Source organism: Natrix helvetica, assembly GCF_964273705.1.
Source record: "Natrix helvetica genome assembly, chromosome: Z".
Lineage (NCBI taxonomy): Eukaryota > Metazoa > Chordata > Lepidosauria > Squamata > Natricidae > Natrix > Natrix helvetica.
In genome coordinates, this window is record NC_138554.1 from 108,132,884 (window position 1) to 108,277,062 (window position 144,179).

General features: G+C 38.8%; 2 protein-coding genes across 10 annotated transcripts in view; one reads left to right on the top strand and one right to left on the bottom strand.

Annotated features, from left to right (window-relative positions):
• The first annotated feature begins 10,355 nt into the window (after positions 1-10,355).
• On the top strand, positions 10,356-72,073 carry ICA1 (islet cell autoantigen 1). Of its 7 annotated transcripts, none has more exons than XM_081932249.1 (16): positions 10,356-10,765; positions 11,528-11,584; positions 18,122-18,161; positions 18,741-18,909; positions 25,262-25,334; positions 25,962-26,085; positions 29,699-29,897; positions 45,787-45,912; positions 46,101-46,199; positions 51,878-51,969; positions 56,018-56,067; positions 57,795-57,875; positions 58,051-58,092; positions 62,841-63,113; positions 70,595-70,690; positions 71,169-72,073. In XM_081932249.1, the coding sequence occupies exons 3-16, from the start codon at positions 18,145-18,147 to the stop codon at positions 71,288-71,290; spliced, it is 1,563 nt and encodes a 520-aa protein (XP_081788375.1). In that variant the 5' UTR covers positions 10,356-10,765; positions 11,528-11,584; positions 18,122-18,144; the 3' UTR covers positions 71,291-72,073. The 7 variants fall into 7 exon arrangements, with proteins under 7 accessions (XP_081788375.1, XP_081788374.1, XP_081788369.1 ...); XM_081932248.1 differs by having other exon boundaries at positions 10,357-10,765; positions 18,738-18,909; XM_081932243.1 differs by lacking the exon at positions 10,356-10,765 and adding an exon at positions 10,873-11,017 and having other exon boundaries at positions 18,738-18,909.
• Positions 72,074-95,010: 22,937 nt separating this feature from the next.
• The window catches only part of GLCCI1 (glucocorticoid induced 1), a 50,337-nt gene continuing 1,168 nt past the window's right edge, over positions 95,011-144,179 (bottom strand). The window contains exons 1-9 of one of the 3 annotated variants that reach the window (XM_081932251.1): positions 143,822-144,179; positions 142,909-143,532; positions 133,168-133,319; positions 115,081-115,167; positions 113,544-113,657; positions 109,168-109,320; positions 103,739-103,949; positions 98,025-98,145; positions 95,011-97,215 (exon numbers count right to left, since the gene is read on the bottom strand). The exon at positions 143,822-144,179 is cut by the window's right edge and continues 1,161 nt beyond it. In XM_081932251.1, coding sequence (XP_081788377.1) covers positions 96,867-97,215; positions 98,025-98,145; positions 103,739-103,949; positions 109,168-109,320; positions 113,544-113,657; positions 115,081-115,167; positions 133,168-133,319; positions 142,909-143,476 — 1,755 coding nt within the window. In that variant the 5' untranslated portion in view covers positions 143,477-143,532; positions 143,822-144,179 and the 3' untranslated portion in view covers positions 95,011-96,866. Of the gene's footprint in view, positions 97,216-98,024; positions 98,146-103,738; positions 103,950-109,167; positions 109,321-113,543; positions 113,658-115,080; positions 115,168-133,167; positions 133,320-142,908 lie in introns of all 3 variants that reach the window. The other 2 variants (XM_081932250.1, XM_081932252.1) reach the window with 2 other exon arrangements.

Genomic DNA, 144,179 nt, shown 5'->3' on the forward strand with positions numbered 1-144,179 from the left:
AGTCACAAGAAGAGACAGTAATAAATATTCTACATGATGCACGAGACAACCCTTATTAGAGTTCAGATTCTTTTGTGCCAGGTGATCTCTGCACTTTAAAAGACAGAAATTGCCCTTGGAAATACGTAGCAGATTGATACACATTTCGAAGAAATGACAATTTTACCAAAGTCAGGTAAAATTGCAGCCACTTTTCCCAATTCAGTAAAGGTGTACAGGATAGCAAGCAATACTTGTACTTAGAAATGGATTTACAAAGACTATTTTCTATACCAATTGATAGTTTCTTAGAAGACAAACCATCATTTTTCTTCTTTAAGCAAGTACTATTCCTTGACAGATAGAAAGTGCAGCTGTCAGCAGATAAGAGACTTCCAAATTGATACTTAGCAACCCACCAAATAACTTTCTGTCTAGAGACAGAAGTAAAAGGGTATTTTTACCAAATAGGACAATTAGTCATAATTCATGGCCACATGGATTTTGTGGTTGTCAACCTACTTAAAATTTTTGATTGATCATATTCTTTTAACTAGTTAAAATAAACATGCATATTATTTTTAAAAATGGAAAACAACTTACAATATATACAAAAATTGTTTTAGAAATCTGTGTTATTTTTAATATCTATCATTTCCTAGTAATAATTCCAGACTAAAAATGGAGAAGTGTGCTTTGGACTTAGACTCCTAATGTTTCACATTTTATTTTCCTATTTAGAACATAAACATTTTTTATGAAACTCATACAAAAACAGATGAAGTTAATAGTTCTACAATTAACCAAAAATTGTAAATATAAACTCTGCTATTGGGGTATAGTTGTTTAAATTAATTGGGTCACTTGTAATTTGAAATCCAATTGACTCTCGGATTTGATCTAGTCATTTCTCTAAAATAGCTGTAAACATTGAATTAGCAAATAGTGAAACATTGTTCCTTGGGGAAATACAGAATGCTTGTTCCTAGGAGGAAAACTAAAACAAGAAGGTAGAGCATCATCTTGTTCGACTTTCAGCTGGGAATGTGTCACCCTTCTCAAATTCACTTTGTGCACGTCTACAAATGTCAATGAAAGCTCCACCATATTGATATGGGGGTTACATCAGTGGTGGGTTTCTACCGGATCGCACCGGATCGCGCGATCCGGTTGGAGAATGAACCCGGAAGTAATTTCCTGCCCCGCCCCCTTGGCGTTTTTTGCATCGGGGCTGACTCCCCGCCGCCACCGCTGCGCTACCTCATGTTCCTTGTCTTCTGGCCGCGGCCCCACTCCGTGGAAAACATAGGCACAATTACAGCCTGGAGCAGGAGCAAAGCCCCTTTCCCAACTGGCCCTTCCTCCCTCGGAAGGCTTCGGAGGGAAGCTTCTGCAGAAGCCCGAGCGAGTGACAACAAGTTCCCACCGTTACGAAGTCTCGGAGGCTGTAATTTTCTGAGCTGTGCGCGCGCGCCTGTTTTCCACAGCGTGGAGCAGCAGCGAGGCTCTGCGCGGCCGGCAATGACTCCAGATGCCATCCGGGAAGACAAGGAACGCGAGGGGGGACAGTTGATGGCCTCCGGAATCATCGCTCACCGTGCAGAGCCTCGCTGCTGCTCCACGCCTTGGAAAAAAGGCGCGCGCGCACAGCTCAGAAAATTACAGCCTTCGAGGCTTCGTAACGGTGGGAACTTGTTGTCACTCGCTCGGGCTTCTGCAGAAGCTTCCCTCCGAAGCCCTCCAAGCAAGGAAAGGCCAGTTGGAAAAGGGGCTTTGCTCCTGCTCTGGGCTGTAATTGCGCCTATGTTTTCCACGGCATGGAGCAGCGGCGAGGCTCTGCGCGGCCAGTGATGATTCCGGGGGCCATCCGGGAAGACGAGGAACGCGAGGGGGGACCCTGCCTCCCACTGATGGCCTCCGGAATCATCGCTGGCCGCGCAGAGCCTCACTGCTGCTCCACGCCATGGAAAACATAGGCGCAATTACAGCCCGGAGCAGGAGCAAAGCCCCTTTCCCAACTGGCCCTTCCTCCCTCGGAAGGCTTCGGAGGGAAGCTTCTGCAAAAGCCCGGCCGAGTGACAACAAGTTCCCGCTGTTACGAAGCCTCGGAGGCTGTAATTTTCTGAGCTGTGCGCGCGCGCCTGTTTTCCACAGCGTGGAGCAGCAGCGAGGCTCTGCGCTGTGAGCGATGATTCCGGAGGCCGTCAACGGTCCCCCCTCGCGTTCCTCGTCTTCCCGGATGGCATCTGGAGTCATTGCCGGCCACGCAGAACCTCGCTGCTGCTCCACGCTGTGGAAAACAGGCGCGCGCACACAGCTCAGAAAATTACAGCCTCCGAGACTTTGTAACGGTGGGAACTTGTTGTCACTCGCTCGGGCTTCTGCAGAAGCTTCCCTCCGAAGCCCTCCAAGCAAGGAAAGGCCAGTTGGAAAAGGGGCTTTGCTCCTGCTCTGGGCTGTAAGCTTCCCTCCGAAGTCTTGGGATGTTCTGAGGAGCCCCCCAAGGAAAAACGCCGCTGCCAGGTAGTTAAAAGTACCTCTCTGATTCTGTCAGACTCTGTCAGTCTCTCTCTGATTCCCTCCCTCACTCCCTCTCTCTGTTCCTCTCTCTGTCTGTCTGTCTCACTCACACACACACACTGTGGTCACCTTGTTGAGTGTTCCAATCACATTTGAAACACACTCAACAAGGTGACCACAGTGTGTGTGTGTGAGTGAGACAGACAGACAGACAGACAGACAGAGGAACAGAGAGAGGGAGTGAGGGAGGATAGAGAGAGACTGACAGACACACACACACATACACACAGACAGAGAGAGACAGAGAGGGGGAGGGAGGGAGAGAAAGATAGACAGACAGAGACACACACAGTGTGAGTGATTAAGTGAATGAGTGAGAGACAGATACACCCACATACACAGAGTGACAGAGAGAGAGGAAGGGAGGGGAGAGAGACAGAGGGAGAGACACAGACAGACAGACAGACAGACACACACAGAGAGAGAGAGAGAGAGTGTGAGAGACAGACAGACAGACACACACACACACAGAGTGACAGAGATGGGGGAAGGAGGAGAGAGAGACAGAGATACAGAGAGAGAGACAGACAGATAGACACCCAGAGAAAATGACAGAGGGAGACAGAGGGAGGGAGGGAGGGAGAGAGAGACAAAGAGCCAGAGAGAGAGAGAGAGAAAGAAAAAGAAAAAAAGAAAGTGGGAGAGAGAGATGAAAGAAAGAAAGAAAAAGAACTTATGACCACAATTGAGCCCAAAATTTTGGTTGCTATGCAACTCACTTCGTTAAGTGAGTTTCACCACATTTTCCAAGTTAGCCATGCCCACCTGGTCACATGACTGCCAAGCCACTCCCACCAGGTCACATGGCCAGCAAGCCACTCCCACCAGGTCACATGGCCGGCAAGCCACTCCCACAAAGGAGGCCACACCCACAGAGTAGGTTCCAAAAAAATTTGAAACCCACCACTGGGTTACATATAAATTTTAGTAAGAAAATTTGCAATCTGAGAATATATTCTTGTTATTTGGTTTTCAAAAAATGAAAGTTAAGCATGTCAAAGATAATAAAATAAGTGTGGGTTATTTAGTGACTGCTACCACATTGATAAACAAAATCTTTAGAAAAATGGCTTTTAAAATACTAAAACCCACACCCAAACCAAACCCAAACAAAAGCAAGCATCTATTTGCAACACAATTGTTAATACTTATGAACTTTAGAAGTTTAATGCTTAACAGATTGACTTAAAGAATAATTGGCTCACATTGGTGCATTCTCCAACCTGGTCGAAATGGGTGGCAGCTCGGGGAATGGCGCGTCCCTTGGTCCTGACCCCTGACTCAAGGCGAAGGGCGAGAGGTCGGCATGCATTGCTTACCTTTGGTGAGCTGAGTGGGCAAGGCGACTGGCGAGGCGATTAGCAGGGCCATGTGGCGAAGGCAACATATATAGAGTAGAAGTGGGTAGGCAGAGCGAATGGCAGGAAGGGGCGAGTGAGCTGCTAGAAGGGGTGAGCAAGCAGCTAGAAGAAGTGTGAGCGGTGACCAGGCAGGCTTGGCCAACCAGGGGTAGTTTTTACCAGTTCAATGAACTGATTGAAATTGTCCCTACCGGTTTGCCTGAACTGGTCCGAACCGGTTGAATTTCACCCGTATCTCTCCCATCATCACATCCAAGCAATCTTGTAAATATTCTGTTCCAGTGTCTGGAGGCTACTGTGATTTGGCATAATTTTTTAAACGAAAAGGTTTTGATTCAATCTTGACAATCTAAAAGATCGTGGGTCTCCTTATCCCAGAACTGGAATACTTCCATCTTTTGTGTGTGTTGCACTTTCTTATTCTGTTCAACAGTGAGTTCTCTTTGATTCACAGTTTCTCTTTAAAGAGCAGGTGACAATCATAGCCAGGAGGACTTTTGTACAATTCTATACAAATGTATCTTTACCTGCACCTGGAAGAACTGCTCATGGTCAATCAGTCATGTCAGTTAGACTATCACAATGTGCTCTATGTAGGGCTTTCCATAAAGACCATCTGTAAGCTGCAAGTGGACTAGAATGCAGAGGCATGGTAATTATAGACATGCCTCAATATACTCATTCCTAGTCTGCTAATTGCACTGGCTCCTAATAGGCTTCTCAATGGAATTCAAGGTGCTGATTATCACTTATAAAGCCTAAAGGAATTAATATGTACAAAAAGAAAAAATATTAGCTCACCTGATCTGGGCTGTAAGATGGAGAAAAAATAGTTATCAATATAGAGATGATCATATTCAGCCAGGTGTGCATTAAAGATAAAAACTAGTGTTCTTAAAAGAAATATATAATTACATAAAGATTAAGTAAGAATGAACTAAAACTTATTTATATTGTATTAAGTTCATTGTCAAGTGTTTCTGATAAAATATGAGTCAGATAACAACTAAGGCTCAAAGAGACTAGGTGCTTATTGTAATTATGTTCAAAAAATGATACATCCTTTTGTAAAATGAGTATATGGATTATAATTAAATCAACACTTTAATTTCATGTTCCTCTGTACTACACATCTCTACAGAAGAGACCATATGGAAGCAGTAACTTTTAATTTGGTTTGAATTTATTGATAGAATCCATGTTATTGATGCTTTGTCAGCACCTTCTAAAGAAAGTTCCACTGTGTTTCGGGTAATTAATATATAGCAAAAGATGCTCATTTGACCCTCTCATGGATTCTAGATTAAATGAGATTTAAGAGACAAAAGCACTGGTCCTTCTAAAAGTGTGCATCTTTATATCTCCTTATAAGGGAGATTATGTTTGTTGGAAAAATATTAGTTAGTAAAAACATAATTTCTGAATGCTCCAAAATTGTACACACTTCCTATTTCAATATTCTCCAAGAATCAAGGTATCTCCTAGAACTGGACACAATTAAACAAACAAAAATCACTACCATATGTTATTCCAACTAAGCATCAACATTTCTTTCTTAACTCTGTTCTGTCTTAAGTCCCCATCCCTCTCTTCTTTTTCCTGTTAATGGCCAGCATGTGGAGCTCTTGCATTTTTAAAAATATTATTCTTTGTCCTCCTGTGCCACTGTGGTTTATTTTCCTGTCTTTTGGACCATCTGCTACTTCTGAAGGAAAAATACCTATTGTTCTGTTACTGTATCTTGTTTGCTAGTGGCACTAAAGTCCTCTGGCACCTGTTTCAAGGTTGCAGCTTTATTGATAATTTTGCTGTGCTGGTGGGGGGAAGAGTAAAAGACTCAAATAGTAGGAGGAGAATCACAGCACACGTGCCTAGAATTTTGCAGTATAATTTCTTCCACAGACTAACATAATTAGGTTTTTTAAACTAAATATATACTTCTTCATTTCACCAATCTGTTTTATGCAATATACAGATTACTAATGTATATTATAGGTGGCCATGAACTTATGTCCAAAATTGGGATAAAAATTTCAATTGCTAGGCAAAGTATTAACTAAGCAAAGTCATTGAGTCATGCCCAATTATATGATTTTTTTTGCCAGTTGTTAAGCCAATCACTTCTGTTGTTAAGTGAATCACATAGCTATAAAGCAAATCAGGCTTCCTGTTGACTTTGCTTGGGAGAAGCTGGCTGAGAAGATCGCAAAGGGCAATCCCATGACTCTCTAGGACACTTCATTGCCAGTTGCCAAGTGCCTAAATTTTGATCACAAGGCCATAGGGATACTGTATATGAAAAAGGACTGCCACAAGAAACTTTTTTCAATGTCATTGTAACTTCAAATGGTTGTGAGAACTACAGTACCTGTACATATAATATATGGATATATATAGTAAGTTACTAGCATTAATTTATTAGAATAATTCCTAATTCGCTATGCTTCTTCTAATGCAAATTTCCTATTAAAAGATACCAATTATTTCCAATAAAATAGAAGAAAAATTCAGAATGAAAAAAAATACTAAGTTTGAACTTTATTGTTAGACATGTAAAGGCAATGATACTATAGCATTTTGGAAGGCACAAAAAAATGCAGAGAAGATGTTGAAGAATTTCAGATACGTTTATTATATCTATTTTCAAGCATGCTTAGTAATTTTCTTATAGAATCAGTTTATTTTATCTAGATGCCTTGGAAGTGAATTACATTGATGGTAAATTTCTTGAGAAGATAAAACACTTTTTACACTCTATTGAGAAATGTCAAAAAGTGCAATTGATGTCAGTTACAGAAATGAGAGGTAAGTATACATTTTAAGGCTTAGGAGAAAACTTGAAACTAATCTTGGGAAGCATTAGCTGCATGCAGAAACAAGAAAAATCCAATGTACTGCAGACTTCAACTGCCGGCTGCCAGCAGTTCAAATCTCACCAGCCTCAAGATTGACTCAGACTTCCATCCTTGCAAGGTCGGTAAAATGAAGACCCAGATTGTTGGGGGCAATATGCTGACTCTGTAAACCACTTAGAGAAAGATGTAAAGCACTGTGAAGTGGTATATAAGTTGAAGAGCTATTGCTATTGTGCTAACAGCTATAACCAATCAATGATAAGCAGAGCAAAATTAATTTTCTCTGTTAATATATGTCAAACAACCATAAGATGATTAATGTTTTTGTTGCTTTTTTATTGCCACTAGACAGATAAAACTAAGATTGATATTTTTGACAATTGCCACTCCCCAATACCTAAAGGTATGAAATATGAGAAAGGGAAAGGCGGATATAACCCACAATTCTACCCACTTTGTAGCTAACCCCAGTTTAGCCATTGCATTGCTAGCTATTCTTTTTATTGTAATACTTAAATAAATTGGTGCATGAGAAGTAACCTAAATGGGCTATCTTGTTTGACTAGAGCATTTCAAATGATACACTGTCAGAACATAGTGATAATAGCTTATACTATAGGAGTATTTGATAGTGTCTGGTATGTCATGTATTATTGTAAGTTAAGTTATTTAGAAATGTTATTTTACTAAAATTTACAATAAACTCACCTACTTTCCACTTTTAATCCAAGTGTAACTCTACTGTTTCATTACCCTGATATTATTCTTAAAATATTACTTTTGGAACTGGCCTCAGAACTAGGATAAGCCAGTTTGATTACAGGCAGCTATATGTAAATACACACACACAGAGCGGGGGGGAGGGGGCAGAGTGAGGAAGTAAATGCCACAGTTACATTTTCAATGGCATGCTGTGTCATTGATTCAGATTGCCTCACCTCTCAAAAAGGCTATGTCTAGGAAAAATAAGTAAGTGATTGTAAAGTTAATTAAATTTTAATTATTTTTAAATGGCTTTTTAAAATTGTTCAGTCGTTTGGAAGTTGAAGCATTCTATTACTCTCCCTTTTCTTATCCTAGAACAGTGAGAGCTAATCTTTTTGGTGCTGAGTGCCAAATGCACACACACACACACAACCTCAAAATGCAATTTGAGTGTCCCCCCCCATGCATACGTCTCATCCCCCACACATTCATCCCACCCCCTGCCCATTTTTGGCTTCCAGGTTAGTGCAGAACTTCCAGGCCCCCCAAAAGTGCAGGGGAGTGCACACACATGTGAACCCTCAAAAGCAATGACAGCGCGCCCCCCCTACCGCACATTCACCTCCACCCACCCATACAAGCGCAGCAGAGACCTGAAGATCAGCTGGTCACCAGGAGGTGTGCACACATGTGCAGTGGAGCTGGAGTGCCCACAGAGAGTGCTCATCCTATGAGTTTGGAGTTGTCTAGAAAGAGAAAACCTGTTTAGAAGGACTAGGAAGAACTAGATTTCTTGAGTTTTAAAACTTGTGATCTGAATGCAGAATTGATATGGCCTAAAGAAAAAAGTCTGCAGCAGAGATGCTGAAGTATCTCTAGTCAAAAATATCTTCCATCTGAACTGTGTATTTAAATAATTTTATTTTGAATATTACCCTGGCATAGAACACAGCTATATTTTCCTCTTAAATGAAATATATAATTGCTCTGGATGATTGCAATTGGATGGCTAAAACAAAATAGGAATCTTTGCTTTCTTTATGATCTATAAATATAAAAAGCAAATAAGTCTAAAAGTAGTATTCATGTTTCCTTGCTACCAAAATACTATTATCACAGAAGGAACAATTCAGAACAAATGCCATGTAATCTTAGGCGACAGTTCAATTATCAGAACAAAATATACTCACTTTTCCTGCTAATGCTTGATGATAGTGACTTATTTTTACATATACCATTGATTCAGTAGTTCAATGAAAACAGTTTTCAGGCCACTTTTAGCTTCCCTTGAAGCAAACAGGAGTAGAGGAAAAAATGATCCTGAATTATGTACAAAAACCATATTGTTATATCAGAATCAGCCCATTAGATCAATAACTGTATTTTAAATATTCTATTTTCACTGGCAATTTAAAAATACCATTAAGACAATATGTTATTTGCTAAGCACAATATTAAAAATATATATTAGTTTTTACCTAAGGTTTACATTATAATTCAGAAAGAATAAAGTAATTGTATTTAGGAATTTTTGAGGAATAAAGGAATCCAATGTGATTCCTTGCTATCATGCTAATTCAAAGTGATAATGACACATCCTATATGTAGAAGATACAATGATATTAAATGTGGAAATTGCTTATATGAATATAAAGTATACAGAATTACTCAACTAATTATCTTGATTGAGTTCTGAATCTGATTATGTGTCATCATGTCAGTGTCAACTCTTAAGGATCTTTTAATTTTCTCCAGAACAAGAGTTCTAATTTCATGATGCTAATTTAAATGGTTATATTGGGTTTTTTTTAAAAAAAAATCATGTACAGGACAGGGAAGTATATATTACAGTAAATGACAGGGGCTAACAGGTTATTCCAGTTTGATAGAAGGAATAACCTTAGTGTACACAATTAAGATTTTTATAATACAAATGCATGTAATTGTATTTCATGTCAGGGTCAAACAAAAACATAGTAACTACATTTTTATTATTAGTTACACATATATTACTTATCAAAACTATGAAAAATGAAATAGGAATACAGAACTAATGTAATACAAGATAGGAAAGTGCAAAAACGGAAGTACTGAAAATTTGGAAAATGCTGGTATGATTAGTTATTACCATATGGTATATGAAGTAAGGAAAGTTCATCTATTGTAAATAAACATAAAAGTTGTGTCATCCAAAGAGATGCTAAAACGTGTGTTTCCAGCAATAGCAAAGGATATAAAATTAAGGTAAAAGGCAATATTTTATAGCTACAAGGTCTCGACAAATGAGTCAGAAGTGGAAAATGCAATCTAGCAGATCTATTCACATACTTCTAGTTACACACAATTGTGTTTTAAGCCATTCAAAAGAAAGGTCCAAAGACGTGTATGTTCGCGTTATTCTAATAGGTGTTGGTTAGATAAAAGGATAAACTTTTGTGTAACTTGCTTTTACTCACACTACTGGAATCCGCTTCCTTCCTCACTCCCCACAACTCAAACCAGAAACAACGGAATTACAAAACCCGTTTTGACGCCGCGATTCAACTTCTTACAGAAAAAGAAGAAAACCCCTTTTCTATGGCCAAAAGTCTTAGGCTTTAACGGGCGAATGGGGCCGGGGGGGGGGGGAATAGCACGGGAAAAGATGCTGAATGTAAATTCATTGGCAATCATAGAAAGCACTTCACCTGCTTATTGCTACGGCCGTGATGTCGACTGCAAAGAAAGGAAGGAAAACACCTTCCTCTTATTGAGAAGGCTTTTTTAAAACAAAATTTTAAATCTAAGTTTATACAGGGCGGGGGCTGTGGGGTGTTCCAAGCGTCAATGTCACCCCGCCACCCGCTGCTCTGAGGGCACAGAAGGAACAAAAGCAGGAAGCCCGGTCGCGCCAGGCAGCCCCGAGCGCCGGGAGGAAGGGAAGCCCCGCTCGCTCGCCTGAGTCAGGGCGGAGCGCGTCCCTCGAACCCGCTCGCCTCCCGAAGGCAAAAAGTAGAAGGGCCTTTGGTGGTGGCGGCGGTGGCCGAAGCTCCGCCCCACTCTGCTCAAGGCCGTTCTCCTGTCAGGCGGAGGCTTTGTGACGCTCGCCGCGCTGGAGCACCTGGAGCCACCGCGGGGGCCAGCGAGCGACTATACAGGTCGCAAGCGGCGTCCCGGCTGTGATCTCTCAGAGGAAGGCAAGGGGCATTCGAGCGCCATGAGGGCTCCCCGGTGAAGAGGAGCCACCGGCATCGGAGCGGGACGCGCGCCACGGCTTATCTTCTTCCCCGCAGAACCGCGAACGAGGTAACTGCTGCGCGCAGAAGAAGCTCTGGCCCAGGGCCTGCTCAGGTTCAGCCTCGGTCCCCGCGGCTGGAAAAACAGGTTCTTCCTGAGGCGGCGGTTACGGTTGTCGCCACCGCCGCAGGGCGGGGCTGCGCATGCTGGTCAGGAGCCACCGAAATAATAAACCCCCGCCGCCTCAGCAGCCATCGGAAGGTGGGGAATCTCTGGCTCCTTTTCCTCCGAAGGAAGAAGGAGGGCAGGTGAACTGTTCTGGTGAGGGAGAGAGAGAGAGACGGGGTGGATGAAGAGCTTGTAATTTGGGGAGAGCGAAATGAGACCCGAGCCCCACTTTCTCCCCATCTGGGAAATAATATGCTTCCAAAATGGCATCTCTTCCCTTTGCCAGCTCATTTCCCCGGACTCATCATTTCAAGAGATATTATGCCAGCAGGTGCATGTCCTCCCCCCCCCCAATCACTGGGAAGGGGAGGGAGAGGATGAGGAAGGCCATTTGCTGCATGATTTCCTGTAGTTAACTTGAACTGCTATTGTCCACACGTATTTTACTATATATGCTGGCTGCTTTAAGAAATAATAAAAATCGAATCCTCTTCCAGGGAGTGTACTGTTTTGAATTGAAAAAATCAAGATGAGCAGCTGTTGGCTCTGTCTGGAAATACCTGGTGATTTTCTGTGATTTGGGTTTTTTTTTTGAGGGGGGGAGGACGTTAACAAAAGTATTCCACTTCTTAATTATATCACTTTGTCCTATTTTTCTCCCAGGGTCCTGTAAAGCAGTGATTGGCCCAAAGCTGAGCAAGGGCTTGAAGGCAATTTCAGGTAAAAGCCAATTGGGGCATTCTAGAAATTGATGTGTTTAGAGAAAACTTAATTCAAAGCAGTAACTTTGGCTATCCTCAGAGTACTGTAGAATCTAATGAAATGGGATGTCCAGTTCATCCAAACGATCTTGTGTAAGAAGTATTAGCAATTTAATGACTGAGAAAGCTGCAATATAGACAACTCTCCTGATACAGAACTGCCCAGACTTGGACAACTGTATCAGTTTTTGAACACTATAGTCACTACATCTGTCAAATAAGAAAGTGTTAAGTATAAATCTATTGCCAAGCTTTATATAGGTATATGCTGTTGACTTACAGTTGATAGCTCAGTATGCAAGCTGGAATGAAAACACCATAATTCTTAGTTAAAGTGGGACTATCAGATGAAATACAGGACAGAACTCTGGACTAGAAATGCAGGACTCTGGGAGCAGGCTATCCCAAAGATCTTGTCACTTTAATTTAATTTTCTTAAGTACAAGTAGTCCTTGATTTATAACAGTTCATTTTGTGATGATTCAAAGTAATAATGACACTGAAAAAAGTCCATTTTCACACTTTTGTCTATTGCAGCATTCCCACGATCATCAAAATTCAGACACTTGGGAACTGACTTCTATTTATGATGGTGATCACCTTTTGCAACCTTCTGACAAGCAAATCAGTGGAGAAGCATGTCACTAGCTTAACAACTGCAGTGATTCACTTAGCAACTCTGCTAAGAAGGGTCATAAAATGGGGCAAAATGACTTAACAAATGTCTCAGCAACAGAAAGTTTGGGCTCAATTATGGTTGTAAGTTGAGGAGTATCTATATTGATGGAAGACTTAAATTACAGTGCCTATAAACAGAAAAGGGAAAAGATCTCTTGATCCTGCCGCATCTCCCTCCCCTCCATTTCAGAGATTTCGGAAGTTGAACCCACATAGTTTGCACTAGCAGAGCTCCTCTTTTAAGGCTGTGATGACATGTAAGAACGGTATTTAAATTATGGAGAACATGGCCATTTTGTACCTCAATGCTCTGCCAAGCACCTGCCTTTCTAAATATCAAATAGGTTGAGGAAGTGGGAACTTTGAAAGAACTGCTTGAAAAGCTTTAGTTCTGGCGTGTCAGAAAATAAAATGGCCCCATCTATAAAGACTCCAAATTTATAATACATAGAAATTAGGTGCTGTCTAAATTTGTGATATAATACACTATCACTGAGTCATTCTTATTATGTTATAGATTCACAAAATCTAAAAAAATATAACTATAAACATTTACCAATAATCACTGAAACTTTCATTGTACTCAAATACATCTTCCCTGTTCAGCCTGTTGATCCTTCAGTTCCTGACTTGGAACTATTAGTGGTTTATTTTAAATCTCATAACCCATTCCTACATGCTTTGATCATTTTGTACTCCCCATTAACAATAATTAGGAGTCCCTTCAACTTTACTTAATTTCTAAATTACATTTTCTAATAGAGTAAGGAAGAAATTGACTTTAGATGCAGCATGCTATATTCATTGAGACTAGGAGAACCTAATCTTTGATTTATATCTTCTCAGTTCACAGCCTTCATCTGTAATTCCCTCCTACCTTGCCTGCCAAAAACACAAATGTTGTTGATGTGTTTAGAAAGGGGTATGGCATAGAGTTTGCATCAACTTTTTGATACTATCACTATTATTACTAGAAAACGCTATTACCATTATCAAAGCAATCTTGGCTTTTAAATTTAAGAATGAAAATTTATAAAAAGATTTCACACGACTCTTTTCTTCCTCAGCAAATACTTTGTCTTTTTTGTTATATAGTAGTTGTTAAAAAGAAATGCATCATTTGTTTAGTTCATGACAATGGACTTTTGAAGTTATTAACCACTAGAGATCATTCTATACATTTCTGAACTTTTGCACCTGGTTCATAATGCATGCATTTTTGAGGTTGCATTTCAGAGGAGCTTGGAATAGCACAAATATTTAGGTGCCTTTACTATCTATTACAAAAAGTTTGATTATACAGCAATGCCATTCAGTTTTGTGAATTTTAATTTAGTCTGGATAATTTATTATGACTTTTTGGACATTATTTTATTATTTAAGCAATTTATTTAATTACAGAAAGTTTACTTTGTGTGGAATATGTATGGGCAATCCTACAATATCTGCATGGCTACAAATTTTAAACTAAACTGAAAAAATGCATCTTTGATCTGCCTGGATTGGACTATTGATTATATCCATCATGACCTTGAAATTTCTGTTTTATTATACAGTTTGCCCCATATTATAAGAGATGTACAGGGTTTCCTGGTCTTTGTTCAATTTGAATTTTTCTTAGTTTTGCTATTCTACTGCATTGCCCACTCATGTTATCAAAGGGGTTCTATTTATGTAGGATTCTGAGATCAAAATAGCTTATTTTAGCACATTCTTCTTTATTCAAACCCCACCAGTGGTGGGTTGCGGGTGGTATGCCCCGGTATGCGCGTACCGGTGCCTGCTGGAAGCAGCAGCCACCGTACTGAAACAGTGCTTTGGAGGGCTTGCCCGCCCGCCCTCGTTCCTTACCCGTATTTGAAAGAAATGGGCCATCTGCGCATGCACAACGTACAGCACCTGCGCAACTCTCTTCCGAGCAGCTGGAGTGTCGCAGGCGGTGGGTGCACATATGTGTGCAGCGCGCGTGCACATGGTGCACGCCCAGCTCCTGTTGCAGCGTACCAGTTGCAACAGGAGCCAAAACCCACTAGTGGACCCCACCCACCCATTCTTGTGGTTGAAGGTGACAGTTTTGATTCTGATTATGGATGCTATTCTTTTATAATCAATAATTTAACAATAGTTTGTGTTCTGATTATTCATTTTCTTGGAGTTCCTTCTAAAAGGAACAAATAATGTTTTTAGCAGGACATTTTGATCATTAAAGAAACATTCAAGTTGGTACTAGCTCTTCAAAGATATAAAGCACCCTATCAAAGTCAAACTAATCTTAACAATTTGTAACATTTAAAATTTGTGAAGTTATACAATGCTAGGTCAAGTATATAATTATTTTCTTATATTAATTATATCTCCTAAATTCCTAATTTTCAGTTAAATTTATCTGTGTTACAAAGTTAAAATATTTCATCTAGAAATCTTTTCCCTCCAAAATCTTGTCCATTCTGTGAAAACTGAATGGATAATTGCTTGTTTAACTGATCACATCTATGCTTAGCAATCTAAGAGCCATATGGGTGAGTTCAAATTAACATATGGATACTTCATTCTTCTCTCTCTCCATTTTTTGAGGGTGGGGGTGAGGGAAAGGGAAAAATGGATGTAATTTCTCCTTCCTTTAGGGAAAGGATTTTAGAGATCTGTCACATTAAGAAGTCAGTATCTCCATGACTTTTGGTGACTTTGAACTAGAGCAGATGTCAAGACCTACATTTTTTCCTGCCACACTTATCTCTATGCCTGCCCTTTTACCAACAAGCTAACTGGACTGTTAACTTCTCCTTCCCGCTCTTAAAGGCTTTAGGCCATTATTTCATTGGGGCACTATTTACCTATCATTGGCTTGAGTACCATCATAGTGATACTTCACCTTTCTCTATAATTTTCTGTCATAGCCATAAATGAAAGGTGTATGACTGGCTGAAAGAGAGTGACTAACCCAAGGTTGCCTACTGAGCACGTGCTCAGGAAGGCAAGACTAGAGTCATGGTATCTCTATTTCTAACCAGGAACCTTAACAACTATGCCAAACTAGTTCTTTATATCTCCAAGATAAAAACATTTACTGTTGTTGTTAGTTGCAAAGTCATGTCGACCCATCGCGACCCCATGGACAATGTTCCTCCAAGCCTTCCTGTCCTCTACCATCCTCTGAAGTCTATTTAAGAAAACATTCACTACATTATTTAAAAAACTAATATTAAACTATGGGCAAACATCTGACAAATAGAAATGCAACATCTCCAAATAAGAAGCCTTATTATTAATAATGTAATGTTAAAAAAGAAAGAACATGGAAAAAAAAGAAATACTTTAGTATGCAGGGTGTCCTCGACTTACAACCACAAATTTTATTTTGTGAGACATTGGTTAAGTACATTTGCCTCTTTTTATGACCTTTTTTCTTGCAGTTGTTAAGTGAATCACTGCAATTCTTAAGTTAGTAATACAGTTGTTAAGTGAATCTGGTTTCCCCATTGACTTTGTCAGATGGTCACAAAAGGTGATCACATGACCCCAGGATCCTGCAACTGTAATAAATATGAACCAGTTGCCAAGCATCCAAATTTGGATCATGTGACTGTGGGGATGCTGCAATGATTGTAAGTGTGAAAAGTGGTCATAAGTCACTTTTTTTCAGTGCCATTGTCACTTTGAACAATCACTAAATGAACTGTTGTAAATTAAGGACTACTGGTATAACAGTATTCAAATTGCTTTTATTGTTGTGTAAAACCAGAGCAGTGTGGAGATCTCTTTTCTGAATGGAGTCAGTCTCCTAGTAGGAACAGTTATGCAGATGGAGGTGCTTCTACAGAATAACAGAGTTGGAAAGAACTTTACAGGTCTTCTAGTCAACCCCTTGCTCAAGCAGAAACCCTCTATTATTTCAGACAAATGACATGTTCTGACCTAGGCTTCCCTCCCTGTCCTGACAAAAAACCCTTTTATTAATTTACTGTGAATTTTGCTCATTCACATCCAGCAAAGTCTTTTGAGGGAGGATTTACAGTCACAGACCTTACTTGGCTTGGAGACCTGACTGGCTGATATCTGCAAAACTTGGCAAGGAGTCTCGGAGAGTCACAAACCAATTAAGAGAACTAATTGTCTCCTGCAAACTCCACTCCCCTTTCACTCTTTTATTTCCTCTGGGAGGGTCCATTCATCGTCCACCTGTGGTCTTACTCCCAAGTTGCTCCCTGTTCCTTAGCTGTTCCCTTCGTCTTGCAATTCTGTGCATGCACACCTTGGAAACAGGCTCCAGCTGTTCATCTGCCTCACTGATGTCTGACTCTGAAGGCAGCTGATAACTGGCATACAGCTATGGCCCCCTTTCTGCCTCTGTCACAGAGCCCTCATCAGAGTCTTCCCCAGACTCCAGGACTGGCCCATGTTCCTCCCCAACCTCCTCACTGTCTGAATCTGCTGCTAGTTCTGCTGGCTGCTGGCAGGCCACAATATGGTTGACCATTCTTTTCTTGTCTGATCTCTTCTGATTAATTGTCCTATCAGGGCATTTCTCCTTATTGCTAGGCTGAGGGTCTCATTGAATTTGTTTGCATCTACTGCTTGTCCTGCCTTCAAGTGCTTTGATAAATAGGTTTACACCCTCTTCTTTGTGGCAGTCCCTTAGATATTGGAATATTGCTGTCATGTAATCCCTTTTATTAAATTAGACATAGTCAATTCCTGCAACCATTCTTCATATGTTTTAGCCATCTTTTTCCTCTTGTCTGTAATCTTTTTAGAGTCTCAAGATCTTTTTCAAATTGTGGCGACCAAAATTGGATGCAATAATTCAAGTGTAGTATTACCAAGACATTATGCAGTGGTATTAACACTTCACATGATCTTGATTCTATCCCTCTATTAATGCAGCCTAGGACTGTTGTCTTTTTGGGCAGCTGCAGCAGACTGCTGCCTCATATTTGATTGTCCACTGTGACTCTAACATCCATCTCACAGTTAAGCTGTTGAGCCTGATAACCAATATCTATGCATTTGGTTTTTGTTTCCTAAATGTTCAGTTCTAGAGCTAAGCAGTTTTTGCAGTCTCTCTCTCTTTCCCTCTCCTTCCCTCCCTTTCTTTTTCTCTCATGTGGTCCATTCAGAGACTATTTTGCTGGAATGTATTGCTAAACAATAATTAGCTGCATAAAGTTGTTGCGATAATAAAGAAGTAATTTGCGATTACTACTTAGGAAATATTCTTCATCTTCCCAAACTAGTCCCACAGCTCTGGTATTTTTCCATCAGAGTATTAAGTAAATCTAACGTCGTTTAGCTTTTATGTCAGTTAAGGTCAGTCAGATGCTGTCACCTAGTTGGGTACTGTAAGTAGTAGTAGTGGGCACCTGTAGTTTGGAGGGAGAGTGGATGTTTCTGAGGAGAAATTTCCTGGCAGTTAGAACAGCATGCCTCCAGGAGTTGTGGGTACTCCAACACTGGAACTTTTGAAGAAAAGATTGGACAGCAATTTCTTTGAAATGGTATAGTGTCTCTTGCCTGAGCAGGGGATTAGACTAGAAGACCTCCACGGTCCCTTCCACCTTGGTTATTCTATTCTGTTATGTTTGGCTTTTAATTGTTGACTGTAGTCTTTGGCTATACAAGGTTTTTTTAAAAAAATTACTGAAATTTACTGGAATAATTTAAATGCATAAATGTTACAGTTTTCTCTGCTGTGTTATATTTAACTGAATAAAAATTAAAGTGTTTTTTTCACATTGTTTTTAATTTTGTTTAAGTTTTAGCTCTTGTTTATAAGGCTGGAAGTACACAATGAGAATAATTTATTTTTCTTAATTCATAGCATTTGAAAAATATTTTAAAAACATGGACAGCCATAAATAGTAAGTATGTTTGTGTGCTTATGTGTATGTATACATGTACAAATACTCCTCAATTTATAACTAGTCATTTAACAATCATTTGCAGAATGGCCTCAGAACAAGTGCTTTATGATCTGAAAAGCATTTTTGGCCACTGTAAAACATTGTCCCACTATCCCATTGTCCTTGCAATCATTCTTCCTGGTGTGATGAGAGAAGACCTCCTGCTCCATTGAACAACCCACACAGTTACATAGCTACCATAACTGATCATTGTGCAAAGTGGCCATACAGCATCTGACTTAACCAGCCTGTGACTAAGATTCTGGATGCAATTGTCGTAAGTGGAGGACAAGTGATTTTATGCAACCAGCAGACTTGTGGCTTTACTTTATTGAAACTAATTAATATTTCAAGTAGAATCAGTGATTGGCAGGCCAGACATTGTAAGAGTAATAGTGTGAAGTGTTTCACAAACCAGTGAAAAAATAGTATGAACCTAAGTCCAAGAAATGCTAATATGAATGTAGATGTCAAATATAAATGTTACATTGTATAATTTTCATGTCTTTCTTAACTATATTATTTGCTTTCCAGCAGTTATTCAAGGGATTTTTATGATCGATATGCTCAAGGCCAAGATAAATCTGTGGTAAATAAAATGCAGCAGAAATACTGGAAAACAAAACAAACTCTTATCAAAGTCACTGGAAAAAAAGAGGATGAGCATGTAGTGGCCTCGGATGCAGATCTGGATGCTAAACTGGAAGTATGTAAGACCTAAATGTTCCAAGTATTTTTCAGTTTAAAATTTTGCTGTCATATTCACTGTACAGAATGACCTCCAAATAAGTTGTAAACATACGGTATTTCAGTAACATAAGGCATCTCATTCAGCAAGAATTTTCTGCCAAAAAAACCATTTTCTGATCACTGTTGTGTAATAATTGATATGTGATACTTGTGTGAATAAAGTTAAAATTTATCTGCAATAACTGAACTATACACAAGTAAGCCTAAATATTGATGTAAAAGGATATCATGAGTCCTTGTTCTAAAGTAATTCCTATTAACAATTTACAATTCAAAATCAAAGCATCTGAGTTGAAGAAATAAGATTGCATTGTCATGCTACAAAGTAGTTTTTTGTCACTTTGATCTCAGCACAAAAATCCCAACAATGAGAAGAAAGATATAGTCAGGACTAAGGTAACTAAGGATCCTTTAATGTAATTCTATAGAACTTTGCGAATATACACCAAGAAACTTCAGGAATGTTGTGAGATGTTTTCCAGGTAGAACTCTAATTCAGTGGTAAATCTCTTAATTTACCTTTTAAAAGTGTGGTACTAAATTAAGTTCCCATAATCTCCATTTAAAAGGATCCATAGCAGCAGAGCAATATGTGAAATGAGTTCATCACTCAAATTAGTCAACAGAGTAGGATAGATAATTCAGAAGACTGACTTAGTAATTTAATGGGTTGGGTAGTGGGAGGGGTACAACAGAAAATGTTGGTTGCTATGCTGAAGAGTTTTTGAGAGATAACTAGTTAGTCATTGACTTAGCAGTACTATATACCAGCGCTGGCGAACCTTTTTTGGCTCGCGTGCCATAAGGGGGGGGAGCGCAGGGGGGTCGTGTGCAGGCATGCCGCACCCATAATGCAATGGGCAACCCCCAGTGCGCATGCGTGCACTAAAGGCGCGACCCCCCATTTTTGCATGGTTTTTTTGCCCTCCCCAGGCTCCAGAGGCTTTATAGGAGCCTGGGGAGGGTGAAAATAGCCTCCCCTGCCCCCCGAAGCCCTCTGGAGGCTTCAGGGACCTTCAGGAGGCTTCCCTGAAGCCTCTGAAGCAGTCAAAACAACCCTCTGACTTCCGGTTTGCTCGGAGGGTCGTTTTAAGCTCTCCGAAGGCTTCAGGGACCTTCAAGAGGTTTCCCTGAAGCCTTCAGAACGCTCAAAATGACCCTCCGAACAAACTGGAAGTCCATTCCCGAACTTCTGGTTTGCCTGTAGGGCCGGGTTTTTTGCACTCCGGAGGCTTCAGGGAAGCTCATGAAGCCTCCGGAGGACTTCCGAGGGGAGCGGGGGAGGCTCTTTTCACCCTCCCCAGGCTCCTATAAAGCCTCTGGAGCCTGGGGAGGGTGAAAAAAGCATGTAAAAATGGGGGGTCGCACGTGCGCGCATGTGCACTGGGGCGTCGTGCATTGCATTATGGGTGCGGCACGCCCGCACATGACCCCCCTGCGCTCCCCCCCCCCTTGTGGCACGCGAGCCAAAAAAGGTTCGCCATCGCTGAACTAGGCCCTCATTTTACTGACCTTGGAAGGATGGAAGGCCAAGTCAACCTCAAGCCCCATCAGGATTGGACTCCCAGCTATGGGCAGAGTTTGCCTGCAACACTGTATTCTAACCACTGTTCCACCAGGGCTCCACTATCTGCCAAATATATTTTCCATTCAGTGTAACCAACAGGTACATTCAGACACATCATAACATTTGAAAACCAATTTTTTTAAAATATTTGCATAAATAATCAGTGTTACCAATTTCATTATGTATTTGTGAAACTTATGTAACATGTAATTATGTAACTTCCATCTCGTGAATTATTTCAATTCTTTCAAGGGAAATCGGCTGCAAAGAAAAAATCGTAAATTTTTTGGTCAGAACACGATTTGGTCATAGTCAGGAGTGTTCTTGACCAGAGGTTCCACTATATTGAATTTTGGTATTCAAACTTGTGAGAATACCATGGATAACAAAGGAAACAAACAAAGGGATAATATATAATCATCAAATCATCCTGCTTCAGATAGATTATACAAAGATTTTTAAGAAGTTTATAATGCCAGGAAAGATAGAAGGAAACAGAAGAAAACAACAAAGCAAGTTTCATGGGCTTAATTATGGCAGTACCTGGTGCGCTATAGGAAAACCTGAAGAGGCAGACTAAGGATAGGTGACCCTGCAGAAGGCCTATTTCTATGGTCACTAAGAGCCAACACTGACCTGATGGCACATAATAATAAATCATTAGTTTATAAAAATGTAGAATGTGAATGTATTTTTTGTAGAGCTATAAGAATAATTATCAAGATTGTACTTTGGATTCAAAGAAAACGAAAGGATGCTTTGGACCATGCATAGGTGCTCATATAACATTTATGAACTCCCTAAAGCAGCAGTGAATTTTACAGGATCAGATATTTTTAGTGGTTTTTTTGTTTTTGTTTTTGCAGTTGCAGTGCAGTCTCAAAAAAGATGTATGGGATTTAAGGAGTTGCCAAGAGGTGCTTATATGTGGACCAAGTATATTCTAAAACATCTTCCTTTTACATACAAAGCACTGCACAGTGATAATAATAATAACAACAACCATTATAACTATTATTTTCTACATTTACTTTCCTTAAGCAGAATGCTAAGAATGTGCACAGGAAAAAAAAACCCAAAACTAAACAATGAAATCTGCCTACCTGTCACTCTGGCACACATTTCTCTATTATTAAATCCTTCTGAAAATGGCTTTTAAAAAGAGTGGACTCAGCTGGCCAGCGCGCGCATGCGCGCTGGGCAGCTGACAGGGCAGCGCCTTGCGTGCCACCTGTGGCAAGCGTGCCATAGGTTCGCCATCACTGCTATATATCAAAAAAGATTTCATCTAACACATGTTCTTAACAATCCTATGCAGAATTTTTCCTTAGATTGTTCCCATGATAGCATGTATCCCTAAGTATATTTATACATATGGCTAAACCATAGTGTGGTTTGTTTATTTTTAAAATATTGCATGAAGCTAATCATAATTGGGTTTTTTTTTAAATGACAGATCTGGTTTATCTGTTGTTTTAACTCTCATATGCCATCTAGAGTCACTTTTAGGAAACAAGTAACCATATAAATTAAATAGTTAGAAACAGATGCATTCATTCGTTCATTGACTTGAGTTCAGTACTACCAGGGAGGTGCGGTCAGGGGAGGCAGGGGAGGCAGAGCCTCACCTCATATCATGAAATAATATATAATAATAAATTATAATATATATTTCCTCCCATCCCTTTTACACGGTTCCTGCTAAGCTCCGGTAAGGAGAAGAGCTTTTGGGGAGTGAAGAGGAAGAGGAGGGAGGAGGAGGAGGTGCGCGCGCTGGGCGATGCCAGCTGGGCAACCGGCGGAGGCACGAGGGTTCTCGGAAGCGCCAATAACCTTCCTGCCTCCGCTGTACTTTGCACGCGCCTCGTGACTGCAATAGACGTCCAGAAGTGGCAGGGGCTGTTGGGCTGGAAGCCTAAACCCCATTAGCCACAAAAGCCGCTTCTGGACGTATATTGCAGTCGTGAGGAGCGTGCGAAGTCCAGCAGAGGCAGGAAGGTTCCCGTCATTCCCCAATCACTTTCGTGGCTTCGTCATCAAGACTTAAGTCCGGGAGCGCCGACAACATTTCTGCCTCCACTGGACTTCGTCTTGATGATATCGCCGCAGCTACCGGGACGGACGGAGGTAGCCAGAGTGGCGCCGAGGCAGTCCGGCGGGTGAGCGAACGAGGATCAGGCTGCCTGATCCTCCATCGCTTGCTCTCTCCCTCTCTCTCTCTCTCTCTCTCTCTCTCTCTCTCTCTCTCTCTCTCTCTCTCTCTTTCGTACGCCCGGACAGCCTCGGCGCCGCTCTGGAGGTCCGGCCGCGCCCAGCAGCTGCGGCGACGTCATCAAGACGAAGTGGCTTGGAGGTGAAGTGCTTTTCAGTGCTTTTCTGTGCGTCTGGAGTTTAGGTAGATAGCTGGATGTCCTAAATGCCAGACGCTCAGAAAAGCACTGAAAAGCAGCTGCTGTTGGGGACTGCGGAGCGTGAGCCGGCAGAGCGCGCTCAGAAAGGCGGGGAATAGGATCACGTGTGCTGGAGGCTGAGGCAGCCTCAGCCTCCAGCACACGTGGCCCCATTCCCCGCCTTCCTGATGACGTCACCAACCTCACCAGCCATAAACCCCATCGCACGCCACTGCCGAACATAAATCACAAAAATGCAGGTAGTTCTTATGGCCACAATTCAATTCAGAATTCAACAGGGTAGAGGAGGCCTTGGGAGGCCCAGGAAGCAGAAACCTGCATGTCTAGCCTTGAGGAAGATTGCCTTTTTAATTGAGCCTTGCATTGGCTGGGTGCACCTGTTAGTAGCCAAACCGAAAGAGAAAGATAAGTGAATCTAGGCCTGGTGGAGCAGGAAAAAGGCCAAGCTACTCAGGAGTGATAAGGGAAAGAGGAAAGAGGCCCACACATCTCTGGGCCTAGACCATAGAATTTTCAAATGTGCTGAGACAAGAAGAAGGCTCAGGCCTCTTTGGAGTTGCGGGGGAGGGGGTTTAGAGAAGGCCTACATATCTCTGAGCCTTGCTGGCTGTGGATTTCTGGACTGTGGCAGATGTCCTCATGCCAGGGACTTAGACAGTCATTGTTTCCTTTCCCACGATGGGGGACAGAATTGTTTGAGGGCAGGCCCAAATTTTGATCACATGACTCTGGGAGGTGCTACAACAGTCAGAATTTCAAGTAGGGGCCATAAGTTCCTTCATTCAACACTATCATAATTTTTTATGGTAACAATGAATAGTATAAGTCAAGGACATTATTTGAATAATATGCTGGCCTATGACCATCATAAAAATTATTTTGATTTGATTTTGGTAGTTTGAATAAAAGCACAAAATATTTATGCTTTGCGCAGTGCAGATCTTATGCACAATTGATGTTGATCTTTATTCTCAATTTTCAAGCTTGATGTAAAAAAATATCTAGTTTGCTTTTCCTGTGATTTTAACTAACTGGAATATATAATGGATGTTTCCCATGTCAAATTCCAACTGGATATTAGGTTGAAAAAAATCCTAACAGTAAGAATAGTTCAGTAGTAAAACCAATTACATAGACAGAGGTCAGTTTCCATATGCCGGATGTAAACAAAAGGCTAAAGAGCCATCCAAGATATGGTTTAATAGGTAATTTTTTCAATGAATAGAGGTTTGGACTTAATTATTTCTGCCAACTATATGATTCTGTGAAAAAAGGTGTTTTCTAAATCTGTCAAGATTTGAAAAAATTGGGTGTATCCCCATATATAAAGCCAGATTCTGCATATTAATCATTGATCATTTAGTTATTCAAAATACATAATTTAATAAAACCTTGATTTAATGAACACATGGAGAAAAGAGGGGGTGGTTAAAGTGAAACATCAGATGCGGCCTTTTGAGTCCATCTGCAGCAATATTTCTCATATTGGTTCCATGAGCCGCATCTGAAGCATACAATATTTGCTGCTTTTATAGTTTCAAAAGCAGAATCATAGCACCTGCTGTAGCAGATGTAATCAGTAAAGATTATTGTGACAGCTGGGGGAAGGGTATTAAAAGCCTTCTTGAAATAATGAATGCAAGTCTGCCATACCAGGTACTCTTTCTTTTATCATATACTTGATAGCAAATTTGATTTTTTAATGTGAAATAATCCTAAAATGCTTACTTAAAAACCTTCACATTTTTAGAAGCTTTATTATATAAATTTCATTGTTCTCCACCCCCACCCCAGATTTATTGTGCCTTTAAGCACAACAAGAATTGCTTGTCCCTGAGTTAAAGGCAACAATAGCCTTTTTTTTGCTAAATAAATTTTCATTATGTCTTACTAAAATTTTGCTGTGAGAAAAGACCCAAGTATTTTAGATGTAAGTAACTTAAAAGCTCTTTGGTGTTAAAACATTGCTGTATATACCTGTCCTTGAAATTTTGCTATCCTGTGAATTAAAATATAACTTAATGGATGTTTGTTGATTTAAGATTTTAATCTCTGCTGCAAGAAATAAATGCTTTCAAAAGAGGATATTGTTAAAACAACTTTTTTCATTGTCCTAGTAAATAAAATGAGCCTAAATGCATATGGTTTGATTATACTATCTTACATGCTATAATGTTTATCTAAGATCTATTTGTTTTTATTCCATTTGTGCAAAATACTATTTCATAGTCATAATACAAGGAAAGCCCAGGATGTTTGAAAAGTGTCTTGTTTGTTTCTGTTCTTTCAAATAATATTTTACTTAGTTTGCATTTTATATTTATTTTTAGCTGTTCCATTCAATTCAGAGAACTTGTATGGATTTACTTAAAGCAATTGAACATTATCAAAAAAGGATTTGTTGTAAGTATCCTCAAGTATAACACCCTTTTCAGTTTAGTGCAAATTCTATGCATGTCCAGTAAAAATGTACCCTACTATGTTTAACTACGCTTCCACATATACATTAATAATAACAACCGAAGAAAGTACTGAAACAATTGTCAATATTTACCAAGATTTTAAATTGGCACTGAACCCAGGTTTAGAATTAAGCATACTCAATATATTAGAGTACAAATAATGAACTGTCACTTCTCCATGGCTCAAGAAGTGAAAAGGATACTGAAACAAAGGAAATTCTAAGCATTGTGACCAGGCCACAGTCATCTATTTCATGTGGTCCCAACAGGTTTATATGTTTGTTTCACCTAAAACAGATAGTTCTGTAGTTACATCTTCTAAATAAAGTCATTTAGCTATTCTTATTCTTATAAGAACAATATCAATATAATTTTTATTCCAAGAGTGGAAAAATGGGAGGTAAGGTTGATAAATCTGACTTTTTCATAAGTACAGAAAACACATTGAGGTTAATTAGGAATTGTAGATGTATGTGAAGAGCATTTCTTGCAATATATTCTTTCTAAAAAGATGGAAATAAATCACATCCCCCTATATCTATTCACTTTAGTTTTTCATCTTCTTCAGTTCTATCTCAGGAAGAAAATGAATTGGGAAAATTTCTCCGATCTCAGGGTTCTCAGGATAAAACAAGAGCAGGCAAGATGATGCAAGCTACCGGAAAGGCACTTTGTTTTTCTTCTCAACAAAGGTATGCTTAGCCAGATGGGCTCCTTCATTTTTTATATTTCATATATGGAACAGACCATTAACTCTGTTTTCTACTTTTTGTTTTCTACCAGTCCATTTTAAAGATATAGGAAGAGACATCACTTTATAACAAAATTCTTGTTTGTATTTCTGCTTTAGTTTTCTCTTTGATTTTTTGGTTCTTTTCATTATCCTTATATTCATATCCTTTCCTTTAATACTTTTTAAAATTTTAACTCCATATTTCTAAGAGGCTAAATGACATTACAATTTCATAAATCCAAGGAACAAAGAGGCTAAACTGTCTTAATAAACTGCCTGCTGTAAGCTTTGTTAAAAAGAAAGAAAGAAATCCAAGAAGTTGCAAAAAGAACTCTAATAATCTGTAAAACAAAAAAGATAAGTATAAAAGAAATGGAAAGAGGACACATAACTAAAACAGAATATCAGCATAAAGCACAAATATGCAAGGATGAAGTGAGGAAAGCTAAGAGTGGGAACAAACTAAGACTTGCAACAAATGTCAAAAATAATTTTAAAGGTAAAAAACAAGAAAGCGTCAAGGAAACAATTGTTCCACTAATGGGAGAAGGTGGCAAAGAAGTGACAGGCAACTTAGAAAAAGCAGAGCTGTTTAATTCATTTTTTGCATCTGTCAATGCAAAAAGAAAAAAGAAGCCCAACCTACAAAAAAACAGAACCATAAAAGACAGATTAGGAGTACAAATTAAAATAGGCAAGAAAATGGTAAGAGAACACCTGCCCACTCTAGATAATTCAAACCAGTAGGACCAGATGGATTAGATCCCAAAATTTTGAAGGAACTGGCAGTCCTGATCTCACAACTATTGAATCATATCTTTCAAAGATCCTGGAGCACTAGGGAAGTACCAGAGGACTGGAAAAGAGATGATGTGATTGCCATCTTCAAAAAAAGAGGAAAGAAAACAGTTCCAGGAAACTTCAGACCAATCAGCCCAATATCAATGTCTGGGAAGATCCTGGAAAAGGTAATGAAGCAACAGATCTGCAAACACCTAAAAGCAAGCAAAGTTATAATGAAAAGCCAAAGTGGGTTTGTCAGAAAAAGATTGACTAGCAAAATACTATGGACATAGTATACTCCGATTTCAGTAAGGCATTTGACAAAGTAGACCACAATCTACCTCTTGGTAAGCTAAAAAAAATGTGGGATAGACAACAACCTCACCCAATGGATTAATAACTGGCTGACAAGCCATATTTAACATGTAGTCCTTAATGGAAATACATCTACATGGAGGGAAGTAAGCAGTAGGGTACCCCAAAGTTCTGTCTTAGACCCAATACTCTTCAATGTCTTTATTTAGATTAGGAAATAGAAGGGCAACTCATCAAATTTGCAGACACAACTCAAGCTGACAGGAATCACACAACACCCCAGAAGATAGGCTCAAGAATCCAGAAGGATCTCAACAGACTGAATACTAGGCCTTATCTAACGAAATAAAATTCAACAGAGAGAAAAATAAGGTTTTGCACTCAGGCAAGAAAAACCAAATGTACAGGTACAGAATATGTGAAACCTGGGTCAATATTAGTAACTCTGAGAAGGATATTGGAGTCTAGTGGACAATCACTTAAATATGAGCCAGAAGTGTTCTGCAGCCACCAACAAAGTCAGTACAATCCTAACTACATTAACAGAGGGACAGAATCAACATTAAGTGAGGTGTTATTATAGCTTTGTAAGACCACACTTGGAATACTGCATCCAGTTTTGGTCACCACAATATAAAAAAGATGTTGAGACTTTGGAAAGAGTTCAGAGAAGAACAACAAAGATGGTAGGGGGTTAGAAACTAAAATATATGAAGAACAGTTGCAGGAATTGGTATGTGTAGTCTAGTGAAAAGAAGAACTAGGGGTGACATGATAACAGTGTTACAGTATTTAAGGGGCTGCCACAAAGAAGATGGGGTTCAACCTATTTTCCAAAGTTTCAAGGCAAAACTAGAAGCTATGGATGGAAACTATATCAAGGAGAGAAGCAACCTAGAACTAAGAAGAAATTTCCTGACAGTGAGAACAATTAACAAGTAGAATGGCTTTCCTTCAGAAGTTGTGCTCTATCACTGGAGGTTTTTAAAAAGAGATCAGATACCCATTTATCTGAAATGATATAGGGCTTCCTGCTTGAGGAGGAATTGAATTAGAAAAGCTCCAAGGTCCCTTATGTTATTCTGTTACCATTAACCTACTATGTTAATTCACTGCTATCCTAAATACTATATTTAGTATTCATCTATTACTTAATTGGAAATCAATCTCAATTTTGATCTAGGTATGTCATTATACTGTAATTAATAGAGTGATACATTATTTATTTGTATCCCACCTTTATTATTTTTACAAATATTTCAAGATAACGAATATATCCAACACACCTTCCTCCTTTTCCCCCCACAACAATAACCCTGTGAGGTTAGTGGGCTGAGAGAGAGTGACTGGTCCAAAATTACCCACCTGGTTTCATGGCAAAGGCAGGATTTAATGATCTCCCATTTTCTGTCCTGGTGAAAGAAAGGTTCAACTTTTTAAAAACTGTAATAATGATAAATGAAATGATAAGAGATGGTTAACAATAATAACATTGTGACATATAATAAAAATAATAACATTTAAATAAGATTAATAAAATAATGTTTCCTAAAATATTCTTGTAGCACAAAAGGCTCAAACCAGTTTGATATTTCTGTTAATACTTGAATTGAAATGCTTTAAAACTACCAATATTAGGCAAAATCCACTGTTTATAAATACAGGAAGTCCTCAGCTTACAACTGTTCATTTGGTGACCATGCAAACTTACAACAACTCTGAAAAAAGTGACTTATGCTCCTTTTTCATGCTTCTGATTGTTGCCGTGTCTCCATGGTCACATGATCAAAATTCAGATGTTTGGCACTTGAGTCATATTTATGACAGTTGCAGTGTCCCTGGGTCATCTGATCACCTTTTCTGATCTTCTAAAAAGCAAAATCAATGGGGAAACAAGATTCACTTAACAATGTGTTACTAACTTAACAAATACAGTGATTCACTTAACTGCAAGAAAGGTAAAAAAATCAGGCAAAGCTCAACTCATGTCTTGCAACAGAAATTTTGGGCTCAATTGTAGTTATAAGTCAATGACTACCTGTAATTGTGTATTCACTTAATCAACACTACTTACATTTGATTTTTATTGTTTAGAGAAAACCCATAATATATTCACTCTAAAATACTTTAAAGATGACATTTTATTCACTGCAAATAAAGAATAAAAGAAAGATGTGTGTTCTGTTTGGCAGTTGACCTTTCAAGGTCAATTTTTACGAATTCCGAGATTGAACAATCAGAAACTCTTAATATAATTTTAAATCATTTATAATTAGTATGTTATGATTAAATGTACTTAATTCAAGGCAGCAACCCTGAAAGCATTACAAGTAGTTGTGTGATTGTGTTTTTATTGTGAAAATTCTATTTTCTATGCTGTGTTTTGAAATGAGACTTAAGCTTGGTAGTCAACTTCAAAAAAATAATTCTGAGATAACTGCCATAAGCCCACATATTTATTTTTTTTGTTTTAGACTGGCATTGCGCACTCCTTTGTGCAGACTATACCAAGAAGTGGAGACATTTAGATACAGAGCTATTTCTGATACATGGTTGACAGTCAACCGAATGGAACAATGTCGGACTGAATATCGAGGAGCTCTGTTATGGATGAAAGATGTTTCTCAAGAGCTGGATCCTGATCTTTATAAGCAGATGGAAAAATTTAGGAAGGTATGAGGTTTTCCACAATTTGCTAAATAATTGTCAATGTATCAAGTTTCCAAATAGCATCCAAAATTAAATCAGAGTCCAAGGCAAAGTATTGCTCAAAGTTCCAATTTATTAAGAGAGCCATGTTGGCACCTCTGGGAAAACCTGAATCTCAAAGCTTCCCGGTTTTCCCCACCCAATTGAAAGTTCTCGAACTTGCTCCACACCCATCAGCCCATCACATGGGCCAATCTTCCACTGCCATGCTGGCAGTTCCACCTATCCAGTTCTGGTCAGGTGCAGAGACAAAGGATGACAAAGGATGACCTTGGCTTTCTAGAAAGGAATTTTGTTTGGGCTACATAGCATCTAATTCTGTACAATCCCCCTCCCATTTTTCCACAATAGAAAATGCATAATAAAATAATAGAAAGTATGGCAGGTCAAAGATCCAAAAGAAATATGGCTGCAGACCTGACACAATGTTGATAATGGATTTGATTATTCTGAGAAATGTATAATTCTACTTATTATTCTCTGTGTATCAAAACAATTCTAGCCAAGAATATTTTTCCCTGCTCCCGACAACAAATGTATTATACCAACTTCAATTACATATGGTGTGTTTGTGTGTGTAAATATATTGATTATTAGCTCATTAATCGGCATCCGTCAAATGATCTAGATTAGCTGCTTGGCTATTTAAAGAAAAGGAGGATGTAAATATTTTAACTAGATACCATAAAGATGATAAAAATTATCAGTATTACCTATATAAATGGGCCATTTCTAAAGATTGTTTGGCCAGGTTATACCAGCCTCTCAGTTATTGAAGACATGCATGGATAATTTTAACGAAGGATGACCATATTTCATTATAAATTTGTTGCAGTCAGATAGATGTTCAGATTGAATATGGCATTTTTATCCACTTATCAGATAGTCCATCTTAAGTACCTGGAATAGGCAGATGTGGATGATTGAAGGTGAGAGAGAGGTGGGGGGGGGGTGTTACATTAGTTTCTTTTTCTATTCCATTTAATTAAATAAAGGCAAATAACTTCATTTTTTTAAAAATAGTAACAATCCAGTTGAAAAGTTCTATATGTTTTTAAGAAGCTGCTTTGTGGTTTTTAGCAGTGAAAAATAACAATTGTGCCTTTTTATATTCAAGATATCTACCTGATAGTTGATCAGAGTTTGCTTTATGGAAAGCTAAAATGACTGGAGGACTTATAAATGCCTATAATAACCCTTTCAGAAACTAGGAAGGTCTTGGTCTGGCTAGTGTTTTGATACTTGTTAGAATGTAGATAAACATTTATGCTTATCTGGGGGGGCAGGGTGGGAGGTCCAAGGTAGTCATCTCTAAGGAACCCCATGTGCATTTAATGACTCATGCTTCAGTTAGAGTCAGGATGGTTTCTCTTTCACTTAACACTTAACCAGATTTATTTAACATGCCCCTGACATACAGTACGGCCGTAATGGACCGGTTCCATTGCTATCATGTATTGAACACCTGTGTTGAAATGTTTGATTAAATATTTAATATTGGTTATAACATTCAAATTTGGCAATTACATATATTAAATATAGAATATTTCTATATGATGCATTTTTGTGAGATCTTTTGACATATTAATACTGAAAATATTAGGAAGTGTACATTTAATTACCATATTTTTCGCTCTATAAGACACACATTTTCCCCCATAAGTGAGTGAAATGCCTGTGCATCTTTGGTGAATAGCAGCCGGGCCGCCTTAGCAGGGTCCTTTTACATTTCTGAACCCCTGCCTCTTCTGTCTTTGTCATTGCCTACATCTTATATCTCTTTTCCGCAGTGTAGGAGTCAATACGCAGACTGGCATATGAGAGGACACTTATCTGTGGTCCTCTCAGGCTCCGCCTGAATTTTTTTTTTTGTCTTGTTTTCCTCCTCTAAACCTCAGTGCGTCTTATGGTCAGATGCATCTTATGGAGAGAAAAATACGGTATATACTTGTTAATAATATTACAAGAAATGAAGCAATTCTAAATGCTGCCACTGTATGGTAGTATTTTACTGACTACTTCCAATATAAATTGAGGATTTTTTTTAAATCACAAGAAACACAGTACTATAGACCTTTTTCATCAAACAAAAGAACACCTGTAAATTTATACAGCAGAGTCTAAAATTGAGTAACCATGTTGAAATTATCTTTATGATATGACAGATATAATGGACATGTGACAATAAGTGGAATTTGTATAGCATTATATTTATAGAACATTTTATTACTGGTGTCTTTGTGACCATTTCATTTTTAAAATGTAAATATTTGTTATATTTAGGACATTTAGTCATGTAAAGGCTAGATGGTATATACACATTTGTTACACAAATTGTTGTAAATCTGTGAAATAATATAACATAGAAAGGTGGACCTAGATTTAAACATATTTAACTACGTGCTGGGAAATTATTTTTTATGAATGAATATCAATATGAAATTATTGTTTAGGAATTAATATCTAAATGCAGTGATACAGTACATATGGGTTTGTTATAAGCTATATAGAGATAAATAATTATCTACTGAACAACTATTTGGGAATTGTAAATCAGCTTTAGAATTTTCATGGAATAAGATCTTTTGAGAGGTGCTATTTACTTTATGTTCAGTACTCCATATATTCCCAAAGTTCAAGTATTATGTTGGGAACTTTTTATCTCCAGTTTGTTATCTAATAATAAAAGTGTCAGGATTAAGAATTGCTATAATGGCGAATATCTGTAGCTCGGATATAGGATGAGGGTGGAGGTTTGTTCTTGAAGCTTCTGGATTGGTTTCCGAATGTTTCACTACCAGGCTAGGTAACATCTTCATGCAATTTGAAAACCAGAATCCATGAACACCAGCTGGCAGTCAATTGCCATGATCCCAAATTCCCAATCTCTACCCACTCAAGACACCAAATAACACCAATTCAGTACAAGAATCTTTGGTTACCCTACCACCAGCCACACTCGTGATTTATTGAAGACTGGCACTCCACAAGCAATTCCATCAACAGACACATTGACCCACAACCAGCCTATGAACTCCTCAGAATTCAAACCTACTGCATAGTCAACCAGAGACAGCACCAACCCTTAACCAACAACCCAAGCAACCTCCCCCACCAGTACCACCTCCCAAGGACCCTCACCTGATATGACATCCCCATCACAAGACTTATCATAAGACATGACCCATACGTGACCTCTCTTGATGCGACCCACATCAGACCCATCATAAGACCCACTGACCAAACAGTGTTATCTAGCCTGGTAACAAAAAGTTCAGAAACCTACCCATAAGCTCAGAGAATGAGCCTCCACCCTCAGATTAAGAATTCTCAGTTCTATACTGTGCAATTATTCTATTTGAAGTTTAAATTGATGAAGAACATTTCTACGCCAATGTAATTTTTACTGTTAAGCTTTTTGGAAAATTGGGAATTAGATATTATTTATTTTGTACATTTGTGTGTGTGTGAGGAAGTGAAGTTGCATATAGATGGTCAAATATTTTGATCTGAGTTGTTGGTGAATGGTGGAAAATAGAGAGCTCCTGTTTTCCTTGTCTACATTGTATCAGATTAAAATAAATACCAAAATGGTATAATTTCTTCTTTTGCCTACTTATTCTCAGTGGTAATACATGTAGTCTTTGACGTATGGCCACAATTGAATTCAAAATTTATCTTGCTAAGCCCCATTTTATGACTTTTTTTGTACTGTTTGTTAACTGAGTCATTGCAATTGTTAAATTAGTAACACAGTTGTTAAGTGTATCTGGTTTCCCCATTGACTTTGCTTGTCACAAGGTTGTGAAAGGTGATCAGAGGACCCTGAGGCACTGTGACCAACCTAAATGTGAGTCAGTTGTCTAGCATCCTAATGTAAATCATGTGACCATGGGGATGCTGTAATACTCATAAATATTAAAAATTATCATTAGTCACTGTATTCAGTGCCGTTGTAACTTCAGTCACTAAATGAAGTGCTGTATATCATATGTAGTACATTTGAATGATCTTTTTGTTGTTCTAAGAGATGTTTCTATATGTTTCCTGTTTATTTTATTTTCTGACACAAAGGCTATCTACTTCTGAATTTAACAATATTTAGCCAACAAACGTATAAGTGTTACTGAACAGAAAACATTCAGGTGATTAGAATTTGTAATTAACTAGAAAATCTAGCATATTTATTTCTGAAAATACATTATGCATGTCTTGTTTTTATGTAAATCAGTGAATAAAATGCCTTGCTCTGTTTGTTCCTGATTTTACTTACCATTATCAATTTAGATTGTTATATTTCTTGTCACTTGAATAAAGCTGGCAGGTGGAAATTTTTTGTTTGAACTGAGCTGCCACCAGCTTTGTATAAAGAGTAAAAATGAAGGCCTTAAACTATTTTTTTTTCTATTTGTGAAATGTACTTTTTTCTCTACTGTATCTTTCAGGCAGCCATATTGTTATTAAGCTGATGAAATGTTTGGGTGGTGTACTAGTAGATAGCACTTTACATTTCACATTGATACCAAGACCCAAAACTATGGCACCATTGTTCTGTGCGACTATTAAACTACTTTTTGACACATATTTCATCATCCTCAGAATTTCAGTATCGTCATTCTTGAGAATTTGAAAATAGAATTGGGAGCACTGCATAATGGTTTTTATGCTGCTGCTATTATTTTATTCATGTATACTGAACTGTTGCTACTTTTGATACTAGTATGTATAAATCTAAAGATTATACTTGAAGGTTATGAAGATATTGTAAAATAGAAAAAATATTAAAAAATATCTCAGATGCTGTCAGAAGGATGACTGTTGATGAAGCATGGGCCTTTGGAGTCTTCGGTAATACTTCATCATGCCAGTATTATAATACGTAGAGGTATTAAAATATATACAAACCTGTAAAATGTATGTAAGTTATAAAATATTATTTCAGTACAAAAAATTAACGACCTGTTCTCACTTATGACCATCACAGCATCACTGCTTAACAATGAATTTTACAGTCCCAGTGGTGGTTATACGTTGAGGACCACCTATATTCCCTTAATGCTGTAAATGAAATTCAAAGAGTAGAGCAATTTAAAAACAATTGTTTAATTTGATAGCAATGACAAATCCCAGAAATACGTCTATGTAGAAAGTCTTCCTAGCCATAAAGGAAGAGCAGGGGTGGCTTCCGGCAGTCACTACTGCTGGTTCACTCATGGGTGCACATGCACAGAAGCAAAAAAAAGATGGCAGTGCATACGGCACCGCCGGAAGAACTGGTTCGGGGGCGTGGCAGGCCTGGGTCACTGTCAGTTCCAGCGACCCAGGTCGCCAACCCTGTCAAGGGGGAGGAGTTCCACCCTGAATTAACGAAGCGTGGACCTTGGCTTCTCCTGGTAGCATACTTCTGAAGACAAGCAAAAATAAACCCGAAGCAAGATCTAATAAAAACATTTTTAATATAAAAGAAAGTAAAAAAATACAAAACCTGCTAACTGAATTAATTACATCTCTGCAGAGTTATGTGCCTGTCTCCTTCGGCAGGCGTACGGAAGATCAGAAGAGAAAGTTAAGGAATGTGAATGAGCAGGCGCATTAAATCACTTGCAGATAAGAACTGTAGACCGGCGTAATAAATTTTCAGCACAGCTAAGCAAACCAATTAACGCAGTGACAAACCCACTACCGGTTCGGCTGAAACGGTCTGAACCGGTAAGAACCCACCACTGACTTAGAGATAATGTACTCTTTGTTGCAGAGAGGAAAGGACTCTCACCCTTAGTCAGGTAATGATTTCTACACTGGTTTGCATTGTCTGAATGGACCTTCTTCTTAGAAATCAAGACCAATTATCCAAATCTTAAACAGTGTATTAGTGTAAACTGTAGAATAAAAGGTACCAATGACTTATTAGCTTTGAAGGATAAACTGCTACCTTTATTCTACAACATTAGAATAAATATTTACTGTATATTCCCTTAAAATATGTAAAGAAAACATTTTGTTTTGTTATGGTAGTTTCTATGTATTATATGAGTAAAATGCAGTGATTTAAGTTTTTGATTATGTTTGAATTCAAGTCTTTGCTTATCCATGACACTCTGTAGGTGTGGGTTGTCTTACTTTACAGAGTGATGCTGGGGTTAAAATAAGAGGCAAGAAACACATGAAATATAAATAGAATCATTAAACAGGCAGCTAAGAGAATCCAACTAATAAAACCATCTGAAGTTTCTTGTAAAAATAGCTTTTTAATAAAACCACATTTATCTCTTTCACACACTTTTTAGCAGTAAATTCTTCATTTCTTATCTTTTGTAAGAGTATTAAGGCCATTTCAACTAGTTGGGGATAAACAACAGTTATTTTTGTTGTCTTAACAAATAAGCTGTTTGTTCCATGGCTTTTTTTCCAACCCCAATCTCCTTTCTAGCTGCAGGTGATATTTTAGACTTATTTATCTCAACTTTATTATTTTTAAAAATGATTCAAGATGGAGAACAACTCTGATTCGTCCCCTCCTCAACCCTGTGAAGTGGCTAGTTGTGTTGCAATTCCTTCAAAATTAAGTTCAAATTTCAAAGAAAGGACAGGAACGAATGGTAAGACTTGAAGCCCTTTGGAACACCCTATCCTCCAAGGTGAGATGTGTCTCCACCTTCCTATCCTTCAAGAAGAGCCCGAAGACCTGGTTCTGCAGATCAGCCTGGGAACCCAATGGGGGAGTATCACACTGGTGGTGGCTATTAAACTGATAGCAAACCCCACCTCAATTGCTCCCAACTTTCCATCTTTTATTCTCATATTACTATTGCTTTCGCATTGCTTTCCTTTTCACTGTTTATTCTATTCCATTACTTTGCTACTGTTATATTTCTTTTCATTTCTTTCATTTCTCATTAGAAATTAAATTACTGTGACATGGTGAAATATTTTAATTGCATGATGTTTGTGAAATATAACCATGTCAAGAATCTGTTTAAAAACTCAGGCCCTCATTTTATCTGTTTGTGTCTTTAAGTTTACAAACAGAAGTTTCCAGAATTGACACAAGGAAGGAAGGAAGGAAGGAAGGAAGGAAGGAAGGAAGGAAGGAAGGAAGGAAGGAAGGAAGAAAAGAAAGAAGGAAGGAAGGAAGGAAGGAAGGAAGGAAGGAAGGAAGGAAGAAAGGGGAGAGAATACAACACATACATATACTTAAATAGGTGTTTTAGATGTTTTTTAGGTACTGTCTAATGTTTATTTGAAAAAGTATAATAAACTAAATGCTCCTGTACAAATAGATGTACAAATGCTGTACAAATAAAACTAATGGAACACACTGCTATCCCAGCAGAAAAAAAATATTTACAGTATAATTGGTTAGCTTGTAAATCTTTGAATTTTATTTGGGTAAAATAAATTAGTTCACATAAAATACATTTATTATAATATATTTGTACAGGACCATTTACCGTAGTTTATTATCCTTCTTTTCAAATAAATACTAGGCAATACCTAAAGACCATTTAAAACATTCTATTAAAGGACACTTATATAGATTCTAACTAGCTAGCTACCAAATTTTAAAACCTCCCAACTCCCTTACATAGGGATTGTAGATGTTATACAAATTTCTTGCAAAGTAGTTTTATTTCTATTATTCATTCATTTTCATTCATTTAGGGTCTTAAGCAGGTCATAACAAAAGTTTCAGGCTGCAAACTCTTAGAAAATCTCCATATGAGTTCTTTCTCCTGTGCGCTGCTTGGAGAGTCCAAGCATGAGTTAACACAGCCTATCTGCCCAAAGACTGAGTTGATTTTTTTCCCCTTGGTCACGCCTCCTTTGCCTCCTCAGGTCCATTTTTAAAAACTCAGTCCGCCCAATAGGACTAATTTTGGGGAGCTCTCAGTCTTTGGACAGATAGGCTGGGCTCTCCAGGAGAATAGAAAATTAGATTAGAAGTTTTACAGGATTTTTTCCCTGTTTCCTTACCTTGAGCTTAGTCGCTTGTTTTTGAAGCTAATTTTGAACTATAGCTATCTTCTGAGGCGACGGTCGAGCCCCACCTGTTGCATTACGCTCGCAGTGGTGGTGAATCTGAAGCCACTGGTCCGGCGACTGCTGGCGAGTATGGGGACGACTGCAACTTTCCGTGTGTCTCCGGCCGCTCTTCAGGGAGGAAATGGTGAAAACTACTCCCTAGCAGCGTCTCTTTTTGCTCGAAAGGACGTAGCAGCCATTTTGGAAGCGACGCTTTGGTGCGCTTTCCAACGGCCGCTAATTAGGCACCGGCTGCATTCCTGGCCGTCTAAAAAGTCACAGCGGCCATCTTTTTTGTGCAATTTCGGCAGCAGACTGCAGCAAACCACCACAGCTACTCGCGCCTCTCCGCCTCAGCGCAGATCGCCGCCAAGGGTTGTGAGGGCCTGTCCGGGGCACCAGCAGGCCTAATCTTCCCTATCAGCAACCCTCGTTCCAGGGGGGGAGGGCAGCAGGGAGTGCCCTGGTGTCTGTATCCAGCCTCAGCCTGATCTGCGGATGCTTAGGAGCCAGCTGGCCAGCGTCCAGTGCCCTTTCCTGGGATTGCTTCAGCCTCCACCCGGACAATCCACCCTAATCATGGCAGATGAAGGTTTGGAGCAACGGGAGGAGTTGGCAGGGCCATCTGCGAAGCGCAGCAGGCCAGATCCCTTGGGCCAAGGGAGAAAGGGAAATAAGGGCACAGGGAGGAAGTCTTCCCACAGCTCCTCGGGGAGCAGGGGCCCCAAATACCAGGGGGACAAGAAGCAGGAGGCCTCAAAGGAGAGACCTAATAAGCTCCAGGTTCCTCATTCTCCTCAGGCCTGTGAGGCTGGGCCGAGGTCTCCACTGCCCAGACATGAGAGAGAGGAATCTCTGATCAAGTGGATCGATCACCTTCTCTCAGTGATAGGGATTCCCTATCTCCTGCAGCCTCCCTGGGTTATCCAGACTCTCCTAGTTCTTCAGTATGGGAGGAGTTGGAACCCTTCCACGGTTGCCTCCACGTGGAGGACTCCATGGCACCCGTTAGGTGTGAAAGTCGCCGAGCCCCAGCTAGGCCTAGGCCTGTAGAGGACAAAGGCCCAGCTCTCTCAGCTGAAATGAGGGTGGTTATAGCCCAGGCTATTTCCCAGAGAGTGGTTGAGGCCATGCGCCAAAAGGAAAATAGAAATGGCAAGGCTCCTACGGCTGCGCACCCTCGAGCGGAGAGTAGGAGCCGCGTCCTCGACTCCCCAGCCACCTCTGTTACCACAGAGGTCTCTGGGAGGAGAATACTGTGGCTGAGTTTGAACTATCGGAGGATGAAGACATGCTCCCCAATAAGCCGGCCTTCACTGGCCTCTTCAAACCTTCATTGTTTAAAGCCATCTTACCAAGGCCAGGGCCTTTACAGAGCTCGGGGGCAAACCTAAGGATAAGGCCATTCCCTCTACCTCCCAGGACCTGAAGGTAGGGCTGTTTAGCGAGACTGCCCCAGACCCAGAGTTTATCCCAGTCCCTGACTTGTTTATGGACGTGATACAGTGCCAATGGGCTCAGCCGGGTACTCTGGCCAACCCCAGTGGGGCAGACAAGACCTTGTACCCTCTGGAACCTAAATTGGAGGATGTATTAAAATTGCCCGAGGTGGATGCCCTGGTGGTTTCTCTGACCTCCAATTTGGCTCTTCCGGCAGACCTGTTAGAGGGCTTTAAAGCGGAGGACAAAAGGTCTGAAAAGGCCTGTCATAAAACCCATCAAGTGGCCACCTGGGCGATTAAGGCATCCACCTCCGCCTCATTCTTCACAAGGGCATCCTTGCTCTGGCTGCACCAGCTGAGATCTAAGCCTCCATCGGAGGCGTCTTGTTGGCGGCATGATCTTAATAAGATCATTACAGCTATGGAATACTCAGCAGATGCTTCCCTAAATGCAGCGAAGTTTGCCTCCAGAGCGCTGGCTTCCAACGTGACTTCACGCCGCCTGCTGTGGCTTCGACACCTGCAAGCGGACATGAAGGCCAAGTGGAAGCTGGCTTCAGCCCCGTTCAAAGGGGGGCTTCTCTTCAGGGACTCCCTAGACAAATTCGTGATAGAGACGAAGGATAAACAAAAAGTCCTTCCCTCTACCTTCAAAAAAATTGAGAAAAAGGGCTCTGTTTCCTTCAGAAAGCAGACCTTTCGGGCACAGGAAAGCGCCCAGGCATCCATCTCATCCTTTCCCTATCAGAGGTCCTACAACCAACCTAGTGATAGGAACCAGGACAGAAACAGCTTTAGTTCCAGGTGCAGACAACACAAACAGGGCTCCTTTCGAAGGCCCTTTCGAGACACCTTCCCGCTGAAGGTGTCTCGCTCCCTGGGTTGGTGGCAGTCGAAGGCGGTAGAGAAGGGTCGCCTGTTCAAGGAACCTGACAGAATCGTGGTAACGTCGGACGCCAGCCTCTTCGGCTGGGGTGCGCATTGCCAGGGCCAGCTAGCACAGGGCAGGTGGTCACGCGCGGAAGCAGCTTGAAACATCAATTGGCTGGAACTGAAAGCGGCCCTACTCGCTCTGAGATGATTCTCAAACCAATTGGTGGGTCGCCTTGTTCTGCTGCTTACGGACAATACAGCAACCAAAGCCCATGTGAACCGGCAGGGTGGCACCCACTCCAAGCGACTCATGGCAGAGGCGGAGGCCCTGGGTCATTGGGCAGAGCGTCACCTGGCTTCAATAAGAGCAGATCACATATCCGGCACCAGCAATGTGAGTGCGGATTGGCTGAGTCGACAGGCAATCAACAACTCCGAGTGGAGACTACATCCAGACCTGTTCCATCAGATTGTGAGATGGTTCGGGCTTCCACAAGTCGATCTGTTCGTGAATGCATCCAACACACAACTCCCGAGATTTTTCTCATGTTACCACTTGCCACAGGCGGAGGGGATGGACGCACTAAGGGTCGGGTGGCCCCCGGGTCTCCTGTATGCGTTTCCACCCCTCCCGCTCATTCTGCAGGTGATCAACAAGCTCCTGGCGGAGGAGGCGGAACTCATTCTGGTAGTTCCACATTGGCCCAGGCGGTCCTGGTACACGGATCTGGTCGATCTCTCCGTGAGGAGACTGTGGAGAATTTCTTAGGAGCAAGTGGCCCTGAGCCAGGGGGCCATCAGTCACCCAGAGCCCCAGTGGCTCCAACTAGCCATCTAGCACTTGAGGGGCAGCTCCTGAGAAAACAACACCTCTCAGATAAAGTCATCCAGACCATCCAAGCCTCCAGAACACCGGCCATGACTCGCATATACGATGCAACCTGGACAGCGTTTTCTAACTGGTGCTAACAACATAACATTCTTGATGTTGAGGCATCCATACCTCAGCTGCTGGACTTCCTCCAGGAGGGATTGGACAAGGGCCTGGCACCTGCCACGCTCAGGCGTCAGGTTGCTGCCTTGTCCACCATTCTGGCTAGAGACTATCATCAGTCCTTGAGTCATCACCCCCATGTCAAGAGTTTCTTGAAGGGAGCTACCAATATACGACCTCAAAAGGTACACAGATACCCGTCCTGGGACTCGCTGTTCGTTCTACGCGCCTTGACTGCTACACCATTCGAGCCACTGATAACGGTCTCCCTGCGCCACTTGACTCTTAAAACCGCCTTTCGCATAGCAATCACTTCTACTAGAAGGGTATCAGAGATTGCAGCGTTTTCTGTCAAAGAGGAACTGTACATCGTCCACCCGGATTGAGTCGTCTTGCGCCTTGACCCTTCGTGCCGAAGGTGAACACTCATTTTCACAGATCTCAGGAGATGATACGCCCAAACTTTTGTCCCAAGCCTCAGCACCCCAAGGAGCACACTTGGCACAAGCTAGAGGCGAGTGGTTCGGCTTTACTTGAAAAGGACTAAAGATCTCAGACACTCAGAATCTTTCTTTGTGTCTTTTCAAGCGGGGTCGTTGGGTCGCAAGGTTTCTTCATCGACCATTGGACGCTGGCTAAGGGCCTGCATTAAGATGGCTTATGAACACCAAGGCAGGGCTGTTCCGGGTCGGGTGACGGCGCACTCCACAAGGAGTGCCGCCACTACAGCAGCCTGGGCGACCCAGGCATCCATCATTGACATTTGTAGGGCTGCTACGTGGGCCTCACCCACAGCATTCATCAGAAACTATGAAACCTTTGCCTCAGCCGAAGCCTCTTTTGGAAGAAGAGTTTTGCAACAGGTTATCGAGGCTCTGGACAATCAGGATACCCCCCACCCTGGGACACTATAGCTTGGGTATGTCCCATGCTTGGACTCTCCAAGCAGCACACAGGAGAATGACCTTTGGCTTACCTGAACGGTCGTTATCTGGGCGCTGCGGGACAGTCCAAAACCCGCCCAGGGTTGATGGCAAGTACCAAGACTGTACCGTACACGTAGGATACCTATGGGCGTCCTATACCGGACAAAACGTCGTTTTTAAAACTGGACCTGAGGAGGCAAAGGAGGCGTGACCAAGGGGGAAAAAAATCAACTCAGTCCTTGGGCAGATAGGCTGTGTTAACCCATGCTTGGATCCAGCGCCCAGAGAATGACCGTTCAGGTAAGCCAACGGTCATTCTCTGAATCCTGATTGATAAGAAATAATTGTTTCCTTATTTATATGCCATATAGCCTCACTCTTCCTGGAAATGGAATTAAGAATAAATTGGAATGCTCGTCTATAAGCTTTGATGAGGGATACATATACAGTTCTTTTAGGTCAATTTATATTTAATAATCAGCTTATATTATTAAAATGAGAATAAGCATTTGTACTTTTCTTCACCTCTGTTTTCCTTACCTTCTGGCTTTAATATTTAAACTTAAACAGGACTTTCTGGTTTTTCTTAAGACATTTTGATTCTCATCCGTGAAGCTTCAGAGCTGAAGAAGCTTCTTGAATGAGAAGTGAAACATCTTCAAATTAAAACCAGAAAGTCCCATTGCCGCTTGAAAAAGCATCTTTGGGACAACCATGATCTAGATGACTGAGAATCTCCATAGATATTGTATATTAAAACAATTACTACATTTCGATTGGATAGTTGCAGATTAATCCTGATTCAGAAAATTAGTTGGACAAAGTTTTCAGATGTAATATAATGTATAGTTAAACAAACCATAATGTTAATATTTAAACAATGTTCATTGTTTTTATTCAGTGGCATTTTAAAATTTAAAACGATATAAAGAATGATTGAGTCTATTTCACTACAAGTAATCCTTTTCCTGTTTATATAAGAGTATTGTTTCTTTACTCATAGTGCATTCTGGCCCCTTGTGCTCAGCTCCATGACTTGGTTTCTAGAGCCTCAGTAGCTCTGGATACCAGCTAACTGTTACTTAATGCTAGTTCAACCTTCATCCATGACTTTATCATGGTTGAAAGGGTTGACCAAGGCTTAGTCTCTGAAACCTGATTTGACATTGGGTGGTGGATGCATCCACTCTTTCTGAAATATGGTCTTTCTGGTTTTGTAATGTAATGCTAGTTGTGACTTCTGGATAGGATAAGGTAGTGGCTGTTGTTATTTCTGGCCCCTAGGGTCCCTGCCTCAAACATCACTAACCATGATGTTGTGAAACTGGGTCAAAGAAATCAGTGGAGAATGATGCTCACTTATCTTTTTTCTGCAGTGGAGCAGCATCCCCATCTGTGCTCCTGAATTCTATGTCCTATGTTTTTGGCGGTAGAGCTCCTCCAGAAATACAGTTTTTCTATTTTTTTGTTTGTGGATAATTTTTTATTATTAGATTGTAAACCACCTAGCTTCGTTTTAAGAATGGAGAACAATCCTATTTCAGAATAGTCTAATATTGGCATGCTCTGCCTTTTTAAAATTTCTGTCATATCTTTCATTTTTCTTCTTGGTTTGTTCTGTGTTACTGTTGTTTTTCCATTGCAAGCAACCATAAATGATTCATTTAGAATATCAAGTGGTTAGTCTAAATTTGCTCATGGATCTGGAGCATTTGAGTAGGTTGGGGAGGCTATTTAATTAGATCTTTTGTATCCAAAAAGTTACCCAATTTGCCAATATTTGTCCTTTACCGCGAATTCTCTTGGGATTTTCTAAAATTAGGATACAGCCAGAAGTAGGAGCTGTGGGATATAGAAAGGGAAACCATTGTAAAATCTCCTTTAAAGTGATAATCTTTGAATTGGACCATGAGTTCTTAAGCTGCAGTAAGTGCCTAATTCAACTTCTTGAAAGTAAACTCTATTTAAAGAAGGTGACAGTCCTAACATCTCTGTTTAGAAGAAAATACCATATTTTTCGGAGTATAAGACGTACCTCCCCCCCCCCCAAAAAAAAGAGGGTGAAAATCTGGGTATGTTTTATACACTGAATACAGCATTTTTGGCCTCCCAAAACCCCGCCCCATGGATCCTGTTTTTTGCAAAAAATGGAAACACAGAGGGCTTGGGAGGCCTGCAAAGTGGTCCTGGGGTTGGGGAGGGCAAAAATGAGTGGAAAATGGGGGTGTGTTTGCCCTCCCCAGCCCCCAGGAGCATTTTGCAGGCCTCTTTTAGTCCAAAAAATATGGTAGGCGTACATCCAACAAGTGTGTTGCTTTATATTTTTCCATTCATCTTTTTTTATTTTCCCCTTTTCCCACTGCTCAATTCATTTATCATTCATTTTGTCACATAATATTTTTACTGACCCATTGACTATACACATTATAGATATTTTGTATAAACTGAATAGAAGCATTTTCCAAATTATAGCATTCCATATTCATTTTTTATTGCAGTAGATGCTTGTTCTCTGATTGATGTTACTAGGATCACCAAAGAATCAGGAGTGTCTAAATAGAAAAATTCTCAACATTTGAGAATCATTGAATTTAATTGAAGATGTCAAAATGTTTCATTTGAAATATGTTCCTAATAAGTTGATGGAAAAATAAATATGCTTCAAACAAGTATCATGCCTCTTTCCCGTTTAGCTTCAGAAATGATGCAAATGGCCTGGAAAGAAACTACTTATATGCCCTGCCTTTTACACATTTTTTCCAGGCCATTCTATCCAAGTAGCATAGACTTAACCAATGGGTCTACTGATATTGCAGTCATGAATTTGTAGCAAGGAGGAATTGAGTATCTGTATCACACAAATATCAATGCAAGCCTGACATATCCTTCCAAACATGTTTATACTCAGGGAGATATCAAAGTAAAAAATCTGTGTTAGCTGTTTAAGATTAATGGGCTGAAATCTGTATTTTAACAGACGCAATCATAACAAAAAGATAGAGATTAATAATATATACTATGTAAAACTATCCCAAATAGAACAAAGCAGCACTGAAAAAGAAGTAACAGATCCCTCAAGGATGTAATCACGGTTCCTTGCTGGATTGCTTGACAAATTTATCTTATTGATTATTTTTCTCCCAGCAATTTTGACGCCTTTGGTCTGAATTCTCACTTCCTTCCTGAGTTCTGCTCCTTGCTTTTTACTGGAAAAATAGCTTTGCAATGTTTATAGAAAAGAATCCTCAGCTAGCCAGCAAGGCACACCCTTAAGAGTCATCAGAATCTTGAACATTCGGATTTTCTCTCTTTCTACCAAGATTAAAGAAGTTAAGAACTGTGAACTGTGTACTGTTTCTCAACAAGTTATATTTATTTTCTAATAATTCCAGGAAGCGTCTGTAAAAACTTCTTATTGAATGATGTCATAAATATATTAAATATTAAAATCGATGTAAATTTAAAATAATGATACAATTATGATTAATTAAATATAATTAATGTAAAGAAATGTTATTTTGGAATGAAGGGAAACATTTTGGATAATCTGATATTTAAGAATTTCCTATTTTTTCAAGTAATCTCTATATTGATAGGTCCAAGCACAAGTCCGTCATACAAAATTGAATTTTGACAAATTGAAAACTGATGTCTGTCAGAAAGTGGATCTTCTTGGAGCTAGTAGATGTAATCTTCTGTCTCACGTCCTTACAACATACCAGGTATTCATAAGGAAAGAATCTATAAAACGTAGGGGCTATTTTTAGGAATGGGAGTCATGTAGTTTTTATGTGACAGAGAGGTACCTTTATGTAGTAAAATATCTGCAGCTGGATAATTTTTGTTGGATGTCACAGGAAATGTTAACTATTAGATGTTATTTGAAGAATCATATTTATTTCCATTACAGACAACTCTTCTCCATTTTTGGGAAAAAACATCTCATACCATGGCAGCTATCCATGAAAGTTTCAAAGGTTATCAGCCATACCAATTCACTATGTTGAAGGTAAAGAAAAGTTGCCTAAACCTATACAGTGCTATTTTAATAATGTTATCTTAACAAATGAAATCTGTTGTAAATTACAGTTGTTGTGGGGGTTATTATCTACACATTTGAATTATGTTATTACTTGCTTTTATAATTCTGCCATCAATCATTGGCTTACCGCAAAGCTGAGATACTGAAATAAGTGGCACTAATTATTTTCTTCCCTTTTTTTGTAAAAGTATGTACCATAATTTTCTAATAAAAATTCACGTTGATTTTTATAGTGGCATATTAGAAATATTGGTTATATGTATGGCAGTCATTGTATTACCAGTATAGGTTAGGAATAGCTCATTGGCGATAGCTTCACATTGGCATTGGGGGCTATAAACTTCCTTTTATCTCCCTCTTCCTACCCTGACCATACTATCTTAATTGGGAAAGTAGAAGAAGATAGACCATTTTGGCAACATTTCTTTAATTATGTTCCAGAGAACCTAGCTACAAATCTATCCAAATTCACAAACTAAACTGCTTCTCTTTCTTTGGTATCGAGTGTGAAGTTTCATTCTAACTTGGACTTCTGGTATGTAGCAAGATCATCATTTGTTCTGCCTGTTCACAAAAACATTGGGTGTTGCTTATTTGGTATGGATGTCAATCTAAATTCATTAGCAAAATGAAAAAAGAACAAAACAACAACAGATTAAAGATAGATGTGATTGGTTAAGATTTTTGTTAGGACTACAGTATGCAGAGATAATAGGTTCATTCTTTCTAAGCATTGATTCCAGTGACAACTAAATTGTAATTCCCCAATTCAAACATAACAGGAAATTCTGGTTTTATATAAAGTAGGAAAGAAAATTTTGAAAGGTGGCATATGAAAAGAAGGATAAGAGGGTGAATGTTTGCATATAATATATTTTTATGCCTTTGAAATTACAGTATATGAAGCAAGCAAAAGATTGTTCAGTCCAGTTACATATAACCTATATCATTCATTATATTTTTAAATGAAAAATATTATTTATTGGTTGAAAATTCAAACAGGAAAATAGCAAGAGGAAAAGGAGTTTCTTAAGTTCTTAACCACTACCATTTTCTCACAGAAATTGTATCTTGAATTTTTTTTCATGTGAAATAACTTATGTGTTAAGTGTTTAGAAGCAAGAAGCCTAATATAGTTGTAGCATGATTTTGAATTAACTTATTTCTTAAATGCCATTCTTTTAAAAAGCAGTTAAAGAGGAAAGCAGGGTACATTATCTAGTTTAGCCTTGAGCTTCATTGATTATGTCTTGAATAAGGAATACTATTAAGTCTGATATTAGGAATAAGCAAATCATGGCCAGGAATGAGGGATGATGTGTTGTAATCCAAGAACCTCTGGAGTGTCCCAAGTTGCCTCATCTCCAGTATATTTCGTAGGCTATGCTAGCTTTGGTGAAGTTTGCTCCTTTTTCGAAAAAATAAATATTGAACTCTGATCCATGGTCACATGGCGGCATGACTAAATGCGAAAGGCGCACAGGGCACTGTTACCTTCCCACCAAGATAGTCCCTATTTTTCCACTTGCATTTTTACGTGCTTTCGAACTGCTAAGTTGGCAGAAGCTGGGACAAATAATTGGAGCTCACTCCATTACCCGGCACTAGGGATTCAAACAGCTGAACTGCTGATCTTCTGATCAACAAGGTCAGCGTCTTAGCCACTGAGCCACCAAGTCCCTCCAAGGCAGTTATGCTGCCCTATCTAAATCAAGTTGCCTTTAATGAAATACAGGTTTATTTCCACTCTTCTATTTTAATTAATAATATTATTTAAAGAAAACATTGTTAAGAATTGGTGATTTATTCATGGGAAAACATCCAGATCCAGAAAGTTTCCTGTGTTTAGGATTTATTTGAAAATAAAAGATTGTTTTAGAGGGTTATCTTCTCTTTGCTGAAGTCTGATAATGAACAGTCTGATAAAAGATTATTTTCTTTACTTCAGGGTATATTGTGAAAGTAATGTAATTGTAGCTGTTTTTCCTGATAGTCAAGTTTTTGAGATAATATTTCAAATGCATTAACAAATCTCGGAATCCTGTTGAGAAAGAGATTATTTGCTTGGAGTTATCCAGTGCTTTGAAAATGTTAATTCTTTTACCTTCTTTAAAAAAAATACTTAAAATGTATCCTTTAGTAAAATAAATTTTCTACTAATGTTGTAAAACTAAATTAGCAGCAGGGAATGGAAACACAACTGAAAAACAAAGCAGAATAGAAATATGAACAGGTTTTTCAGTACTGTAGGCTTTTCTTTTTTCACTGATCTTTTGCCTTCTTACTTTCACCCTTTCTAGAATTCTGAAGTCTTTGCCTCTATTCATCTATTCACCTAGTAAAGAGCAATAAAATACTAAAGAGATGGAATATTTTAGGTGCTGAAAGGAGGGGACTAGCACTGGAGTATCAAATATCCTGAAAATGAGAGAATAGAATCTGGAAGCAGAGCTATTGGGGGAGGTAGGGGAGTAGGGGTCAAAACAGTTGACCTCAATCACACATGGTTGTGCTGCCATCTTGACACCACCTTCTCCAACAGAGCTGCATAGAAGGATGAATTCTGATTTATTGATCCATGCTACATGAAGAAGACTGGTTATTTTCCCATGTTACAAGTACAAAGGCAAGGAGAAGAGCTTAATGGATCAGAATACAATCTAGAAATAAGAATACCAGGCATTTCTGAATACATTCTTAAGAAAATTAAAGTTAGGCATTTAAAATAGCTAGTTTCCTTGCAAATATTCTATGCTGGATATCTTAATTATTTCTATAGTTGATTTATCATGAATGTTAACAATCTGAAACTTTTGGACAAATCCTGAAGTTCATAATCATGGTTTCTGCAGGCCTCGCCATTTTTTTCCAAAAAGGAAAAGGGAATTGGAGGAGTGGGTCTTGACAATTGATATTGTTATGTACATTGCAAAAAAAAGGGATAGAAATATATTAATGACTTTAACAAAGTATGATTAGACGTAATACCAACTACAAAGATTCTGAGAAAAGTTTTTGTCTTTGCAGCTTTTTTAATCAAATTCTTGGTGGTGGTTGTTTTTTTTTTTTAAATGTTTCGTAGATTTGATATAATGTGACAGTTATCACCTGTTATATTGTTGCTACTCTTATATGCTTAATTTATAATAAACCATATTTATGAGCAGCTAATTCCACTCTAAATAGCAGAAATAAAGAAATACATTGCATTGTATATCTTTATATTATGCTGTTTGCATGATTATTGCATGTCCTTTTTGTTCTACTTGGAATAATTTCCATTTAATTTTAGATATCTCATTTCCTACGTTTAGAGCATAATGAATATCATTGTGATCTTGCTGCTTTTTGAATTATTTTGATGCATTTTTCTTTATATGGTTGAACATGTATTGCTTTACTTTTAAAGCAATTTACTTTATTTTACATTGACTAACTCTTAATTTAGAATAAACCTTGCAGGTTACAACTAACTTTTTCAGATACAGCAAGGATATTAAGACAATTAGAACAATTTTTCAAAATAATCCTAATATGTAAACAGCATAAATTTTAATATCATGAACCATATACAAGAGATGAATTGCATAGAATTAGCACTACTATAACCAAATAATTTGTGGATTTAAATAAGGAAAGACCCTGTATAAATTTTCTTGAATTTCCAGAGGAAACTCAAATTCTAATATAATACTAAATAATAAGAAATCATTCTTTCCTTAAGTCCTGGATCTAAACCTATGTAGGAGGAAGACAGTTTACACTGCCAGTTATGATAATTATGATTTTTAGGGAAACATGGATATGTTGGGTTTACAATTTATGTCAGTATTTCAAGGAAAGCCCAGTGCAATAGTCAGAAAATGAAATAGCAAATTTGTTAACCAAATCTATTTAAAAATATCAAGGGTAGTGTAAGTACAAGCAGCTGTGTTAGCAAAACAAAGATCAAAATTAAATTGGCAAGATTGCTCTGTCCCCAGTAGTAAATTAGTCCACTAAACTCTATAGAAACAGAAACGCTGAGAATGTACTGTATAAAAAGGCTTGTCTTTAATTTTGCATAATGCCCCAAATAAAAAGTTTTGTGATAGATATTGCTAAGATGGGTGAAATAAAAATTTACTGCCTGTTACTTTGATTACTGTGAACTATAGTATTTCATGAGTTTTATAACAGCATTTAAAAAGAAAAATAAGGTGACATTGTAATTGTTTTTGCAAAAAATGAAATTTTATATATTACAATGGCAAAACATATTCTTTTAAAATCATTTCAATAAGAAATATAGTACTAAAATGGTTGTATAATGTCCATTAGCTTGAAAACAATACCATGCTTTGTATGGCATGCCAAGTTCTGTGGGCAAGGCTAGGTTTCTAGTTTTAAAGTCTTTTTTCCTATAGGTTCTTTAGCTGTGAAATAGAATTGTAAATTTTCACAAACTAGAGATGGCGCATTTTGTCCCCAAACTCCTCTCTATGAGGAAAAATAAGGCAAATGTTTGGCTCTGCTCTTTTGTGTGTTGCTTTGGTTGATGCAAATAAATATTGGTGGGAGACCTGCTACCAATGAACTGTATTTTTGGACTATAGAATCAGAATAGGAATAACTAAACGAGTAAACTGGTTTTTAAGAATTGAAAAGCAAAAATAAAAATAAAAACGGGATGGGGTTAAAAGAAAACGCTATTTTGTGCAGCTTGAAAATGCAATGTGCATTTTTATGGCAGTATGATTCTATCAAAGTCAGAGATAAATTGAATAGTTGAATAACTGTAGACATTTATATTAAAAATAAATAATTCTTCCAAAAATGAATACATGATATCCAAAATAATGCTGTTTGGTCCATAGAATAGCAATCACTAGTTGATTTTATAAATACCAAACATTGGTATTGGTTCAAATGATACATTTCTTTTCAAAGACATTGTTAGAGTTATGTGGCGCTATATAATCTGATAAATTGTGTCATTGATTTAACTATAGCCCACTGTAATACTTGGCTATTGTTAAATCAGAGGCACAGTTTATTAAACTATATACATGAATGTTTTTGGAGTGAAAATGATACTCCCTAGCATGATTAATAATTATATTCTGAGAATCATTACAATCAAAATACAGCATTACTGCAAATTGCATTGTATTTTATTATGTATTTCCTGTGAAGCATAGTATACAAAATATAATTTATAGAACAAAACAGTACTATTAAAATATCATTACAGCATTTAGGAACTCACAATATTAAAACTAGGATTTAAAGATTCAGGAAGAATTTAAAAATCTGTATCGGTTGTCTTTCCAAAATGAATGTGAATAAGCGAATCTAGAAGTCACAATTCATAAATAGAACAAAAGGAGAGTGCCTTTTTCTCAATAATCATTATTTCATTGCTTCAGTTCAGGACTAGATTTTTATAAAGAATTGTCATTTTGAGGTAATGTGTATAATATGAAAAGATCATTTTCTGACATGCTAATGATCTCTTAAGGTCAATATTTTTCTCTCATTTAGATCAAAGTAGTTATTATATTTTTGTTTTACATAGTTTGATTACTCAAAACATTTTAATATATCAGCATTCTTTATTACTGACTTTGTATATTCTTTTGCATTTGTGTTAATGGCTGGCTTAGAATTTACAAGAACCTGTAAATAAATTAATGGAAAATGAAGAAAAGGAGGAGGAACTGCACCATACCAAATCAGAGGATGATCAACAGAGTCAGTAAGTCCTACAGCAGTGATGGTGAACCTATGACACGCGTGCCATAGGTGGCACGCGGAGCCATTTGTCAGGGCATGCGAGGCACTGCCCTGTCAGCTGGCCAGCACGCATGTGCATGCTGGCCAGCTGAGTTCACCTTTTTAAAAGCCATTTTTCGCCCTCCCCAGGCTTCTGAGGCTTTATAGGAGCCTGGGGAGGGCGAAAAGAGCCTCCCCCGCCCTCCCAGAGGGCCTCTGGAGGCTTCAGGGACCGTCCGGAGGCTTCCCTGGTGGTTTTAAGCGTTCTGAAGGCTTCAGGGACCGTCCGGAGGCTTCCCTGACGCCTTCGGAAAGCTTAAAACTACCCTCCGAGCAAACCGGAAGTCACTTCCAGTTTGCTCGGAGGATCCTTTTGAGCACTCCGAAGGCTTCAGGGAAGCCTCCGGACGGTCCCTGAAGCCTCTGGAGGGCCTCAGGGAAGTGGGGGAGGCTCTTTTCGCTCTCCTCAGGCTCCTATAAAGCCTCTGGAGCCTGGGGGGGGTGAAAAAAGCATGTAAAATGGGGGGGTCACGGGGTTGTGCGCGCATGCGCATTGGGGGGGTCGCACATTGCAGTATGGGTGCGGCACGCCCGCACACAACCCCCTTGCGCTCCCCCCACTTGTGGCACGCAAGCCAAAAAAGGTTCACCATCGCTGTCCTACAGTATTCATCAATTAAAGCAATACAATCATAAGTTGAAGACTATACTGATGATATTATGTCACATTATTGAAGAATCTTATCTACGTGGCTTGATGTATATGCTAAATGGGGAGAGAGTCTACCCCATATTAAAATGCCCTACGGCTTTCTTAAATATAGTCTAGTTGGAAACATATACTCAGAAAGGAATGGAACCCCTGTAAAAGGGCATCCTAGCTCATAATACATGCAGACAGTTTGAAAAGATGCTACATTCTATAGTATTAAACACTGGTGATGATTCCAGGATGACTAATAGGATTGCTTTCCTCCCATTTATGCCTTATAATGGCCCAGACTCTGATTCCTGTCCACTTCCAGGTTTGCCCTACAAGTAGGACTGTAATATAGACACACACTCATTTTAAAAGCAATCTTCCCACTTCCTCACTCAGGATCAATAGGTTCAATCTCTTTCCAGGTAATTTTACAAGAGATCAAATTTGGCATGTCTTCAGTCTCTGAAGTGCAGCCAATTTGCAACTCCAAAAGAATGCAAGTAATTTTATCCACATCACTATATGGCAGCTTGTTTGCAATTTTTTATTTGTCTTTCCATAGGACACTTTTAAAATGGTTGCCAGATGGCATTTTACACCTTCAGTAAGAATAGGGAAGTAATTTGGCTTCATCATTCTTACAACCACAGTGTAGGTTTGTAGTATCAACCTAGAATCAACATCCTAAACATACAAACTACCAACCTCAGCAGGAATGCCACTCTGCATTTGAATAGAAGGTACAAGAGAAACACTTCTAGTTTTTCCCATTGGCCCAATTGCTCAAAGATGGCCTTACATCCAGCCATTTCTGGAACAGGCTCTCCTGATAAACAAGCACTACTCTACCCTTCCATTTTTTGATCCAGACTGAGGCAACACTTGAAACTCAGGTGGATGTATTTTATGTACCTTAGAGCACCATCTTGTCTAATTTGTCCATATTGCAGTAATAGAGGACTTACATAGTTTGAGCTGATACAGACATGAAGAAAAAAACCTGAAAGAGATAGCATCCATCTTTTTTGGAAACAGTCAGAAAGGGCAAATCTTATTGTCATCTGTGTTTCAGGTTAATGGAAGCAAATCATTAATACACCAGGAAAAAAAGCTTTTAGAGTTAGGTGTTAAATTTTATTTGATTTTTCCAAAATTCTTGGTGAAATTATTTCTATTCCTAGATAAATTATTTTTTAAAAACTTCCTTTAATATGGACTTTTAAAAATAGTATTATTTAGTAGCTTCAGAAAGAGTATTATTGAGAAATTTCTTTTAAGCTATTATTTTCATGTCTACATTGAATCATCTGTTATCTACCACTGATGCAGCCTAGGAATTATCTAGGAAACACACACTTTAATTTGTGTAAGAGCAATTTTGAATGGCTGCTGAAAAGAAAGCTTCTAGCTTCTTCCGTAACATAATCAGCAAAACCAAGTAAAAAGAACCTTTAAAAGAAAAGATAAATAATTTGGCTGATGCCAGCTTCTTTTTCAGCCTCATTATTGCATGAATGAAGACATATTTTTTTTAATTATTCTGATGCAAATAACTACAATCAATATTGTAGCAGAAGCAGTATTATTATTCAGATTCAGTATTATTATTGAACACTGTCTGTATGCCTCAAAAGATCTGCCCTCAGGGCTTGGCTCCTGGGTCTAAAAAAGATGATACTATGACAATAGACACATTAATTATAGTGAATCTTACTAAGTCATCAGATCATGTAACCAATAACTTGCTTATTCAGTGGCTGTGCCTGTTGCCTTACATAAGTCCAGAAAGGAGTTCCTTTTTTTAATTTAACCTGAAAAGAAAATAATGTTCCACATTTTTAGCTTTGTCATAAACATAAAAATATGTGTAATCTAGAGAATAATTATACAAAAACTTTAAAAACACTGAGAATCCCTCAAAAATCATCTCTCTTCTATTCATAAAGATCATTCATCCTTGTGCATTTTTACTGTCTGAAATACAAGTATATAGTAGGGCAGTGTTTCTCAACTTTGTCAAATTGATGATAAGTGGACTTCAACACCCAGAATTCCCCAGACATAAAGATAATGACAACAGCTACATTTAAAATTCACAAGGAAGCCACTGAATTAGTTCAGTAATTTATCTTCTTTGGATCTAAAATTGTTTAAGATGGCAGTTCTACACTTAAAATCAAATGCAGGATAACTTTAGGCTGCACCACAATGATTAATATGAAAAAGATCTGGAAAAGGAGAGATATTGATATAAAGCAATGGTCTTACCTATAATGATATATGGATTTGAGAGATGGATGCTAAAAAAGACTGATTGAATAAGAATTGGCGCCTTTGAACTGTGGTGCTAGTGTAAATTATTGTGTATTGCATGGACAGCCAGAGCAACCAACAGAGAGGTGCTGAATCATATAAAACCAGAAACATCATTAAAAGTCAGAATCACAAGACTATGTCTAATCTACTTTGGCCATGTAATGCATACAAATTCATTGCAAAAGTACACTAAATGAAGCTAGGAATGGCTAGTGGATCTAGAAAAAGGGGGGAAACAAAGATCTTGCTGGCTTGGCACCATTAAGGCTGATACAAAGACGAATATCCAACAACTGGAAGGAGCTGTGTTTGACAGGGTAGCATGGAGAGACTTGCCTGTAAACTCATTAAAAATTGGAATCAACTGAACAGTTAAACTACTATTAATAGTAAGAGAGGCACAATGGTTCATCCTGTAGTTTTCTATGAATTTCAGATTCTGATTCTAAACAGCAATTAATGAGATAGAGAAAGTCCAATAACATCAAAAGATGATAATAACGTATGGAAGTAATGTCAAGATAATCCATTCATAGATAGCAGTATTGAGGACACTATATCAATCCTATACTAGACCTTGCTGTCCACATAACAGGTGTAATGCAACTCTCATGCCTATACTCCTAATACTAAAGCACTTAGTATTACTAATTGCTTCAGTATTAGGGGTACTAATACTAAAGTATTTGTATTTTAGTACTAATTTCTGGCAGAAATATCAGTTCTATTCCTCTGTAACACTAAGTAAATATCACACTAAACATTATTTTACCAGAGCCAGAAACATAACTCCTACAACACATGATAAAATCTGAGGTTTAGGTACTGAAAAATGTACACATTTGCATGTAGTGAGTTAGTTTTTGTTGAAAGAATACTAATACTAGCAACTGAGCTTCAGAAGATTTTGGTGTAGTTCACAAGCTGAAGTCAGAAAAAGAGATCATAGCTTTTTAAATTCTTCTTAAAATATATGAGGAAGTAAGCTCTTTTTCACCCCTTTCAATTTAAGGTTGATATCGTTAGATGATGAAAGCAACACCAAGGAAACAGTCAACTCAGGTATTCTTTTATATTATGTTTTGCAAATGCCAAGTATGCTCCAAATTCCCTCTTGTGTTAATAAAAGCTATGAACATTTTGTTCTAACAGGCTATTTTGGAGTATTAATACCATGCGTCATTTCAGGATATTTCATACCAGCTCTAAAACATTTAAAGTACAAGAAATCCATTTAAGAGACGATAGTTGCAATTCATTTAAGGTTTTATTTAACCAATTATGAAGTTTTCTCATAAAATAAATATTATAGCATTTCACCTTAGCACTTCAAATGACTAACTGTTTTTCAAGCTAGAGATAGCATTGTGCTGTATCTAGTGTTAGTCCAATAAAAAAGAAATGGTAATCTCCACTAAAGCAGCTAAAATACTCTACTGTGTTTTTGCAAATGAATCAGATCTCTCCTGTGTGCTATTTCTCAGTGAATAACATTTGTGGTCTGGACTTGGTTGAGAATTTGTTCTATAAGCATGAGAGCAAGAATATTTAAATTATTATCAACATTTTAATTAAACTATTTATTTATATTAGCATATTTTCATACTGTACTGTGCTGTGCAAATACGAGAATTGTATTTACACAGCATTAGAAGAATGAGGAAATTCCTACAGATGAAAATATAATTTAAAAAATATTAGAATATGCAAAACTGGATAGGTTAATACTAAAGATAAAAGACAAAGAAGATAAAGACATTTTCAACATGGGATTTGTTCTATCAATTATTAGATAATAGAGGTAGAAGTTAGAAGTTGAAAGATCATTAATATGTCTAAATAAATAATATAACTACTACTATTTCTATGTATAAATAAATTGACTCAGATATTACACTGTTTACTAAGCATCAATGTACGTTAAAAATACATAATGGAATATTAATAGCATAGAAAACATTAAAACTGTTGTAAAACTATTAGTTTAAAAGCTGTGTTTAAATTGATAAAATAAATTGACTAACAAAAAGAACAAAACAATTGGTAACTACTTGAACACTGGAGCAAAATCAACCCATTCCATATACGATATCTGCATAGATCTATACTTCAAAGTTTCTGGTGGCTTTTCCAGAGTTATCCCACAGAGAATACCATACAAAGTGAAAGCTAAACAGAGTGCTCCTAAAATGATTTTGTAGTAGCCCTAATCTAAATTTGAATTGAAATCTCTCAGACAGAAATCAGAGTTTTTTGCAGAGAGAGCAAAGACCAAAATATTTTGATATCTTTAAATATGATTTTAAGACTAAAATGTGATTTTATTCATAGTTAGCAAAAGAAAGAACCTCCACCTATTTTTATAAAAGCACAGTGTTGTACCATGTATTAGGGTTTAATTGGGAGAAAGGTAAATCTCCCAGCTCAATATTGATGTTTGTAAACTGTTAAACATCAATAATTTATACAATATACATAGTGTAGTAAATACAAACAATTCAGTGTCCTTAATAGACACTTTAATAGAATATATTATTTTGATATCCCCCCGTTGTGTAGGTTGATCATTTTAAAGCTCACTATACTTTCACTAAATACCTTGTATTAATCTAGACTTATCAAAAATATATTCTGATTAATAAAACCCATTTTACTGATTAATCCTTTCTTCAATACTATTTCAGGCTAACTAAAAAGCCCCTGTATTAAAATGATCAGATAAAAAAATGTAAGAGGTATTGGCCATCTTCAGTATTGTTCTTTTATTTGATGGATTTGATTTTATCTAGAAAACATTTTGGTTACAGCAGAAGATACTAATGACATGCTGAGTACTTTTGGAGAGAACTTCAACCACAGAGAAAATTCAGGTATGTTTTTTTTAGCTATGCACTGCAACTATATAAATATTTCAGAAGTAAATTTCACTGAGTTCAGCGGATCCTGTTCCCAGATAATTTTCAATAGGATTACTTGTTCTAAGTATGAAATTTACAGAAAAGTCTGCAGATAAGTTGTTTTTTCAAATTTTCTCCTTTTTTTTAGATGTTATGGATAACTTATTAGAGTTGAAGCATGGAGAAAATGGTATGTAAATGTTTTATTTGCTACATCAATTTTATACAGATGTTACCGTGTTTCATCAAAAATAAAACAGGATCTTATTTTCTTTTGACCCCCGAAATAAGTATTTGGCCTTATTTTCAGAGAGGTCTTATTATTTTTGAGGTGCAGGAGGCAGCAAGTGTAGTCACCTCATGGCTGCTGCTGCGTTTCAATATTTTCAGGGAGGGCTCATTTTTGGGGGAGGGCTTATTAGCACACCCGCTCAAAAGCCTGATTGGGCTTATTATCCTGGTAGGTCTTATTTTCAGGGAAACGGTAGGTGTTTTTCAAGTGCTCATTGACTTAAATATTTAAAAGTACTTAAATGCTTAAGTATTAAAGAACATTCACTTGTTACTCTGATGTCAAACTTCATTTATGCATTAGCTATTCTCCCATTGGGTTTTGGCAAGGCATGTTTTGTGGACCACTTAATATAATTTGTAGAAAGCTTGTTTGTTTCACACTTATCCTGTTGAAACAGCTTGCCTACACAGTTGTGGATGCTTCTTTTAAGAAGCAACTGGACATCCATTTGTATAAGGTATAGTACCGTATTTTTCGCCCTATAAGACACACTTTTTTACTCCAAAAAAGAGGGTAAAAATCTGAGTGCGTCTTGTAAGCCGAATGTAGCCACCTGGGTCATCTAAAAATGGGGCAGGCAAAGCGGGCGTTGCAGAGATCGTGATGGCTGGAAAGGAGAGAGGTTTCGCTTTCAGAGCTCCCGCTCGGCTGGGCTCCCGGGAGGGCTTAGGCGGGGGCGGGGGCAGCGGCTCCTCACATTGCTGGGGAGTGAAGTTGTTATGGCCATTGTTTCCCCTGAGCTGCCCCACCCCCCGAATCTCTGAGGCACCTTTCGCTTGCAGGAGGAGGAGGGTGAGCTCCGAGTATACCAAAGCCTCTGAGTAACTGGGAAAGAAAGCCGCGCTTGGAACCTGCCGAAAACTGCCGCCCAAAAAGCACGCCTTTCTTTCCCAGTTACTCAGAGGCTTTGGTTTAAGGAGGCGCTGCTTTAAGGCTCCTGAGAATCCGGAGAGATTGTGGGGGGGGGGGGAGGAAGACAAGGGAAGAGTAACAATCTCCTTTTTACAAAAGCTTTTCTCAGAACGCTAGATTGGGAAGTTAAAAACCTAGAAAGGGACACGATCAAGCTTGATTCAAAGGCTTTGCTTCCTGAGAATCCGGAGAGATTGGGGTGGGGGTGGGTGGGGGAGGAAGGCAAGGGAAGAGGAACGATCTCCTTTTTACAATCTCCTTTCCAGCAGCATTCACTCAAGCCAGATGCATATGAGGGGGTTAGAGACCACCAGATGAAATATTGGGTTAGAGAGCACCAGATGAGATATGAGGGGGTATGAGACCACTAGATTCACTGTTTACTGACTTTACTAACTGTTAATGAGAGTAAAGATAGTTCTTAATATGTTACATGGTTGACATAAAATTGTTCTTAAACTGCTGTTAACTTTATACAGTTGATATAAAATATTTTACTACAGTATTTGGTTCAGAATCTTTTTTTTCTAGATTTTCCTCCTTTAAAATTGGGTGCGTCCTATATTCCGGAGCGTCTTATAGGGCGAAAAATACGGTAATCTCCTATATAAGGAGATTACTATATAAGGATAATATAGTATATATGGTCTCCTGCTTGAGCAGGGGATTGGACTAGAAGACCTCCAAGGCCCCTTCCAACTCTATTATTCTGTATTCTATGTTATTCTGTAGTGCTGACTAGTAAAATCTAAAGCTTGTTTCTCCTATTATAGCAATAGATTACTTCACTGTATATATATGTGTGTGTATGTCACACTTATAATGCTCCTAACTTTCTATTAATCTATACTTATCAGTTTATCATGCAATAGATTACTTCAATTCCTAGAACTTTGCTATATTTCCGGATAGTGTCCCACAGGGTTCCTATCTACTTGACTTTAATAATTAAAAATGATTTTAAATAAAATATAAAGCTGAGAATGGGTAAAACAGCGATGGCGAACCTTTTTTGGCTCGTGTGCCATAAGTGGTGGGAGCGCAAGGGGGTCGTGCATGGGCGTGCCGCACCCATAATGCAACATTACTTGCGGGATCGTATTCTGCCCCATACATCCCTACGACCCATCCACTCGCACAGAGAGGGACTTCTCCAGGTGCCGTCCACCAGACAGTGTCGAGGGGCGGCACCTAGGAGCAGAGCCTTCTCTGTGGCGGGCCCAGCCCTGTGGAATGACCTCCCTCCGGATATTAGGACCACCACTGACCTCCGCTCCTTCCGTGTAAAGCTCAAGACCCACCTATTCAAAATAGCTGGCCTGGCTCAACCATAACCTCATATCGCTCCTGACGGGTTTTTAATTCGGTAATTTTATTCAATGGGATTTTAAATTGTGTTTTTAATTGTTTTCACTTATCAGTCTACCTCCTCCATGCACATGTATATGTCTTTGTTCTTATGTATGTTTGTCTTTATCTGTATTTTATTTGTTTTGATTGTACGCCGCCCCGAGTCCTTCAGGAGAGGGTTGCGGCTAACAAATAAAATTATTATTATTATTATTATTATTATTATTATTATTATTATTATTATTATTATTATTATTATTATTATTATTATTATTATTAACATGCAACACCCCCCAGTGCGCATGCGCGCATGAGAGGTCCCCCCCATTTTTTGCATGCTTTTCTCACCCTCCCCAGGCTCCAGAGGCTTTCGCCTGGGGAGGGCAAAAACAGCCTGCCCCGCCCCCTCGGAGGTCCCTGGGGGCTTAAACCGACCCTACAAGCAAACCAGAAATGCCAGTCTTGCCCAACTGCATTCATGCCAGGCCATAATACCTAATACACCTACCGTACCATATCACATTTCCACATTCATGCTACACTGAAGCACTTGCCCATTCCCAAATGCACCATGCTATGGCATCTGTTTGCATTGCACTGCAGCACCCATTCCCCTGCCTGCACTTGTGCTGCAACATCCACAGCACTTTGATGCCATAACACCAAAACTAAATTAAAAAACATGGTGTTCCACTTTAGTCTTAGTTTCAAATTATTACCTTGCTTCACAAAGCAGCTTTGAAGGAAGCCTTTTTTAAAAATACCTTCATGAAATTGATTGCTTTAGGGATTTTGTACATCCTTACAATTTGCTAGTTAATTCATTTTCTGATTTATTTAACAATCTAGATTTAGTTCTTGTATTTTCTCTATTTAAATCTTCAAGGTTATCTGCAGTGTGTGTGTTTGTATGTGTGTGAGTTTGACTCCTGGCAACTGCCTGGACAAGTCTTGGTAAAATTTTAAAAGTGACTTGTTTCTGCCTGCTTCCTTTGGGCTTATTATAGCATTGTTCAAATAATGTCATCTGATGCCACCCAGAAAGAAGGTCTTCTCTGTTGTTGCACCTGCCCTCTGGAACAGCATTTTCTCAGAGATTTATATGGGGCCTACTGTATCTTCATTCAGATATAGTAAAAATTTGGCTCTCCACTCTCAGGTCTTGGGTTTTGGTGGATGATGAGCTTTTCATAACATTTTTTCTGCTGCATTTGAATAGTTGTCTCTTTCAGATACCTTTTCTCTCTTCTGCTTCTTTTTAAGTTGTTTTTATTGTTAAAGACAGAGTCCCATAAGTAGCCTTATAAATAAATTAAATATGTTTTAAATTAACTTTTCCCAAGAAAGGTTACCATCTCAATCTCCAGTCATTGTAATTTTGGGTCATGCTAAATTTGTAATAACTGAACTAAAGTCCATTACTTCAAGAGCATTCAGCCTTCCATAATAAGATCACTCTTTTTCAGCCAAACTAATTTATGCTCAGTAAGAATAATGTCACTAGAAAGTAAACTTTTTGCTAGGTAAACCCTTTTTATTTACTAATCTTATTAAATTATATCTCCTTTTAAAAAAAGAATGAAAGCATTGACAAAAAACAAATTTCATATTTTAGATTATTAGTGAAAATACTTATTTGGTGCAATTTTGGGAATATTTTTTAAAATTGGGAAGTGTACTACAATGTCTACAGCAGAGGTGGTATTCAGCAAGTTCTCACCAGTTCTGGAGAACAGGTAGAGGAAATTTTGAGTAGTTCGGAGAACCGGTAAATGCCACCTCTGACTGGCCTCATTCCCATCTATTCTCTGCCTCCTGGGTCCCAGCTGATCAGGAGGAAATGGATATTTTGCAGTAATTCCTTTGGAATGGGGAGGGAATAGAGATTTTACAGTATCCTTCCCCTGCCACGCCCACCAAGTCACGCCCACCAAGCCACACCAAGCCCACCAAGCCACGCCCACAGAACTTGTAGTAAAAAAAATTGTCTATACTAGTCTACAGATAGTTAAGGTTAATGTGAAAGATGAGAGATCAGAAATTTTCAGATTATAGAATGATTCCAAAATATAAAACTGGAGAACTATATTAAGATTATTTAGCTCAACTGTTTATTTAAATTTAAATAATTGTGCACACATTAATCAAGGGTTATATGAGAAATTGTATTTATCAGATGGAACTGTTTGTATAGCCTAGAGTTGTCTATTTTAATCGATGACAACTCTATAGGGTTTCAGGTAGAAGTCTTACTCCTATCTGAGAATTTTATATGTACTTTATTTTTGAGTTCATTCCCTTTGGCTAGATCTGGGTGATTATTCCTTACATTTGTTCTTATTTTAACTAATCTATCAATCTGTATGTTGTTATTCTTTTAGCAATATCAAAGGACCAGCTTGTGAGCTCCCTAGAACCTGAACCTACTGATAAGAATGACATGGTATTATTGAATGAGATTCTCAATGCATCTTCTTTGGATGATAGCGAATTCAGCAGGGAATGGGTAGCTGTCTTTGGAGAGGTTACCCTTGCTGAGACAGGGGCAAACTCTTCAGTGGGAGAAATGGAGAGCAATCAATCATCATCATCAGGCTTCCTTCCTTCTCAGCTTTTAGACCAAAACATGAATAATTTGCAACGTTCTCTTCAAGGTAAGCTTGTTTTCATATCTGACATTATAATCCCAAATTAGTCATTTGTCTGTTGATGTTATTGTTTCTGTCATTATTTTGGCGAAGGTAAAACAGGAATGAGTGTAGGTGTTTAGTGCCAAATTCTAGTACAGTATGTAGCAATGTTCTTCCATTGAAGCGACAAGAAGGAAACAAGTTTCCAAATATCTAATATATTAAATATTTAAATATGTAATATATTTAAATAGTCATAATTTTCTATCTTTTGTTAATTTAACAAATGTAATTTTAATTATGATTTATCAAGCAATATGGATTCACTGTACTTATTTCGGCAATATGTAAATGATACTGCAACTCAGACAATGGGAATAGGAAATTACAGATGGTCAGAACCAGCAGTGGGTTATTTCTTGACCATTGAAGACGTGCTTTCCCCTTAGGCACTGGGAGATTGATGGCATGGGGCAATTGATGAATAAATTTGAGTTTTACTATGGCCCCAATGATGTTTATTATTTCAAATGGTCTTTTATTGTATTATGTTTTAATTTTGTTTTCTACCCAGAATTTCTTCTGGAAGATGGTTGCCTATATAAGTTTGTTTAGTAAATAAAAGCCAAGGGAAGAAATATTAGGGAAATCAAATTTGCTTATAAAACTTAAAATGATTGTCTTGCATTTTACTTGAATGTGATTGCATGCATACATATCCTGATAAGTTTGCAAATATAATTTCTAGGGTGTGGTGATTCCATTGTCTATATTACTCTTAACTTTATTAATTTTTTAAAAATTTTTTTTGTTAAAATCATAACCAGTTTTGCTCTCATTGAATATTGATTAATTATTGTCACACTTAAAAGATGTGTAAATCCAGGACCAGATTTAAAAGAAAACATGCTTTATTACATCACCGTTCTTGTTGTTTAAGTTTTCCCCGTACAGTGGGGCATCTTCTCTGCTGCCAACATTTTATGTTAATTTCTCTGCTGTTTCTTGGGCAGATGGTGGCTGTGGGAGGGAGGCGTAAAGGGTGAAAGGAAAAATTGTCTCATTATTTTTAGAATGAAGGGATGACAAGTGTGAAGGGTACTTAATTCCCCCAGGGTGTTAATGTGGGTTGGGTTGGTTGTCATTTGTTGATGGGAAAATTATTCCTCTGACTTTGCTCAGGTAGAAGCAATAAAAAGAATGTTTTTAAAGGGACACTATTAGGACTGGCAGATCTATGATATGAATATTTCAGTGGTTTTTATTCCAAATTCTTTGGCGTAATAAGTCTGACTAGAAAAATAGCTGCTTTCTCAACACTGGGAAAATGCTAAAGAGAAGAATATTTTAGTTGGTCTGATTTACCTTGATACAGGATAAGAGTCGCCTTTAGGCGTGATGGGGCAGCAAACAAATTTAATAAATAAGTCTATTAAGAAACCAAAAGGATCTAAACATGGCAAGAAATGTGTATAACATTTCTCACAGTGGTGACTGCTTTTCATAAAACAGCAGTTAAGTAACAGAAGGTAAGAATTAAAATTAAAAGCTGGAGGATAGGGACATGTAGGACCTCCTATAACCTGTTTAACAGAGATTTTTGAAAGAAGAACCATTTCAACTTCCATTATTTTTCAAACAGTATGATCAGTGCTGAATAGTCTGGGAGGTAAAATCTATGTGTTTGGCTGCAGTGATGGAATAAATAATAAAACATTTTATATGGTTCCTGAAAAAAAACATTATAAATATGTGGCTTTCTGATTGTGTGCGCACATGTACAACATAAACACACTGTACAGGTAATCTTCAACTTATAACTATTTGTTTAGTAACTCATTCAAAGTAACAGCTTTGTAAGAGAGCAAATTTGAAAGCCCTAATGAATCTGTAGGACTGCCTTAACTTGGAAGATCTTGCAGGTTGCAGGAGCATAATGGACTCCTTTTGAATGGTAAAATCTTACCAAAGCTGTAGAGGTGTACACTGTATAAAATTTGTTCGGTAGGAGAAATGAATATACCAGGATAAGGAGGTATGAAATTGTACTCCAAAAATGTACAGGTGTGCACCAGTTTGATTGGAGTCCCATTTGTTTGCTTTATGTTATTTTATGATAGTGTCAAGCAAAAAACTAAGACCTTGGTTTTCTAACTAAGGTATGTAGGAAGCACATCACAATAGTAGTGGGGGATTTTAACTACCCTGACATGAACTGGGAAACAAACTCTGCACCAAGTGGAAGATCCAACAGGTTTCTAACAAACCTAGCAGACAAGTTTGTTTTCCAAAAAGTAGAGAAGGGAACAAGGGGATCAGCCATATTGGACTTAATTCTCACTAACAGAGAGGAAATGATAGAAGGTGTTGAAGCCACAGGAACCCTGGGGGCAAGTGACCATGCAATATTGGAATTCAACATTATGCAAACACAAGTAGTAGAACAAAGTGAAATCAGAGTCTTGGACTTTAAGAGAGCTAATTTCAATAAAGTTAGAGAGAGCTTGGGAAAAATTCCGTGGATGAGAATCCTCAAGGGGAAAACAACTCAAGAAGCTTGGGAAATTTTGAAAACCGAGATTACAAAAGCCCAGTCTAGCACAATACCAGTGAAGAAGAAAAATAACAGCTCCCCCCAAAAACCAGCATGGCTGCATAAAGAACTCTCTGACAAATTGAAAGAGAAAAAAGATAAGTACAAAAAGTGGAAAGGGGGGGGGCGGGACATAACTAAGGCAGAATATCAGCAAATAGCCCAAGCATGTAAAGATGAAGTGAGGAAAGCTAAGGCTCACAATAAATAAAGGCTTGCCACAAAAGTAAAAAATAACAAAAAAGCTTCTTCCAACATGTTAAAAACAAGAAAAGAGTTAAGGAAACAATTGGTCCATTGCTGGGAGAAAGTTGCAAGAAGGTGACAAGCAACAGGGAGAAAGCAGAACTATTTAACTCATGTTTTGTATCTGTCTTTACACAAAGGGATAAAACAGTCCAATCTATCAAAAACGCACCACAAAAATCAGATTAGGAACACAAGTTGAAATAGGGAAGAAAATGGTAAGTGAGCATCTGTACCCTAGATGAGTTCAAATCACCAGAACCGGATGGATTACACCCCAGGGTTCTGAAGAAACTGGCAGACGAGATCTCAGAACCACTGAACTATATCTTTCAGAGATCCTGGAGCACCGGGGAACTACCAGAGGACTGGAAAAGAGCTGATGTGGTTCCCATCTTCAAAAAAGGGGAAAAAACAGATCCAGGAAACTATAGACCTGTCAGCTTGACCTCAATACCAAGAAAAATTCTGGAAAAGATAATCAAGCAACGAATTAGCAAACACCTAGAAGCAAACAAAGTAATAGCCAAAAGCCAACATGGGTTTGTCAAAAACAGATCATGCCAGACTAATCTTATTGCATTCTTTGACAAAGTGACAAAATTAATGGACCAGAGGAATGCCGTTGATATAGTTTACTTGGACTTCAGTAAGGCATTTGATAAGGTAGACCATAACCTACTACTAGATAAAGTAGAAGAATGTGGGTTGGACAGCATCACCACCAGATGGATTCGTAACTGGCTGACCAACCATACTCAACGTGTAGTCCTCAATGGAACTGCATCTATATGGAGGGAGGTGTTGCAGTGGAGTACCCCAAGGCTCTGTTTTGGGCCTAGTACTCTTCAACATCTTCATCAATGATTTGGATGAGGGAATAAATGGGGAACTCATCAAATTTGCAGATGACACCAAGCTGGCAGGAATAGCCAACACTCCAGAAGATAGGCTAAAGATACAGAAGGATCTTGACAAACTTGAACATTGGGCAATATCTAACAAAATGAAATTTAATGGTGAAAAGAGTAAGGTTCTACATTTAGGCAACAAAAACAAAATTCACAGGTACAGTATAGGTGGTACCTTGCTCAACAGTAGTAACTGTGAAAGGGATCTTGGAGTCCTAGTGGACAACCATTTAAATATGAGCCAGCAGTGTGCAGCAGCTGCCAAAAAAGCCAACACAGTTCTAGGCTGCATCAACAGAGGGATAGAATCAAGATCACATGAAGTGTTAATACCACTTTATAATGCCTTGGTAAGACCACACTTGGAATACTGCATTCAGGTTTGGTCACCACGATGTAGAAAAGATGTGGAGACTCTAGAAAGAGTGCAGAGAAGAGCAACAAAGATGATTAGGCGACTGGAGACTAAAACATGAAGAACGGTTGCAGGAACTGGGTATGTCTATTTTAATAGAAAGAAGGACTGGGGAGACATGATAGCAGTGTTCCAATATCTCAGGGGTTGCCACAAAGAAGAGGGAGTCAAACTATTTTCCAAGGCACCTGAGGATAAAACAAGAAGCAATGGGTGGAAACTAATCAGGGAGAGAAGCAACTTAGAACTGAGGAGAAACTTCCTGACACTACAATTAATCAGTGGAACAGAATTTGCCTCCAGAAGTTGTGAATGCCCCAACACTGGAAGTCTTTAAGAAGATGTTGGACAGCCATTTGTCTGGAACGGTATAGGGTTTCCTGCCTAGGCAGGGGGTTGGACTAGAAGACCTCCAAGGTCCCTTCCAACTCTGCTATTGTATTGTATTGATGTTTTATTAATAGTTTTTGTTCCCTGCAGACTAAAGCTATTGCCTAAGTTCTTTTCTCATTTCCATCTGTGAGGTAGATATAATAACATTGGCATACAGACAAAATGGCCAGATGATGGGCTAGATCAGCAAGCATTTGAATTATTGGATTTAGATATAAATTGAAAAGTAATGGGGCAACTGTTTGGAGTTACATATAATATAGTGTTTGGCTTTTTACCTATACATATTAAGGACCTATCCAGTCAACTCTCATTAATAGTCTCCAAGGTCTTTTGAAGTAGAGAGCTAGAATCAAAAAAGATAGTATACTAAAGACTCCAACATTATTTAATAGGAAAATGGAGCTTGCCAATTCTTATACTTAACCAAAGGCATATTTCATATTTAATGAAAATTGTGATGTTAGAATCAAATATTCTTAAATAAGAATAAATATAAAATTATTAGATCAGTCAATCCATAATCTAATTAAACATGTTGTTACGATTGCTCTGTTTCAACAGCTTGCTTGTAAACAATTCAACTCTTATTATTGAATAGAAGCAGGCAACTTTTTCAACAGTGGATTACATTTTCTATCTTCCCCCAAAATGAAGAGTTGGTGTGGACATTTTAACATCATTAAAGAAAGAGGAGCTGTATTTTTTTCCTCTTTGTTTTTTGTGGTTTGGATTTTTTAAAAAAAACAAAAATATGTGACTTGCTCTTGAGTAATTACTGAAATAATAAAACAGGGCTGGCAGGTTGGAGAAAAGCAGGATTGAAAATTGCTTAGTCGTATTATAAGTAAAACATATCTTCAGAAATAATTCATTTTTGTTGCTCGGGTGTTTTATTTAAACAACACAACTAGCTATATAACATTGCAGTAAACATATTTTAGAGTAAATTAAAATATTCACATTAGAAATTCCATAGTGTTCCTTAAAGTACCAAATTTTCTATAAATTTACTTACTGGGGAGTCCTGCTTTTATTCTCTTTTTTCCCATTGCTCTAATGTTTTTATTGATGGGTTACTAAATTGACATACTGTGTATTCCAAATTAGCAATAAACTTTGTCAGCTGCCCTTAAAATTGAATGCATTAAATCAGTTTTCATATGGTCAGTCTAGTACAGTGGTTCTCAACCTTCCCAATGCTGCGACCCTTTAGTACAGTTCCTCATGTTGGGGTGAGCCCCAACCATAAAACTGGTGTCTCTGTTCCTAAGACCATCGAAAATATGTGTTTTCCGATGGTCTTAGGCGACCCCTGTGAAAGGGTCATTCGACCCCCAAAGGGGTCCCAACCCATAGGTTGAGAACCACTGGTCTAGTAGAAAGCATAGTTGTTTATTTCCTTATGTAATATGTCTGCTAATCAAAAAGTGACAGTAGCCTCTTTTTTCATGGAGTGGCAGTGTATTATAACATATATTTATATTTTCCAATCCTCTGAAGTCCCTGAGCACTTTGGTAGAATATCAGATGAAACCTGGTATCGCTACTTGCTTTTTTACGTCAGTATTGCTTAGTAACCCTAAGTTGGGAGAACTTGTGTTATTGTATCATGGCTGATCCCAATCTTCCTTAAATAATTGAGGAAGTATTGCAAATGCATACAAAATGCCATTCGCATGACTGAAATGCTAATTGTGATAACCATTATTTCTTATAATGCATTTCATTGGCAGAGAACAATAGCATTTTTGCTACAATCCTGCAAATTGCAGAATTAATCTATAAAGCTAATAAAGCATTCAACTTTAATCCACTCTAGCTAAATGCTGGACTAGAAACCTAGTTCAGCTTGCTATTTAGCTCATTTCACACCTGAAGCTGAGCGTAATCATATATTTCTATAAAACTAAAAGAAATTTGCTTACAATCTCAATTGAGACCAAAACTTCTCCCGCTAAATGACACATTTGTGAAGCAAATAACAAGATTGTTAAGCAAATCTGGATTCCTCCATCGATTTCACTTGTTGGAAGCTGACTAAGAAAGTTGCAGATGGCAATCAGGTCACCCCAACTTCATGCCAGTTGCCAAGCGGCCGAATCATGTTGGATTATGTGATCACGAGGACATTGTAACAGTCTTTAAGTGCAAGGACTATTGTACGTCACATTTGAATGGTCACTGAATGATGATAAGTTAAGGGCTACCTGTGTTGCTAAAGGTAAAGGTTTTCCTTGTCTAGCAGTGCCCGACTCTAGGGCAAAGTGCTCATCTCTGTTTCTTGGCCAAGGGAGCCAGTTCAAAGATATTTTCCATGGTCATGTGACCAGCATGACTATCCACCAAAGGCACCTAGAACACTGTTATTTTCCACAGAAATAGTACCTATTATTCTACTCACATGTGCATGCTTTCAAATTGCTAGGTAGGCAAGAGCTGGGGCAAGAACAGGAGCTCAACCCAGTGCGTGGCACTTGGATCTTGAACCTGGATCACCAGCTTTCCAGTTGATAAGCTCAGTATCATTAACGGCTGAGCCATCACAGACCTCCCCCCCCCCCGCCCCATATTGCTACCTTAACAAAAAGGCTTTTGTTTTCCTAACTCTGTTTAGTTCTAATTTGTTAATAACAGCTTATCCCAGAAGAACTGCCTTCTGGATTTCTTTCTTAGGTTTAAAGTCATCCCATATTTAAGCAAAAATAGAAATACATAAAGAGAACTTGTGAAGAATTAAAATAATACAAAGAAAAATAAGCCTGCTTAAGGTAACCTCAGCTCCGTAAATCAATGACATGACAAAGCGAAATGAAAGCAGCATTTCAGGACATGTCAAGAGTTTTGATTTTCAGAAAATGGTTTGGGTATTGTTGCCTTGAATGATTTAAATGATTAAGTAATTACTATTGATTCATAGAAATGCAATTCTTTTATTGAATCTTAGGTTGGGCAGCCAGCAGCATTAACCCATCACCTGCGGTGCAGACAGGACAGAAATCCAACAACTTCAACCCAAATGTCAACAAGACACCAATGAAAGGTAACTGATAAAAGATTTTTTTTTTAATTTAAATGTTACCTTTGAGCTCAGACTTCCCCAGAACCTCAGGTCTATTTACAAAGAATAGTTTCCTTTGAAACTATTCTATATTTTATTTTTACTGCACTCTGACTAAAGTATTCATCATCCTTGGAATACATGTACAAACATGTACATAATTTGGATTTCACATGCCCATTCTAATGTTATATTTACAATTACATTGACTGTTAGATTACTTTTGAGAAGAGTCTCATGAAAGCTAGGTTTCAAATTTGCATACACAATGAATAAATAAAGAGAAAGAAAGGGTAAACCTACCATAAGCACATGTGGCAAAGTGTCTACTTAGATGTGTCTAAAATCCTTTCTTGAGTAATGCCTCCTAAATCTATTTGTTCTCATGTCATCCTTCAAAACTGCAGTCAAACACAAATACTGACTTGGCCAACATAGTCTATGCTTTCTTTTTTTGCAGAAGCTGCAAGTTCTTCTAAAGATCTAACAGCTTGGTTTAGCCTCTTTGCTGATCTGGACCCTTTGTCCAACCCAGATGCTGTTGGGAAAACAGATAAAGAACATGAATTGCTCAATGCATGAGCTGTCTGGCTATGGTAAATCTCTAGTCACCAATCATTAACACTATCTTGGGGGTTTAAGAAAATTTAAAACTGAACCAATGCGTTGTTGTACAACTTCTCACTTTTGTGCCATTCTAATAAAATCACAGGATTGACCTTTCCCTTTCTATAGGTTACAGTTATTAGCTCTTGTTTATATAAACAGTTTACACCCATTTTTGTAAGTAGATGTACTGAACGAGATTTTGATTTAAAGGGAATTGCTGACTAGATTAGTGTACTTTGTGTCGCTTGGTTCTTGATAGAGCAGTCACATGGTAAATAAAAAGGTAAACTGTAAAAGAAAAGTTATTTTTGTATATTTATTCTTTGCTTAAATCAGAAAAGAAAATCATGTAATTGGAAGTTGCATGGATTGAATCAAAAAGTCTATAATATGTAATAAGTGCAGCATTAGAATATAAACTAAATTTCTATTCTTAGTATCAATAATGAAAAGTCTATACTTAGGGGCTAATCAAAGAAAATTATAGTTGAGTATGAATCTATTCTGCTCATTCTCTGATTTTACATTATTAAATAGCATGGCATAAGTCCAAATCCACTGCCAAGACTATATACTTTTAGAGTGTTCTTTTGTGCCAGCAGTTTCTGCTATAAAAGAGACTAGATTTTATTGCCTTTGCCACCATGTGCATTCATTATAATCTTTGTTTTCTATATAAGGCTCTTTTCATTGTAGCTGGTTTCATACAACCATGTTCTTAAGCCTGTTGTAACACTCTTCTTTAATAAAGATGGTTTTGACAAAAAATGTATGTGTAAATGACCTTTTTTATTCGTTGAAACATAAAAATGATAAAATGATAGAAATGCTGTATTATCACTTGTAGTCAGAAATCTATAGTTAACTTTATTGTTGGAAAGATAATAAACCATCAGCCCATAAGGGAATAGTTATTATCAACATGAATTATCTCAGGCATTTATTTAATTAGTGTCCAACTGCCTGGTGCCAGGTGACATTCATGGAAAGGAAGCAAGCAAACAAACAAATCAGCAAGCTAATCTTTATAGAATTGGTTCTTTTTAATCTATCTTCTCTAGTTGTTTCTGCCCATCCAGCAGGATAGGTCAGATGGGCTCCCTATAAATATACATCATTTTGTTGGGCCATGAAAACCTGCCTTCTCTGTCCCAATACCTGTCTTCTGATACAAGAACTCCCCGTGGATACATTCAATTCCCACCCTTCAAATGTTCCTGACCTAGCTTGAGATCTGGACAATTCCCAGGCATAGAGTTAGGATACTTATCGAGCCTTTGGCAGTCTGAATTTATTATATTTGTGGTTTTATGGGGCTTGTCGTGTTCTTTTTTTTAAACTCTTCTTTTAAAAATTATAAGCCACATGGTGTCTATTTAGAGTCAAAATACAGTTTAGAAAGTTTCCTGGAAATTCTTACACCAGATAATATTACACAGTTTTAATATTCTCAGGATCCAACCAGATAAAATTCTATCTTGCAAAAACATACATGTTACTTTGAATGTTTTTTTATTCATAGTAACATAACAAAGATTTAAAGTGTTTGTTTTTCTTTCTATTTTTCTTTCTATTTCTTTCTATATCTGTAAGTAGATATTCCAGTACATACCTTTCCTCCTTTTCCTTCACAGACTTTAGAAGAGAGATTGAAAAGCAGTAACAGGATGCATTTTTATTGCTCTACTCTTTCAAGATTTATTATCTCCCTGTCTACAAATCTAATTCTTATGCTATTGTATTTAGTAGCTGAAGCAGTGCTGTTACTCCCGTCAGTCTTCTTCGTAGATCTTTGAGTGTATTTTGTTCCTCAGAATCCAATCCTGTTCCATCTTCAGTGGTTTTTCCTTCACTAGAAACTCTTTGGTGATCTTCAATCCGTTATCAAATTTGAAGATTTTCACCAACAAAGCCATCTAAATCCACTTTGGTTTATCAACCAAAATATTTTCTTCAGTTCCCTAAATCCAACAACATTCGTTTTTCCTGCCAGAGGAGTTTTCCAATTTCTCCTCCCCCCACCCCCAACTCACCCTTCTGCTTATGAAAAAGACTTATCTGCTCCAGCTCAGCAGTATCACAAATGTGTTCAGCCTCTAAGTCAGGGGTGTCAAACTCATGGTGTCATGGTGGTGTCACGTGACATATTATGATTCCCCCTCCCCTTCGCTAAATCGGGTGTGGGTGTGGCCAGCATGTGACACATCTGGCCTAAAGCCCACAGTTTGACAGCCCTGCTCTAACTATACTGGGAAATCGCAAGACAAGATGGCAGGCAATATTTACATGCTCCATTGTATCTCAATTACTATGGGTCAAAGATATCAAGTCTGACTTATTTGTTAAATTAGTAACGCAACCACCTAGATGTATATTAATTAAATGAGATTTGGCACACAAATTTGCTTATTTTATAACTAACTCAAGGCAGCATAACACCCCTTCCTCCTATTTTCCCCACAAGTCTTTCTGTAAAACATATGATATTGGCAGTATATAGTAAAAAATTATGCTGTTCCCCTAATGTCTAATATGTTTTTGTTTTTTCTAATTATAAAGAGAAGTTTTTCTAATTATACGGTCGAAAAAAATTATGAGAGAGAAATGGGATATTTTTGGTTTAATCTTAATATAAATTTAACCAAAGAAAGGGCATTCCGTTAATAATCACCGAGATTTAAAGGGTTTAGGAAAATCACATTAAGTTAAAATATAAACTTTCAGGAAACCTAAAGACAGACAAAACCCATCTCAAACATTTCCAATAACCTATATAAAAATTTTCATTGTGCAAATAAATTATTTCTGCTTAAGCAGATAAAATGCTTATTAGTTAAAATAAGAACACCGTAACTGAACATGCAACCAATATGTGCAGCTTGTGGTTAGAAGCTGGAATGCTGAAGTATCAAAGAGGAAATGCAGGTTGACTAAATGGCCCAGGAAACTGAAATGAAGCAAGCGAGTGACATCAACCTCTGATATCATTATTTTTGATATGATTTTGTTTGCTAATTGTTAAAAAATCTAAAATGATGACTAGGTAGCAAAAGCGCTTACATGCAGCTTCACAGTTCTTTACAGCGCTCTCTAAGCGGTTTACAGCCCTCTCTAAATGGTTTACAGAGTCAACATCTTGCCCCCAACAATCTGGACCTTCATTTTACCGACTTCAGAAGGATGGAAGGCTGAGTCAACCTTGATTCGGTGAGAATTGAACTGCCAAACTGCAGCTGCTGGCAGTCACTAGAATTCCATATATGCAAACAAATCAACTGGCCGCCTTTGACATTTCAGACCCAGTTAAAGTGAGATGTCAGGGACAACAATATAGGACAGAACAGAATAGAATTCTTTATTGGACAAGTATGATTGGACACACAAGAAATTCATCTTGGTGCATATGCTCTCAGTGTACATAAAAGATGCATTCATCATGAATTGATATTCATAGGGTACAAATAAGCAATGAAATCATACTAGGAAACAATCATTATGTCCTGATGAAGGTTTTTAATTAAGTTTTACAGGTTTTTTAAATCAATAAATTTAATTCCCAGGGTGTTCAACTGTGACAATTATCATCCATATCCGACCCCAAGTTTATAATATTAGCAGCATTATTAATATTTCTCATTTCCTTTCTTATCTTAAAATAGGCATCACATCCATCAATAGCTGCTGAAGCTCTTAGTTTATTTGGCAGATTTAGGACTCTGGGCAGCTGTTTACCTGACTGAGGAAAAATATTAGTGATATTTTCTTAGTAAATCCTCTACATTTATTAAAATATATTGTAGTCATGTGTTTCTGTTTTTGATAAGAACAGTTAGCAAGAGTTAACAATATCACATAAGATGCACAAATTAAAGATGGAGAGGAACAGGCAGTATCTGTCTGGCCACAGTCCCATCCTGCCTGCAAAGCTACTTCCCATTTCTGCTACATGTGTACATCCAAACAAGATGTGCATAGATGCAGATTGCTTTTGTTACCTAACCATTTACTTTCTGTCTTTATTGGAGTGTTCAGTTCCTAAAACCACAACTGATCAGACATCTGGACACTTGAAGGGAGATGGGTGAAAAAACATTACTCGAATGTTTCAGCACTAAACAGACATTTAGAAAATGCAATCAATTAAACACCACCTCTTTGTATATTCTTCTTTAAAGCATGGGAGGCTGTCTCATTTTTCAGCAAATGATAATTTGCTACATTTATTTCATTACTACAAAATTTTACTGTTCCATAACAATACTTTGGCTAGTATTCAGAAAGATTTCAATTAAAGCAACAATATCATAAAACTGCTTGGTGCCCTTAAGATTGGCTAGTATATTATTTACAGTAACACAGAAAATATATTAGAAAATGTATTAAAAACAAAGATACAGAGCATTTCTGCTCATTTTCAAAGACAATATTATTTTACTGGCTTTCTAAAACTCAGTAGGGAAGTGCCTGTCTCATCTTGAGGAGCAGAGTGTTCCAGAAACAAATATTTGACCCTGGCTTCAACTCCTCCATTTTAAAGATATTTTATTGTTTCTATAAAAAAATATTTACTATATACAATTCCACGGGGTAATGTAGGAACAAGTGTGTCTCTACTTGAATAAAACCACTGCATATTGTCTGACATCACAGCTTTAGTTCAAACTGTAGAATTTGTACTTGCAACGAATTAACAATTGGTTCACAAACTAGGACTTTCTCCCCTCACTTTTTATGTTATCTACAAACTTTGCTCCAGAAGATCCCTTGACCATTTGAAAAAGTTTTTGAGGCCTTGCTTGGCACTGCAGAAGATTCAGTTCCATCAATTTCACTGGAATTTACCTTATACACAGATAAATTTATAAATATAAATGTATAAGCTTATACACAAAGATAAATTTGTGGAAGGGCAATCTTAATTAATTGTACTCGAGGTTATGATACAGATTTCACTATATTTCCCATCAGCTGTTTATAGTGTTCTAAAATCTGCTTACACTATTCATTTTGTTTCTATCGGCATTAGATCCTTAGGCAGCTAAATGGATTGAAGCTGCAATGATAGTAGTAGGAGGCATAATGTGAATAGATTGCAATGGCTTTTAAAGAAGCGAATATATGACTGTCAGATTTAATTAAAGTTGTTTTTAGGTCACAGATCATACACATGTGAATGGCCTGGTCCATTTTGCAGAGAGCATGGCAGCAATGTAACAAAGATCTGCATTGCCACTAACTCATGTTACAATTCAGGTGAGTAGCTAAATTTGCACAATACAGCATTTTTGAACAATCATTGCTTTGCCCCCTGAGGTCTCTGTGGCTTGTAACCAATAAAGTGCAATAGAGTTAGACTAATGAGAATTTGACTAGTCTAGCTTTACACTGAATTTCCAAACTTGCAGTTCAAAAATTGATAGAAGAAATTATTTAATTAAAAATACTTTTGTAACATTTTTACGACCATGTGAACAATTTATTTAATCAGATTGGCTGTAAATTGTAAACAATTGTCCAAACCTTTTTTTTTAAACTGCACGACAATGTCAATATAGGTTTCTGTATGTGATTTATGGTAAATTTTAAACTGAAAATACTATACAAAGATCAAAGCAAAGTGGGAGTGGGAAATGAATTTGTAATAATTGATTTGCCATTCTTACTTGAAGCTTATTGATAGCTGACAAATTTAGCTATCATGCGCATCTGCTAAATTAAGAACAGCCTGGAGAACTTTCACGATTGTGTAGTTGAGCAGAATGCCAAGTTTATAAAAGCCTATTTAATTATGTAAAAAGATGTAATAAAGGGGGGGAAAGTCTCAGTTCAGTTTTAAAAGTGGAACATTCAGCTTTCATTGCATTTGTTTTCTCTTTCAAATACAGCCAAAGAAGCAAAGAGTCCTCTGTACCTATAAAACATGCCTTACTTGCACTGAAATGTTACACAAATATATTTAGATTGCTATATTAAGCTTTAAGCTTACAATATGCTTAGTATATTGCTATACATTGAGGAGGTTTAGACCAAATTTTAAATAGTGCATTCTGTGTTATCCTATCTCACGTGCTCCATTTTTGAAAGGGGCACTATTTTTATGGCCAGTATTGGGAGCTAGAATAGAATAGAATAACAATTGGAAGGGACCTTGGAGGTCTTCTAGTCCAACCCCCTGCTTAGGTAGGAAATCTTATACCAGTGATGCCGAATCTTTTCAGCACTAAGTGCCAAAAAGGGAGCACGCTTGTGTGCACACTTCGCACGCACACACGTGCCTTCATCTGGACTTCAACCCGGAAGAGCAGCTACCCAAGGGGCATGCACATGCCGGAAAATAGACTTCCGGTTTCCAGTGGATTCATGTGCACCGGCAAGCTAGTCTTCCAGTGCACATGTGACAATCAGCTGGCCGGCATGCATGCTCATGTCGGAAAATGGAAAACCAGCTCTTCCAGTTTCTGGCACTGCAGCATGCAGCTGATCATCGCATGCACATGCACACTAGAAACCTGGAAGAGGAACGGGTGACACTGCATGTTCCAGGTGACAAGGCTCCATGTGCCACTTCGGGCACACGTGCCATACGTTCGCCATCATGGCCCTATACCCGTGATGGCGAACCTATGGCACGCGTGCCACAAGTGGCACGCGGAGCCATTTGTCAGGGCACGCGAAAGGGGGGGGACGGGGAAAGCGAAGAGGGCTTTGCATGATTTTTTCGCCTTCCCCAGGCTCCAGAGGCTTTATAGGAGCCTGGGGAGGGCGAAAAGAGCCTCCCCGCCCCCCCTCCGGAGGCTTCATGGAACGTCCGGAGGCTTCCCTTATTACATCGCAAGGATTAAGGCGAAAGGGGGTGGACGGGGAAAGCGAAGAGGGCTTTGCATGATTTTTTCGCCTTCCCCAGGCTCCAGAGGCTTTATAGGAGCCTGGGGAGGGCAAAAAGAGCCTCCCCCGCCCCCCCCCCCAGAGGCTTCATGGAACGTCCGGAGGCTTCCCTTACTACATCGCAAGGATTAAGGCGAAAGGGGGTGGACGGGGAAAGCGAAGAGGGCTTTGCATGATTTTTTCGCCTTTGTCCTGTGAACGGCGGCAGCAGCGGCGGCAAAAGTCGTAACTCGGCGGCGGGCCGCCCCGGCTGGGAGACAAAGGAGGGGAAAGGCGGCAGGCAGCCGAGTTGCGACTATTGTCGCCGCTGCTGCCGCCGTTCACAGGACCCAACTCTCACCCTCTTCCTCCAGTCGGCAGGCTCCGACTCGTTCGCTGCCTGCCGGGCCCCGGCGCCACGTTCGAGCCGGAGGGGGAAAGGAGGAGAAGGAGGACAACAAACCCCCCTTCGCTTTCCCCGTCCTCCCCCTTTCGCCTTAATCCTTGCGATGGCGCGGCTAGAGGAGGAGGAGGAGGAGGCAAGGGCGGCGCTGCTGAACCCTGACGGACTTCCCTTCGGCCGAGCCCGTCCTAGCGGCGGTGGCGGCCGCAGCGATGTGAAGCCTGAGGCGCCGCGCAGCGGAGGCAATCCGGGCCCGGGCGATGGAGACGCACGTCTCGTGCCTGTTCAGGGGCCGTCCCGAGGCTTCCCTGAAGCCTTCAGAGCGCTTAAAACGACCATCCGAGCAACCCGGAAGTCACTTCTGGGTTGCTCGGAGGGTGGTTTTAAGTGTTCCGAAGGCTTCAGGGAAGCCTCCGGACGTTCCCTGAAGCCTCCGGAGGGGGCGGGGGAGGCTCTTTTCGCCCTCCCCAGGCTCCTATAAAGCCTCTAGAGCCTGGGGAAGGCGAAAAAATCATGCAAAAATGGGTGTGTTGTGCGCGCATGCGCACTGGGGGCGCGTTGCATTATGTGTGCGGCACGCCCGCACACGACCCCCCCCGCGCTCCCCCCACTTGTGGCACGCGAGCCAAAAAAGGTTCGCCATCGCTGCCCTATACCATTTCAGACAAATGGTTATCCAATCTCTTCTTAAAAACTTCCAGTGTTGGGGTATTCACAACTTCTGGAAACTTCTCCTTAGTTCTAGGTTGTTTCTCTCCCTGATTAGTTTCCACCCATTGCTTCTTGTCCTGCTCTCAGGTGCTTTGGAGAATAGTTTGACTCCCTCTTCTTTGTGGCAACCCCTGAGATATTGGAACACTGCTATCATGTATCCCCTAGTCCTTCTTTCTCTTAAGCTAAACATACCCAGTTCCTGCAACCGTTCTTCATATGTTTTAGTCTCCAGTCTCCTAATCATCTTTGTTGCTCTTCTCTGCACTCTTTCTAGAGTCTCCACATCTTTTCTACATCATGGCGACCAAAACTGAATGCAGTATTCCAAGTGTGGCCTTACCAAAGCATTATAAAGTGGTAATTAGTTTTGTTACATATAACCATGTGCATGATCCACCCATCATAAGTGCTTGCTTGCAATACTTTAGTTCTTGAGACGCTTTAAAAATCTACAGTGGCTTGACAGTAATGTTACTTAGTTGCATAATGAAACATCTGTGAGAAAACAATCAGGCTCAGAGAGCACCAATGATCCCACAGTGGCATAATCATTGAGTAGGCCCACTTCTGCACAAAGTGTATTTATATAAGACTACCAAATGAACTAAAATCCTAGATGAATTGTTTTAGATAGGTTTCCTTTATTTGAATAACCCATAAGCTGTTCTGTTATTTTGTACCCACTCCTATTCTCCTGCATTTTTTAAAATTGAGAATAGCTTCCAGGGAATAAGTTGATCATGAACTTTAAAATGTTGCTTAGAGGAGGTATGTCAAGTACACAAGAAATATATAATAGGACCATTGGATCTATTCCTTCCTTTTCTATTCAAACCAGCCTGAGAATAGATTTTCTAAGTTATATGTAGTATATTGAAGATTTCCTTGATATGTTATATACAGGAACTCAGATTTTTATAGCCACAAAAGAATGAAAATGTGCCATTCGGTTTTCTCTTTTTCTACCACAAACAATTGGACATTAGTTTTCATGTGGTATGATCCACTATGAAAGTGAAGAGTTTGACTTTGAAAATAACCTGAAACTCATTTCAAACTCTATTCCAGAAAATATATTCCAAATCTCATGAAACCACCAGGATGTGTTTGCACTTAGTTGCTGCCCTTATTTCCACATTGTTTCTTTCATCAATCCCTGAAGCAAATTACTTCCTTATTCTAGGTTATAATAATTAGATTTTTAATTTTAACTCTCTGTCCCTGAGAAAATTTCTAGTCTGCTTATTCATCTAAGTTTAGGATGAAAACTGGTGGCTTCTATTGGAACACCTGCCACTTTCAGGGTTCCTGACCATTGGCTATAGCATCTGTGGCTGATTGGAAACGAGAGCCCAAAATATATAGAGGCTCTAACATTGGTATAAATATGAAGGAACATGAAAGCACAAGCCAATTCTCTTTTTTCCTCCGATTTGCCCCTTCCCTCTACAAAAGTCATTGAAAATCTTTGGATTTTACAGATGTATATTATTTTATTAGAATAATTCGACAAAAATCCATTAAAAGCATCTACCACTTTTAGGAAAAGCTTTTATTTCCAAAAACACTAGATTAAAAAAATAAAAAAATATTATTTGATAAAAATCAAATTATTATTATTATTATTATTTATTATTTATTAGCGTTTATATACCGCCCCCTCTCCTGAAAGGGACTCGGGGCGGTGTACAGTCCGTATCAAAATACAACAGATTAAAACATAGTAATAACTACATAAATACATGTATGAGAGGAGGATAAAATATGCCAAACTGTACAGCTAAATAAATAAATCGATACAAAAGTTTAAAATCCCAATGTCTTATCAGGTTAAATTTAAAACACTATCCCTCTAAAAACCAGTAAGAATGTGTATGCCAGGAGGTAGACGTTATAAATTATGCCAAACCAGCCAGTCGGAACAGGTGTGTCTTCAGTTTCTGCCGGAAGGAGCGGAAGTCAGTGGTGGTTCTAATGTCGGGGGGGAGGTCATTCCAGAGGGTTGGGCCCATCACAGAGAAGGCCCTACTCCTCGGTGTCGCCCGTTGGCAATTCACTTAGAAACAAGCGGCTAACACCCAGGGAAATTCCTGTGATTAAGTGTGGCTGAAGGGAAGGCATTCAAGAGAAGACATTCAGAAGATCCCTTCAATAACTCTCAGCCAGTTGACATTCATAGAGTTCTCACAATTGAGCTCAACCACCTTGTGTAGGACTCAGAACTCCATCATAGCAGGTGTCCAAAATGTCTCTCTGCCTCCGCAGAGTTTATTTTGCTTTTATACCGTTTCAACAAGCAAAGCAAGAGCACAGGTAGCAACAGCATCGTTATTGGCTTATTCTCCTTGTCAATCTCTAAGACCATTCCAGCCAGGGTAGAATCTCACATAACACAATAGTTCCTGGTAGTGCCTGGTTCTACTAATTAGGTGAGCTCATAGACAGTTGAGATAATGGGCTACTAAGGCGCATAGCAGTTTGCTGCTCACGGCCTCTCCATAACTTTTGTATAACCTCTACATCTCACTCTTTTTTATTTTGTTAGACAAGGCATCGTAAGAGGAGTTAATAAAAGAATCATAATCAAAAGAAGAACATCCTTACAATTGCTTCTACAGGCATATACTTGACCCTGAAGCAGTATGGAGGAGGGTTTTCGGGCAAAAAGCCGTAATGCATATGTTGCAAAGGGAGGGAAGACACTGAACAAAACACCACCCAGCAACCAAAATAGCACAAATAATGACTAAATAACGTAGGACATTTCCCAATAAGCCTGTGGGCAACCAAGCCCAAACGCTTTCCCACCAAGATCCTGAAGTATCAATTTTCAAATCAGAGGCCAAATTATGTAAAATATTGAGCTGGTGCTGGATGGTTTGTGATTCATCTGAAAGATTGAAACAACACATTAATTACTAAAACAGCTAAAGAAGTAGCATTAATTGTTTTTGCCAAATTACACACAACAGCATTAATATTAAGATGAGTATGAGCAGCAAGCACTCGCACAGCCACTAGAGATATAGCTAGTGCTACATATTCTGCTTTATTAAGTAAAGTTGTCTCAGATCACAAGTCCTGTCTAGTGTGACTCCACGTCAAGAACAGCTTGAGTGAAGTTGCTGTTTGGAAAGCAAACAGGAATTAACTGGCTGAGACAACACTGTGCTTCATTAAAATTAGCAGGAATATAATTAGAAGTTTCTTGACCACATGTAAAAAAATATCCTTGCAGGAGCCAAACATAAGCAAAGTGAAAAGAAGTCTCCTCAAAAGCTATACAGTTTAAAGCAGGTGAATTAATAAGAAGACAGTGAGATTTTTTACTAGAAGATGTACAATTAACTATTTTGGCGCCATTTATATTCTCAAACCAGTGAAGTTTTGAATTACTACAGACGGGGTACAAACAGGAACCAAACATGTAGAAAGCAAATTTTCCATGTCATGATTCAGATAAGCAAAAAGCATCAGTTTGTGTTGTTAAGTCTATTCCCGTTAGGAGACTAGAGTTCAGCAGCGGAATGTAGTAACGAATAAGCCGTTGAATAGTCACTCACAGCCACCAAAGGTAAAACAAATAATAGCTTTACTTGCGTAACAAAAATAGCATAAATATTCTCCAAACAGACTATAAGCAGTCCTGAAGTATATACAGTCTATTTACACCTCGTTGAAGTTACAGTTGCTCAACTCACAATTCACCATGTAGACAGGTATCTTAGTTACATACTAGCCACCATCCAATACACAGTCTTCTCTCCAATACAAAGCTCATATTGTAACAGTCAGGAACAATCAGGAACATCAGGAGTTATGGGGGGGGGGGCGTAATAGTTCCTTCCTCCTTATATGGCTGCTTAAAGCAATTAGCATCCAATTACATCTCTTTAGCATTTTAAAGTAACAGATACATTTGTTACAATCATGGCTTATATACATTGCCAAGCCAAGACTTGGGTTACATCCCTAACATTCTCCCCTCTTGGGTTGTCAATGTATTTACACACAACTTCACATTTTCAATCCATAATCATCACAACCTTTTTTGTGTTTTATAGCACCTTGTGTCTTAGTAAAATGGTCAGCTATATTGTGTTCAGACATACAGTATTCCAGTACAATCATTTTACTTTATACACTCTATTCCCATAACAAGCAACAATTGTTTTATAACACACAATACAGTATATAATGTAGGTTCAAGATACAATGCATAATGCATCCCTTATCAAACATAGAACCTTTTATATCAACCCGAGTCCCTTTGGGGAGAGGGGGCGGTCTATAAATTTAATAAATTAAATTAAATTAACATCGCCAAAACTCCTAACTCATGGGGTTTACTTAATTCCCTTCCATAATGGTTTACATAATTCCTATTTACTCCGGTTTTATGCTTATATATCCGTTTGGGTCCCCTTGCATATTTACCTGAAGGTAAATCAGCCTTGTCAAGCACTCCCAAATCCTGCAATGACTCCCTATCCATTGCAGCTTGCCCTACCTTTTTATCCTCAGTTGGATACGTAGTCAGTTCATTGTGTGTAGCAGGTACCTTATCCACCTTACATGCAACAGATGCCTGATACCTATCAGGTGGCTGCGTTACATGGGTTGACCTTCTGGGTAACTCAGGGCTTATAGGTGGACTATCCTGAAGGTCCTCCTGCTTTATCACTTCCTCCTCCTGAGTAGACTCCTTCCCTTTATCACTCATTTCTGGTATTCCTGATACATTGTTTTCATCTACTTGGGTTTCAATTACTACCTGATCATTAGTTTCTAGTTTGTTCCAACCAACATGCTCCAGAAACTTTGCATTAGCACTATGGTAGATCTTCGTTGTCCCTTGTTCCCAAAACCTATCAGATCTGTGGTTTGAATCCTAACCTACAAATATTAACTGTCGTGCACGAGTTTGTCCCTTTAACCTAATCTGTGCTGGAATATGAACCCATGCAGGAACTCCAACTGTATGCAAGTAGCTCAGGTCAGGTTTCCTACCATGCCACCTAGTAAATGGTAATTCTCCAGTAGAAGCATTTACAACATTGTTCAGTAGATGGTTAGCACACATCATTGCTTCACCCCATAGCTTATCCGGTAAACCTGAATCGGATAACATCGTCCTTACCATTGCCTGCAATGATTGTCTTCTCCTTTCCACAAATGCATTGTGTTGAGGTCTATATGGTGTAGCACTTTATGCTCAATCCCAGTTTTCTTTATCATTGTTTGAAAACTTTGGTTTACAAATTCAGTTCCATTATCAGTTACAATGGTAACTACTTTAAGTTTTGTTTTTCTCTCAGCAAACTTTATCCAATTGCAAAATTGCTGAAATGTCTCCATTTTATCCTTCATACCTGGAATAGTGGTCCACAATACTCAACACATAACGTGCACCCCCAATACTTGGTTTCATGGGACCTATCAAATCTGCAAATACTACTTCTAGAGGTTTCTCAGTCTTAAAGCCGTCTAGCCTGTTTGCAGGATTAGCCTTACTCTTTTCCTTACTGCAAACATTACAGTACAAATACTTAGTAGATGGCTTCAATTTAATACCTTCCACTAGTTTAGCTGTTTGTTGTAATGTTTTAAAGTTAATATGCCTGTGTAACAAATGTATGCATTTATCATGAGCTTTAGCATTTGTATACATAGAATTAACTACACTTTCACCAGCCATTACATACAAACCATTCTTTAAATTAGCAGTAACCATTTTACCTGCTTTCTCTATGAGACATTCATCCCCTTTAAATGTTACTATATATCTAATATTTACTAAAGCCCATACTGAAGGCAAATTAAACTCAAGTCTCGGCACATACAACATATGCAATTTCTCCTTTACATATTCACAGTGTGCAGTTCCTTCCCCAGATGCCTTTAGCTTCCACCCATTAGCCAAAGACACATGTTGTTTGCTTGCAGACATTTTGACAAAGTTATGTCTAGTCCTAGTTATGCACAACGATGCTCCACTATCTATAATGCATATATTGTGGTTTACAGGTGTATTACCTAACCTAGTGAAATTAATGTTAGCTTTCTTCTTAGCTTTTCTAGAGTTCTGTGCCTTTGCCTTCTTGCAGAACCTAGATATATGCCCCCTAGCACCACAAACAAAACATTTCTTTACAGTATATGCTAATTAAGTCAAACTCATATTCTCAGTTTGTTCTTCTCTCAATGTTTCTCTCTCCACTCTCCTTCTGGACTCAGTCGTGACGTTACATCCGTCAATGTTAGGTCCTGTCGGGATAGAACCTCGAGAGACGAAACAAACCCATCATAACTTTCATCCAGCGACGACAGTATAACGTAGACCTGGTGCAGTTCAGAAAATATTAGCTCCTTCTCAGGCAGCTCCTGGAACATTGCTTTCATGCAGTTCAAATGAGCCAACATGTCACCTCCTTTCTGGAGCCTGGTTCTGAACAGTCTACATGTCAGATCAATATGTGGTCCCACAGTGGCACATACGTATATTCTTCTCAACGTATCCCAACACTTCACAGCTGATTCCTCAGCACGGATATGTACAAGTTGTTGGTCCGCTAACATGAGTCCAATGATGCATATTGCTTGTTCATTGGCCCGGTTAAACTCAGCTAACTTCTTGGCATCATCATCATTCTGTGGATCCCAGGCAGACACATTTGGCGGGGTACGCACAACATTCCATAGGCCTTCACTTTGCAATAGCAGACTGCACATTGTGGACCATGAAACGTAGTTTGTGCCATCCAGCCTGATGACGGACGACAAATTCATCACCCGTTCTTTCGCCATCATCTGAGGGATATTCGTTACCACAAATAGCTATCTTATTATGGTGATGTACAGCAACTACAGCTCTCCTATCGCTACTAATGGTACTCTGGACAGACTGGGCCTTGAACCAGTAGTCAGACTGGGCTTTGAATCAGTGTACAGACTGGGCCCATAACCAGTGTTAAGTCTATCCCCGTTAGGAGACTAGAGTTCAGCAGCGGAATGTAGTAACGAATAAGCCGTTGAATAGTCACTCACAGCCACCAAAGGTAAAACAAAGAATAGCTTTATTTGCGTAAGAAAAATAGGATAAATAGTCTCCAAACAGACTATTAGCAGTCTTGAAGTATATACAGTCTATTTACACCTCGTTGAAGTTACAGTTGGTCAACTCGCAATTCACCATGTAGACCAGTAACTTAGTTACAGACTAACCACCATCCAATACACGGTCTTCTCTCCAATACAAAGCTCATACTGTAACAGTCAGTAATAGTCAGTAACAATCAGGAACATCAGGAGCTATTGGGGGGGGAGGGGGGAGGACCGTAATAGTTCCTTCCTCCTTATATGGCTGCTTAAAGCAATTAGCATCCAATTGCATCTCTCTAGCATTTAAAGTAACAGATACATTTGTTACAATCATGGCTTATATACATTGCCAAGCCAAGACTAGGGTTACATCCCTAACCTGAGTGATATTAGGTAACTGCACCCATAGTTTTTGCTTCATTTGCTGTTCAAGTGAGTGTTTGGGTGAGATGATAGCTGCTATTGCTAGAGGGCAGCAATTAACAATTAAATATAAACAAATGATGACTAGGGAATTGCCAGTTAAACCGCAAAAATGACAGCGCATGGGTTCTCGGGGTCTGCTTCACTTGCCATTGTTGCAACATTGCCTGTGCTTTGGTGGCCGGGGTTTTTCACGTCTCCCCACGTCACTGGACGGCTGGTCCGATGAGATTGTATTGGTCGCTGTGCCGTCTGTAGTGTCACCATCTCTGCAACCGGATTCGGGACTGGTACCACAATATCCTTAGCTGGATGAACACAATGTGCTAGAATCCACAAAGATCCTATGGGAGCAAGAACAACAGCATATCCCTCTCCCCAAGTAATCAGAGGGACTGGCCCTAACCATGTTTTGTCTGGTAAAACCCAATAATATACTAGAGGGGTCAAATTTTGAATGGACACATCCAATTGATTTAAGGTAAATAATACGTTTTACCTGTTGTATTACTTATGCCAAATTCAACAAATTCAACAAATTGATTGATTGGGTACCCAAGAGCCCTCCTTTTTTATTTGTTTGTAAAAACAGTCCTTAAAGGACCAATTAGCATGTTCCACAATGGTTTGACCTGTGGAATTATAGGGTAGCCCATGAGTTACAAAATTACAAAAAGACCAATGAAGAGTAGGCCATTATCAGTTTTTAAAGAGAAAGGTTTGCCCAAGGCAGTCATGGCTGAAAAAAGATGAGAAATAACATAATTAGCTGTTTTCCCTCATTGAGGTGTGGCCCAAAGCACTCCTGAATAGGTATCAATAGATAAATGAATATACTTCCAGGGAGCCAGAGAGGGAACATGGGTGACATCCATTTATCATAGTTGATTAGAGGCCAAACCATGGGGATTAACACCTGTGTCCCCAGAGGGGGATGCCCCAGAACATTGGGGACAAGATGAAACAATCTGCTTGGCTTGGTCGAGTGGAATATGGCAAGCCTGTTCCAGCCCCCTGGCATTCTGATGGAAATGGATCTGAAAAAAGAGCAGGTAAAACATAGATAGCAGCATCTGCTTGAATGGTACCTTCAGAGCAGTGACGTGCAGTCAGGTGAGGCAAGTGAGGCACAGCCTCACCACTCTCATCATGAAAAAAAAAAGTAAAAGGAAAAAGCTGAGCTAGTTACTGCCTCACCGTGGATGACTCTGCTTAACTGTTAAAAAAAGCTGGAAAAGGTACGTGTGGGTTGGAGGGATGGGGAGGAATTCAAACTTCATCCTCCTGGTGCTGTGCAGGGCTTTGGGCAAAGGCTGGAGGGAAGGACCCTGGCTTGCTTGTGCTCTCCCTCCCCAAGAGTAGTTTGATTGCAGGCAGAGCCACGTTGTGGGGCCGGTGTGTGTGCTACAGCATGGCTCTTTGCCTGGCTTCCTGCCTCCTCCTGTGGTCTCCTCACTGGTGCTCTCCCTCCCCAAGTGTAGTGACTTCCTCCCCAGGCCCCCATTCATTTCTCACACACACACACACAGCTGGATAAAACTATATAAAAATCTAGCCCAGCTTCACTGATTACAAGTTTGAAAAGGCAACGTGGCTCCGCCTGCAATCAAACTACACTTGGGGAGGGAGAGCACAAGCGAGCACTGAGGAGACGAGAGGAGGAGGCAGGAAGCCAGGCAAAGAGCCATGCTGTAGTACACACACTTCCCCCCAGCCTCTTTCTTTTGGAAGGCTCGGATCAGCTCCCCTCCGGCTTCTCTGCCTCTCCTCTCACCCCAGCCTGTCAGCAGGAGGTGGTGGGTGGGCTTTATTGTGTTCCAGGCATTTCCCACCCAGACAGCAGGCTGCATTTGCAATGGTGGAGGTGTTTGGGAAAGGCAGCAGGGGAATGGGGGGGATGGCAGAGGAGCTGCTTTCAAGCCACTGGAAAAGATATCCAATCCAACTTTTGTGTGTGGGGGGGGTTTGTTTGAGAGTGAGTGAGAGAGGGAAGGGGTAGGAGAGATAGTCCAATCCAACTTCTGTGTGTGTGTGTGTGTGTGTGTGTGTGTGTGTGTGTGTGTGTTTGAGAGAGGGGGAGGAAGGGAGAGAGGGAGGAAGGAGGGGAAGGAGAAGAAAAAGAAAAAGAAAGAAGGAGCAAAGGAGAAAAACAAATGCTGTCGCTTTAAATTGGAACTGAGCATGCCTGGCTGTGGAATTCTGGGAGTTGAAGTCCACAAGTCTAAAAATATTTGAAACCCAGCACTGTGTCAGTGCCTCACCAGTCATAAACCTCACCGCACGTCACTGCTTCAGGGAGAGGTCCAGGAAGAAACAAATGACTATTTATGTGAGAAACAAAATATCAATGCTTTTGGTCTTGTAAGAATTGCTGCAAAATTAAAAACAAAGCCATGATATTAAGGTCAATCCTGGAGTAATGTAAGCACCTGGAAGATTAAAAATAAGTTGACATACATAATGGAAGTCAGAAATAAAGTTTAAAAGCTGTTGAGAAAAGGTTTAGAAAGGTAAAATAGCAGCAGTTAATTCTGAACGTTGTGGAGACGACTATATTGCTGTGTAGGACAACTTCCAGGTATTATCACGAGAGTCCTTGTAGGCAATTGCTCCTCTCATTCGCCCTCCATCTGAAAAAAACAGTAGAAGCTTGCAAAAGCAGAGAAAACGAAAGCAATAGATGAACAGGAAAAGAAGAAGTCATTAAACACGCAAACCGAGGATATTTAGGCAAATGATATGCAATACAGCCCACATAGTCAGTTAAAGCACACTGAAGAGATAAGTTATTCTGAAAATAAAATTGAAAATAAGATTTCGGAATAGGAAGAATAATATTAATTAAGTCAGTCCAATTTCTGCAAGAAGCTCAGGTACATCCTAAAGTTATTAATTCAGCCGTAGGCAGCTTACTAGTAGGAAACATCAAAAGAGTTAACTGACAGTCTCTATAAGTAATACGATCCACAAACAGAATGCCCAAAACATCCTTAATTTTCTCAACCATGACAAGGGCTGCAAAAGAAATCACAATGAGATCGCCAGATTGTTTTTCTTTGGTCAATAAATCAAATAAGGGGCTAAGAAAATGTGCCGGCAAAGAAAAACACAGACGACTCCAATTAAGGATTCCCCAGCAACTGCCGTAAATAAATTAGCAAAATACCTTTGTGTATGTTTAAGCAAGGAAAAACCAGAGCAGGGAAAAATTGCAACATTTCATGCAGTTGTATTTTTTCTGGAGCAATTTGCAATCCATAGACACTTAAATCATTTTGTATTTCTGAAAGCCAATTAGGTTGTATCTTTGGGGCTCCAATTAAAATATCATTCATATAATGATTTAACAAAGCCGATGGATAATACATACGAAAAGGATTCAATTCTGCAACATAAATCTCACACAAAGAAGGACTAAGTAAATGTATAAATCAACCAACAAAATAACTTTGGACATTTTGCTTTTGGTTTCGACCCTTGATGGAAAGGGCTGCGGGAAGCTGCCTGGATTTCGACATTCCTTTTTAAAATGACCAGGTGTACCACAGTTGTAACACTTTCCTTGAGGCTTGCTGCCTTGCGATAAAGCAGCCACCAATAAATTAGTTTGACAAGAGGATCTTCCTATATCTTGACACACTTTAATCATATCTGCCAAATCAGGATTGTTCCCAAGACCAATAATTGCCCTTCAGCATTCAGAAGTAACGTTTTCCTTTGCTAATTTCATCAACAACTCCATCTGAGCCTCAGGATTGTCTATCTGTCATCTTAAAGCATCCTGCAATCTGTTAATAAAATCAGGTTACGACTCAGTAGCCTTCTGCCTGATATTACGGAAGGCTTGCTGAGGCTTGCCAGAAACAAGCACAGTAAAAACAAACTCTTCCTGATCAGGGCGGGGTGACGGAATAGAGAAAACGGCAGGCACAGTACAAACAAACTTTTCCAGATCGGGGGGGGGGGGGGGCGAGGGGATAGAGAAAAAACAATCCTTTAAATCATTTACCATTACTGTTTGATCTTGTGGAATCAAATTAGGTGAACAGACAGACAACATAATTTCTATATCCCCCCCCCCCTTTTTCTAATTGTTCCTCTAAAATTTGTCTCATGGGAGTATACAATGACCGTGGAGAAGCAGAAGAATTAACCTTTCCATGAGGAGCTGAAGGTTCAATTGAAGATAATTTTGGGGAAATAATTTTGATTTGAGCATAATCAGGTGAAAGCTCTGTGGTCAATTGTTGTCCTGCCAAAACGTTAGAGCCAAATTTTTCCACTGCATTACAGCACTGAGACCATAGATGTAATATCTTTACTGGAGCCTAGTATTCAAGATGTAAAGTTTTCCCTATCCTTGTCCAGTCACGTAAAAGAAGTGTTCCACATTCTGGATACCAGGGACAGTGTCTACCTATCTCTCCGACCAGCTTTCTTATGCCTGCCTTGAGTGGTCCCATAGGACGAAAGTCCACTTTGGGGTCTATTTCCAGACAGAGATAAGTATGTTAGCTGTTGCTCCCCTGGAGGGTGTCCCTGTCCCGTGTCAGGTGCCAGATGTAAGACTCAGAAAGCCATCATACAGTGACATGCAATCAGGTGAGGCAAGTGAGGCACAGCCTCACCGCTCTCATTATGAAAAGAAAAAAAATGTAAAAGGAAAAAGCTGAGCTAGTTGCTGCCTCACCGTGGATGACTTTGCTTGACTATTTAAAAAAGCCTCTAAAAAAGTGCCCCCTACTATGAGGCAGGAGAACTGCATGCCTCCTCTAGTCTGACTTTAGGCGTTTTATGATCACTTGAGTAGAGTTAAGCAAGGGTTAAAACCTAAAAATTCCTGACGTGGGTGTGGCACGCAGTTCTCCTGCCTCATAGTAGAGGACGCTTTTTAAGAGGCTTTTTTTAACAGTTAAGCAGAGTTATCCACAGAAGCCAGGCAAAGAGCCATGCTGTAGCACACACACTTTCCCCCATCCTCTTTCTTTTGGAAGGCTCGGTTCGACTCCCCTCCAGCTTCTCTGCCTCTCCTCTCACCCCAGCCTGCCAGCAGGAGGTTAGTGGGTGGGCTTTATTGTGTTCCAGGCATTTCCCACTCAGACAGCAGGCTGCATTTGCAATGGTGGAGGTGTTTGGGGAAGGCAGCAAGGGAATGGGGGAGATGGCAGAGGAGCTGCTTTCAAGCCACTGGAAAAAAAAATATCCAATCCAACTTTTGTGTATGTGTGTGTGTTTGTTTGAGAGTACGTGAGGGAAGGGGGTAAGAGAGGGTATCCAATCCAACTTCTGTGTGCGTGTGTTTGAGAGAGGGAGAGGAAGAGAGGGAGGAAGGAGGGGAAGGGAGAAGAAAAAGAAAATGAAAAAAGGAAACTTATTTCGCAAAGGAGAAAAACAATGTTGTCGTTTTAAATTGGAACTGAGCATGCCTGGCTGTGGAACTCTGGGAGCTGAAGTCCACAAGTCTAAAAATATTTGAAACCCACCACTGTGTCAGTGCCTCACCAGCCATAAACCTTACCGCACGTTACTGCCATCATAACAGGTGTCCAAAATGTCTGTCTGCCTCTGCAGAGTTTGGCTTTTTTATACTGTTTCAACAAGCAAAGCAAAAGCATAGGTAGCAACAGCATTGTCATTGGCTTATTCTCCTTGTCAATCTCTAAGACCATCCCAGCCAGGGTAGAATCTCACATAACACAAGTTCCTGGTAGTGCCTGGTTCTACTAATTAGGTGAGCTCATAGACAATTGAGGTAATCGGTTACTAAGGCACACGGCACTTTGCCACTCACGGCCTCTCCGTAACTTTTGTATAACCTATACAACCTTGTATACCAGTTCCGGCTGGCTAAGGTGTCCTGAGCTGTAATGTGTGAGTGGGTGCTAGAGTGGCGAGTTCTTAAGAGAGTTATCTTGCTGCCTCTTTAAACAGAGTGTGATGTACCTCCTCAAGAAACCATCACTAGACCTTACCTCACTGGAGAATTTTCATCCACTTTCCAACCTGAATCAATCAAGAATGGAACTGAAGTCATGCTTTTCTATGGCCTTTATAGGAGATTGGGGTAATATTTCCGTCCTTCATATTCTTGACTTCTCAGTAGCATTTAATACAGTTGACCATGATATCGCTTTGGCAAGCCTTCTAAAAACTTCTGAGGCATTGTAGCATGAGTAGTCTCTGGCAGAATGCCCCGAGTCCCTTTTGGGAGAGGGGGCAGTATAAAAGTCCAAAATAAAGTAAAGTAAAAGTAGCATGTCCAATAATGATCATAGGATCAGGTATGCTTTGAACAGTGGAAGATGGTAAAAAATCAGCTTGGTGCAGCAAAGCCTGTGGAGCTGGGGCTTTGAACTACAGGGTTGGCTGTGGCATGGGACTTGATGGGGCACCCTGCAGTGGCAGCACTGGAGCTGAAGTTAAGGCCCAGGCCTCCACATTAGCCCTGCTGCTGCTGCTGCTGAGAATGGCCACTCTGCAGGCTGGCCAAAATGGCAGAGATTGAGAGGAAGATAGCTGAGGGATAAAGAGATGGCCACCTTTTGCCTTCCCAAGGTTTGGGGCTAAAAGAGACCAAACCAGGAATGGGTTGGAACAGGGAGAGTTCTCAACCACAGTAAGATTGCTAATGACAGCAACAGAGAGTACTGGAATTGTTCTAGCTAGATGATGCAGTCTTACGTTTCATCTAATGACTATGTTGCTTAGCAACAGAAATTCTATTAATCATTGTAACTCAAAGATGATCTGTATATAGATTGAAAAAATGAATAAAATTCCTAAAGTACGAGAGCTATCATTTGCTCAGATGAGAACTAGATTTTTTTTTACAAAAAACAAAGTTTTTTTTTTTTTGACTTGTAGTTTCGGTTGATTTTTGGAAAATATTTTCCTTAGGCAATCTCCCTATTACATCTAACAAGAACGCAGGAGGGCAAAAGATCCTCTTAGCTTTTACTTAGTGAGTAAAGCAGGAGTAGAGAGGATTTTGTAAAATATACTGTCAAAGAAAAACCTGACTCTTTTCACATGCATAAGCACATGCACAAAAATGGCTTCTAAAATAGCTAAACCAATTTTTTGTATTGCCCAACATGGTTGGATACATGGGACATCTTAAGATATAAAAAATTTAAAACATAGTCCTGAACACAAAACACTCTGCTCTGGATGAACTTCTTTTCATCTTTCAGTAGCAGGACGAATGTTTCAGTACAGAACATTCATTTTTCCAAAGCTGGTACTATTACTTGCAGAAGATGCTACAAAACTTTCTTTCTGCTCTTCTTTGCCATTTTTAGGATAGGAATACTTTTTAACATATCACATTAAAATGGATATGTTTATAACAAGAAATAAGTTAGTCATTGAATCAGTGTGGTTTATATTAAAACTATAGAAAATTAAACAACATGCATATCCAGGGTACGCAAGCAAATGTTTTCAGAACTGTTATGTATTTTCTGTATTCTATCATATCATCACACTGGAAGTTTTAAAGAAGATGTTGGGTAACCATTTCTCTGAAGTGGTGTAGGGTTTTCTGCCTAAGCAGAGGGTTGGACTAGAAACCTCCAAGGTCTCTTCCAACTCTGTTATTCTATTCTATTCTATCTTATGGGAGAAATAAATGAATTGTTTTGATTAAATAAATATACAATTTAAGGACAAATCTTGATTATGACAACTCTACACAACATTCTTGAAACAGTACCTTACAATTTTCTACAAATGAATGTAGGATATACCAGAGATCAATAGCTGCTGGAAAATTTACATCACAAAGCATTAATTTTAATATATTTTATTCAGAATTTTTGAATAAGCTAAAAACAAATGCAAGTGATAATTAATAGTTTCTCATGAAACAGAACAAGGAGTATCACTGTAAATATTGTACACAGAATTCATTCTTGATCTAATCGGACAGAGCTTTTCATAAACCCCAACATTAAGAATCAAGCTATTGTTACATTTGGAAACGGCTCAAGAATAAAAATGGAAATGCACTTTAACACTTAAAAGTAAAACTTTAAAGAATGCACACTTGTCAGAAGAATTCAATGCTCTTCCCTTATACTTTAACACAAAAATTATATAGTACTTTTACCAAAGCCTGAGTTTAGTAGGATTATAGATATATGCCTTTTCCCAAAAAGGAAAAAAAAAAGACAAAAAACCCTGTGTGAAAGTAACTAATCTTTAACTTTCACTCAGCTTGCTTCTACAGCCATACAACTGTACAAATTCCGTTGGTCTACCCTCCCTAACAGTTTTTTTTTTTTTACCAAACTCTTTGGTAATAATACAAAGGAAGCCATAAAACAACATGTAGTAGCTACTTATTTTCCATGTCTTTTCTTAGGTACCTTCTTTGAGGCCTATTTATTATCCCATTTCTTTTTGTCCCAAGTTGTCCTCAAAAGAAAATAATCAAATGGGCATAAATACAGAAGCTGCAGTCATATCAACCTTTTCCGTTCCTGAACAAAAGTGTCAAACCTTGCATAAAACTACTCGCATAGGAAAGCACAGACACAGGAATATTAAATGCTTCTTGTCTTGGAGTCTTCTTTCTATTGCCGATTATTATCTCCAAAACCACTGCTTTTGCAGTTTCAGAGGAGTGAAAAATGCTGCTGGATGCTCCCTGGGTGTACAGCTATTTTGAAGACAAACTCCATCACAGTCTATCTAATGTAAAATAAATTTACTAGGATACTACAAAGACTTTGAATAGATAATATAACTTAACAGCTATTGCTTTTTCCCTACCTTTTTGTTTTGCTTTTTTAAATACGTTATATGCTGTTTAAGTCATTTTTCTTAATCCAGGTGTGATATACACATTTTATAGATAAAACAGTTTATCATTCATTGCTTGTCAAAATAATTCAGAATCTTTTAGCAATGAAGACACAAGTTAATATTTCACCAAAAGAGAAACTAAATTAATTAGGCTCTTAATATTGTAACAATAGCATTTCACAACTTTAACTCACCAGCACAAGCTTGAGAGAAAATTCCTATCAACCTCTCAAACCTGGAAAATTTATGGAAATCAAAAGCATGCTTGCCTTTGCAGGCATCTCTCTCTCTCTTTTTTTCCTTCTCTCTCTCTCCCTCTCTCTCTCTCTCTCTCTCTCTCTATTTCACTCACACACCATGGAATGTTGCTTATGTACAGTGTCATAACTGAACATTTTATTCAGAACAGCTTAACAGTCATTAACTGCAACACCTGAAGCTTTTCAATGCCATAATTGTCACAATGAAATGAAATGCAACAGTTGTTTTACTTGTAATGACATAAAGTGATGCTATACATCACACATTTGCTGGCTTTCCTCATTTTCACCAGAGTAACAGTTTTCTGGATCTGAATATATTTTCCTCAAAGTAAGTGGAATGTAATGAGGAACTATTAATGCATAAAACAATAAAAAGGCAGAAGAGTGATGATCCCTCTTTAGCTTTTTAGCTGTAAAATATTTTATATCCCAGTATGATATACATTCCAAGATACCTGAGTTTAGACTTCGAGAGAAGTACCTGAAGCTATGCCCTCGAGTGGGCACTGTGCAACTGTTGTGGCCATTTTTCTTTTGGGTTTTTTCTCTCCTTTTTTTTGCATTGTATGTATTACAGAAGTTTAAAACATAAATACCTGGATAAATTGTAAACATAATCCTGAAATACAGTATCTTCTATAGAACACAACACAGCAAGACATTTTCTATTTAGACAGGCAACCTTTGTTTGATACAGAGCTTATTTATACTGTAGAATTTTAAAAAGAAAAACACAGGACACAGTACTACTCTGGTCATTCTATGAAATGCATAGTCTCCACTTAAAATGCTTAATGATATATAGATTCTGCAAGCATTTTGCTCCCCCCAATACAAAAATGCTGAATCAGAGCATTTCTATCCCTGCCAAGAAGAGCTTTAAAATATAGAAAGATTCTGAAAAATAGCTTTTTTTTTTCCTGGAAAAGTGGCCACTCATGCAATTATGTTTTAGACCAACGGTTTATTTGAACTAGATTACAACATAGTTTTGAGGAGGGGGGTGTTCTTCAGGTTGCAGTTCTTGCAAAAGCTGTGGAGATTGCTGGGTTGGTTGTTGTACTAACATCTCTGAAGAGTCCCTTGTGCTGGTGTCATCCAACAGAGAGGAGAAAGTAACCCGAGAAGAAAGCTGCTCCACAGTCAGAGTACTCAAAGGTGTGCTTTGACTAGAGTTTGGACAGCCTTTGAGAGTCAGATCAGAAGAAGGGAGTAAAGGACCCAAAAGTTTTACAGGACAGAAAGCTGATCCAGTTGGGATGAAATTAACTTTATTTTTGTCAGGACATGAAAAGAGAGGGGTTGAGACAGGCTGGCGAGTCCTATAAAAAATGGAACAGACGAATAATTACAAATCTGAGAACAATTTGAGACTACACTTCAGTACAATTTGATACAAATGTGCAGTATTATATGTTGTTATGCAGAATGATAAAGGAATGGAATTACTTGACAGATGGGCAAACATCTTCCATATTGACAGTCAGCTAGCTGATCCACAACAATAAATAATAGCATGGTAAAAGCAAGCAGAAAAAGTCATTATATTCATACACAACGAGCAGTAAAGTTTTATCTTTCTTCAGTTTTCTAAAGGTTTACACAGGAAGACTACTTTCTTTTAACTTTGGCAACAAATCCAGGAAACATTTTTTACTAAGCTCAAACAATACCTTCTAACTTCATCAGTTTGACCAAACAAGCTATCTGTTTAGATAATGTGGATTATCACACTTTCATATATTGTTGTTTTTCTAACACAGATACAAATACAGTGAGAAGCTAAAAAAATAATTAGTTAAAAAACTGCCCAAAGAACTTTGGCTGCAGTTGCCTTTACAGAATGAAAAACATTACACAAACTCCGTATTTCCATATTCCCCTTTAGCTGTGTTTTCATAAGATACATAAGATGACCAAGGGTGCTTTCTGTCCCTCCCGTGTCCCTTCAAACCAACAGGAACACTTCCAACTTCTTGCCTGAAAAAAACTGGCAAGACTGATTTGTTTCTTGAAGGGGGGAAATAAACTTCATCAGCTGGAGTAGATTAATCATCTGCAGCTCAAAAACATCCAATAAACTGATTTTCCGCTCTTGCAGATCCCAGCTGATACAAAAGGCATTACTTACGACACTTCCTCAAAGACCTTCACTCGTTCGCATCCTTCTGGGGGCTCTCGTTTGAACATGTAGCTGTTGTTGGGCTTAGGAGAGGAGGCATACTTGGGCAATGGTGAGCTACTCCCACTGTCTGAAAATTTAAAGCAGTTGTATTACTAGGTATTATGATTCTTATAAAAAATAGTCTGATTTCCAAATATAATATTTTTTTCCACAACTTAGTTGTGAAAAAACTGGTTTGCTCCAAATGATTTTTTTTCTTTTTATTGTGGCCTATCTGAAAATGTTATCTATGATATATTAGAAAATAACAAGAAGATATTATCCAGAATACCACGGATCAAATAAAGCAGAATTATAATCTTGGAATAAGTTAAATTCTCTATTAAGTATTTCAAAAATGGAAGCTACTAAGTAAATATGTACAATTTAAGTAAAGAAGGGTAAGTAGTTAATGACAATTTAAAGTAATTGTCTTCTTACTATACAAAACAACTGAAACAATGCTCGAAGCATCTGAAACACAAAACACCCACAATAATGCTATATACATGAAATATTATGAACAAGCATTTATATAATATAAACACCTCTGTTATATAAATGGGCTTTGAAACAGAATAAAATAAGCATCTCCAATTTTTAGTGCTGATACAATGCTACACCTGTTTTTTTTGTTAGTTTTCATCTTTGATTATCTATGTTAAAACAAGAGAAAATAGCAAATTTTAGCAGTACTAAAGTACAATAATATAATTTACAACTACAAAAATATAGCAATAAAAATAGGATATATGAAAAAATGCCCTGGTGGATTGCATCTACTGATTTGACCATATTTTATCATCCATGAGCTTGTTCAAAAGATGATTCAAAAATAAAATATTTAAAATAAACAGTTCTCCAACTATTAGTGCCTTCTTTTTTCATTAATGTTTCCTTCTACAAATGAATAGTAATCATGTATACCGATTACTTTAATTGATGTCTCTGCTAGATGGTATTTTCAGTTCTATGGAAAGATCCCTATTGAACATTGCAACAATTTCATAAAATGGAAAGCCAAATGTTCTTGTATCAGTTCCCCCACTAGCTGTAACTAAAAACTTTAAAAACATGCTCATTTACTATTTTTGAAAAGTTAAATGCAATTTCTCTTATTTCTTCTTCTATATATATCCTCTGCCTTGACTTTTAGAAACAAATCTTCCTAAACAACAAATCAATAAAAAAAAAACAAAAATATTTTTTTACTCATTAGGATCCCAGTATTATTTTCTGTATCTAAATAATTAATTGAACCATTCAACTAACATCTACCAGCTGCTTGTGTTAATAACTTTAGAGAAACATTTCTCTATCTGTCAGTTTTTAAACTTCAACTAATAAATCATTTCATCCTTCTACTTTTACATGTTCTGTGTTCAAATTCTCCTTAAAGCACATTAAATGTAGTTTTTTCATATAATGATAGTTTTAACAACTGAATACTGGAAGACCTGCAGAATAAGAGCTTTCATTAATTTGAAACTAGGCGTACTAAACAGATGGCTCATCAGTAACCTTAAAAGGGTAAGATTTACTTACCAAAAATGAAGTTCTATTTTACAATCTAAACAGTATAGGCCGAAAATCAGCCCTTCTCTTTGTACCACAAGGTCTCAAATGTACACCCGCAGGCTGTTAATAGCGGAGGGGGGGCGGGACTGAATTCTAATCACTGGCCCCCTGTGGAGCAGGCACTTTTAATGCAATAAAACTGCTTCTAATCACACTGCAGGCTGGGGCCTTTCTCCCCTTCCTTTCCCCATACACACAACAGGTGCCATTGACATTTTCTACATTCCCTGCCAGGCAAGATCATTCTCCCACTCCAAAGTAGACCATGGGTTTCCTTTACAGACTTTATGTTCACTTTCTTTTGAAAATTGCAACCTATTTAAGCAGCTCTTCATAGAAATGTAAAGTAAATAGCTGATCTGGTGCAAAAGGTGGCAATGGATCATGTAGTTAAAGTGCAGCCTTCCAATGAAAAGAAAAGATGCTTTAGAAATGTAAAGCAGGTCTGTGTCTGGCCAGCAGGTTAGTCTCCCTGTGCTTGATCAATTATTAACATTTTTTATTCACAAACCCAGTAAGTTCCAGCCTAAAGCTTATTTTCTGTTGAAAAATATAATATGAATTGGGCTGCAAACAAGGCTTATGATAAAGAACAAAAGAATTCAGAAACTTTGGGTAATTTCATATGCCTTCTTAACTTGAAAATACTTCTTTCCAATACTAGTACATGAAGTTAATACACTAGGTTTAATCCTCATAGAAAATCATCAAATATAAAAGTGGAAGAGAGAGACTCAATCTCTGGTGGCTAGATAGACCCATAATAGAAATTTGGCAGAAAAATGGGGAAAATTGATGCTGACAAATGTATTTGGCAATAATATAATTGCCTCCTCTGTTACTCAAAATAGCAGTAAGTTATCACAAAAATGCAATATCAAAGAAATCTCAGTAGCGTAGAGTAGAAAAATGCTACCTTAATGCTTTTTCTCTCTAATTAAAAATCATTTTAAATCTGTTTTTTATTCCAGAGATATACTCAAAAGTTCATTTATGTAGTTCAATTGGAAACATATATATTCTTTTACGTAATTCAATTATAATGCTAGCTTCATCCAAACATAAGCTTATACCAGGAGAATAAGCAATATTACATGCGGCATAAGCATATTATCTTTCCTAAGACAGCAATTTGCAATTATCACAATGATTGCCAAAATTTGTGACCCCCCAAAAATCACCTTCTACAATAGATAGACTGTCTTTATTCTCTTTGGTCTAGAAATGTTGAGGATGTGGTTAGAGGAGATTTGAGCAAACAAATGGCAGAGGATTATCTCTTTGCTTACATCATGTTAGATATAGCCCGATTCTAGCTCCTGCTACACTATTTTAAAACAGATTATTAAATTAATAATCAACATCCACACAATCTATCCTTAAATGTATTTATTGTCAATTAATGAAATGCCCACTTAGCTTGATAAGCGTTTTTAAAGGTCACTTAATGCTTTATTTAGAACTGTTAAAGTAAGGGCATCATCAATATGAAATAATTTCTTAGTAGTATGTAATAATTTCCTTTTAAAAAACAAAGTAAAGTGCATTAACTGGATTAGCTAAAATTACCCCCAAAATTATTGGTCAAGCTCAATAACATTACAATGAAATGTTTAAACCATATGTAATGCTGCAAACTTATACATTTATGTATGTATTTATGCTCATTAAATATACAGCATGATTATTGTGGCAACTTAAATTAGATATACTAATTTATATCAATTTATCACTACAGCTTCCAGAAAGAGCAGCTAATAGGCTATCATGCAAAATGAATATAATTAGCAGATTCATTACAGTTGTAACAATGGAACAAAATATTCAAAATGCATTTTCAACAGCTTAGAAATATGGCAAACTCCTTGTTATGCCTACCCTATATGAGCTCTCTTTTGAAAATAAACTGAAATTTAAGGTATTTGCTGAAATGAAAAGTAACTTTATCTAAAAGACTCATAAGGAATAAGAGAAAAATATAAAGGTGTCTATTAACTGAACATTTTATTTAAAATAAATGTTATAATTATAAAATGTTTTATTACGAGTAGCATAAGACAAAGAAATCAGGTAAGCAAACTGTGGGATATATTTTAAAGTAATACTTATGTAGTTTATTTGTAAGAAAACAAGAGCTCATTGTATCCTATATCAGAGAGAAATGGGCAATCTGAATTTGCTTTCGTCATCCCCTTACAGCTGAACTACAAATTTCCATTAACTTCAGCCAGTCTATGGTTAGGAATCTAGTAACATCTACATATGAGCCATAGATTGCCCCAACCATTAAAGAAAGATAAAATTCTTTATTAAAAATCTGCTGCTATAAGATTGTAGTAACAGAGCAGCAGCATGTAAAATGCTAATCAAATATTATTGATAAAATACTTTAGGTTTTTGTTCCACAATATACTTCGTAGTATGTTATATCTTTACATCTTTTCTAATACATCTTAACATACTGCTCACTGTGGTTACATTTATCCATAAGAAAACTATGATGCTCTCTAAGTTGTTCTGAAATTGAAGAATAAATAAATGTAAGGGGAAAAAAAGTACTGTGTTGACATCAACTGAACAAGCCCGTTCAACTAAAACTGCAATATGAACAGGACCATGTGTGGGGCTAAAGAAGAACATATACAAGAACAGATAAAATGTGGATAAGATGATTTCAAATGGAGCTGAAGGCAAAGGAAAGAGAAAAGGAAATGAAACAAATGTATGCAATACGTAAATGAAAATGTAAAAACTGAAAAATCTTAAAGACAGAATTCAAGATGCATTTTTGTTAAAAGGGAAAAACACAGAAACAAAAGCATACAAAAGATTGTAAAGAAAAAGAAAATACAAGCTTTTAAAGAATGAACAAGCAAATAAAAAATCAAGGACATTCAATCATTCCATCTATTTCTTTTAACTCGTTTAGCTGTATTTAAATTTACATCAGGATTTTTTAAATTATTTAACCATTTCATAATTAAGATTCCTCAAAATGATCCAAGAAACTATATAAACACATTTTAAAATAATTATAAGGCAAACTGGAATATGTAGTGTTTATAAATTCTACAAAATAAATTCAAATAGATGGCTAGAACTAGGAAGCCCACAATTCGTCTTAAAAGTGAATGGATCAATGCCTGAATAGGAGATCCTCTGTTAAGTGACATAAGGCATCCTGAGCTCTAGTAAACAAATAAAGACTATAAATTAATACTTAAATATATGTATCTGTTCTACTAAATGTATTCTGCTTCTTCTACGTAAGGAATAATGGAAAGGGTTTCTACACAAAACCCAAACCATCCTTATCCTCAACATGTTGGAGATTTATACAATTGCAAAATAATTACATGCTTCTAAAATTATCTTTGCAGCCACTGAGGTTTACAAACTTTTATTTTGAAAAATAAAAAAGTTATAATTTAAAACATGCTGAATACTGTATTGCTCATCAATCCATGAATGTGCCTAGAACTGCACACTGTACAAAAGCACCAACTGTGCTGAGAACATCTTCATTTAATTACAAGGAACCATTAGCTTTAAGGCTGCAACCCTGTACTTACCTGGGAATAAGTTCCACTGACCTCAATGGGGCTTACTTCTGAGTAGACATATAGAAGATTGCACTGTTAAATACAGACAATGAAACAGAGCCATGATTCGCTCATCAGCAGAACTCATTCCAAAGTCAAAATCTTTACACACTGAACTGGAAAAATGATGTGGTATTTCTGGTTTAACTGGTGCTTCATTATTTAAAAGTAACATAATCATGAAGTGATTTAATTTCTTTGACCAATGATTCACATTCTGTTATATGGAACGGTGCACTTTCTCTTAACTTCTTACTCTAGTATTCATTAAAAAGAGTTAAGACCACTGTGTTCTTTTCTGACACTTATGGAAGATGTTTGTAAAACTTCACAAGCAAGGGAGGAAATAAATAAACAAGCAAAAAAAAGTCAATGAGCAGTCTGTGTTCACACCACCAGGATGATGACGACAAAAAAAAAAAAAATGATTTCAGTGCACAGATGCACAGTGAGCGTGCATTATGGTAAATGCAAACTGACCGGTAATTCTAAGATTCTCACCTTTATCACGGTCATAAAGCACATCTTCTGTAGAACAAGGGCTCCCATCCTGAGATTCAGGACGACAAATAGGAGAAATGCATGGAGAATGGCTGCTACAGCTGCTACTGCGTTCCTGGACTGAAGGTGTTTGTGTATCAACACTTCGTGTGCTGCTGCTACGATAGTGAGCAGGTAGGGGTGCTCTCCGACCATCAGGAATATCCAAGGGCTACAATACAAATACTATTCTTAACATGCATAGTAAGAGTTTATCCTCCCATAGGCAATTTGACCTGCTCTCTTTCAATCTCCTTTATGTCAGACCTTGCAAAAGGGAATTCATTTTCCTACAAAAGAAGCAAGTGACCCAGTGGTATGTCATGCATAAGTTCATAGGGCTACGAAGGAGACTAAAATCAGTTGCTTTAATGTGAAGGTCATGTTCTTAAAAAGAAGCCAGGGTTTGTTTAAGTTTTATACTGAGATTTATCTGTACCAACGAATTCTCTGGCAGTTTAACAGTAACTAAACAATTTTGTTACTACGGTAATAACAAAAATGCCATTAAAAAGCAGGAAAGAAGTTTAAAGTAACTTCTAACAGTGACAAAAGAAGAGAATTTTTTTTCATAGTATATAATATGAGAGGATACAGCAAACCTATAATTCCAATAGTCCGTTTTGTTTTGCATTGCATTGCATTATAGAATATATAATACAGGGTTTTTTTTACAAACTAATTTATTCTGCACAAATATTCCTATATGGTTTACATGACCATTATTAAGAAAATAAAATCCCATCCCCCCCCCCCCCCCCCCGGTCTTTCATTTTCAAGAAGAATCCTTCTGCTAATAAATGCTGATGGCTTCAAGGTAGTAATATATTCCCCCCTCCCTTTCCTATAAAGCTGTTATAGGCAGTCCTCACTAAAAGACCCATTCATTCAGTAACTATTTGAAATGACAATGGCACTGAATGAAGAGGATTCATGACAGATCCTCACAGTTCCAACTGTCAGAACATTCCTGTATTCACAAGATCACCATTTCACTTCACTGCAGGTTTCCAACAAAATCAATGGGGAAGCTGGCAAGAGACTGCAGTAGTGATCATCTGATTATGGGACACCGTGATCATGTAGGATTTGCATAACACCACCAACTTAGATTGCCACAACTGCTGTCATGTCAGTGTAATCATATGATCACTGTGCTTTATACTACTGCTTACCAATGCAGCTGCCAGGCCCAATTACCATTATTATGCAAAGGCTGCCTATATTAACATATAAAAGATGAGTGTAGCCATAAAATTAAAATGGTTTAATTTCTTAAAAAAAACAAGATCTAGTTAAAGAGCATATTTTTAAGCAAGATTCTAGATGCTGTTTGCTAAATTTTTATGACTTACATCTTTCCACTTGGCATTTTTTTCTTCACCATTTTCAAATAGCTAAACGTATGCATATATCCGCTTTGTGTTCTGTAAACTAAACAATACTTGCAGGACAATTTTCCACGTTTTTTTTCTATTTCAGCCAATGCACCAAAATCACGACTGCCACCACAACAAAAGCTTTACATGGTTCCCCCCATCCTAGATCCTTTATTTTCATAGTGGTGAAGGACTTTATTCCTTCCTCACCACCAGCAATATCAATCTTTGCCAATTCATTCCTAGTTACTGTCAAATAAAGGGATTGCCACTAATAACGGCATATATATTATAATTAAAAATTTACAAACAAATGTTTTAGTGTAGCATAGTTGTCCTTACTTCACAGCATAAAATAACACAATAACCCACACATTTATAAAAGCCTTTTCCCCTCAGTTTGTAAATCATTGACTTATATTAATTATATCATAATTATCTTTTTAATTTCAAATAAACTTTTATGAAAGTTTATGGACTACTTAACTATGTGTCCTTGCATAAGTGTTAAATTTCTTTTCTAAGGCAGTATTCAATATCTTTCTGTATTTTTCCACTTTGTTTAAATGTCTTAACAATACAAGCATGCTGGAGCAGAAGTAAAAGATATAAAGTCCTATTCCAGCTGCCATAGGGCCCGCAACCATAGAGCGCACTACTAGAGCGGCCGTTGCTGGAAGAATCGGAAGCCGAGTTCCGGAGTTTGGAAGCAGAGAAGAAGTTATGCTTAGAGTGCAGCGGCAGCGGCGAAAGCGGTGGTGGCGCCCTGGCCCTGCAGGGAGAGCTGGGCCAGGGCATGGTGAGGCTGGGAGGCATGCGAGCTGGGGGTGGAACAGGTCCTCGCGCAACCACCCTCTCCAGCCGGGCAGAGCTCCATGCACTGACCTAGGGTATTCCGAATGTGCCAAGCTGCGGGAGATGGGGAGCAAGCAGAGCGGCACGTGGCTTGGCGCCTAAGGGATACCCCCTAGATCAGTGAATGGCACTCTGCCCGGCTGCAGAGGGGGTTTGCTGGGCGGCTGCTCGTAAGCGTGGTCACCTCATGGTTGCTCCAACCCTGAGGCTGTCCCTGGCTCTTCGGGAGCCCGCTCGCAAGGGAGCAGCCGCCTGGCAACTGTCCCCTCTGGCCAGGCAGAATGCCAGTCCCCAAACTAGCGGTATCCCGAAGGCGGCAAGCAATGTGAGCACCTTTCTCCCACCTGGCTCCCGCGGCTTGGCACCTTCAGGATACCGCTAGGTCGGTGAGCAGTGCTCTGCCTGGCTGGAGGGGGGTTGCCAGGGGGCTTATTTTCAGGGGAGGGCTTATATTTTTTCCCATGCGAAAAATGTGGCAAGGCCTTAGTTTCAGGAAAGGTTGTATTTTCAGAGAAACATGGTAGATATTGAAAGACTATCATGTCATCCCTAGTCCTTCTTTTCATTAAACTAGACATACCCAATTCTTGCAACAGTTCTTCATAGGTTTTAGCCTCCAATCCTCTAATCATTTTTACTGCTCTTCTCTGTACTCTTTATAGAGTCTCAATATCTTATTTTATATCATGGCGACCAAAACAGGATACAATATTCCAAGCGTGGTTTTACCAAAGTATTATAAAACGGGACCAACACTTCGCATGATCTTGATTTCTGGTGACAAGTCATTTCAGTATTTTTGGCGGATCTCAGAAGCATTTCCTTCTCAGGGCTGAGAGTGACTGACCCAAAGTCGCACAATTAACTTCATGTCTAAAGCAGGAATATAATTTATGATATCCCAGTTTTCTTCAAACAATTTTCTGGCATATTTGCCACCATATGAAGATATTCAAACTTTTTCCTGTTTTTCAGGATCTTATCTGTCTGATTACAACTAATAAGAAAACTATCTATTCTGGGCAGAAAAGCAGGGGAGGCTGAAGCAACTACAGGAAGTCCTCAATGTATGACCATAATTGAACCCAAAATGTATGTTAAGGGAAAAATTTGTTAAGTTAATTTTCCCCATTTTACAACTTTTGTTGCCACATTTGTTAAATGAATCACTGCGGTTGCTAGATTAGTAACATGTTTGTTAAATGAATCTGGGTTCTCTATTGACTTTGCTTATCAGAAGGTCGCAAAAATACTCCTGAACACTGCAGCCATCATAAATATGAGTCAGTTGTCAAGCATCTGAATGCAAATCACGTGACCACTGGGATGCTGCAATGGTCATAAGTGTGAAAAATGGTCATAAGTCACTATTTTCAGTATTATGGAACTTTGAATGGTCAGTAAATAAACTATTGTAAGTCAAGGACTACCTGTATCAACCTCCTCCTAGCTTCTCCATTGAGTTTCCTTGTGAGAATCTGCCAGGTAGCATGAGAAATCTGCCTTGGTTCCTTTCTTTCTTTCTTGCTTCCTATCTATCTTCTCCAATTCTTTTGCTTTGGGAAGCTTGCAGAAAGTTAAGTGAGAAAGACAGCAGGAAGTTGCAAGGCCAAGGCCAGCAGACAAATAAATTGCTGTTGTCATGGGGGGGGGGGGCGCCTCAGGATTGAAATGGTACATGGGTGAGCACAAGAGGTGCTGCACAAGTTAGAAAAGATGTGTGGTTTTGCCCAAGAAACCTTGCATGAATCAGGGATGGGTGCAGGAGTGGTAGTGTAGGTTGTGACTGGTGCCTGGAAGTGCTTGGGAGTGCAAGATAGAGGGCTTGCAGATCAAAACTGGTCTGCAGAGGAACAGTGCAGATTGGGAAAGTGTTTTGGAACAGGAAGGGAAGGGAGAAGACCAGACTTCTTGAGAGTGGAGGGAGGGGTAGGAGGCCTGTACACTGCTGGACCTAGGTAGATGAGGCTTTATGGCCCATAGTATGAGAGGGGGAAGTTGCAACATAAGGTTGCGATGTGCCCGAATGTTGATCATATGACCATGAAGGTGCTACAATAGTCGGTTGTTAAGTTGCCTTCCTTCAGCATCATCATAATTTCAAACATTCGTTAACAGTTGTAAGTTGAAGACTATCTGTACTTTTGAAATTAAGTATTGTAGAGTAGAAAGTTTCATCCATATCAACAAAGATCTTCAGTTTTGATTTTTCCAATATTTCCAAAATTTAAAAAAGAATCCAGCAACCTTCTAAAGATATGGAAAACCCAAGTGAAATCAATATAGTTTCTTCTCTTGAGCTGCCGGATCAGAATAGAAGTGCTTAGTGTCTTTGAACAGCTTTAAACTTCCAGCAACAAACTATTACCAACATGACCTTTATAAGATACTACTTTTGAAAAACAAACAATCATCTTTTAATTTTGTCAGATATTATAACACATAACTCTGTTCTGTAACATATTTTCTTGAAAAAGAAAATGTAAAACAATGAATAGAATTGCCTAAGATTCTTAACAGTCTATCATTTATACCTGTGTATATGCCCACCCATGGATAAGCTAACCCACATTTTTCATAGTATTTTGGTTAAACATTTGAGGGTTAGGGTCCATTTTTTGCTTATTTCTGCCCTTCCCAGCCCCCAGCTCTCTGAAAGCCTCCATAAGGGTATGCACGACCATTTTGGTGAAGGGGGCGGGGCTTCGGGAGGCAAAAAATGCTGTATTCGATGTATAAGACGCACCCAGATTTTCAGCCTCTTTTTTGAGGAAACAAGATGTGTCTTATACTTCGAAAAATATGGTACTCACTTGCATATACATACGGATATGCAAACTATCTAGAGTTTTCATGTAAAATTAGCTTTTAAGGTAGGTCAATGCATTAGGTTGACCTTTAACTTTCCATAAAGCAATTAAGATCTAGTTGCTTCAGCTGATCCTTGGGGTCTGCTGTCTGTCATGGAGACTAAATGTATTGTGGTTGTTCCTGGGTACATGCATAGTTCAAATTGTTTTAAATCTCATTACTGCGATTACATAAAATGCTTGGTCAGATGTGATTGGAATGTATGACTAGAAAAATAAAACTAAATTAATAAATAACATTCCTAGAACATGTATTTTATAATAGCCACTCACAGCATTCCCTTACCTTTGATGCTTCCTCCTTTCCACTGTTATCTCTGATGAATACTTTTTCTAATTCAGGACTTATTCCTTCTACATTGTACGGCACATGTGAGACTGTTGATTTTGGCACTGAAATATTTGACAGTGGCATAGGTACTGATCTTGAGATAGAAGCCTTTAAAACAAGTGAAATGTATGTTCAATTAGCTTAAAAGATATAGCTAGAGACTCCAACAGATAAGAAACTGAGTTCTGTACTTATTTGAAGTGATACACATTCATTTTTAAATGCAAAGTCATTTAACCTGATGCAAATTTCAGATGGAAAGGATTAAATTGAAGAAAGAAAAATATCCTATCTTGTTTCTTATACAGAATTAGCAGCACAATGCTATACCCTATTACTTCAATTAATTATCCTATGGCAGTGTTTCTCAACCTTAGCAATTTTAAGATATGCTGGCTGGGGAGTTCTGAAATTTATTTTGGCTGAAGAATTCTGGCAACTGAAGTCCACATTGAAAGGTTTTCAAGGTTGAGAAACACTGATCTGTGGTATCAGAAAAATTGGTATCATATGAACATGGACAAATTATGGTATGATATGGATAGCAACAAAAACACTACATAAATCCCATGCATATATTGAAGACATACTGTATGTACTGTATAGTCCTTCACAGGATTGTTATTAAGGGAAATAGGAGACAGAACAATTAGGTATGTTCTCCACCATGAGTTGACCAAAGTATTATATAAAATAAGTAGAGAAAGAATAACACTAATAATATTAAATGAACCAATAATAGCAATAATAATGGAAGTGATAGTAATGTAATGATATTTCAACAAACGTACACAATATAGCACAACAGACCAATTCCACCTGGCTCACCTATATCACCAAACCTAGAGACTGTTACAGCAATTCATTAAGAAAAAAGGGACTGTTTTTTTAAGTGTCTAATGCTGAACTACAGAATGCAATTCGCTGATCTACAACTAGTAAACCAGTCTGATGTTTTATCTTTGTAATTTCACTTACATAATTTGAAAATGTAATTTTTAAATCCCTTGCCCTAATTATCAGACAGTTGAGTTTTTACCAAAGTTGTTTCAAACTGTAATTGTAAACTATTAAGAATCTTCATTTCAATGGGAAAGGAACACCAATAATTCATGTTATGTGCCAGTTGCATTCTTTCCTGGTTAGGAAAACTCTCATTCAGGCACTAATGACTTGGTCATCTCCTGACTGTATTATTGCAATGCACTGTACACTCTGTGCACAATTATTAGGCAAGTTGTGTTTTGGAGGATTGATTTTACTATTGAACAACTACAGTGATCTCGGTCAATCCAAAATGTTAATAAACCTCAAACCTGAATATTTAAGAAAGTAAAAGTGAGATGATAGCTTTCTTAGTAGAATATCTATGTGTGTACAATTATTGGGCAACTATTAATGTACAAAATTATTATGCAACTAAATGAAAAATGAAAAATGAAAATTTGCCTATCTCACTCGTTTATTTGCATCTGTTAAAGTGAGAATAATAAACAAACAACTCAAAATGAACAAATAAACATTTCTTACAGTTCACAAAAAACATCAGTGACCAATATAGCCACCATTCTTTTTAATAACAGTCATAAACCTTCCATTCACGGAATGTCAGTTTATTGATCTGTTGACGACAAACTTTTTGTGCAGCAGCAACCACAGCCTCCCAGACACTGTTCAGAGAGATGCACTGTTTTCCTTCACAGTAAATGTCCTGTTTAAGAAGGGCCCACCAGCTCTCAATAGGGTGTAGGTCAGGTGAGGAATGGGGCCATGTCATTATTTCATATTTAAGGCTTTTACTGATTAGCCACACAGTGGAGTACTTCGATGAATGTAATGGAGTATTGTCCTGCATAACAATCATGATCTTGAAAGATTCAGACTTTTTCCTGTATCATTGCTTGAAGAAACCTGGCAGTAGGTTTGGGAGTTGATTTTGAGTCCATCGTCAAAGGTACCCCACCTCCAGTTTGCTGGGGTCTGAGTTGAAGTAGGGCTCTGTGCTCATTACTGATCCAGCAACGGGCCCATTCATCTGGTCCATCAAGTCACTCTCATCTTATCAGTCCATAAACCTTTGAAAAAAATCTGTCTTCAGATATTTCTTGGCCTAGTGTTGCCATTTCAACTTATGTGTCTTGTTCAATGGTGGTCAGGTTGTAGCCTTCCTTACCTTGGCCATGTCTCTGAGCACTGAACACCTTGTACTTCTGGGCACTCCATGTAGGTTACAGTTCTGGAATATGACAGCACTGGAGGATAATGGATTCCTGGTAGCTTCACATTTGATTCTTCTCAAATCTTCGGCAGTTAATGTGAATCTTTTTTTCTCAATACATTTCTTGTGACCCAGTTGACTGTTTGAAACAAAACATTTGATGGTTCTGTGATCGGGCCCAATATCTTACCATTTTCAAGAGTGCTGCATCCCTCTGAAATACTTTTTACAATTTTTGACTTTTCAGTCAGTTAAATCTATTTTTTGGCCTGTTTTGCCTGAGGAAAAGAAGCCTAATAATTATGCCCACCTTGATATAGGATGTTGATCCCCTTAGATCACACCCTCCCTCATTACACAAAAAACACACCACCTGATATACTTATATCCACTAAGCATTTAGGTTTATACAGTGTGGAGATGGAAAATATGCATAAAAATGATAATATAGTTAAAATATTCACTTGCCTAATATTTGTGCACACGGTGTACATGGTACTACTTTTGAAAAGTATCTGGAAGATTTAGCTGGTGCAGAATGTGACCACATGAGCAAAGAAAGGCATATGTAATATCTTTGCTCTGTGAATATGCATTGAGTGCCAGGTTATTTCTGGATGCATTTCAAGGTGTTATGACATAAAAGCCCTACATCCCATGGGGTCAGGCTGCCTATAGAACCATCTTTGTCCCATTATATTGTCCTGTCTCACTGGGTCAGAGAGGAAAAGCATGTTGTAGACCCAGTAAGTTAAAGAATTTCAACTGGCAGGATTTAGGAAGAGCGCCTTTTCTACTATTGCCCTTACCTGTGTAATATCCTTCCCTCTGAGGTAAGACAGGCCTCCACTCTCCCAGACTCTTGCAAAGGAGTTAAAATGTGGCTCCGCAGTCTTGTAGAAGGAGCTCAGAGGCACACAGCCCTGGGGCTGGTTGGCACCCATTCCTACTCCCACACCATTCAAAGGCTGTTCATCCCAAATGAACACCCTTTGGATGGTGTGGAGTAGAATGGATTCCCAGAGGAAAAACTGCAGCCTACAGGAACCAGCACAACAATTCAGGTGACTCTGAGGACACAGATAGACCTCCAGGTCCTTCAACGACCCTCTAAAAGGATGCAAATGACAAGCTGTCTGCAAGGAATATAAATCCTTCCATTCCCCACTATCCTGTCAGAGCTGAAGCAGCTTCTTGATGAGAAGGAAAACACCTTCAAATAAAAACACTAGAAAGTCCAGTTGCCTCCTGAAAAAAAAGCTCCTTTGGGGCAGAGTAAAATTCAGTTATATCTCTACAGTAAAATAGAAAATAATTCATGAGTTTTCAACAACTATGATACTTCAGTATTATCTGCTATGTTACACATATATAAATCAAAGTGGAAAAGACAAAAACCAATCTATCTAGTAATCAGTCATAACATATTTCTAGTTATACCACCATCAAATCAGAATTGTAGATATCTACGAATAAGTAGCATGAAAAGGGCAGTATCAGTAACTCAAATTATCACTGTGACTTTGTTGACATAGTTACATTATCTGAATATATTATTTGAAACAAACACTCAATAAAAGTTGTATTTTATAAAAATTCTAAAAGATTTTCAACAATAACATGGTCACATTATCCATATAAAAAGGATCTTTTAAAACCTTTTCATCTGTAGTGAGCTGCCCAGTTATTCCTGAGATAGGTAGCTATACAAGTCTTTTAAATAAAAAAAAATACATGCTAATGAAGAAATGACAAAGACACTGAAGATCACAATTCTACAGGAATATAAAGCAGAAAAATATACTTGATAATGGATATAAAAGAACTCATTGGGTGATTTTAGTAAGTAACTTAGGATAGATTCAGATAGAGGATGCATGTTAGCCTAAAGCTCATTTCTAACTATCTCAAAACTTTACTCAAATATCAGTTACATGTTTAATAGCTTCTAGAGATTTCTTAATAGTTGTTCCCAGTTTTATTTGTTGCTTGATTGCACTGTACAAAAATAAAGTATTTTTAGTTGGCAGTCAGGAATTCAGAACTTAAAAATACATTACTTCTAATTTCGTGGTGTAAAAATTCTGTGTGAACAATCCAGTAGTGTGCTTACCTGAGTCTGACTGATTGCTATATGGTTACCATGGAGAGGTGACTGACGTTCCTTTTCTTTATTGTGACGACTACTCTGTTTACTGCGCTGGAGCTGCTGCCTCAGTTTGGCAATCTGATGGGAAAAAGAAACAAAATCAAATAAAAGAGAGAACAAGAGACATAAAAGAGTAGGGGATACTTCTTTAAGTAATAGACTACAAAACAACAATATCATATTTTGAAGACAAGCATGTGTTGCAAATTAGTTTGTTCCTTAAAATTCATAGTAATCCGCTCTTTAAACAGTTAATAATGGTCTGAATTCAATTTAACTTATTCCTGAAAAGAAATGATTTGAGAATAAGTCATATTTTATTTCAGTATCACAAATTAATGCAATAAAATGATTCAGAGCTTTTACCTACCTTATCAACCACTTATTTTTTTCCAAAGTTTTGAATCTGTTTTCTTTTACCAAACATCCACCCCACAAAAAATATACTCACAGTACTATATTCTCATGCAGAACACAGTATATTTTGAAATATACCTGCTTACTATTCTCTAACAAGGATCAAAATTATCTTAGTAGAAGAAAACGACAGCTACTGTTCATTTTCATATGTATATTAATATAACTCATTGAAATTAATTTCAAAATAACCAGGTAGCAACAACCAACTAAACAGGGTGAACCATCACAATCTTGGTTCCAGAAAAATTGTATTTTTTGAATAGGCATTTAAATTAACTAAAGGAAACAAAATCAGCATATATTCCATGGCCTTGCACATAATCCTTTCAATTTTACTACCATTCTACAATTATAGCTTTGAATCTATTTAGCAGTTTAAATGGACACTATCGTCTGATCTTGGATCTTATACCATGAGCTATTGTTTCTTTTTAACTCCTCCAATTTCAAGACATCATAATGAAAATAAATGAAATAGGCTTCCAGTTTCAGGCTGATAAACATTAATTGAATTCTAATGTTAATTGTTATCAGCCAATAACCAAAAGAATGTTTTTTGGTCAGGTAATGTTGGACTTCAGAATTAATGAAAGTGGTCAAAAGAACAGATTTCCTGATATTTCACCCGCAACTGGGGTTGGCATCATCAGAGACAAAGTTGTCTCTAAATCAAATTGGCATAGCAAACCACTTTGCCTTTGAAGATGCCAGCCAGAGTTGCAGCAAAACAACAGGAAATCTATTCTCTAAATAACAGTCACTAAACTCTGAAGCCTAACACTGCCTGACAGATACTGTTAATGAAAACCTATACCAGTAAACTGATTTATCATACATCCATGAATGCATTGGCTAACATCTGACAGTGAAATACTGCCTATGTGCCAATCTTACCAGATATCTACTTTGACTACCCAATATTCATTGTACCATTTACATAAATCCTAAAACAAGCAGCTTGTGACTGAAAGCAGCGGTATGAGTGCACCTCCACAAAATCAGCACAATAAATAAACTGCAGTTAGTGTTAATGGTGAGAAATGAAGGATTGCTACTCTTTGCCAAGTTGTTAAACACTTACTTCTTTTAGTTGATCAGCGCTGCCCCATGAAGCCGAACGCTGATGTGATCTCTTTTCTAATACCTCTTCTGCCCAACAGCTAGGTGTCTAAATGAATGGAAACCAACGAATATAATCTGGCACTTATTCTTTATTGCACCACCAATTTGTTAGTCAAACAAATACTATTTAATAATTAATTATATTACATTTTGATTTAAAAGCATTTTCAAACATTTCCTTAAAGCAGGGGGAAACAACTGTTTTCATTACAGAAGTCACAACAGATGTTCTAGAGATATGATATTCTCTGAATGGCAGGATCAAAAATGTACAGCCCTTTTGGAGACAAGGTGTTTTGGTGGCAGTTACACGGATATGGATACAGGAGGTTTCGGAGACTAAACACATTCATTTCAACTGTCAACTTGACTGAACAGAAATCACACTGTATTTATGCCATAGCAATAGACATTTTGCTTATGATGGGGTGCTCTAAAGGTCACATATAGTCCCATATACAGGATGATTACTATTTTTATAGCATAGAATAGCCTTTATTGTCATTGTACATCATGTATACAACAAAATTGGTTTTATACTTCTTGTCACTCAATATCAATTTCTCTAGCAAAAGAAAATTGTAAAAAGGTCATTTCTACAATTGTATGTACCTTATTTTAACTCTATCACACTGCTTTAATCATATACAAATGCATGCTTAAGAATTTATCATAATTTAAACCTCATAATTCCTAACAATAAACTATGCAATAGAAATACTGGATCTCATCTTATTTCCTACTTTTCACCTATAGAGCTGTGAACCTGAAAGGGTGGCTTGCAAAGGCAAGTTGAGCTACATAAATAAAAACAAATGTGAAAAAAATCAAAACAAAGATGATTGATTTAAAAATACACAAGGGAAGGGAGGGAGGGAGGGAGGGAGGGAGGAAATCTATGAAAATTACAGAAATGAAGTAACATTATCCCTTTTATCTAGTATATTTATATTCTTCAATATAATTATTAGATTATATGGAGCTGCTTGATATCAAATTAAATCCACCAGCATATAATAAACCCAAAAATTAAATTACAGCACTTTAACAACTAAGCAGTCAGTTTAAATAGAACTTTGTATCTAAAGAAATATTTTACATATCAGCATGCTTATAATTTTTGTTTACAATAGTACATAAAATTGTTTTAGTACACAAAAACCCCACTTTGTAATCTTATAGTTGTTAAAAGTACATATTTCTCCAAATAAAATCATCATGACCTTCTCTTAAATTCCTCTATCTATGTTTATTACAAATAAGCATGTGCAATACCTATGTATGCCAAACCGCAATTACCTACACTGATACCTATAGCAAGATAGCTCCAACAAAAGTACTTCAATATTTTGCTTTCTGCAGATAATAAAAGGACGTGTAAACTTAAAACAAATAAGCACAATCACATTGTTATCCCAACAAAGAAACACAGTGAAGCATGGTAGCCCTTTTATAAACTGAATTATTTTTGCTCTTTTGCTCTTTCTTATAACTATATTAAATGATCCAGCATAGATGTAGTGGCAATAGGAGGGAATAAGAAGCAATACAAAGAAAGGAAAAGAAAGAAGAATGTAGGAAATCAAACAGCATAAATATATTGAATTCTTGTATAATGCATAAAATAAACAGAAAAAAAGTTAAGAATCCCTATCATCTTGGTAATATTTTAAACCACATTAAATTTAAAAGATGTAGCAACAAGTATTCACCCAGGAGTCACAAAGCAAATAAGGCTAAGAAATAGCAAAGTATCAAATGCCGTTGATTTCTGGATCAGCTCTCCCATTAAGGAACAGTTTAACAATTATCTAATATTAATTTTTACAAACAGGAATAGTACATAAGCATATGCAAATCGTGATCAAGCTATTTCATTTTAAATGAATTACATTTAATTAGTATTTATTTATAGGGAGGAAATATCCAGACCAAACATAATTTCTAATGTTGGATTTTCCCCTTTACCAGAGGGAGCCCCCTTGTGGAGTACTGTGAAGCTGTTACCATGGCAATTCCACTGCGCTGTGCAGTAGAATCCAGTACGGCAGTACAGCATAATAGGCTGTATCCTAATAGAACACACACACACAAACACACACTGAAGGCTGTTAGGGGTATCTATTCCCAGTATTTTTCTCTAGAGGGTGTACCAAGTTGGCTAAAATTGCTCAAGACGTTTCAGAATTATACTGGAATAACCATTGGCTTACCTGAACGGTCGTTCTCTGGACACTGCGGGAGAGTCCAAACATGTGTTAGGTTTAGTCTATATGCCCAAGGACTGAGTTCAATTTTCTTTGGCTACGCCTGCTGCTCCTTATTGAGGTCAGTTTTAAACAAAGGCGTGAGTCTCTGAAGGATGTGGTGAAGTTGGAGAACTCGATTCTGCTGTTGCCGAACCTTGGACCCATTGCAAACCCTCTGGGTGGGGTTGGACTTTTCCGCAACACCCAGAGAACGACAGTTCAGATAAGCCAATGACCATTCTCCTGTGTGCTGCTTGGAGAGTCCAAGCATGGGACATACCCAAGCTATGACGTCCCAGGGTGGGAAGAAAGCCTGTCCAGGGTTTGAGGTGTTGAAACAACCCTTTGCAAAACTCTTCTTCCAAACAAAGCCTCAGCTGCAGCAAAAGAATCTATTTGTAGTTCTTGATGAACGGGGAAGGGGATGTCCAAGTAGTTGCCCTGCATATATCATCAATGGATGCTTGGGTCGCCTATGCTGCCATGGTTGCGACACTCCTAGTGGAGTGTGCAGTTATACGGGCTGGAACTAGAAGGGCTTGATGTTCATAGGCCAGCTTGATGCAAGCGTGCAACCATCAATGTTCCCTCTAAGCTGCGCGGGTGCGCGGCCGCGCATGTGGCAACAAAACACCGCGCAGCAGTTTCCAACTGCCGTAGTGGCTCAAAGGGAGCCGAAGTCAGGGCCTGCAAAACAACCACAAGATTCTAGGTTGGAAATTGATGGGATTGACACTGTAACTGTCAATATGATGTAAACGGCACCAAGTAGAAAAGGTAGCCCAAGTTGCATCATATATTTGTATGGTGGATGCCTGCCTGGCTGCTTGGATGGTGTGAATGACCCTGCCAGAAAGATTGCCCTGCCTCACTAGGTCACCCTTAAGTAACATACAGCCAGCTGGAGCCATTGGGGTGCAAGATGTATGATGGCCTCCTGGCTGAGGGAGATCAGGTCCTGAGGTATCCTCCAAGGTTTCACCACCGAGGGCTGAAAAGGTCCTTGTACCAGGATTTCCAGGACCAATGAGGAGAGACCGCAAGGACCTCTCCCTCCTCTGCCAGAATCTTCCTGATGACTTGAGGTATCAGAGGAAGAGGCAGGAAGGCATAAAGAAGGCCTGGAGGCCATCAGCAGTGAAGGGCATCTATCCCCTCTGCCTAAGGAGACTGGAAGCGAGTGAAGAATTGAGGGAGTTGAGCACTGGCTAGACTGGTGAAGAGATCGACCACAGGAGGGCCAAAAGTCTGAGATAGTGGGTGGAATAGATTAGGATGCAGGCGTCACTCCGAGTTGTTTATGGTGGTCCTGCTCAGCCAGTCCAGTATAACATTGTCTTACCCTGAGATGTGATCTGCCCTCAGGGATTTGAGGTGACGTTCAGCCCATCTCCCCAAGGTCTCCACCTCCGCCATGAGTGCCCTGGATCGAGTCCCGCCCTGGCGGTTGATGTGTGCCTTGGTTGCAATGATGTCCATCAGCAACAACACGCTTGACCCTCAATGTCTTTCCGGAAGTGGCAGAGGGCGAGTCTGGCGGCTTTCAGTTCCAACCAGTTTGAACGTGTCTATTAAGTAGAGTAGAGGGAGGGGTCACGCGAGGGTTTAACGCAGCCTGATTGGTCCATTAGACTGAGAGGAAACCTCTTAACCTTCTGTCTCTCCTATTGATTCCCAGTTTCGATGTTGACAGTCTGCATCTGAAAGTCAAAAACAAGAAGGGACAAGCCCCGGGGTCACCAGTTCCTCCCCCACCCAGTCCCTGTCTAACTAGCCAGGGTGGGATGTGACTCCTCCCTCTACTCTACTTAAAAGACACATTCAGGGAAGACCAACGTTCTTTTTCCAGTAGAATAGAGGGAGGGGTCACGCGAGGGACATACCTAAGCTACGTCCCAGGGAGGGAAGACTGGGGCCCAGGGGGAGGATCGGCTGCCACCCGCTGAAGGACCCTCCGGCCAAAGGACGCCTCAGCCGAGGCGTAAACGTCTAGTCAGTAATGGCGAATGAAAGGGGTCGGTGAGGCCCAAGTGGCCGCCCTACAGATTTCCTCAAACGGAGGCCTGGTGGCCCAGGCCGCCGTAGCTGCGGCGTTACGAGTGGAGTTGGCCATAATGCCCGTAGGGGGAACCTGACCCGCAGCGTCGTAAGCTGCCACCATTGCCCGTCGTAGCCACCTGCGAATGGTGGCGGAGGAAACCTTCTTCCCCAGAGATCCCGGTTGGAAAGACACAAAGAGTGCCTCTGTCTTACGCGTCCCTTCCGTCCGTCTAAGGTATATGCAGAGGGCGTGCCGGACGTCCAACCTGTGCCAGAGGCGTTCCCGCTCGTGCGAGGGACTCAGGCAAAAGTTAGGTAAAATGATCTCTTGGGCTCTATGACAAGGAGTATTCACCTTCAGCAAAAAGGTGGGGTCAAGACGAAGGATTACCCTGTCCTGATGAAAAATACAGAGATCATCCCGGGACGAGAGGGCGCCCAACTCCGATATATGTCTGGCCGAGGTTACGGCTACCAGAAAGGCCACCTTAAAGGTGAGCAGACATAGATGGACTGTACGGAGAGGTTCAAATGGAGCTCCTGTGAGAGCCCTAAGGACCAAAGGGAGGTCCCAGGTCAGGAATCTATGCACTGAAGGAGGCCTAAGATTCGCCGCCCCTTTGAGGAAGCGCTTTATGAGGGGTCAATGGGATAGAGTGTGGGATCCCTCCCCTCCTAACACCGTGGCTAGGGTGGCTACCTGTCGCCGTAGAGTATTATGGGACAGGCCGTCCTCCAACCCCTTCTGCAGGAACTAAGACATTAGGAATCGTGGCCATGGAGGGGTTTAGATCTACAGTAGCGCACCATTTTGCAAAGACCACCCAGGTAGCATTGTAGATCCTGGTGGTGGAGGGTCGTCTGGATGCCTCAATAGTCGCTATCACCCCAGAAGAGAGTCTAGCCTTCCTCAGAAGCTTCGGTTCAATAGCCAGGCGGTCAGGTGGAGCCATTGGGGCACCGGGTAGATTAGGGCCCAATAGCAGCTCTCGAAATAAGTCTCCTAATGTTTTCAGGAAAGTGAATCCCCCAGGTTGTCTTGGTACTGATCTGGGTCCCGAGGGGCCCGACCCCTGGATGACTGAAAGTGCCTGGAGGAACCTTCCAGAGGGTCTGCTATCTTTGCCTCAACAGGATTGGGAGACCCTGGCGGGGAAGGAGAATCAGTTCTCCTGGGGCTTTGATACAACCTGGGCAGGGACACCGAGGGAGACGAAGGGCTGAAACCTCTCCGAGGAGAGGGTTAAGGATCTTGGGTGGACCCAAATGGAGATCTAGACCTGGATTTGGGCCTGGCAGCCAAGGGCTGTTTCTCCGCCCTGGTGATGGTTCTTTCCAATGCCCTCTGGTGCCTCTGTTCGTCCCTCTCTGTTGCCCTAGACGGCCTCTGGGCTGCCAGAGGCCTAGAGGAAGAATGCCTGCCCTTGCTTGGTCAGGATGGGCCTCCCTTTCTTCTGGGGCCAGGGCAGGAGCGGCCTGCGCCGGTTCAGCATGCGCAACCATCGCCCCACTCACGTGCTCACCGCCTTGGGCCTCGTGCAGGTCTCCTGCTTGTGGTGAGGTAAGCCCACCTGTCTGGGCCTATCCGCTGGTGCTGGCGAGGCCCTTGGACCGTCTGTGCTCGCCTCAGCTCCGCGTGTGCAGGACGCTGTAGAGTTTCGCCGGCCCGATGCAATTGGGGGCTCCTAAAATGGCCGCCGGAGCCTCTCGCCCGATCTCTAAGTTTTCAGGCGGCTGCAGTTTGTTTTGTTTAAGGACCCGCGGCCCGCCCTCACACCTTGCCAGAACGCTGGGGCCGTTTGCAGAGCGCACGCGGCTCTGGAAGGGAGACTGGCGCGATACACGCGTTCGGAGGGCTGCGCGCAGCCGAGCGGGCTTTTGGCGCTCTTCGGTGGTGTTGTGGCTTATATCCGGCCCCATCACGATTAGAACGTTGCGGGCGGCGTTTTCCCGGCTCCTGTGGCTGCAGTGGTCGCCCGGCACAGCCGCACACCCGGGAATATGTCCAGGGCACCCGGCCCATGGGAAGGGAGAGAGAACGCCCCACGGGGCTCTCCCTGGCCGCTCAGGACAGGTACGAGACCTTCCGTTTGGGCGCAGCCACCAATTTAAATTTAGAATATCCAATTGATCAAATTTATGTCCAAATTTACCTTATCTAGTTGCTTTAGTCGAAATTAGCCAATTTTCCTGTCTAGAGAACCAAAACACAGTGCTTGGACCAAAAGACTGAGAGGAAACTGGGAACTAATAGGAGAGACAGAAGGTTAAGAAGTTTTCTCTCAGTCTAATGGACCGATCAGGCTGTGTTAAACCCTCGCGTGACCCCTCCCTCTACTCTACTGGAAAACACTTGAGTTCCCTCGTGTGCAGACGTGCACAAGGAACCATGGTAATACACGGTATCATCTTTCCCAATAATTGGGACAGTCACGATTGAGACCGACCTAGACACTTGAACTTGTTGCGTGAGGGACCGGATGCTGTCTAGACAGTCCTGTGAGAAGAACACTCTGCAGTTTGATGTGTCGATGACCGCACCCAGGTGGAGGAGTCTGGCGAGTGTCAGGTGGCTTTTTTCTAGGTTGACAGAGACCCAGTGTCTCTGTAAAGTGTGAATGGTGATGTTGAGGTCACGGAGAGCATGATTGGTGGACGATGCCTGGATGAAAATGTCATCCAGACAGCACTGGAGTCTCATTGGCTGAGAGCAGAGGTGTGCTGTTACAGCAGCCAGAAACTTTATGAAAGTCCTGGGGGCCGATGATAGGCCAAACGGCAGGGCTTTGTATTGGTAATGTCTGTTTGCATAGTGAAATCACAGGAATTTCCATTGAGCGGATGAATGGGGGACATTAAGATACGTCTCCTTCAAGTCTCTTGATGTTAATAGATCGCCTTTCCTGATGCAACCCAGGATTGTCTGGAGGGATTGCATCTTGAAGCATTTGTAAGCCAGATGGAGATTGAGCTTTTTCAGGTCTAATATGGCTCTCCATCCCACCTCACCCGAGTTCTTGGGAATGAGACAGAGAATGGAGTAAAAACCCCACCTTTCCTGGCCTAGGTGAACCTGTTCTATGGCCTGTATGTTTAATAGATGTTGAATTTCGGTCTGCATGGTTCCTTCTGAGGGGGGATATGGGAACTGGTCAATGGACGAATGTCCGGGGAGGAGGAGAAAGGAATTCCAGGGTCAGGCCGTGTCATATCTTTTTCAGAACCCACACATCCGAGGTAATCATCTGCCATTGGCTGGCATATAGCTGTAGACAGTCTCCAATGGGAGGAGACTGATGGTAGTCAATTGTTCTTTCGGTAGGGGCGATTGGAATAACCCCCCGAAAGGGCCAACGGTTGGCCGGTTGATGTCTGCCCTTGTCACGAAAGGTAGATTTATCCTGGGAGCGATCCTGAGATTGGGGTTAGGACCTCTGGAAACTGGGGGCACTGGCTAGCAAGTCGAGGGGCCGAAAGGGCTGCCGATGGCCGTAGGAAAAATTCTTCCTTGCATTTGTCCTTGGTTTCCACCAGGACCTTTTCTAATGAGTCCCCCAAAAGCTTTCCACCCTTAAATGGAGCTGTGGCCAGCTTCCACTTCGATTTCATGTCAGCATGCCAAGGGCGAAGCCAAAGAAGCCTGTGCGAGGTGACATTGGATGCCAGAGCCATCGAAGCAAAATTGGCAGCACTGAGGGAAGCATCTGCCGAGTATTTGACAGTTGCTATGATTTTATTAAAGTCTTGGCGCAGTCTCCTGTTCTTGGCCCAGAACCTAGTCTATAATTTATGTAGCCAAAGGAGGGATGCCCTGGTGAAAATTGAGGCGGAAGAAGATGCCTTAATGGCTCAAGCAGTGGCCTGCTGCATTTTATGGTAGGCTTACTCTGCTCTCTTATCCTCTGCCTTGAGCCCTTCCAAGATATCTGCAGGAAGGATGGAATTAGAGGTCAAGGAGGCTATGGGATCATCCACTAGAGGAAGTTTTAGGAGTTCGTCTAAGTTGTTTTCCATAGAGTAAACCTTTTTATCCCCCCCCCCCCCGGGATTGGCCTGGGAACCCGGCTGCGCCCATTGGCAATGGATAACATCCACAAATAATTGTGGTGCTGGGACCAGATCCTGGGTAGGGGTGAATTCCTTGAAGAGACTTTCACTCGGATCTTTAGATCCAGTGGTCTCTTTTGTACCGAGTGCCCATTTGAGTCTATGTCCTAGCTTTGTTTAGTATGGCTTTGAACATCAAAGGCTTGAAATGACCCGAAAAGACAGGCTTGTTGGGGACAGGATTTTCCTCCTCCGATGTCCTGGTCTCCCTATTCTTCCTTGTCCCAATCCGATTCCTCACTGGTTGCTAATGAATCGAGGGAATGGGTCCCCTAGTCCTTATCCCCAGGGGAAGGCATCTGTGTCACAGACCTAGAATGCCCTGGCTTAGCAGAGTGCTGTTTCTTAGTCTGGAGGCCCTCAGCAATGACCTGAGAAATAGCTTGTGCGATAACATCACACATTTCTGAAAACAGATCCGGGCCCTAATCCTCTAGACGCCGGGATCCCGCTGCTCTGGACATGGCCAGGGTTCGGGAGCTTGCCAGCTGGTAGACGCCTGTGGTTATATTTCCTCCGGAAGAGCACATGCAAACAGACCTAGGTCATCTATGAAGGAAGGATCAGGTGATCCAGGGGTCCCCCTTGAACAATCCGGGGATAAGTCTTGCAACCCCTCATCCACAAGGGATAGAGAGATATCCCGCTGGAAATACAAGCAGGAGGGGCCTGCAGAATCCACTTCAGAAGGGATAGGTTCCCTGGCTAGCCTTTGGGCCTTCGCAAATTGCTTTTCCAGGATCCTCTGGCGTCTCTCAGCCTCTCTATCCGATGTCTTGGACCCCTTCTTGTTGCAGGCCTTCCTCGCCTTGGGGGCTTGCCCAGTATCTGTACCCTTGCGAGCAGGAGCAGGTGTGCTGCACTTGTTGGTGGAAGGACCTGCTTGCTTAATCTCATCGGCCGCATTGCGATCTGCCATCTTGGAAGGTCCAGGAAAGATGTTTTCTGCTGCTTCCAAGGGAAAAGGGGGCTGGCGAAGGTGCCCCCCAGTGGGCGCTGCCGAATGGGAGAAGCTGGATGAGCAAGAATGGAGCTTCTGCAACACTGGCTGAAGGGCAAGCAAGTCCAATAAAGCACGAATCAAGAGGATTCAAAGCGCCAGCAGATCTGCATTCTTTTAGATGCTGGAGAATGACCTAAGGCGTCCAAAGGCTCCAAGGCTGCTCCGCTGTGTCTTCCTGGGAAGGGGAGACCTAGCCGGCAACCCATGCTAAGGTCAGATGCACCATTCCAGATGGAGATTTGCTTCTGGAGATAGGCGGCAGCTCGATAAGGCCACAGGAAGCGTGCAAAAGCGGAGGCTCCAAATTGGCCACAGCACACTTCAGGGAAGAACTAAGAACCTTCGGCAGTACCAAAGCCCCGATAGTCTGCTCCAAGAGCTAGAAATTTTCTCCTGAAAAGGCTATCTATGAAAATAACAAATTAAAAGAAAAAAAGAAAATCTGTGCAAACTGCTGTTTATCTTAACGTATGTTTCTTTTGGTTTTTTTCTACTACTTGCTACATAAACAGGTTATCATGGGGGTACCTAGGTGTTCCCATTTTACACCCCTTTTAGGTGGCCTGCACTAGTTGCCGGTTGCTTTCCGGGTGCGATTCAAGGTACTAATTATCATCTTTAAAGCGCTCCAAGGCTTAGGCTCAGGGTACCTGCGAGACCACCTACTGCCACCAGTAGCCTCCCACTGTCCAGTGCGATCCCACAGAGTTGGCCTCCTCAGGGTGCCGTCGGCCAAACAGTGTTGGCTAGCGACCCCCAGGGGGAGAGCCTTCTCTGTGGGAGCGCCTTCCCTCTGGAATGAGCTGCCCCCGGAGCTTTGCATAATCCCCGACTTACGGTCCTTCCGACGCACCCTAAAAAGTTGGCTTTTCCAGCAAGCCGGCCTGGCCTGTTAATTTTATCTATTTTTTTAAATGTTAGTGTTATATTAATTGGGTTTGTTTTTTGGATTGTTTTATATGCATGCTTATACTTTTCAGAGGTCCGATATTTTTCTATGTACAATCCTTGTTTTATTGATTGCATGTAATATTCTAATTTTCTGAGATTGTGGATTTGGGGTTTTCATGAGCTGTAAGTCATAATCATCACAATTATGACAAATCACGACTTGAACTATCTTGCTTTGCATGTAATTAGTCTATCTCATATATTAGTTTCACCTTTTAAGTTGCATTACTGAAATAAATGAACTTTCGCACAATATTTTAATTTTTCGAGTTTCACCTATAACTATTCATTTGATAATAGTCCAGAATTACAACAGTCTCGAAAGAGTGATCTATGGCCTATAAAGCACTTCCAGTCATCACAAAACATTGCACCACATTCCTGTAGTTATTTGATCACAATCTGGGTGCTTGGCAACCTGTTTACACTTACAACTGATTGTGAAGCAATGTGATCACTATTTGCAATCTTTTCCACCATCTTTCCCAGAATGTCAATAGGGATGCTGGAAGGGAAGGGTGCAAACTGCTACTGCTTGCTGAGAGGACTCCCTCTTGTCTGTAAGAACTACCTGCTGAGTGGAGCTGAATTCCTTTGTGGGAGTGCAGAATTGGAGCACAAAGATTTGAACTCTATTCTTGCATTCCACCAAAAGAGTTGAACTCCTTTGGCAGACAGCTCTTTCACTCAGCTCCCAGAGATGAGGGGGAGCTGAAATCTAAGCACAGCATCCCATGAGGGACGCTTCAAGCAGGTGGGAGAGTCTTTCTTTGATCAAAATTTTGCTTGAATTTCTGCAAGGGACAGACAGAGCAATAAAGAAAGGGGCAGAGGATGCATCGGAGTTGTATAAGTAGCCCCAGGGGGCTGAACATTCTGCTTCAAATTTGGCAGGGAGGATTTTTAGCTCCTGAGCAGAGCCTGCCCATATTTCCTGCATCCCACTCTGACACACTTCACATTCCTTACCTGTGATTCTGTTATCAACAGAAGTATCAACAGAACTTAATTCACAGTAGGTCTCACATTTTCCTTAAGCTTAATGTATCTCATATGAATACAGAATACAGGACAATAGAGATAGAAAGGATCTTCTAGTTCAACCCCCTGCCTAAGCAGGAGACCCTATACCAGACAAATGGCTGTACAATCTCTGTGATGGAGCAGCCACAACTTTTGAAGGCCAGCCATTCCATTAATTGTTCATACTGCCAAAAAAAGTCTTCTACGTTGGGACTCTCTTTCGTATATTACCTCTTGCACTCAGGTGCTCTGAAAATAGATTGTCCCCCTCTTCTTTCTGATAGCCTCTCAACTATTGGAAGAGTGCTGTCATTCTACGTAGTCTTTCTTTTCTTTGGAACATACCCAGTTCCTGCAATCATTCATTCATCATATACTTGAGCCTCCAGACTCTTTCTCATCTTTATTGTTCTTCTCTGTACTCTGAATTAGCTCCATTCCTACTAATGTTCTGGAAGTCCCTTAAGACCTGACTCTATCATCAGAGCTGGAGGTCCAAGGGATTGGTAATAATTCTAACAGAGCTCCATTATGGTAGTTAACATTCACTCTCTCCTGTACCATTTTCACGTTAGTATTATTTTTTATTTCTATTAACCACTGTTTTTACACATTTGTTTTATTACTTGTCATCAGAGCCACTTTTTTGGGAGATTGGCAGCCATGGAAATTTGATAAATATGCCACAATTATTAAATGCAAATTAAATTTTCTCTATACATTTTGGATAAGTTGTATATGGCACAGAATTACAACCAATTCAAAAATAATTCCAAAGAAACAGATCCTGTGTTTACCAACCAATATTTTACCAATTATTAGATCACCACAGACTAACTCAATTACAGCATGTTACAGTATAGAGTGAAATCCAACTTGTTTGCCAATCATTCATCTTAAGCAATGCTGTAATGTTTTGCGATCTGCAGAAGCTAGTTGATATCAGACACTGATTGAGTTTATAAAAAAGCTGTTAATCATTTTCATTTCTCATGTACTGTTTTCAGAAAGCACTTACAGGAAACTCTTTGCTAACACCCCTAAATCAATCTGTTTGACACTTCCCAAACTTGTCCCATTATTGCTATAGAATTTATTTCATTCTGGCTCCAATCTACTACATGATAGATCTTAAAAATATAAAATAATCAAGGAAAGTTTGAAAATCCTTGTATTAATTTCTAAAAATACAAAAAAAATATCCTTCCATACTTGTAGTAGACAGGAAATCAAATTATACTGTTTCTGAAATGACTAGCAGTTCTCATGGGTGACTTTTGCATGCTCATAATGTATTTGTTAATCTATACTTAGTAGAAGAATAGATTATTATGCTTACTATGTGAATTTTAAAATTGTTCATTATGTCGATTTTTTTTAAAATTATACCTGTCATTTCTCATGGCTACCTTGGAAATTTTTACAGGCTAACTATAAGCCTATGAACTATGTAAAAGTTAAATAACCTACTAGTAACAGGTTAATAATAATGGTAATAAATGTGGCAATATATATACTAGTACATTTATGTATGTATGAATGTCTCTTGAAACAACCTTCTTTTAACATCTATCTAGCTACATATATCAAAACAACTAAACCTGCAAAACATATTATATTTGTGACAGTTATTTTGAGCTTAAAATAGGTTGCTTTAACTCAGTGGTTCTCAACCTTCCCAATGCCTTTAATACAGTTCCTCATGTTGTGGTGACCCCCAACCATTAAATTGGTATCTCGGTTCCTAAGACCATCGAAAATATGTGTTTTCTGATGGTCTTAGGCGACCCTTGTGAAAGGATCGTTTGACCCCCAAAGGGGCCCCGACCCACAGGTTGAGAACCGCTGCTCTAACTGAACTGGAAATATTCTGATACTTTCATATTATGTCTACTTCATCAGTGGCTCAAGCAGAAAACATCCTTGTTTAGTTTTGAAACAGGTGTTCTGAGTTCAAAATGGGGCTCTTAAGCTCAAAAATCTTTAGTAAAATGTTGGCATGTTTTTTTTACATTTTTTAATGTTCTGCACATGTGCAGACCTATTTATGGGCAACTGCGCACACATACAGAGCATGAGTCTGTCATGCACGCTCACTTTGCTTGTGCATGCAAAGTTACGCACACACTGAACGACCAGTAATCCCGGCAGCAACCTACCCCTGACTTACACACTATGTTTTACTCCTTGTAATTCATAATTTACAGAAAAATTGTACTTCTGTACATAAAACCAAACTTTAAGTATCTCATAAGTTTTCTAAAAGATAGAAAGCAGCAGTGAAGCTAGGCAAAATCACATCAGATATCTGTACAATTAGCACAGCACACAGCCCTAACTACTCAAAGGCATCTGACTGCCAAGTAACTTTTAAAAAATGGAGAGATTACAATGTGCTATAGTATCTTTAATTATATTTTACTTTGCAGAGGGATAATGAAGTCGTGGAATCAGTTTGTTGTAGTTTCAGGCTAGAAACTGAGACCATGAGTTCCAGGCCTACTTTAGGCACAAAGCCAGCTAAGTGACCTTGCACTTAGCCCTAGGAAGGATGCAATGGCAAACCATTTCTTAAAAATGCAGAAACCTGAAGATTCTGAATTACAATAGGACCATGAATGAATTATGCTCTCATCTTTCAAAACCATTACATTTTGTTTCTATTTAACTTCTGTGGCTAGCTCTTAAGGTGCATGGAATGCTGTAAGCTTTTCTGATTTACTTACTGATTGCAGAACAGGATTTTGAGGGGGACATTTTTGAAGTGTTATATTTTTCTGCATATTTATATATTTAAATTATAAGTACAATATTATATTTAGCTATAGCATAATGGACCTTTTGTTAAGATATTTATTATAAATAAAAAGCCAGCTCCTTAGCAATTAATAACGTTTGCAATGGTTAACTGAGCTTTATCTTTCCAGAGGCAAATCAGACCTGCTGGTGTTAAAATGTCTGCTAAAGTAGGTGCTAAGGGGAAGAATGTAGCTGAACAATTAGCTCTGTTGACTGAATGCCTCCGGGAAATTTACTGAATTAAGTCTATGTTTGTAACTAAAGACTGGATTTAATTCTATCTTATAGGGATTTTTTTTTAATTTTCAAAAAATGATTTTTTCTGAATCCATAATTTTTCTGCAAGTTTAATTTTGTGCTCCTTAGTTATTGAACTGTCAATTATTTTATTCATCAACGGCAATGAATATGATGTATATACCCAAATTACAAAAAATGTCTGCATATGGCATGTTTTCTCCAGGAAAAAAGAATGGACAGCTTTGTTTGGCAGAGATATATAGGTTTATCATAATTTCTGTACAAATTGGAGCATATCAATTTTTATTTATTATCTACCCAAATATCAATAATTCAAAGAATTAATCTGCAATGTGTATGTCATAACTCACCAAGAACCTGGAGTAGCAAATAATTAAAAAGTTATGCAGGGGGTTCATTTCAAATATTTAATTTTTTTTATTCTAAAAGGACATACATACTGTTTATTATAGCTTGCAGGATTATTAACCTAGATCAGGAATGGGGAACCTATAGCTCTCTTGATGATGTTGAACTTCAAACTGCAATTGCACTAGCCACTTCGGCTATCAGTGAGAAATGCTGGTCTTAACTGATAATGCAAAGAACTAGTAATAATTTTTGAATGTAAACTAAAGTCTTCACCACTGAGCTATGTATTTTCTCCAAATCTGAAACTCAATTAAAAAATCAATTCTTTCTAATAGTATAGTAGCACCAGCATAGGGACATGGTTACAATACATCTGTACCTGTAACAAACAAATCAGTAATGAAAAATGAATGTGGCTTTATCCAAAGTAAGCTGGCCAGTCATTGACTATTGAATGGAATACAATTTTAATATATTATTTACTACAATACTATTTTTAACTCAACACTCTCAACTATTACCAAGCCAATAAAAAATAATCCATAATCAAGACAAATACAGTATTTTTCAGAGTATAAGACGCACCTTTCCCCCGCTAAAAGAGGGTGAAAATTTGGGTGTGTCTTATATACTGAATATAGGCCTGCCCACCCTCCGGCCCCAAACCTTTGGCCTCTGCCTCCCAACAATTTACCTCCTTGCAGCAAACAGAGAAAATGGAGCATGCGGAGGCAGCAATAGGCTATGGCAATCCCTGCAGCCTGAAACAGCTGGTGATCAGGAGGCTCATGCTGAAATAGAAAGTGAAACTTTCTGTTTGCTGCACAGGCAAATTGCTGGGAGGCAGAGGCAGATTTTTTTTTCTTGGGCTGATCAGGCTGTTTGCTGCAAGGAGGTAAGTCAATAACTATAAATGCTTATAGAAGGTTCAAATTATTAGACTTATTTTTTAAAGACTGCTTTATTATTGTTCTAGACCAGGGGTCGGCAACCTTAAACACTCAAAGAGTCACAAAGGTCCTAACTGGAAGCCCCCCGTTCAGCTTTGGAGCCGAGCGGAAGTCCGGTTCCCCCACCATAGAGTCTCCTCCTAGTGTGGCATCCTTTTTTCCTCTACCTGTCCTAACCGAAAGCCCTATCAATTGTGGAGCCGATCGGTGACAGGGAGCCGCAGCAGAGGGATGAAAGAGCCACATGCGGCTCCAGAGCCATGGGTTGCCTACCACTGTTCTAGACAACTTAACAAAATGAAGAAGCTTTTTAAAATAAATGCTTGATCTGAAGAGGCCCAGTGCTATTGTATCTTTTTTTTAAATAGAAGAGAATAACAATACTTGCAGAAAGTCACATCAATTTTAACAGCATCTGTACAAATATAGTCTGAAATGTAACACCACAAACAGTGTATATCATCAGTACTGTTTGCTGCAAAGAGGAAAATTGCTGGGAGGCAGAGGCAGATTTTTTCCCCTTGTTTTCCTCCCTAAAACTAGGTGCGTCTTGTACTTCGGAGCATCTTATACTCTGAAAAATATGGTACATAAGGTTGGATAGTCTTAAATATTTCAGTACTAATAAAAGATAAATATTGCAGTATATAGCTTTTATCCCAGAGCTATAATTGCACTCAGCAATGAACTAAAGGGCCCCCATCAGTGAGTTATTGGACAGCACTACTTGGTCTGTTGTGTCAATGCTTGAGTGGTTTAGGGGCAGGGATTTTTTTTTTTTTTTTTGGTGGGTGGGGTTGTGTTTGGGGATTGTTGTGTGTGTTGGGTCTCTGGGTGTTATGTGAATTTTGTTGTATGTGGAAACTGTGTATGTACTTATAATGATAATAAAATAAAGTATCAAATAGAAATTAAGGTCTACATCAGAAAATAATTTTCTTCATAGAGATATTTCGTATTTTTAAGATGTGAAAAGATCTACAACAATTTCAATTTATCTTAACAATTTTATATTAGCAACAGTTTTTCTATCTAAGTTGACCAATTCTGTTACATATTAGAAATTTCAGATGCTACTCTGCCCAATAACTCTGTGGATACCAGCTTGACCCCCCCAGTATAATCGTGCCATGCGCTGTTAAGATTCAAAGAAGATAGGATTCCATCTACTTCACTTAAATAGAAATATGAGCAAGCGTAGTGCCAAACCATTCAGTCCCCAAAACATGGAATATTCTACATGTTTTCATGTGAAAACAAACTATACTTTCCCTCTTCAAATTTTGTGCTCAATATAGAATGGTTAGGGACAAATGTGCACTGTCTACATTTTGTGCATAGTTAAATATATCCATACTGACTTCTTGAAAAGAATGTTTAGGTACTATTTTATTTAAATTAGTTTTCATACTGAGCCTAAGAAATTATTTTAATATTATGTATTTGCCAACATTTGAAGATTAGTGATGTGCAAATTAGTGATCTGGGAATGAAAATCCTGGTATACTCTAAAATATTTTTTTACTTCAGTCTATTTCTGAGGCTGTTTGCAGTTTTGCAAGCAAAGACACTGAGTTGGAAGTATTTTATAAGTTGCTGGAATGGTTTGGCCCCAAAGAAGGTCTGCTTCATCCAGAACATCATCTTTCGATCATCTCAAAATATTCCTGAAACAGTATGGTCTGTAAGAGAATGCTACAGAATGTTCCATTTTAAGACTGAAAAAAATGCTGAATCCTAATGAATAGTTTAATATTCCTTTGACAAAAAAGCAAAAGTACATGCCTATCTTCTCAATAAGTTTTTAAAGTAAGACAGCAAAATTATAATGACTTAAACCAGCCTTTCATTTTATTCTAACAAAAATCATTTTTGGGTCACAGGTCATCCCTGCATAAAAACCATAAATATAAAAACTTCAAAATACATTTCTCTTCTAACCCCACAACCCATATTTTACCATGGTTATGACAACAGCAAAGTAACAAATCTGCAGTCCAGGTTTTAAAATTCCAACTGTTGTAAGTGGTAACATTGCACCGCAAATATTCCAACACAATGTTTTGTTTTGTGGTTTCTTTTCAATAACAATCTCTCGCAAAAGCCTGTAACAGAACCCTGGCTACCATGTTTTCTGAATTCAAAAATGGTCTCTTTTCATGACAATAAGCTTAAAGAATAGTATGCACTTTTAAAATCTATTTTTATTACCTTCCATACCATTTAAAACATATATCAACTGACTACATATATATTTCATCATTAGAATATAGACAACATTTAGGTAGCAGTGAAAGGCTTTTCAAATTTACCTGAGTAGATTTGTCCTTCATGCATGAAGGATAATGTATATGAGGATCTCGTGGCCACTGTCCTGTGAGGTAAGGTCCTGTTATTGTATCCAATGAAGAGGTCCGTCTTATAGTATTAGATGTTCTAATTTGCTGGGCTTTTGGCTTGTCCACTGAAACAACAATATGTTACGTGCAAGATTATAAGTATAGGGTTATAGTTTTCCATCCTGTTTTCAGTGTGACAACTTATACAAAAGATCTATGAATTAGCAATAATCTCTTTCATTTATAATTTCATTCTACATTTCTTTCTCAAGAAAGGAATTCCAGCAATTAGAAGTACTATTATAATAGAAGAAATATGCATGCTACAATCAGAATATGGTTAAATAGTTAATAGAGTTTCTTTATTCATACTTATCTCTTTTAGATACTTCTATTTAAAATCATATTTCTTTGAGCGCAGACATTTTGATAAACAGAAGTTGAACACATAAACCAAGCCATGTTTTATTAGGGAAAAGAACTATTCTACATGGCATGGCTTGGGTTTATGCTACAGTGATGTTAAAAAGTCTGTGAATCCTTGAACATTTTCAATATTTCTGCATCAATATGACCTAAAACATGATGTGTATTCCATACAAGTACTAAAATTAAATAAAGAGAACCTAATTAAATAAAAGCACCAAAACCATTACACTTATTCATTTATTCATTGAGGACAATAATATCAAACTATTTATTTGTGTGTAGCAAAATTATATGAGCCTTTGCTTTCAGTAATTGGTATGTTCTTTTGGCAGAAGTAATTGCAGCAAAATGTTTATGATAACAGTTAATCAGTCCTGCATATGGGCTTTTTAGTCCATGCCTTCTTATCAGACAGCATCAAGGTGGGCTTCTTCACATGAACTTCCTGCTTCTGTCCTATCACAATACTTCTAATAGGATTAATGTTCAGACTTTGACTTGGCCATTCCAAACATTAGCTTTCTTCTGTTTTAACCATGCATTGATACTACAACTTGTGAATTTTGAATCATCGCCTCACTACATGACCCACTTTTTCTTCAGCTTCAGTTCATGGACAGATACCCTATCATTTCCCGGTAGAACTTGCTGGTACAATTCATTATTCATAGCTTCATCAAAGATAGTTGGTTGCCCGATGTCAGAGGAAGCAAAGCAGGCCCAAATTAAGATAATGCCAGCACCATCCTCCATTCACAGAACATTCTTACAACAGCTCTCTGCTTTATGTACATGGTCTTTTGCAAACTGCAGTTGGGCAGCAATGTTATTTTTGTCCAATAGTGGCTTTTCCCCTGTAACCCTGCCTTGAACACCTCTGTTATTCAGTGTTCTCTGATGGTGTCTCATAAACTCTGACATTTGCTAATGAAAAAGAAGTGTTACAGAAGTTGCCATGAACTTCTTTGAACCCTCCTAAAATATTACACAACTTGCCCTTGATGTGATCTTGGTTGGTCAGTCACTCCCAGGGAGAGTAAAATGTCATTGTACTGCCTCCATCTGTACATGATTTGCTTGAGAGTGAAATGGTGGAATCCAGATGCTGTCAAATAGTTCTGTAACTATTTCTAACCTGGTGAGCATCAACAACTGTTTTTAGTTGTTGGCAGAAATTTCTTTTGTTAGATCTATGACACATTTTCACATACATATGTTGTGAAAATCAAATTTGAATAGCGTCCTAATATTTTGACCTCACTTAAAGGATTAATCTATCGATTGCAACATGATTCAAATTTCCCCTCTGAATGTCTCCTAGAGGTTTATGTACTTTTAATCTTAGAAATTCAAAAACCTTTAAGCACCACATAAAAATATATGCAAATATTTTTAAAAACAATTTTGTTTCCAAAGTTATGACAATTGTGATAGCTATATATTTAGAAAAATACTAACTTTATTAAGAAAATAAAGCCTAATAGGGATATGGAATCTTGTCATACCTAATTTTATCTTTGTATTTTCTTAATGCAATATAAATTAGACCGATAACATATTCTACAAAATCCACATTTGCAAGTTTTTCCATCTTAAATCAGGAGTTCCCAATCCATAGGTTACAGACCAGCACCAGTCCATAGCCCTCCAAGAATTAGTCTGTGCAAGCGAGCAAAGCCCCATCCGCCTATCCATGGGATCCAGACAGCATGTGAAAACACACACACACACACACACACGGTTGCAGAAAAACTGCCCTCCACAGAACCAGTCTCCAACACCCAAAAGGTTGGTTGTCGCTGTGATTAGGCTAGATCAGTGGTCGGCAAGCCGCGGCTCGCGAGCCACATGTGGCTCTTTACATATTTTAATGCGGCTCTTCTGTGTGCCGGGCGCCCGCTCCCCTCCCTCCTCTCGGGCACTTCAAAACAAGCGCCCCTTTCCCTTTTTTCTTTTCGAACCACAATGATTAGGGAGGATCCTGAAGTCGGGCGGGGACGAGAAGCGAGGAGGCAGAAAAAGAAACGGAGGCTAAGGAGCTTCCCCCCGCCCTCTCCCAGCAAAAATCTAACCGGGGAGCCGGGCGGGCAGTAGCAAATTAGCCAATCACGCCGCGTGGGCAGTAGCAAATTAACCGATCACGCGGCGTGATCGGCTAATTTGCTACTGCCCGCCCGGCTCCCCGGTTAGATTTTTGCTGGGAGGGGGCGGGGGGGAAGCTCCTTAGCCTCCGTCTCTTTTTCTCCCTCCTCGCTTCTTGGGGCTCCACCAATGGGCGAGCAAGGCCCGCCCAGCGCCAGGCTTTGGGCTAACACAGAGGTCTGCAAAGTTGGCTGTTTTAAGACTGGTGGACTTCAATTCTCAGAATTCTGGGAGTTGAAGTCCACCAGTCTTAAGAGCCAATTTTGCAGATCCCTGGGCTAATATGATTGATGCCCTTGGTGGACTTCAATTCTCAGAATTCTGGGAGTTGAAGTCCACAAGTCTTCAAGCTGTCAGGTTTGAAGACCCCTGGTTTTTTTTTTCTAAAGGGTTAGGGGTGCAAGGATCTTGTAACTTGACAGCTTTAAGACTTGCGTGCTTCAAATGCCAGAGTTTATTGAAACTAAAAACAGTGTACCATCCTATGTATTTTCGGTTTTAAAAATGTGGCTCTCAAAATAAATTTCAATCGTGGTTTTGGCGAGATTTGGCTCAGTTGAAAAAAAAAGATTGCCCACCACTGGGCTAGATGGATAAAGATACCATACTAATAAAAACATTTCATTTATTCAACACAGAAGCTACTTATGGATTGGGAAAAGATGCCATGGAAATGTCATCTTTAGTAATGGACTATTACAAGTTCTCAGAATATATGGCCGAGACACAAACTATTAATTTAATCAAGATCTCTATTACAATTATCTAACTGTTAGATTGTCATAACTATGCTTTACTTTTAGCTGACAGAAGGTATATTTTAGGACCAGAAACATATTCCTGCAAATTCTCAAGTAAGCAAAAATGTGCTTTGTTTATACTTTGAATTTTTCTGCCTTCCTCCTCCCCTTTTCCCCCTCTCTTTCTCTATCCATCCATCTATCCATTATTTATATTCCAATCTTCTGCCTTGTTCAGATCTATCAATATCTTAATTGTCTTTTTCTTTGCAATTTTGACAGGTCATTTAAGTTCTCCTTTTGCAAAAAAGTTTTGAAAAATCTGATTTAAATTCAAAATGAAGCAATTTGTTTTTATCCATTTTATATTTTGTACTATATAATCTAATAGTCTGTTAACAGTATATGTACCATAGATGTAATCAAGTGCTTTTTAGGAGAAAAATGATCATATGATCAAAAATAATCATATGATTACAGTAATATAGCTAAAATCTGGGGAGAGGGAGAAAGAGAAAAGTAAAAAAATCAGAATACAGGGTATATTTAGCTCCATCGTTGAAATTGGACAGCTATAATGCTCTTGCATATAACAAGACAACTTTTTAACCTTTTTTTACAGCCTCCTACTTTCTCCTATTTTAAAATTCCTCAAGTAAAATTAAGTGCACAATTTATGAAAAATATCTAATGAAAGAAAAACTATTTATAATACCTTCCCCACCTCTCAAGAAAAAAATAGCAAGTTCTATAACTGAATCTTGGTGGTATATTACAAATAATAATACTAAAATATTAGCACTTAGCAGTAGTACTTAGACTTACCACTTCACTGTGCTTTCCATCCCTCTCTAAGCAGTTTCCAAAGTCAGCATATTGTCCCCAACAATCTGGATCCTCATTTTACTGACCTCAGAAGGATGGAAGTCTGAGTCAATCTTGAACAAGTGAGAAAGCTAGCAGAATTAGTCTGCAATACTGCATTCTAACCACTGTGCCACCACAAAATAATACTAGATATATGTGGGATCAGGAAAGAAGAAAACTGCACTAAAGGTTCTTGTTCAAAATAGAAAAACAAAAAAGAAATGTTAGAATTATCTATTCTCTAACTCTAAAGCCTAACTTGAGATGCCAGGCACATTTTCTCCCCTCTCTCGGGCTATGGGAAAGTTAGGGATTTGGGTGAATTAAAGGCAGAGATATGCACATTCCAAGTGTTATTACACCTTTCAAGATATTTTTAACTTGGATAAAATCTATTCTCTTTCTTCACAATCTAACTAAGTGTAGAGAAAAGGACCATAAAAACTTCCAATATTTTAAGGAAGGAGAATAAAATATATTTTTAGGTTTTGGGACTAGAAAAGTTTCTATTTTCCTTTCCCTTGTGAAAGGCAATAAGCATATTCAATCCTGATCAGGCTTCCAAAAAAAAAAAAAAAAAAAAAACCCCACCCCTGCCAACAATTCTTTTTATAGCTACCACCCTTCCTGCTAAGTATGTAAAAATCACATTAGTTTCAAGTTCAGGATTCAAAAAGTCACGAATGTAGTTCCTAAACTTTTTAATATTTTAATGAGGGAAAGGATATTTTCATTTACTTAAACAATATCCATAATTAAACTACACTATTATAGTCTATATAACAATTAAGGTTAAAATAAATAAGATAGGTTAACAATCTAATTATTTAGATTTCTACCGTTTAGATTTCTACAGCAACTCAGCCACAAACTAACCAATTATATTTTAATTTTACAAGTTGCACAAATTCAACCAGAGTACTTTTTGGATCTGTAATTTGTCTCTATAGTCAGCATGTCAGCCACTAGAAACAAGTACTATGTCTACTTGCAAATAGGCTAATTTATGTGGTAAACACATCTAACTAATAAGGCATACTTTTGTAAGCAACGATCCTACCACACAACCACTGAGCTGTTTGAACCTTAAATCTGTTCTCTGAAATGAGCCTTAAAATCATTTCAATCAACTTAATAACTGTGTTAAGAATGCAGAATTATTTTAGTCTGCAATTATCTGTATCACATAGATGTTAACAATGTATACATACAAAATTGGATGTTACTAACACAGCAGTATGTGTAAGAATATAATAAAGTTTAATTCAAACTACTAACATAAAGATCATAATTAGTATTTCTGTATAAGTTTTCAGTATTTAAAAAATAAGGCTTATTTTGTCAGGCTCAATAACACGAATCAAAAGAACTTTAATAACCTTTAGACTTGGACAACTTTGCTGAATTAATATAATCCATTCACAAAATTTGAATGTAGGTATTTAGGATTAATATCCAAGCTTTAAATCTGACTGAAATATCCATTTCTCTGACATACCCACTGCTTCTTTAAAGTTGAAGAACATTTCAGGAAGCACTATCATTAAAAATATGATTGGAGTAATATCAGTATTTAGGGGGGAAATGCAAGCTCCTTGGGTTTACCAAGCTAATATTAGAGTTCTTTGGATTTTGGCCAGAGTAGTTCAAATTCAAGGATATAATTAATTTTATTACATTTAAAATCTTCGTACTATAAAAAAATTGTCCCTATCCAAGCAACCAGTGACAACGTAGACTCAGAATTCATAACCTCATAAACATAAATTTAGAAACAATCTGGTATCGTCCTGCATTGTGGCATTTCAAGGCATTGGGCCATGAAGCATATCAGAAAGAGTTCATTATGTCATATAACATGAAATCAAATATAAAACCAATTACATTTTTCACTACAGGGTCATTATTTATGAGTCAAGTTAATATCCCTTCATCTTAAAATATTAGATTGGCTAAAGGTGTGGACTGGTGAAAAAAGCTTATGGGGTGTGTTCTAGGCCTCAATACAATCAGAGTCAAATTTGCTCTTAAAATGTTGGCAACATTTCATTAGAAGCTTGTTTAAAAAATTAATCATTATAAATGACAAGTTACATGTATTTAAACTATACTGAAGTAATTGCATATTTTAATCATCACCTCCTATCCTGCTATTATACATTTTGAAGACTTTTACACATATTTAAAAAAGGATTTAATTTATTATAAGAACATTAAAAAGGATGAAATGTACTTATCAGACAGTAATTCTATTTAAAAGAAACCATTTTAGAAGTAGCTTTTCTAAAATTTAAAAGCCATGACCTTTTATAGTATTCGGACAGCCAATATATTAATGGAATGGCAGCCAATCCATGCTAATCGGTTGTGTTTATTCTTTGCAACTATTTACAAATGGGTTGTCCTGAATATTTTTCATTTGTACCATTTTCCTGAAAATAAGACCTCCCCGCATAATAAGCCCAATTGGGCTTTTGAACGCATGTGCTAAAATAAGCCCACCCCCAAAAATAAGTCCTGCCTGAAAATATTGCAACACAATAGCAGCCATGAACTGACCATGCTCGCCCCTTCTTGCGCTTCAAAAATAATAAGACCTCCCCGAAAACAAGGCCTAGTGCTTATTTCAATGGTCAAAAGAAAATAAGACCTTGTCTTATTTTCAGGGAAACACAGTAATATTACCAAAGCATTTTATAAAATATATGCGGCATTGCATGTTTGAATAGATATAAAGCAAACAATTATTCAACAACATAAAGAAAATCACAAACTGTAAGATACCAGATAGTACATAGTGCTACAAATATACAAGCATAAAATATAAAATGCTATGATATAAAGTTAAGCAGATGAACTGATAAATATGGAAGTTACAATAATATTTTGAAATTTTAATAATACCTATAAATTTAATATGTAATTATTCTCTGACTTGTAGTTTTTAAAATAAGAATTAGTACTAATTTTGAAGAAGAATTTGAGAGCATCCTAGACATGAAAAATGAGGGTTGGAGAGAGAGTTCTTAGAGAAAGCTATTTTCATTCAGGCAAGAATGATGTCAGTGTCTGCAGTGGCAGCTGCCTGACCTGTACAGTCTTCCAATCCATAGCACTTTGCAGTTTTCAGAATACCTGGCAATTTGTTTACATGTTCGTATGAAAAATTTCAGCTGCATTGTAAAAAAATGGAAGAATCATACACTAAAGAAAAAGAATTAAGTTCCCTATTATTAAAAAAAAGACCACAGATCATTTACACACACACACACACCCCTCTGATGATTACATCCCCATTTTGGCAATTGTTAATATAAATACGAAGTAAGATTCTCAGACATTTAGTAGCTGAAATATTGTTATCTCCCAATACCGCTAAGGTCCAAAGCAATTCTTAAGCCTCTGCAAATACAGATTGCTTTTTCAAATATGTTACACAGGCCAAAGAGGTAACAGCTGAGAAAGGAATAAATTTAAAAAATGGCATTGGTTTTGTATTCAATGCCAACAGCACATCCCACAAAGCAATTTTGCAGAGTTTTTTTAAAATGTATTTTATTTGGTAGCTTAAAGAATATAGTCATTATTGAGTTGTGTAAAGAAAAGAACATACTTATCAAATTACAGGATGCGTAAAACTGGTCAGTTTATGCACTTTTCAATCATTCAGAGCAAACTGGATGAATCATTGCTACCAGCATTCAGGTAAATCTGTTATTTTATATGGTTGTATTCTCATTTACCTCAAACTGTTGACTGCTACAAACGCTAAAGGCAGAATTAAAACATGAAGTCACTTATTTCTAGCTTAAAGGATTGCTTAATTGAATATAAGTTATTTTACTCTTTTAAAAATATTTTAGGAAAGGATTTAAGTCATATATAAAAGAGTTTTATTTTATCCTGAATAAATATTCTATGAAAACAGGTTTCTCATCATATTATTACTTTATTAATTTATTTAAAAGTAAATAGCTGTTCATACTACTTTGCCTATATTTGTCTTGTGCCCAGTTTAATTTTTTTAAACTTGATAATATAAAGTTCCATTTTTATCAAGTCAGATAAAGATTAATTCCATAAATAATTTCCAAATACTTTTTCTAAATGGGGATCACATGCAAGTTCAAATGCAAAGAATTATAATATACAGTTTGGTGTAATTTTTCAAATCAGAGCTGTGAATGACTTGTGACATTCATTTATTTGAAGAATTAATGGGGACGATTTAAGCCAAGAATCATTACAACTTGCTGCTTTCAATATTACCAAGAGGCTTATTTAATTTGCCATTAAAATTAAACACAGATCCAGCATTATTACAGATGCAAAAGTATTGAAGATGAAGCATATATAAGAATTATAATAAAATAAGTAGTGTATTAATTTGATTCATCTAAATAAGGAAAAGTGAACAGTTGGACAGTTAAAATAATCACTATCATGTTAGAAGTCTTAAATAATTTATTAGTTTCTGTAACACTTAGAATGTATTTTGATTTATATCTGCACTATATCGAGGAATTTATTTACAAATTTACATGGCAAATTTAGAAGAAACAAGGTACATATATTTTAAGATTATGGTCTTCACTTAACATTTAGGTTTAATCTGCAAAGGATTTATACTTTTTAAAGCCTTTTTGTACAAACAGCAGGCAGTCATATAACCTGCAGGTTTTAGAAATGCTGTAAACAATTGTTCTGCCATCACATCCTATGGCTAATAGTATAAAGAATTTGCACTTCTATTAATGCATTTTGTTTTAATCTTGTTTTTCATATTCCTTATTTCTATAAGTAGAAGTATATATGGGTTTTTAAAGCACATTTAAAGGAATGTAAATTATATAAAAATGTAATTAGTATCAGCACTTGGCTTCCTTTAAAGTCCTTTAAGTTCAAGTTGCCCCTTAAAGAAAAGCATTTTACACATTGAAACAGATGAGTCCATAAAAGCATGAATTCATCATTAAAGTTGTCAATCATAAAAACATTGATAAAAATTTATTAAAAAAGCAAACCCCTAACGATTTTCAGCACTTACATTAATATATAATGCATTTCAAGTTGTGTTATTCCAAATTAACCTCCAAGATTCTACACTTTTAATTATCAATATAGTTCCCAGCCTTCATTTGCCCACCTATCTGGATTTGGGGGGGGGGGGCACACAATGCTTTTATGACGTTTTAGTTTCTAGAGAAATTCTAGAGAAATAAACAGTGTTAAAGGAGCAAGTAATCAGTGAATACGCGAAGGGGCAAATCCTTTTTGGTTTCAGCTGAGGGAAAGCTTGTGTTTATAAATCTGCTCTCTCTCTTTTGAGCTCCCCAACTGAAGCTTCACTGATACAGTGGAACTTACAAAGAAATCATTTGGCATTGTATAGGGCGGACGTTTGTCAAGTCTCGTAAATCTAAGCCTAATGTTTTCCCTAAAAGAATCGCGTTAGGTCTTTGGGAGGGAGGGAGTACGACAAGGGAGACTTTTATGGGAGTGGGTGGGTTACAGCCCTACCCCGTCTCTGCTTTACCTCTATATATGGGCGAACTGGGACTCCTTCTCTCAGGTGAGCTGCTCCTCCGCCTGCCGCCGTTGGTGTTGGTGGTAGCGGTGCTGCTGCTGCTGTCAGGCGAGCGCTTCTGCCTCACCTTCACCCTGCTCGGTTCTACCGCCCCGCCTGCTCGCGGCGGGGCAACAACAACGGCGGAGGCGCCGGCAGCAGCAGCCGTCAGAGCCAACGGCGAAGTCGAGTTTGGTGGAGGACTGCCGCCGTTGCCCCCGCCTCCTCCCCCTCCGCCTCGCGGCCCTCCTGGGCCAGTATTACTCCCCACGGAGGCTGAGGAGGTCGGCAAGCGAGTCGGGCTCTGCTGGTTTCCCCTCAGGAGCTGGAAAGGGACGGTGGCACGGATCGGTTGGAGCAGCCGGCTAGTCCCAACGCCGCCACCGGGGGCGCTTCCAACGCCGTTTCCTCCTCCGCCAGACCCATTACTACCGACCGAAACCCCGGCGTTACCGCTGGTTGGGGATCCAGCGGCGCCGCGGCGCATCCTCTGCGAGGGCTGGTGGTGAGGAGGGGTCTGCGAAGAAGAACTGGACATGGCGGCGCTCCGAAGGCGAAAGAAACTCCTGACTCCCTCACGCGCGAGCACGCCCCCTGCAAGAGGGGACGGGAAGAGGCCGAGAGAGGACGCGTTTATCGCCGGGATGTGGCCATGACTGCCCGCCTCGGCAGCTTAACCCCTCGCGGCTTACATCGTCTATGGACGAGGCGGCCACTACTGGAGATAAGGAGGAGGAGCAGCGGCGGCGGCAAAGTGGGTGGGGAACATAAGACTCGGGGTCCTGCCTGTCTAAAAACGCGAGACCACCACCGCACCTGCGACCCACCAGCTATCCCCTCCCCCCCCAGCCCAAGCTCCACAGTCCTCCTCCTAAATACACACCGCAGGCTCCACCACCCTGCCTGTGGCGGGCAGGGGGCGCCCAATCTTGCGCCCATTGGGCACCCCGCCGCCGTTAATTCGTGCCTGATTGGTCAGAATCTCCGAAAGGCAGCGTATCTAACCAACCACTGCCTTCCACTTTACCTGTAGGTGGAGAAGAGGGAGAGGGTGGTAGCTGAAAGCCGCTTTGTGTACTGACGTCTAGGCGGGGGGTAGGGCAGTTTTAGTAAAGTTAATATTATAGGGCGCACATGATGAAGGGCTGTCTCTGATAATTATTACTATTTGCTTCCAGGACTGCTTCTTAATGTACTGTATATGCCCAAGAGGCTGGAAATTATAAACAAATACTAGCGTC

What these genes read in the sequence shown, in the direction of transcription:
- ICA1 (XM_081932243.1), top strand. Translation starts at nt 10,900, where the DNA reads ATGCTGGTCAGGAGCCACCGAAATAATAAACCCCCGCCGCCTCAGCAG. An exon ending in TGTTTTTCTTCTCAACAAAG is followed by an intron (nt 26,086 to 29,698) that starts GTATGCTTAGCC and finishes TTTTTGTTTTAG; the next exon opens with ACTGGCATTGCGCACTCCTT. An exon ending in AGATGGAAAAATTTAGGAAG is followed by an intron (nt 29,898 to 45,786) that starts GTATGAGGTTTT and finishes CTATATTGATAG; the next exon opens with GTCCAAGCACAAGTCCGTCA.